The sequence below is a fragment of the Plecotus auritus genome (genome assembly GCF_963455305.1).
Source record: "Plecotus auritus genome assembly, chromosome: 1".
Taxonomy (NCBI): Eukaryota; Metazoa; Chordata; class Mammalia; order Chiroptera; family Vespertilionidae; genus Plecotus; species Plecotus auritus.
Window position 1 is genome coordinate 12944750 of NC_137770.1, and position 129991 is coordinate 13074740.

The 129991-nt window shown below is 40.7% G+C and overlaps 1 protein-coding gene across 1 annotated transcript; it reads left to right on the plus strand.

The window, feature by feature from the left end:
• Nucleotides 1-24596: 24596 nt before the first annotated feature.
• CATSPERB (cation channel sperm associated auxiliary subunit beta) lies at nt 24597-106019 on the plus strand (the record flags this gene model as incomplete). The annotated part of the gene is made up of 26 exons (XM_080683762.1): nt 24597-24678; nt 27844-27932; nt 31792-31932; nt 35844-35904; nt 44172-44267; nt 48047-48196; nt 53673-53768; nt 53879-53997; nt 55154-55186; nt 57823-57889; nt 58813-58859; nt 59232-59384; nt 60968-61120; nt 65466-65610; nt 76130-76266; nt 79037-79191; nt 81901-82088; nt 84451-84789; nt 91049-91188; nt 94302-94499; nt 95349-95459; nt 98109-98219; nt 100017-100152; nt 102008-102108; nt 103242-103316; nt 105816-106019. 26 exons carry the CDS (start codon nt 24597-24599, stop codon nt 106017-106019), a joined length of 3327 nt encoding a protein of 1108 aa, XP_080539888.1.
• Nucleotides 106020-129991: the final 23972 nt, after the last annotated feature.

Sequence of the window (129991 nt, forward strand, 5' to 3'; positions counted from 1 at the left end):
TGTTATGTACTTGTGGTCTGAAAATAACCTAAACTGAACTTTTGTGTGAATTCAGGTATGTGAATTTCTCTGATACTAATGTGCTGATATTGTATTTCCCAGCAGAAATTTCCATGGTTTAATTAAAGAATTGCTTACTTATGAAGGATTTCAGAAATTTGCAGTCCATTTCAACTTTTCATATTATGGCAGTTCTGGATATTTCAAAGATATGTTTCTTCTCTTCTCACTCTTCATTATCTCTGGGCAATCTAATCTGTCCCCATAGCTTCAAGTGCTATTAACTGGCTAAAGGCTGTAAATTTGTATCTTTCCCAAATCCTGCTGATGAGCTCCATTCGGGTAATGTGGACATCATTTCTTGAACATGTCTCACACCAAACTTTTGATTTCCCACTGCCCCTCCCCCCCCCCCACAAACGTGGCCTCACTGTTCCCCATCTAAGTAAAGGCAACCATCACCCACCTGGTTGGTCAGAGTCACTTTGGGACCCCTCTTTCTCTCATCTCCCATAACTCACTCAGTTACCCTATTCAGAAATGTACATCCTAAGTAGAAGTCACAGTAACTTCCCTAGTCAGACACAACATCATCTCCCACCTACAGTGCTGTACTCTCCCCATCACTGGTCCTCCTGCTTCCCTCTTATTTCCCTCTAATCCATCTCCATCAGCAGCCAGAGTGATAGCTTTAAAATGCAAGTATGGCCCAGCTGGCATGGCTTAGAGTTTGAGCATCACCTATGAACCAGGAGGTCATGGCTCGATTCCTGGTCAGGGCACATGCCTTGAATTGCAGGCTCAATCTCCAGTAGGGGGCATGTAGGAGGCAGCCAATCAGTGATTCTCTCCTGTCATTGATGTTTCTACCTCTCCCTCTCCCTTTCTGAAGTAAAAAAATATATATCTATATACATAAAAGCCTAAGTGACCGTTCAACTGGTAGCTATGACGCACACTGACCACCAGGGGGCAGATGCTCCGACCAGTAGGTTAGCTTGCTGCTGGGGTCCGGCCAATCGGGACTGGGTGAGAAGGGCTGGACACACCCTGGAGCCCTTCCATGGTCCCTCCCCGGCTCTGATCGTGCACCGGTGGGGTCCCTCAGCCTGGCCTGCACCCTCTCGCAATCCGGGACCCCTCAGGGGATGTCGGAGAGCTGGTTTCAGCCTGATCCCCACAGGCCAGGCTGAGGGACCCCACCAGTGCTGAATCTGTGCACCAGGCCTCTAGTATATATATAAAACGTAAATATGACGATCATTCCTTTGTTTTGGCTGCAATTTGGTGTGAAATCCAAAATCCTTTTTGTGGTCTACAAGGCCCCAGCGTGGCCTGGGCTCAGCTTTTCGGTCCAGCCTCATCTCGAACCATTCCCTCTGGTCTGTCTTCGGTTCTTTTTTGTTGTTGTTGTTAATCCTCATCTGAAGATATTTTTTCCATTGAGGTTTAGAGAGACTGGATGCAAGGGGGAGACACAGAAAGAAACATCGATGTGAGAGAGACACATCCATTGGTTGACCAGAATCAAACCTGCAACCCTTCAGTGCACAGGCTGATGCTCCAACACTGAGGCAAATCAGCCGGGACGTGTCTTCAGTTCTTGGAAGACAATACACACCTAGCTTCCTCAGGATCGTACACATGTTTTGTCTGTGTGAAATAGTTTTCCTCTTTATTTTTCCTGTTTCTAAGTTCTGGCCTTTTTTTAGATGCTAGCTTAAATGTTTGTTCCTCAGAAAGTCTTTTTTTACGTCTCAGCAATGAAAGTTTTATTTTCATTGTTTATTTTCCTTTACAACTTTTATCATAATAGCAATTAAATCATTACATAACTTTTGTCTAACGTCTCTCCTATACTGTAATTCATGGAAGCTAGGCCATATTGCAGCATTCCTGAGGGTAGCACAGTATGTGGCACATACGAGGTACATAGTAAATATTTGTTTATTCATTCATTTAACTGATAGGCAGTGTTTGGGGTGTTAGGGATATAGCAGTGAATAAACAAAGAAATGGATGAACACACTGAGTCATTTTTTATTGTTCAGTAAAGTTGTAAAGGCCATGTCTTGTTGAGAGAGATAATGTTGATTATACATCATTAGTACATTTACTTTTTTTAAAAAATATATTTAATTGATTTTTTACAGAGAGGAAGGGAGAGGGATAGAGAGTTGGAAACATCAATGAGAGAGAGACATCGATCAGCTGCCTCCTGCACACCCCCTACTGGGGATGTGTCCGCAACCAAGGTACATGCCCTTGACCGGAATCGAACCTGGGACCCTTCAGTCCGCAGGCCGACGTTCTATCCACTGAGCAAAACCAGCTAGGGCTACATTTACTTTTTAAAATTCATTGACGTATTTCTTAATTGTAGAAAAGAGGGATATGTAGCCTCACACTATGAGATATGACCTAGGAAAAATAGACGTAGAAAAAATTTTTTCTGAAATTCTGGGCAGTGTTTATAACCTAACTAGTGCTAAATGTTGTAGATTGCTGAGATATTCATCTGATTTTACCTTGTTGTATGTGAACAGCTTAATAGGTATCATAACCAAGCACAAAAATTGTATTAATTTATTTAAAATATTTGTGTTTTGCAGAGAGCCAGGTAAGTTTGATTCCCGTGTAAAACTGGAAAGATACTTAAATTGTGTCCAGCTTTGAAAATTTCCTGTAAGATGTGAATAACCTTATATTTGAGTTACTTAGCAGCTTAACCAGGATTCATAAGACTTGTATAGAAAAGCAGATTGTTAGGTGACAATGCTATCTGGAAGGACAGAATGAGAGTTTTAGAGACCTTTTCTGATAGAAGTTAAGAAAGGGCTTCAGGGAAGAGGCTGTGAGAGAGGTAAGCCATGCACACCTCAGCATTGAAGACGTCCTCTTAGACAAGTCTGGAGGTCAGGGAGGCGGGGAGGGTTGTTGAGCAATGCTTTCTTACTCATAATGAAAAGGGCCCTGGGAAGAAGAACAGATTGGCAACCAGAAAGAAGAGAGGCCTGTGAGAGGAAGGAAAGCTTATGGAGACCAGTTAAGGAGGAAAAGTAGCAAGGTAAGGGTGCAATTGTACAGTGACGCTCAGTGCGTTGCCTACGAGCTTCCTGGTACTGTACACTTTTTTTTTTTTAACATAAGTCACCTTGTCATAATTGAGCTTCCCTTCAGAGGAATGTACACAAAATTCTTATATTATTCCCTCTCCTTTCCTCCATCCTTCCTCCTCTCCCTCTCTCTCTCCCTGCTCCCTGCTGTTTATCAAAACGCATGCTCAATTTTTGCTTTCTTCGTAGAAAATCGGAAAACTAGTTTGGTCTATTATAATAAAACTAGGGTCCCAGTGCATGAATTCATGCACCTTGAAAGGAACTGTGGGCTGCGAGGCTGCGGTGGGCACAGGGGCGGGTCTCAGCCCATCCTCCACGCCCCCCCCCCATCCTCTCCCGCCGCCCGCCTTCATCTGCCAACAGCCCTGCTCCTGCCACTGCTGCTCCTATGCACTGACAGCGCCGGCCCCACTCGCACCCGCTGATGGCATGGAGCGATTGGGGCCGGCGCCATCAGTGGGTGCAAGCGGCAGCTACTGCCCCGATGGCCCCTCAGGAGTAGGGGGAGGAGGAGAAGCCCTCAGGGGTGATTGTGGCCGATAGCCACCACTCACACCCCAAGTGATCGGGACCAGTGCCAGGTGCCAGCAGTGGGTGTGAGTGGCGGCTGTCGGCCCCAATCACCCCTCAGGAGCAGGGGGAGGTGGAGAAGCCCTGAGGGGCGATTGGGGCTGGCAGCTGCCACTTGCACCCACTGATGGCGCAGAGCAATCAGGGCTGGCGCCAGGTGCCGGCAGCTGGTGCAAGAGGCGGCTCCAGTGCTGGCAGCGGATGCAAGCGGGGCCAGCGCCGGCAGCTGGTGCAAGAGCTGGGCGGGACTGCAGCACACGGGAGAAAATAATTTTCAGTAACCACCAGAGGCTCACCTCCATGACAGCGACCAGTGCCCGCCTTGGTCTGGTGCCCCTGCTCACCTCCACCATCCCACTGCAGCCAATGCCCACCATGTTTTGTGCTCTTCCGCCTGCTGCTGATGCCCGCCATGTTCTGTGCGTGCCCCCTGGTGGTCAGCGCACGTCATAGCAACTGGTTGTTCCGCTATTCGGTCTATTTACATACTAGGGTTTTATATATATAGATCTTTGATTCTTATGTCTGGAAAAGACCTGAAGAGTCCTCTAGTATAAATGCCCATCTACCCAGAACATAGGAATATTTATTCAATAGCTACTATGTGCCACTCATTTTAGGTACTGGGGAAACACCTAAGAAGCAGAAACTCTGCCCTCATAGAGCTTATATAATAGTGAATATAACAGAACACACAGAACATGGTTGAATACAATTTGACGGATTTCCTGCAATAAATGAGCAAATAGAAGATCAGAAAATCTGTTCCTGATCGTCTGTGTGACTGTTCTGTTTACTAATCATCGTTTAATTTCCTTCTCTCTTAATTTACTTCAAAAATTCATATTGAGAATATCTTGATGAGTTATTCCAGTGTGTTTTTTCTTCTAAACAATACATTTAAAGATATTATTTTCCTTGAGTTACTCTCAGCTAAAATAATTTTAAGAACAACCCACTTGTAAGTCCATTTCTAGCTGGCTTTAAAAGATAGTAGTGATAAGATTGATTTTCTAAATGTGATTTATTTTTATTGACTTTAGACAAAAAAAAAAAAAAAAAAAGACAATGGGCATCCTTGTATTGCAGTGAGTTATTTTTGGAGTATTTGGGAAAGCCAAAGAGAAAATATGTCCAATTTTCTACATTTGCTTTCTTCGTGTGTGTATTCATATTTATGCTCCTTAGTTTAGTCACATATGTTAAACCTTTTCTATCCTTCAAGGCTGGAAGAAACACGGAAGACAGAAGGCACCAGAGACATTGTCTTAAAATGTCAAAACTAGATTCTTTATTAACTAAGTAGTGTTTCTTTGGGATCCTGAAAAAGCACTTGAGTCTTTCTAAAAACATTTCATTTATTTTTCCTTAAAGATACTTTTTTTGAAGCATATGAGCAAGGTAAAAAGAAGGTTGGGCTAAAGATAGTGGGCATTTTCAGGAAAATGGTGACACACGGGTCAAAAAAGTCACATTCAGCAGTAGAATTTGGTTGTGATGCGTGTGTTTGTGTGTGTGTGCCTGTGCACGCATGCACTGTGCCCATCCATGCACGCAACACACATGTCCTTTATCTTGTAGAATTAGAAAAATAACATCTGTTTTCTTGAAAGTGAGGGGAATAAATGATTCCAACAGGGTTGGAAGAGTGATGGAAATATTATGACAGATCCCATCACAGTCAAGTTTGTTTCTTTTCCCAATCTAGAAAAAACTAACCTTGAGAAATAACAAAGGGGGAACGTTTTCCCTTTTCGAGTCCAAAAAAAAGTAAGTTGCAGAAAAAATAACAAAAACAACAGGGAAATGTTTGGAATGATGGCTTTGCTCTCTTGGCCTCGAGCCTGCGGTCCTCTAATGGGCAAGAATTGCTCAATGTGTCTAGCGTTCACTCCTCTCTGCTGTGTAGATGATAAGTTCTCTGGGGGTTCCTCTTCCTGGTTTTTGAAAGCTGAGTTTTAAAAAAACAACTTTTTTTCCCTAATGATATTACCTAGGATATTACCAAGGTAATAGTTTTGACTTTTTTCTTCCCCAATGTGCCTGAAGGTTATGTGAGTCACAGTGGTAATAATTTGTACTCAGGTTGTGAATCTTTGAAAAAACAGCAACCCAAGGTGACTTTGTTATGCTCCTTATAGAATTAATGAAGTAGGTTAGCCCATGATGAAATTCATATACATGCCTAGGCTATATAGTCTTGTGGGGGAGAGGGGGTCAATTTTTTATGGTAAAATACAAATAACATAAAATTTACTATCTTAACCATTTTGAAGTGTATAGTTCAGTGGTGTTAAATATATTAATAAAGTTCTGCAGATACCACCTTCCCATCTCCATAACTTTTCCATCTTGTAAAACCCAAACTCTATACCCATTAAAAATAATCCCCATTGCTCCCTCTCCCCAGCCTCTGGCATCCACCATTCTACTTGCTTCGTCTATGATTTGGACTACTCTAGGTCTCATGTTTAAGTAGAATCCTACAGTGTTTGTCTTTCTGTGACTGGTTTACTTCACTTAGCATGTGTCAAGGGTCACCCATGTTATAGCATAAGTCAGAATTTTCTTTCTTTTTAAGGCTGAATGATGTTCTATCATATGTATATACCACATATTTTGCTTATCCATTCACCCAACAAGACTCTGCTTTCAATCCTTTTGTGTCTATATGCAGAAGTGGAATTTCTGGATGCTATGGTAATTCCCTTTTTGATGTTTTGAGGAACCACCATACTATTTCCCATAGTTGCCATTCCATTTTACATTCCCACCAACTGGATGGGAACAATGAGGGTTCCCGTTTCTCCATATCCTCACCAACACTTGTTATTTTACTTACTAATTTTTTTATAATTGCTATCCTAATTGTGAGGTGGTATCTCCCAATGAAGAGCGATGCTGAACATCTTTTCACGTGCTTATTGGCCATTGGTATATCTTCTTTGGAGGAATGTCTACTTAAGTTCTTTGTGTTCTTTTTTGAACTTGGTTTTATTGTTGTTACTGAGTTTTGGGAATTCTCTCTACGTTCAGAATAACCATCTATAGTATCATCTGTATGATTTGCAAATATATTCTCATTCTGTGGCTGCCATTTTACTCTGTTGATACTGTCGTTTGATGCACAAAATGTTTTAAGTTTTATGAAGTCCAGTTTGACTATTTTTACTTTTGTTGCCTGTGCCTTTGTTCTTATATCCAAGAAGCATTGTCCACCCTTGGCCATGTACTTTTATCTTCAGGCAGTTCACACATTAAAATGTCATTTGTCCTTTCGGGTTTCTGGAGTGTTCGTTCCTTATAAATACACTGAGTGGCCAGGTTATTATGATCTCTGAAGGCTTAATAATCTGGCCACTCAGTGTATGTCCTATATAATAAAAGGCTAATATGCAAATTGTCCCCTTCGACCAGCAGGCAGGCCGGCCAACCACCCATGTCCCCTCCCCCTGGCCAGGCTGGCCGGACCCCACCCATGCGCGAATTCATGCACCGGACCTCTAATACACACACACACACACACACACACACACACACACACACACACACACACACACTCTGAGTGGCCAGATTATTATGCGTTCAGAGATCATCATAATCTGGCCACTCAGTGTATTATTGCAGATATTTTTCATGTCCTAGGAGTGAGAAAAGTAAACTAGGTACAATTTTTCCCCCAACCATTGTTCCCCTGCTTGTCCTTGTTCACTGACCTCAGCCACACATGTGTGCAGGGATAAACAGAGACCAGTTTGGACCTGCCTCTGCTCTTGCTGTCAGTCTCTCTCCGTGGCCTGTCCTCGGCTGCGTCAGGATGCCAGAGACGGTGCCTGAAGCTGAGTGTCAAGTGGATGGGCTGAGTCTGGAACAGCAGGAAGCACCATGAGGAAAATATCCTCAGTGCTTCCCAAATCCTCCTCGGGGAACCTCCCTGGGGGAACCTCGCCCTGCCTTGTATTCCCATCCATCAGCCAAAATAGGCCACCGATATTAAGCGGCGGTGCGGGGGGGGGGGGGCCTCCGGGGGAGGGGTCCTTCTAAAAAATATTCAGGGGACAAAGGGAAGCCACTGGATTTGAAATAACCACCAGACTACAAACGTGGGCTCTGGGTATTTTTAGCTGGATGAGTTTAAACAAGTTACTTCATTCTGAGTCTCTGTTTTCTCAATAGTAAATTAGAGATGAAAATACCTCCTTGTCTACCTCACATTTGTGGGGGGAAATGAATAATTTTTAAAACTGCATATATCATAATGTGCCATAAAGGAAATAGTCAAGGACTATTGCAAAGTCGGGCATTACTAGCAAGTGCCTGCCACCATGCCAGGCAGTGGAACAGCAGTATCTAAGATTCTGTGCCTGTCTGAAATAAGCTCACCATCTAGTTGGGAGGAAATATGTGGTACAGATATGCTCTTTTAGATCTCCACTTTATGTGTTGTTAACAGCAAGTAACACTTCACCCTACGAAGCTGGCTCTATTATTAGTCCCGTCTTACACACGAGGTGATGGCATGCAGTGATCTTCAATAACTTTTGCTGGTCACATAGCTCTGGGAAAATGGCAGGCCCCAAAAATGAAATACATGAAGTCTAACTCCAGGGCCCAAACTTCACCTTGACACATCTCATCTCCTGTTATTGTTACTAAATAGTTAATACAGACAATAATTAAGCGGACTTAGTTATGGAAGAGATCAATGTGGCAATTTTCTCAAAGACCCTTTGTGGGTATCTTTCCCTCAGAACTCTACTCTTAGCTGTATGATAAACCCTAGTAATAGCCTAAGTATTAAAACCAAGCCTTCTTAACGTGTCCTCCCTTGGAAAGTTCTCAAAATCTGTTGTCTGTTGAAAACATAGCACTCCTGATGAATGTCTTTATGGAACACAGGACTGGAAGGTCCTATAGATGCCAACATCTCTGCCCACGCTGGAGCCGGCTCTGCCAGCGGACACCATATTTACTAGCCTATGTTATTAGGACTCTTTCATCATGCTCCACATACTTTGTTTTTAAAATAGGATGTTGGAAGGTGTTAATCTTTTGGTCTTTGGGCCACATTTGCAAAACATTGATTCACATCATTCCTCTGTAAAGCAGAAATAACTCTTTTCAGGACCTTGTGTGATTGTTGTTGCTTGCCGTTAGGAGATAAACTTGGTTGCTGCTTGAGGAGAAAGGCTCGGGACAGCTGCGCCTGAATGAAGTCTGCGAGGGCAGCGTCTGGGCCCATGGTTTTGCAAGGCTTGGATTTTCATTCTGTTGGGACACTAATAAATTAGGGGAATTGGCTCAGCTAACAAAGCTTTCCAAAGTCTGATGTCCAAACCACAATGCTAGTTTCCTAATTTATAAAGGGAGGAGAGTCGCTTCCCAGGCAGAAATGGTTATGTCTGCCTTTGCAGTTCATCTCTGTTTTGTGTCAAGGCACCTACAAAATTGAATGTTAGGAGCCAGATCATTGTTTGGAGCATTAAATCAAAGCCGAGGGAAGTGGATTGTAGGCAGGGTTAGCCAGGCTTTGGTACAGACGGTTTAGCAACCTGCCCCAAGCAGGACATGGCTGAAGATCCTCACTGTCCGGCACCCATATTAGTGTCTTTCTCCCGGAGAGGACTGGACTCGCACAGGGTATCTGCCTCTTCGCTTTTGCTATGTTTCATTCTAATCATCTCCACCTGTTTGCAGACTCCTTGTCTGGGCGTTATCACCTAATCAAGGAAGTCTCAGCTTGCTAAGTTAAGATCACGTTTTAAGATGCCTCCCAGACATCCCCAGGTCACCTGGAGTGCAGTTTTAGGACCCTCCTTCACTCTTTGGTAATATATGGATGTATGTCTGTTAATATTTAAATAAAGTCTCTAGGTTTGTAGCTTTTGTTCTACTAATAGCATTCGAAGTATTTGACACAGTTGATTACTCCCTCCTTTTAAAAAACACTTTTCTTCATTTTTGAGAACCTTTTCCATTCATTTATTACTGCATTGGCTGGGATAGCTGTAAGCCCTGTAGGCGACGGGAAGGAAAATATGGCTGTCGTTGGAAGGGGAGGAAACCAGACAGGGTTTATAATGAGCTTGGTTGGGAGGCTGCATAGCACAGGAGGGTAAGGGAAATTTATCAGCGCAGAATTCCTGGCCGGCTTGTCAAGGCACGTCTCAGGCCATCGTCATCCTCACGTGAACCTGTAACCTGAGAATATGTCGGTTTGGGATTTGGATGACTGGAGCTCAGAGTTTCCAAAAAGTGATCTGTTTTCCAAAGATACAGGGGAATTGTTGTTGTAAAATACCCGCCTATTGCCCGGCCGGCATGGCTCAGTGGTTGAGCATCGACCTATGAACCAGGAGGTCACGGTTCGATTCCCAGTCAGGACGTATGCCCGGGTTGTGGGCTTGATCACCCAGTGTGGAGTGTGCAGCAGGCAGCCTATCAATGATTCTCTCTCATCATTGATGTTTCTATCTCTCTCTCCCTCTCTGAAATCAATAAAAGTATATATTTTTTAAAAACACACAAAACACCTTCCTATCTTAGTGTACTCCTCAACTCTCTAGCAAGATTCCCATTTTTATCACAGGACCATTTGAAAGCATCAGAAGTATACTGTTGATACTGACTGGCATCTTAGTTTACTTCTCTGAAAGTGACAATGTTCTGTTTTTCTGCCTTAGGAAGAAAATAATGAGAAACAGCTTTTTCATTCCAAGTATGGTATACAGCTGTTTTGAAAGAAATGCAGTCTTATATTGGTACTAGAGGCCCGGTGCATGAAATTCATGCATGGGGGTTGGGGGGATCACTCAGCCCTGCCTGCACCCTCTCCAATCTGAGACCCCTTGTGGGATGTCCGACTGCTGGTTTAGGCCTAACCCCTCTGCCTGCCTGCCTGATCACCCCTAACTGCCTCTGCCTGCCTGCCTGATTGCCCCTAACCCCTCTGCCTGCTGGCCTGATCACCCCTAACTGCTCTCCTGCCAGCCTGATCTCCCCTAACTGCCCTCCCCTGCTGACCTGATCACCCCTAACTGCTTTCCTGCCAGCCTGATCTCCCCTAACTGCCTCTACCTTGGCTCCCGCTACCTTGGCTTTGTCTGGAAGGAGGACCGGATGACCAGAGATGTCCGGTCAACCTGGTCTAATTAGCATATTACCTTTTTTATAGTATCAGATTATGTTTTAAAGATTTACTGGTATTCTCTATACTGCCACAATATTTTCTGCAGGTTTCAGAAGTAGAGTTTCTTCATGATGAGGATATTAATTAGTTCCTACTGTAATTAAATATTAAGAAAAGATAATCCTTCACTCAGTGCTGTCTTTACCCCTTTTGTGGGGGTGGGAGTGCTAAGCTACCTGCAAGCAATTTACCATGTGCACTATTAACCAACATGACAAGGGTGATCATCATTAGTTTAGCTTATTATAGCTGTGTTTATTAGAGAAGTTACAAGTTCTTAGAGATAAAGCTACTGAGGAATTTACATAACCTGAGGTTAACCTTTCTGCTTAGTGTCTTTAGGATATGATCATAATTACAGAAACTATCAATGATTTTTTTTGTTGGTGGGGGAAAAATGGTTACTATAGTATACCTATTTAAAAAAACAGCAAGAAACTTATTTGCATTTATGGAAAAGGTATATCTGTTAAGATTTCAAATAATTTCATCATGGCGATGAAGTAATAATAATGAGGAAACAAATATATACAAAGTCTAGGCATGGAGATAAAATAGGAGTAAAACATCACTTACCATCACCAAGCCAATTTGGTCATAAGTCTAATCATGCCCATTTGAAGAGGCTAATTAATGTCCATACCCAAAGAAGATTATAAGCACATGAGAAGTGGTTTATCTTATACAGGTAAATGACTTCACATTACTCCAGGTAAATGCAACTTTCAAGTCAACTGATGGATCCCGGGTATCTACTATATGTGGGATCCAGAGAAGCCTGTATTTCTGTGTTATTTTTCTGTTTTATAATTAAGTCTATGTACCAATAATTTAAACTTCATTTTTCATGTATTTGGCCACTATTTATATCCTGCTTCACATGCATGTCTATGAGAGAGTGGTGGGAAAAAGTGCTCAGCTGATTTTTGTGTCACAGAATGACCATAAATGGCTGGATATCTTCCAGTTTGATCTGACTCATGTTAAATAGCAATAGTTAATATTAACTAAGAGAGATTAATTACATGCCAGAAGTCTCTTGAAATAGCCTGTCCTAAAAAAAAAAAAAAAGAGAGAGAGAGCGAGAGAAAGAGAAGTAATTTGGTGATATGTAAATCGGTATTCCTTGGGAATGCTCATTTCTGCTTTTCTCAGGACACAGAATGAGACACAGACTGTGATAAAATCTCAGTCCCTGGTATCTTTGCTTAGGCCTTGGGTTTTATCTGTGAGTGTCTCACACACATTCTTGCCCTTTGGGACTGTGCTTAGTTATTTTCCTTTGCCTAAAACTCTTTAGTCAGTGCCTTCCTTTCTCTCCCCCATTTTACCTACCTGATTTCTATGTGAGAGTCTCAGAATCGCTTTCTCCAGGAAGCACTTCTGCATTAGAGTTCTCTAGAGAACAGAACCAACAGGATATATAATATTTAATTATATATTTAACTAGAGGCCCAATGCACGAAGATTCATGTAAGAATGGGCCTTCCCCTGGCTGCCGGCACCACCTTCACTCTGGCTGGAGCCACCTTTCTGCCTTCCCATGTTGCCCAGAGGCCTGGAGCGGCTGGGGCAGTGCAGAATGCCTGCATCGTCACCATCTTTGTTGGATTAATTTGCATACTCACTCCTGATTGGCTGGGTGTCGTGAAGGTACAGTCAATTTGCATCTTTCTCTTTTATTAGTGTAGATATAATTAATATATATTTTATTACTATATTTACTAATTAATACATTAATATATAATTAATTAAAAGATCTATTATAAATGTATAAATGATAAGGAATTTGCTCACCCCATTATGGAGCCTGGAATCCCAGCATCTGCAGTGTGGCTAGCTCTCTCTAGATCAGGGGTGGGCAAACTTTTTGACTCGAGGGCCACAATGGGTTCTTAAACTGGACCGGAGGGCCGGAACAAAAGCATGGATGGAGTGTTTGTGTGAACTAATATAAATTCAAAGTAAAGGAGTGGAGGGGAGAGCAAGAGAACCGGATAGAACAGCCAGATCCGGCCCACAGGCCGTAGTTTGCCCACGGCTGCTCTAGACCCATAAAAGCAGGTGGTGCAGGTCTAGTCCAGAGGCTGGCAGGTGAAGGCCCAGGAGAGTCGGTGCAACAGATGAAGGCTGAATTCAGCCTGCTGGAGAATTCCCTCTTGCTCACGGAGGCTGGTCTTTGTTTTTCTCTACTCAGGCCTTTAACAGATCAGGTGAAGTCCACCTACATTATGAAGGGCAATCTGCTTGATCCAAAGTCCACTCATTTAAATGTTACTCTCATCCGAAAACACTTTCCAAGGTGACATGTAAACTCACCATCGCACCATCCATCTTCTCACCCTAACCCCATTTCGGGTTTAGGATCCTGGATGCCTCCATTGATCTTGTCAGTGCGATGCCACTTTTGCTTTTGAAGAAGCATTAGAAATAACTTATTTTATAAAAGAAAGACATTTCTGGTTCGCAATTATACTGAATGTTCTGGATGTGATTTGACCAGCTCATAGCACTGGCAACAAGATTATTCTTTTCTGTGGTCTAGCTGCTATACTTCTATTTTGTAAAAAATTTTATTGTTGAGAGTATTACAAATGTCTCCCATTTTCTCCATTTTTGCCCCCCTCTACCCAACCCCCACCCCACCCCAGGCCATCGCCAAGCTATTGTCTGTGTCCATGGATTATGCATAGATGCATATATGTTCTTTGGTTAATCTCTTCCTGTCCCCTACCTCCTCCCCACACATTGAGAGCTGTTTTTCTGTTCCATGCATCCATACCTGTGGACTTATTTTGTTCATCAGTTTATATTGTTCATTAGAATTCCACATATAGCTGTGATCCTGTGATATTTGTCTACCTCTGACTGGCTTATTTTGCTTACCATAGCAGTCTCCAGTTCCATCCATGTTGTCTCAAAGGGTAAGAGCTCCTTGTTTTTTACAGCCACAAAGTATTCCATTGTCTGTATCCTTGTACTAATATGATCCAGGGTTTCATTCATTTAACCCTTTTCATCACTCTTTGAAATTGCAATTAGATCGCTATGTCTTTAACTCTACATGAACTATTGTTAGGCCAATTTTCTTTGTCTTCTTCCAATCCTGTTTTTCAGCAATTGATAACATATAAGTGTAGATTTTCACATTATAATTCTTATCCTATATAATAAAAGCCTAACATGCTAAGTGTCCGGTCATCCAGTCGTCCATTCAACCAATCAAAGTGTAATAAGCTAATGATATGCTAAGTCGGTTCAACTGCTGACTATGATGTGCACTGACTACCAGGGGGCAGATGCTCTGACTGGTAGGTTAGCTTGTTGCTGGGATCTGGCCAATCGGGACTGAGCGAGATGGGCTGGACACTCCCTAGAGCCCTCCTGCAATCCCTCCTCTGCTGGCCAACTTTGTGCATCCCTCCCTGGCCCTGATGGTGCACCAGTGGGGTCCCTCAGCCTGGCTTGCGCCCTCTCACAATCCGGGCTGAGGGACACCCCCCCCCCGAGTGCACGAATTTCGTGCACCAGGCTTCTAGTTTTAAAATATTAATAGTGATTTAACCTATCTGATTGATCTCAGAATCATAGAACCTTAGAGTAAAAGGAGCATTTTATAATAAAAACTGGGGTCCAACGTAAATGTTGTGTAGATTTGCCAGCTAATTAGTAACTGCTTAATCAAGGATTCATGCTTCCTGGTGTTTGGTGATCTTTGACTTGACAAACATCAAGCACCTGTTATATCTCCAGGTAATGTGTTAAATGCTATATTTTTGTTAAAATCATTTTAGAATGTATAAAAGCTTTATAACATAAGTCACTGCCCATTTCAGTTGTAAAAAGGGAAATATTGAGATATCAGGTAATAAGCCTATGTCTTTCTAGAATTCAAAATTTAATAGCCATTTTGTTATATCGTTGCCTTAGTTATTGATAAAACTCTTAAAGCAGCCAAAGTAAGGACGTTGCTCTACTGTCTGTGACTAGAACTTGTTCCTTTAATAAGTATGTTTTAGATCATTTATTTAACCATTATTTAACCAATTAGATGCCTAGTTAAATTATATTTATTCCTCCCCTGTCTCTTCTTTTTGAGTAATGAAAGGAGGCTATTTTGATACGACTGGAAAGGAAACATCTTGCTATGAGGGTGTGCCTTGCCTTGACTTTTTGTTATTTCTAAGTCAAAATAGAGATTGACATGTCAAACTGTGAAGAAATAAAGGAAATCTTATATATATATATATATATATATATATATATATATATATATATTATTCTTAAATCCCGTGAGTGGCAATAAAATTGCCTTCATTTGAAGCAGTACTCTCAGTTGCCTCGCCCGCTTAAGAATAAGTACATGTCACTTAAACATGTTGGAAAATTGGAGTTGAATCTCAGGAAATGTCAATCCCATTCTCTTGGATGGCATGCAGTGTTCCCAGGACACAAAAGGCATGATGACACAGGTTTAAAAAAATCATTGCTATTTAGTTTTAAATTTTACCATTTAGGCACCATAAGCAGTGTGAATCACAGCTTAAAATGTTTGCTGTTGACTAAAATATGGGCAGTTGTATTATTGAGAGCAAATACTCAATTTTGACATCTCGGATCTGAAAAATCAAATCTCCATGTTTCTGTTAAACATGTATTGGTTTGTTGATTGATAACAGGTAGCCAAAGTGCCTGGTGGTGTTAGCTGTAGAAGATGGTGCCGGGCCCTTCTCTTAATGAGGAGTCTGCCAGAGATACCAGAGAGAGAGGAGAATAGGCCTGATTCCCGGTGAGCAGACTTGGGGAGGTGCAGAGTGCAAGTCATTCATCTCAGGAACCAAATGAAAACTTTTGGCTCCATCTCAGCTGTCACCCTGCCTTCATTGAGAACAGCTAGTCTTTCAAAATTTTAAGTACCTTAGATTTTCTGACTCACATTTCAATATATCATCATCATACACGAGAGAGAGAATTCATTATGTCAGACCTTCTTCAAAAATTGTAAGTTGGGCCCTAGCTGGTTTTGCTCAGTGGATAGAGCGTTGGCCTGCGGACTGAAGGGTCCCAGGTTCGATTCCTGTCAGGGCCCATGCCTGGGTTGCAGGCTCAATCCCCAAGTGCGGGCGTGCAGGAGGCAGCCGATCAATGATTCTCTCTCATCATTGATGTTTCTACCTCTCTCTCCCTCTCCCTTCCTCTCTGAAATCAATAAAAATGTATATATTTTTAAAAATGTAAGTTTGTTCTTAATCTCTTGGAAAGAAATCAGCAATCCAGGAATGTACGTTTTCATTTTGACCTACCTGTTATGGTTCCTGGAACAGGGTACCATTCTGATAATGAAACTGAGAATCCTTTCATTCCTGGAATTTCCTGTTGGGAGTGTAGGGTTTTCTGAGCAATATGTAACATTGGCTAGTTATGTAACATGTTGGATTTTACTGCCAGCTCTTTGTTTAGTAAGGGTGGGAGAGGTTGGGGCCAAACAGGAATGTAAAGACCAAGTTAAGTATGGCGTCATCTTACCACCTGTCACATGAATAAACCCGGATTCCTAAGCAAATAGGTTGTACATTTAAAGGTTTTATCGATTCAGATAAGCCAGCTACAAATAATTAGTTTTCTCTAACTCTTACCTCCATATGATTTGGGGAAACTTTTACCTTTTTGCTTCAGGAAAATGTTTAGAGGAGAAAACTTGGCCCTGATACCATTTTTGTATTCCATTTTTCGAAGTTGACAGTCTCCTGCATTTGTGTCTACTCTCAGATATCTTATACTGCTACCACCACTCCACAGAGCTGCTGACTCTCCATCAAGCCTTTCCCCGCTTCCCCAGAGTAGGTTCAACATCAGTAGGCTGGGTGTACTGAACCGAGGTGAATTGAGCCCATTCAAATGGAATGTTGTTAACACATCAGCAACTGTAGAATCCAACAGTAAGCTGCAGAAGACTAGCGATGCATCATGTTTAACAGCAAGCACTAGAAGCACTCACATTAAAGTCAGGAATAAGGGTGAATTGAATTCATCATAATTATCTTTGTTCCGGAGGTATTGTCCATTAGACTGAAGTAAAAATATACAGTAACTGAAATTATCAAGTGAAGGAGATTAATCCACTATTTGCAGACCCCGGGAATCACAGAAAGGCTAAGTGGTGGGATGATCCAGTAGGATCATTGAGACAAAAGGCACAAAACTAGAGCTTCATGTATTCAAACAACCAGTTAGAAGTAGAGATGGAAGAAACCCCATTGCATAGGTTTGAAAAGATGAAAAGAAAGGAATTGACCGCATGAAACATGCAGAATCTGTACCGAGAGAATTGTAAAACACCATGGAGAGAGAAAAAAGAAGACTTAGAGAGGTGTAAAGGCCTTGCCGCGTATGGATAGGAAAACGCAACATCATAACATCACTCCTCCTCAAGTTCATCTAAGTGACCCCAACGGGGCATTTTTGGTTTTGTTTGGACTTGGACAAGTTGCTTCTAAATATATGGACAAAGAAAGAAATAATTACCATGAAAAGTCTGAAAAGAGGGTACTAACTATATTGAATGCATTAGATGAAAGGGTGCTAACTACTATATATAAAAACTTACTCTGCAATAATGAAAATAATGAGATACTGACATGTGAATGGATCAAGAATTCAAAGGAACAGACTAGAAAACCCAGAAACAGGCGCAAATACACACAGCCATTAAATGTCTTCGTTCAAAACAGTAGAGAAAGAAGTTAGTAAACGGTGCTGGGACAACTGAGTAGCCACCTTAAAAAAAAAAAAAAAAAAAGAGTTGGATCTCTACCTCACAGATTATACCAAAATGATTTCCAGATGAATCAAAGAAGTCGCATTAAAAGTGAAACCATAAATTACCAAAGATAAAAGAGGAAATCCATTTATTTAACTGTAAAAAAAATCACATCATAAAAAAGTCAAATGACAAAGGACAGATGGAGAAAACTTTTTATAATTTATCTCACAGACAAAGGGCTACTTTCCTTAACATACAAAAATGCTTAGCCCTGGCTGGTGTTGCTAAGTAGTTAGAGCATCCACCCACACACCAAAGGGTTGCAGGTTGATTCCCCATCAAGGGCACATACCTGGGTTGCAGGTTCGATACCCACCCCAAGTTAGGCCGCTTGTAGGAGTCTATGTGTGTTTCTCACATCGATGTCTCTCTCTCTCTCTCCCTCCCTCCCTCCCTCCCTCCTTCTCTTCCACTCTCTCTGAAAAGCAATGGAAAAAAATATCCTCAGATGAGGATTAAGAAAAAAAATGCTTACAAATCAATAAGAAAAGATCAACAATCCAGAAAAGAATGGGCAAACCTATGAATCAGCACTTCAGGAAAAAGGAAGTGTATAGTAGGAGGCATGCGAATGCACGGACAATATGATATGTGGTTGGTGCTGGTGTGGAGAAACTGCCACTCACGTGCCAGTGGTGGGAGTGGATGTTTCTACAACAGCAGCGGTGAGCACTTTGAGAAAAGCAACACTTTAAAAGCACTTTTCCTTTCACCTAGCAATTTCGTTCCCAGAAATTTATATTATAGTTATATTTACTCATGTGTGAAATGACATATGGATGAGAATACTCTTTGGGGCCCTGGCTGGGTAGCTCAGTTGATTAGAGTGTCCTACTGATATGCCAGTGTTGCAAGTTCAATCCCCTGTCAGGGCACATACAAGAATCAACCAACAAATGCATAAATAAGTGGAACAGCAAACGATGTTTCTTTCTCTAAAGATCAATCAATAAATAAAACTAGAATATTCTTTGTGATAGACAAAGATTGGAAACGGCTGATATGTCTAACTATAAGTGGCTGGTTATATAAATTATGGTGCATCCATTCAGTTGAATAAGGGGCAGCCACTGAAAAAGAATGGGGCAGCTATAAGGAAAAAGCTTCAAGATGAATTGTTAGGTTCAAAAATACAGAGATAACAGGATGTATAGTAAGCTACTTTATTTTTAATATATTTTTATTGATTTTACAGAGGAAGGGAGAGGGAGGGAGAGATAGAAACATCAAGGATGAGAGAGATTCATTGATCAGCTGCCTCCTGCACACCCTGTACTGGGATCAAGCCCACAACCCAGGCATGTGTCCCAATCGGGACTCGAACTGTGACCTCCTGATTCATAAGTCGATGTTCAACCACTGAGCTCTGCTGGCCAGGCAATAAAAACATTTTCTAAAAAGATAGTCTTATTTTTTTAAAAGCAAACCAGAAAAGTAAAGTAAAAGATGGAACATTACTTCAGTATGGAGTATTTTGTTTTTCTTAGTTTCTTATCACCTTTCCTTTTTTTCTTGTTGATAAGATAATAATGTGCCTCTTCAAGTTTTTCTGTCTTCTCGATCATACTTCACACTGCGTGAGGTTTTTTTCTTTCTTATTCCCTCCTCCTGCCCCAGCAGGAGCCCTCTGTCACTCTGTTCCAATCTGGACTGCTTACTCTCCAGGCTTGCTGCCCACGGGTCATCCCGGGACTCACCTTCTCCCAGATTGGCTCCAGTTCCTTCTGCACCCCACGGCTTTTATTGTGCTTGAGTACACTCTCAAGAAACTCCCTCAGCATGATGCATGGGATATACATGTTTTATTCCCACGTGTGTCAGTCAGATTCCGTGAAGGCCATCAGTGTGTACCTTCAACATTGTGCAGGCATTTCCGTTTTGATGCCTTTTAGGGAGACAACTTATCACAGAGCTGCTCCACAGACCGAAAACTACAACGTGCTTCCGTTAGTGAGATTGGTCCCCTTCTCTAGTGGGAAACTGGCAACAGAAGAGAGAGTCCCAGGTTCCTGGGAAATGAGCCTTTATTAGGAGAGAGGTTTTGTGGAGTTTGGCACCTTATTTCAGATTGAGGAGTCACTTCCTTCTTTGGGTCAAGGTCACCAGAACCAGCGAGAGAAAGGTATTTCTTACACAGGCTCTTCGAGGAACAGATTAAACCCAGGTCCTAACTATCTTTCATGACCTGAGAGTGAAGCAGTTTCTCCATGGCCACGTGAAGGGACTTCTGAAGGAGAACAAGAGTGTGGAACAGGTTTTATTATCAACATTTAAGATAGTCATCTGTTAGCCTCTGTGACCATTCATGGACTAGTCAAGGGGCTGAGTTAGAAAGGTTTAGTCTGTGCTCACTAGTCAAAGACAGCCTGAGGGATAATCAGCCCACAGGCAGCCACACGGTGAATCTGGGCAACAGATTGGCATTTCATCGGTCTTATTGCTCCCCAAGCATCCACAGCTCATTCTATCTCGGTGCTTCGTGTATCTACTAATCTCATTTACTCTATCAATAGGGTCTTCTCTGGTTTTTAAAGGCCCACTCTTCCTACAAGACACAGCTATGAAGCTCTCTCTGATTTTCTTATCTTAAACCTCACTATATGTAGTTAACATGATCTTTTAATGTCTCTGTTTTCCTCAGGCACTCAATAATCCTGGGACGATTGAATTATTTTATGGATAGTCTCAGGTAGGTTTCTGAACCTTCCTAGATGGATGCTGTACTAAAGATGGTAGGTTTTGAGAAACTTCACCTCTTGTACATTTTTTTTTTTTTTTTAAATATATTTTATTGATTTTTTACAGAGAGGAAGGAAGAGTGATAGATAGTCAGAAACATCGATGAGAGAGAAACATCGATCAGCTGCCTCTTGCACACCTCCTACTGGGGATGTGCCCGCAACCAAGTTACATGCCCTTGACCGGAATCGAACCTGGGACCTTTCAGTCCGCAGGCTGACGCTCTTCCACTGAGCCAAACCGGTTTTGGCTCTTGTACATTTTTTAAAGAACATGACCTTGGCCCCCAGAAAGAGGCAGTTAGTTAGAAATTCCAACTGCCTGTCCTTCAGATTTTCTGAGCAGGCTTCTGTACGGGGCAGCAGCTGATTGGCTGTTACCAAAGTTAAGTGGACTACTAAACCAGTAAACTGAAAATTCAGCTTTTTAGGTCTTCTTTCTTGACTTTTGTGGGAGAAAGCTTGGGAAAACACAAAAAATAGAAGTGCAACCAGTCGGGCATCCCATTAGGAGGGAATTACAGTAAGAAATAAGGACCCCCTATAGTATTAGTTTATAATGTATAACTGTTCCATGGTAGTGGAGTAACTGCAAATGATGGGGGAGGTAGGTTCTTTCTTTGGGGACAATTCCCAATATTTACCCGGTGCCAGAGAAGAAAAAATACCCAGATATGTGACTTATATCTGACAATTATGTAAAACTCATAATAATTATATGGGAATGATAACCGGAGGTAATTTCACTGCTAAGAGGCCAGTAGGGGAGTGTGATGAGGATAAAGAAGTTGCTTCGGTCTATAAAGATATGGATTCTGAGCTAGTATTTATTAAGTGCTTATTCAATGTAAAGTAGCTATTAGATGTTTTTAATATATTTATTCATTTCTTTTTCTTTTTAAATATATTTTTATTGTTGATAGCATTACAAATATTTCCCTTTTCCCCCTTCCTCCCAGCCCCTACCCACCTCACCCCGGGTCTTCAATATCCTAATTCTCACAATAACCCTGTGAAGTGTTATCCCTATTTTACTGAATAGAAAATGAGCTTGTAGAAGTTAAGTAACTTTCCAAAGATCCAACATGTCAATGGGCAGAGCTGATCGTAAGCCAAAGGCTGTGCCTTTTCTTTACCAAGAGATGATTATTGAAAAAAGATAGTAGCACATCGAGAAAAGTTGTAATATTGAAGAATGAGACTTATGTGTGTATGGAGCAGAATTATGGTGGATGGATTTAGCTGTTTTGGTGAGAGTTCAAATCTAATCATGTATCTTATATCTCCACTTCTTAAATTTTTCACTTTGTGGCATCTTTGTATGCTGACTAGATCTATTAAATGTGGAGAAGTTGTTTCTAAACCACCTTTGTCACTAGCTAGTAACAGATTTTGAACATGTTACTTCATGCCTCATGTATCAACTCTAAAGTACATTCCATCTCTAAACGTACTTAGTATATCTGTGTGTGTGTGTGTGTGTGTGTGTGTGTACATATCTATAATAATAAAAGCATAATATGCTAATTAGGCTGGATGTCCTTCCTGACGACCTTCTGGACAAAGCCGGGGCTGCGAGGAAAGCCCGGGTCCCGGGTGCCAGAGGAAGCCGGTGCTGGCAGCCAGGGGAAGGAAGGCCTACTCTTGCACGAATTTCATGCATCGGCCTCTAATATGGCTGAATTGCTAGAATAAGGGGACACGAAGCTGGTAGCAAAACCATAAAGAGCCCAAAGATTGCACCTTAATAGTCTCTCCCTTGAATTATGTTCTCTCAGGTTTCCCTTCCTTAATGAAAACATTAAAAAAAGAACTTTTCAAAGTAAGTTTTTAGTTCTTTGGTCAAAGAAAGATACAACCAAATGCTTGCAAATAAAATTAGAGATTTTTTTTAATATTTATTTGAGAGAATTGACGTGGAACAACTTTGAGGATAACTTAATAACAGATCATCCAGCCCAGCCGGTGTAGCTCAGTGGTTGAGCATCGGCCCATTAACCAAGACACTGGTTCGATTCCCAGTCAGGCCACATGCCCTGGTTGTGGGCTCGATCCCCAGTGGGGGGTCATGAAGGAGGCTGCCAATTGATGTTTCTCTCACATCGATGTTTCCATCTCTCTAAAAAAAAATCAATAACATGTTTTTAAAAAAGAAAATATTTTTTTAAATTAAAATAAAATAATAGGTTATTCACACTATGGCACTGGAGCATAATACATTTTAGTCAGTTTTCCAGGGGTGAGGAATACTGAGGGGTTCTAATGGTGTTGTATCACTGAACTTGAGTGTTTAGCAAAATAATACAAGATTGTCCTGATAAGGGCACTATTTCAAAGTTTGACTGTGGTAACCTCTCCATTTGATGTTAAGTTTATTCCTACACCCAAAATATAATTAAGTATAGCACCGTGCTGATATAATTTTGATGAACCATTTATTTCCTCTTACCTTGTGAAAATAAGTTGTTTTCTTTTAGGTATAAAAAATGCACTTCAAAAAGAATTCTCTCCTTTGAGGATAAATGGTGATGGAAGGATATTTGACTTGGGGTGGCAAACACACAGTACAATATACAGATAATGTATGACAGAATTTTACACCTGAAACCTGTCTAATTTTATTAACCAACTAGAGACCTGATGCACGAAATTCATGCGAGAGTAGGCCTTCCTTCCCCCGCCTGCCGGCACCGGCTTCCCTCTGGCCCCTGGGACCTGGGCTTCCCTTGCAGCCCCGGCTTTGTCCAGAAGGTTGTCCAGAAGGATGTCTGGTCTAATTAGCATATTACGCTTTTATTATTATAGATGTCACCCCAATAAATTCAATAAAAAATTCTTCCCTAACTATGTGATAAGGATCGTGAATTTCAAAATCCAACAACATTTGAGCTTTTATTGTCAATTAAATGCACTGAATCAAGCACATCAATTTTGAGGGAGGAGAAAACATCAGTTAAATTTAATTTGCTCGGCCGTTGTCAGGAGCCGCACAGGATCTGGATTTTACTCTCCCACAGCTGTTAAGTCAGTGTGGTACCGTTTCTTGGATGCTGGCAAAAGACAGAAGAGCCCTCTGTCACAGACAAGGTCTTTATCACTCACAGCAAACGCAATAGCCAGGAATCAGCATGATGGCCACCCCGGTTCCCCATGTCCCTACGGCCCATGGAGTGGGTATATTATGGGTGGTGCATTATTTTACCAGGGCCACTAAGCAAAATACCACAGACTAGACAGGCTTCAACAACAGAAATCTATTGTCTCACAGTTCTGGAGGCTCCGAATTTGAGATCAAGGTGTTGGGAGGTGGATTCCTTCTGAGGGACATAGGGGAAGGATCTGTGCAGGCCTCTCTCCTTGGCTTATAGATGGCTACCTTCTCCCTGTGTCTTCACATCATCTTCCCAGCATCCAAATTTCCCCTTCTTATAAGGACGCCAGTCATATTGGCGGAGAGCCGACCCTGATGTCCTCATTTTAACTTAACCACCTCTATAACAACCTTTTCTCCAAATACAACCACATTGTCAGGCACTGGGGTTTAGGACTTCAATATGAATTTTTGAAGGGGTGCAATTCAGCCCATAACAGATGTTCGCTTACACACACAGCGGGCACATAACAGGAGAGGAACACCAACCTTGGGAGATTCACCATGGAAACAAGCCTGCTCTTGTCCAGGGAAGAGAGCCTCATCCCTCAAGGTTTCTCATTACAAACACAGCTCAGAAAAGGCCTGAGTAAAGAGTGGCCAGGGCCTTGCATTTTTGGCACATGTGGACTGTCTCTCCCCAAAACACTGCAGTCAGAATCTCAGATTAAGGCACAGCTATGCTGCCCTCGGCGACTTTAAGTCAGGTTCTGTTTTTACGCAGTTATAGAATTGATCACACCTCTCCAGAAGCTATCTACATTGAAGGAAAACCTGAGCCATACCTCTTTAGTTTGCAATAATTATATTTATAAGTGTCTTTAATACCAATTAGGGAGTAAATGTAGAGCTTAGTCAACTATTATGTTATCTGCTTTTGTCACGTAAGAAATACTTTTAACTTAAAGGAAGAGATGTTTCTTAACTATGTCGTTGTTTAGAGCAAAGGAACTCAAGAATATGTTCAGAGTTATCAAATGGAAATAATCCTTATTTCTTCCAACAGATGGAACTGCTACTTTTATATGTTATAATTTTGCTTTTGAACATGTTTGATTTTTCATCAGGAATTATATATAATAATAAAGGTAAGTTTAAGACTCTCTCACTCTCTATTTTCTCAGGATTTCTTTATATCCCTCCCTTGCTAACATTTACAATATTTTTCTTTTAGTACTTCTTCATTACCACATCTTCCACTGTTCTGAGGAATTATCTATTGTACTCTGGTTCAGAGGTTTCTAATAATACTACTGTGAATGTATTGTTAAGTTGTATACATAGAGACTTTTCTTTTGTTATAGTATTTCATTACTTAGAAGTCATAGACTCTTTAAAATTTAAGAAGTATTTTATATTTGCAGAACTTTATTTGAATAGATCTTTTGAAATAGATCTTTTTTATTTTCCTTCCATGAATAGTTGCTTGTAGTCTGAATTATAAACTGAATTATAAGGCTAGTAGATTAAGATTGAGAAATTTTCTGATATACAGTGACCTTTGAACAACGTGGAGGTTAGGGAGCTGACCCCCTGCAATCCAAAATCTGTGAATAACTTTTGACTCCCCCCAAATTTAACTCCAGTGGTCCCTCGGTATGTGCAGGGGATTGGTTCTAGAACCCCCATGGACACCAAAATTCACAGGTGCTCACGTTCCTTCTATGAAATGATACAGCTCGTAGAAGAATGCATACAGTTGGCCCATACCCCAGTGGTAGATCAAAAGCACTATTTGAACTGGATCATAAAATGTGTTAAAAAATGAGGCAGAGAATGGAAATAGGGAGAACCCCATGAGCACTTCAGGATTACTGGTATAGGTTGTGTGCAGGGGAGTTTGAACGAGGGGCTTGGTCGTTTAGCATGATCTACCAGGATAAAGAGAGGATGGCCCTTAGACACAGGAACATGTTGGTTCTACTCTGACTACTGTTGTGAGTTGGGTGACCCTTGAGCAATACCTTAATCTTCCTGAGTCTTGGTTCAATCTTCTTTCAAGGGGAGACAATAAGTCATATGGCACAAAATGGCATGTAAACCCAGAGTCTGACTCAAAATATGTTACTAAAGGAGTTAATTTCCTTCTGTTTAGCTTCTCTTCCTTTAAGGCAGTGGTTCTCAACCTTTCTAATGCCACGACCATTTAATACAGTTCCTCATGTTGTGGTGACCCCCAACCATAAAATTATTTTCGTTGCTACTTCATAACTGTGATTTTGCTACTGTTAATGAATCATAATGTAAATATCTGTGTTTTCCAATGGTCTTAGGCTCTACAGCAGCCTAAGGTGACACACAGGTTGAGAACCGCTAGCAGGGTCGCCTAAGACCATCGGAAAACATGGTCTTAGGTGACAGCAGTTCTCAACCTGTGGGGTTGCAACCCACAGGTTGAGAACCACTGCTGTAGAGCCTAAGACCATCGGAAAACACAGATATTTACATTACGATTCATAACAGTAGCAAAATTACAGTTATGAAGTAGCAATGAAAATAATTTTATGGTTTGGGGTCACCACAACATGAGGAACTGTATTAAAGGGTCGTGGCATTAGAAAGGTTGAGAACCACTGCTTTAAGGAGTTTATTCATCAGGTGATAGAGTGTCAGTAAAGATTTTTTAAAGCAGATAAGTGGTTTGGACTTTAGAATCAAATTATAGCTTTAAAAAATAGATCTGTCAGCATTGTCAGGTGTGGGCAAAGTAAATATATGGGATGACCTTGAAAACTGTTTAACAGTATAACCTCAAAATGTACTTTAAGCCATATTTGTGATACTAGTATTAGGTCTTTCAGAGCCCCCTCCCTTTCATTAAACTACTAGAGGCCTGGTGCATGAAATTCATGCACTCAGAGGGGGGGTCCCTCAGCCCGGCCTGCGCCCTCTTGCAGTCCAAAAGCCCTCGGGGGATGTCTGACTGATGGCTTGGGCCTGCTCCCCCTGGGCCTAGTATTCTTGGAACAATGGATTATAACTCTACTTTTTTTACATGATTTAATAAATATGTTTTAAAAAATGTATTGGATAAAAGCTAGTATTATTGTAACTTTGGTTTGTAACTCCAGATCCTGTTTTCTACATAATTTAAGAGATTCATGTATTTAAGAAAGTATTAATTTATGTTTTGGGGCACGCAATATATAAAGATGTAAGTCTGTGGCATCAATAACTGAAAGGGGTGGCGATGGAACTTAAAGGAGCAGTTTTATGTTATTGAAGTTAAGCTGCTATATATTCAAATTAGAGTGTTTACCTTTAGGACGTTAAATGTAATTCCGTGGAAACCACAAAGAAACTAGCTAAAGAACATACGCAAATTAGATTAGAAAGGAATTTAAATGTTTAATTATAAAAAAATCAGCTCTCTATAAAAGAAGACAGTAATACAGGAAATAAGGGTAAGATGTTAAAAGGCATAGAGAAAATTAACAGCAAAATGACAGTAATCAGTAATTACTTCAAATGTAAGTAGAGTAAACTCTTCAATCAAAAGGTAGAGGTTGGCAGGATGGATAACAACACACATGATCTGTCCTTGCTGACGTGTTCAGTGGTTAGAGTGCCAGCCTGCCCACCCTAGGGTCACAGGTTCAGTTCCCAGAACATTAATGTTTCTTTCTCTTTCTCTCTTCCCCTCGCCTCTCCCTCCCTTTCACTCTCTCTAAAAATCAAGGGGGGAGGAGAAATATAACCTCGGGTGAGGGTTAACAAAAGCAAACAAACAAAAACACACATGTGATCCAACTTCGTTATGTATAAGAAATTTACTTTCCATCCAGAGAAGGAGAAGGGCTCTTCCACCCACCCACCCCCCTTTTTGGGAGAGGAGTCACCTTCATATTGATAGCTCTCTGTTAGAACAATTTTTTTTCCAATCTTCAAATCCTCTCCCTTTTATATGCTCACAGGTTGAGAAGCTTAAGAGTCAAAAACTGTTTTTTGACCATCTCTGAAAAATCTGCACTGTGGCCTCGTATGTGATACATTTCATTTTAGTGTTCAAACCTCCCTTTTTACTATCCTGAGTTTGTATCTCTAAAAGGAAAAGTGGTAGAAGACTTAGAATTTTATCTAGAGGTATATGAATTTAAAGCACACAATTATAACTGTTATTCTTTTAAAAATATTTTGTCAGTTTAAAAGTATGATTTTAATGGAAATTATTCTATCAGTAACCCAAGATATATATATATATATATATATATATATATATATATATATATAAATTTTTTTTTTGTATTGTTTAGGTGATGCCCTGAACCACTTTGATTGTGCCATCCAAGGATTCCCCACAAAGAATGAAATAATCAAGTTGTATCTCACCTCAGATCACTTGGTAAGGTCCACTAATAGCACGTTGCAACCTTTCACATTCCTTTTAGCTCCATGTGTAAAACCAGTAGTCCTGGACTGTCCAATAACCTCCCACTGTGTTCAGACTTAGGGAGGTAAAATTCCATATAAATAATAATGATAACTGGAACGCTGAGCCGAGATGTTTTTCCCCAGGGTCGCATCTCACAACGTGGAGAGATGAGCTCCTTGGACCAGAAGATTTAAGCAAAAGTGTGGGAAATTTATTACAAGCAGATTCAGACACCCCGCAAGGGGAGAGGGACTCAATAATGGGCTGCACATTCAAGCCTTGTAGTCCAGGGGTATACACTGAGTGGCCAGATAATTATGATCTCTGAACACGTAATAATCTGGCCACTCAGTGTATATCCTATATCAGTGGTCGGCAAACTCATTAGTCAACAGAGCCAAATATCAACAGTACGATTGAAATTTCTTTTGAGAGCCAAATTTTTTAAACTTAAACTTCTTCTAACGCCACTTCTTCAAAATAGACTTGCCCAGGCCGTGGTATTTTGTGGAAGAGCCACACTCAAGGGGCCAAAGAGCCGCATGTGGCTCGCGAACCGTGGTTTGCCGACCACTGTCCTATATAATAAAAGGCTAATGTGCAAATTGTCCCCTCGACCAGGAGTTCAACCAGCAGGCAGGCTGGCCAACCACCCATGTCCCCTCCTCCTGGCCAGGCTGGCCGGACCCCACCCATGCACGAATTCATGCACCAGGTCTCTAATATACACTGAGTGGCCAGATGATTATGCGTTCCTTTTTCACTTTTTTAAAAGATCAGCTATAATGATCTTCATTTTTTATGGATGTGATTTGTACTTTTGAAGTTTGATAGATGTAGCCTGGTAGACAAAGATAAGTATCTCACTGACCTTGAGAAATAATCCTTCCTTTTTATATAACAAATGCCACAGTATAATTGTTTTGGATAAGAGAGGATTTAATCCCTTTGATTTAAATAATGGCAGACTTAAAACACATACACACACATCAAAATAAAATAAAAATATATTATTAAGGTTAGCCATGCAGCAAATGCTTCCAAAAATGTAAATTAATAAATAATGCACATATTGTTTAAAAATCTATGATCAATATAATAAAAACAAAGAAAAACACCCACAAGGAGAAATATATTTAGCCCAAAGTCTGCTTTGACTTAGTTCCCAGTTTCTTATTGATATGCCAAACATATATTAGGGTTTTTAATTTTTATTTATAATTATTGTGAAGCTCATGCCCTTTGAGTCAAAAAAATGCCTTTCCTATTTGTGATTATATATTAGTAGAGGCCCGGTGCATGAAATTCGAGCATTGGTAGTGTCCCTCAGCCTGGCCGGCGATCAGGGCTGATCATGGCCTTCCAGCTGCCGGCCAGGGCCTTCCTTCCCCAGTTGCTGGCTGCGGGGTGGGGCCTTCCTTCATTCTGTGCTGCCTCCTGGTGGTCAGTGCATGTGATAGTAAGCAATCGAACTCCCAGTCTCCCGGTTGAACTCCCTAGGGGGCACTTTGCATATTAGCCTTTTAGACTAGAGGCCCAGTGCACAAATTCATGTGCACTGGGCCAGCCTATGGGGATCGGGCCAAAAGTGGCAGTCCAACGCCACCTGCCACTCCTGCCTGCCGTTCCTGCTCATCCCGGCCCTGTTGCGCCTGCCATGGGCTCACACCCAGTCAGTCCCAATTGGGAGAGACTGGCACTGCCACAGTGATGCTCACCAGCTGTGAGCCCTGCATCTGGCACCCATCCTGAAGGTGGTGAGGTGGGGGGGTCCTGGACACGATCGGCCCTCCAGGCAGGTGGTGGGACACCCTTGCCGGCCCAGGATCTGGATCCATCCCGCTAATGTTCACACCGGTTGTCCGAAGCCACCCAGTGGCCGTTTTTATATTGTTTCTTCCTTGTGAGCATCTAGGGAGGGGAAGCTGGTCAGTCAGTGCCTGGCTCATTCTCCAGAGATTGGACCTGCAGGACTACTGAGGGAGGGAGTGGCTGCTGCCAGGCTGGTGGGCCGCCAGGACGGGTTAGTCAGCTGAGCAGCGCTCCTGCTGTGGGAGCGCACTGACCACCAGGGGGCAGTTCCTGCATTGAGCATCTGTCCCTGGTGGTCAGGGCACATCAAGGCGACTGGTTGTTCTCGTCGTTCCACGGTAATGGTCGCTTAGGCTTTTATTATATAGACTAGAGGCCTGATGCACAAAATTCATGCAAGGGACTCGGCCCTCACAGCCGCAGCAGCTTGCCTCAGCCCTCGCAGCCCCAGCTTCATCCGGAAGGTCGTTCGGCTGTTCAGTCTAATTAGCATATTATACTTTTATTATTATAGACTAGAGGCCCGTTGCACGATATTCGTGCAAGAATAGGCCTTCCTTCCCCTGGCTTCACTCCCGGCCACCCAGGAACCTGCAAGTCCTCGCTCCTGGGCCGCCTGGGAGCCTGGCAAAGCACCGCTTCTGTAGTTCCCTCTGCCATCCCCCTCCCCCTCAAAGCAGGCGTCCCGCCCCTCCTGGCTGCTCCGCGCCTGCAGATGCAAATTAACCCTCCATCTTTGTTGAGTTAATTTGCATACTCACTCCTGATTGGCTGTGGGCATAGCAGAGGTATGGTCAATTTACATGTTTGTCTATTATTAGGTAAGATGGGAAAAGAAGGGCTTTAGAGGAAGAGAGAAGTGCCAACCCTGGGTCAAATCTTGTTCCTTCCATGTATGGTCTGTAGGGCATGGGGCAGGTTACTTAAACTCTCTGATGCTCAGTTTTGTCCTCTTTAAAGGGGAATTATAACCTACTGCTTGGGTAGTTATGATGTAGTAGGTCTAGAAGTGGTGTCAGTAGAAATAATAACTAACATTTGTAAACTACTATGCGTGTCAGGCATTTTTCAAAGTGTTTTGTGTTCATTGTGACATTTAATCTTCTATAAGATAAGAACTGTAGAGTAGTACGGAAGCTACTTGGGTTTACTGTCTGGAGCTGTAAAATAACTGACAAAAGACAGATTAACAGGAGAGAAAAAAAGATTTTCTTTATACATTCCATGTGTTTAATTATGGGAAAGCTCAATGATAAGCAATTCAAAGGGATGGTTAGAATTGGGGCTTATATACCATCTTAACAAAGGGCAATAAATTGTGGAGAGTGACAAGACAAAGGAAAAGGAGTGTGGATTTATCTTCCGACCAATCCCCATTAAATTGTAAGTTGCACCAGGGCAAGGATTTTTGTTTTTTGTACAATTCTGTTTCCCCGGCACTAGATCACTGCCCAATTTGTAGAAAGGGCTCAGTAAATATTTTTAGAATGAATATGTTTCCCCACTTAGCTAGGTAACTTATCCAAAGTACTGGGAGAAATAAATAAATTCAAACTCTTAGTATCAATCAGCATTTGTGATTGCTACATTTTTATATACCTTCTTAAAACTGGGAGATACCCAATAAAATGCAGTAAAATGAGTTTTGCTTTATACATTTGTTTCTTTTTTATTTAGACACAAAATCATGATTTTACTAAAATAGGGATTTCTACATGTGATAGCATATGGCTTTGATTCTCTGTTTATTAAATGTAATAATTTTATGACCATTTCTACGACAGAGATGATTATAAGGATTCATAAAATTCATTGTGACACTAGCATAATAGGTTACTGAGTTCTGAAAGTGAATTTTTCAAAATAGATTCTTTTCCTAGGGACTAGAATGACTAGAGATAGTCGTCTTTAGCAGCATCTACTTTTCATAGATTTCTTCTCACTTTTAAATTAATGTAATATGCTTTCTTTGTTGAATTGTCATTACTTGTTTGTTTGTGTTTCCTCTTTCCTAAAGATAATCGAGTGTGTTTTCCAATCTGACAGTAACTTTCCTTCAAAGGACTTTCTAAGCGTGTTCACATCAGGAGGAGTTGCTCCCAGCTTGAGAATCATAAATAGTACATACAGTGGCATCTTTCACTTTCATTTAAAGCTGGTAATTACATTTTACTTTATTCTGTGATATATTATTAACAAGAAGCATACTCTTCTTAATAGGATGTGGGTGTGTTTTTTTTAAAATAGCTAGTCCAGTAATATTACATCTATATTTTTTAAAACTCAACAATAATGTTATACTTTTTGCTTTAAACAGTCATATTTTTAAAAAGAAATTAAGAGAAGAAAAAATATACATGGTTGTTTGCCATTTACCTACATATTTACTATTTCCACTGCTCTTCATTCTTTTCTGTGGATATAAGTTGCCCTCTGGTGTCATATCCTTTTCTCTGAAAGAACTTCTTTGAGCCTTGGCCAGCATGCTCAGTGGTTAGAGCGTTAGTCTGTGCACCGGAGGGTCGGAGGGTCGCAGGTTTGATTCCCAGTGAAAAGCATGTAGCTGGGTTTCAGGTTTCTTTCCTGGCCCTGGTCAGGGTGCGTGTGGGAGGCAACCAATCAATGTGTCCCTTTCACATCTCTCTCTTTCTCTTGCTCTCTCTTACCCCTTCTCCCCACTCCCTTTCTCGCTCTCTAAAACTCAGTGGGAATAAATGTCCTCGGGAGAGGATCTAAGAGAACTTCTTTTAGCATTTCTTACAGTACAGGTCTGCTGGCAACAATCCTCTGGGATTTCTTTCCCGTTGAGCATGTTTTTATTTCAACTTCTTGGTAACAACTTCGTTAAGCTGTAATTTACATACAGAAATTCGCCTACTTGAAGGGAACCATTAAATGGCTTTGAGTATATTCATTGATTGTGCAACCCCTGTGTTTTCTCCTAAAAAGTTTCTAATTTTACCTTTTACGTTATTGATCCATTTTGAGTTCATGTTTGTGTGTGGTGTGAGGTCGGGGCCCACATCATCCTTTCGCATGTATACAACCAACTGCCCTAGCACTGTTTTTAAAAATACTATTATTTTTTTTCTACGGAATTGTTTTGGCACCTTTGTTGAAAATCAATTGACTGTAAATATGAGGGTTTATTTCTGGATTCCCAATTATACTGCATTGCTGTCTATACATTGATATTTTTTTAATTGAAATTTTTAGAGAGAGAGACAGAAACATTGATTGATTGCCTCTTGCATGCCCCCCACGGGGGATATATTGATTCTTTTTTTTTTAATTAAATCTTTATTGTTCAGATTATTACAGTTGTTCCTCTTTTTTCCCCCATAGCTCCCCTCCACCCAGTTCCCACCCCACCCTCTGCCCTTACCCCCCCCCCCACACACACACACTGTCCTGATCCATAGGTGTATGATTTTTGTCCAGTCTCTTCCTGCACCCCCCACACCCCTTTCCCCCCGAGAATTGTCAGTCCACTCCCTTTCTATGCCCCTGATTCTATTATATTCACCAGTTTATTCTGTTCCTCAGATTTTTTTATGCACTCGATTTTTAGATTCACTTATTGATAGATATGTATTTGTTGTTCATAATTTTTATCTTTACTTCTTTCTTCTACCTCTTCTTAAAGAATACCTTTCAGCATTTCATATAATACTGGTTTGGCAGTGATGAACTCCTTTAGCTTTTTCTTATCTGTGAAGCTCTTTATCTGACCTTCAATTCTGAATGATAGCTTTGCTGGGTGTTTTTTGCTTCTTCGTATTTCAAATCTTTGACTTGATTCTTGCAATCCTCTAGTCTGCTGTTGGATCTCTGTATATTATTTTTTATTTCAGTCAGTGTATGCTTAATTTCTAGTTGGTCCTTTTTCATATCCTCGAGGGTCTCGCTAAATTTATCGGCCTTTTCTAGAAAATTCTTGAAAAACCTTATAACCATGGTTTTGAACTCTATATCCTGTAGTTTGCTTTCCTCCATTTCTTTCATTTGTGACCTGTTTCTTTGTCTCTGCATTTTAGTTGCTTCCCTGAGTTGATAGAGTGGCTTTGTGTGCTAGGTGTCTCATAGGGCCCAGTGGCTCAGCCTCCCCAGTTACCTGAGGTGGACACTCTTGGTGCACCCCTTTGTGGGCTGTGTGCACAGTCTTATTGTAGTTAAGCTTTGATTGTTGTTGGTATCACTGGAAGGAATTGACCTCCAGGCCAGTTGGCTGTGAGGATCAGCTGTGTCTACGATGGGAGAACTTCTGTGCTGGAGACACCCGTATGAGGCAATACTTGCTTCAGTGGGGCTTTGGTGCTCACTGAGTCTGCCCCCTGAGTGTGTCCCTTATGGATCTGAGGAGTTGTAATCTGGATGGTCCTACTCTGACCCCTGGGTACATTTGCTCTTGGATATACAAGGAGGTGCTAATTTAGCCTCTGCCTGAGGCCACCCAGCAGGAGCTACAGAGAGATCTGCAGATTTCTCTTCTTTGTTTGGGTTTTGGAGGTGCCCAGATGAGGCCCAGCTGTGAAGCAATGCAAGCTGCTGTGGGACCTTGGGCCTTCTTTTGGATGTTCTGGGTCTCTCTGACTCAACTGCAGTTTGATAGGTAAGTTTAGATTTCAAAGGACCAGGCCATTCATATGCAAAAGCCTCTGCCCACAGCTTGGATGAGGCAGAGTCTCAGGTCAGAGCAAACAGCAATGGCTTCCTGTCGGCCCTGCCCTAAGAGGCCCCCGGGTCTCAGTGTTCCTTGGTAATCGCTGCAGGCACCTCTGAGAGAAAGCCGCCCTCGCATTCTGCCCGCTGCCAGACAGTCCAGTTTCTCCCCGTATGAGTCTGAGTCCCCAGAGTCTCGCCCGGAACTGGAGTTCAGAGCAGTTGGGAGCTTGTGTCTCCCTCCCGCTTGAAAAAGACAGCCGCGTACTCAGATGCCAGCCCTCCGCGCGCGCGTACCTCTGCCTTTACTTCCACAGCTTATCTGAGTCTCAGTGTGCTTTTCTCTTCCCTTCTAGTTGTAGAATTTCCACTTAGTCAGCCTTCCTGTGGTTCTGGATGATGTCCGTTTTGTCTTTTAGTTGTAGTTTTGAAGTGGTTGTACGAGGCAGCAAGTTCAGGTGTTTACCTATGCCGCCATCTTGGTTTCTCTCAACAACTTCTGATTCTTTTTAAAAATATTTTTATTAATCTAAGAAAGAGAGGAAAACATCAGTTGGCTGCCTCCTGCATGTTCCCTACTGGGGATCAAGGCCACAACCCTGGCAAGTGCCCTGACTGGGAACAGAACCAGAGCCATTCTGGTGCATGGGATGATACTCAACCAACGGAGCCACCCCAGCCAGGGCCTATACATCTGTCCTTAAGCCAGCACCATGTTGCCTTGATACTATTGCTTTGTGGTAAGTTTTGAAATCAGAAGAATGAGTCCTACAACTTTGTTCTTTTTTTTTTCCGATTGTTTTTGCTAGTTTCCATATGAATTTCACTAGTTTTCATCAGAATTTTAGCATGAGCTTGCCAATTTTTGCAAGGAAGTCAGTGGAAATTCTGATAGTGTGTTGAATCTGTAGATGAATTTGGAGAGTATTGCCATTTTAATAATATTAAGTCTTCTAAATCATGAATATGGGATATCTTTTTATTTATTTAGGGTTTTTTTTTTCATTTCTTGCAACAATGTTTTGTATTTTTCAGAATCTAAGTGGTGTACTTCTTTTGTTAAATATTTTCCTAATATTTTATTCTTTTTTATACTATTGTAAAGGAAATAGCTTTCTTAATCTCATTTTCAGGTTGTTCTTTGCAACTGTATAGAAATAAAATTAATTCTTGTATATTGTTCTTGTATACTGCAACCTTGCTGAACTCATTTATGAATTCTAATAGCTTTTTAGTGGTCAGTTTAATGTAGTATACATTTCTAAGAATGAAATTACTGGTTAAAGGGTATATGCATTGGATGTTTTCATTTTATTTTTGTTTTTAAAGGATAGGATGTAATATGCCAAAGTAAGTGTTGTTATTAACATTGTAAAACACTGTTTTCTGATGTCTTTTTTAATTAAGTTCAGTGATCAAGTTTACTGGTTGATTGATATTCCCAGAGAAAACATTACAAAAAATACAGGTAAGAATGATCTGAATTAATTATTATAGTCATGGATCTGGATTGCCAAGTTCAGCAAATAAAAATATTTATTATATTACAAAATTGTTTGCTATCCCATGTAAATGTCTCATGTCATATTTAGGTCATACTAAAAATTATTTGTGATTAACCTGAAATTCAAATTTAATTGAGGTTTCTGTATTTTTTTCTGACAATTGTTTTATAGATTATTCTGACATATATAACATTTATATTATCCTTTTCTAGAACTTGAAAATTAAAATATTGAGGAATTTGTACACCAACTAATTTTACTGAAACTGAATCATTAATCTTAAAATGTTATAGGCTATAATATATAATGTTATTTTACTATGGAATCTGCTATTAAGTGTTATGTGGCAGCCTAGCTTTTGTGCCTATTTGCCATTTGGTGAATTATCTACTTAATTCTTCCTTGTTATATATTCTATATACAAGTCCCTTGTCAGATACATGATTTGCAAATATTTTCTGCCAGTCTATGACTTGTATTTTTTCATCTCTTAAGAATGTCTCTTGAAAATCAGGGATTTTAATTTTGATTGAGTCTAATTTAGCAGTTTTTAATTTATGGATTATATTTTTGGCATTATAGCTAAGAAATCTTTGCCTAACTCAAGTTTATGGTTCTAAGTTTGGTATTTAAATTGGTGACTCAACTTGAGTTAATTTTTGTACCTTACATGAACTGAGGTTAATTTGGGGGGGGGGAATATGGATATGTAATTATTCCAACATCATTGTTGTTCAAGCTATTTGTCTCCATTAAATTGCTATTTCTGAACTCTCTTTTACCAATACCACACTATCTTGATTACTGTAGCTCCATAAAATGTCCAACCAGTATAGAGAAATAAACATTCAAGCGCTGGAATAAATGTGGTGCTATTTTTTCAGAGTGGGACACTATCACCTTGGTCACTTATCTAATGCGTAAGTCTTCTTTACCCAAAGTAACATGGGTTTTAACAGCCACATACTAGTAGTCTTCTTTCCTATAATTCTTCATATAATTCTACGGTTGTTCTGAGTTCTTGAGTAGCGTGGGAGAGCACATAAACTTCCTGAATACATTTGTCTGGCGTTTTGGCACTGAACTCTTCAACTTCCAGTTCCGGGTCTACCAGGTAACACAGTTTACACAGCCTCTTGGCTGTTCTATATGAATCTTTCACTAACTTACCAACATTACATGTGAGATTAATACTTCCTATGTGTTTAGGATGAGCAAGATTGGTACCGCCACCAAACAGAAATGCGTGCTGGGTAATAAGCATGTGGAAAGAGATGCCGTTGGTATAAAACCAATCCAGAAAATATTGGATACTACCGTGTTTCCCCGAAAATAAGACAGTGTCTTATATTAATTTTTGCTCCCAAAGACGCGCTAGGTCTTATTTTCAGGGTATGTCTTATTTTTCCATGAAGAAGAATACGGTACACATTTATTGTTAAATGAAAATAAAGGAAATTTATTACCTGTATACGGTACGGTAGTACGGTAATTGTCAACACAAACCAGACAAACTGTGAATCCTACAGTATCAAGAATTTACTCATTTATTCAATGACAATCATGTCATCATCTTCTGGAACATCATCATAACAATCCAATTCCTGAATTTCCTGGTGAATTTCTTGTGACTCCATTTCTTTCAGAATCAGTGGACCAAATCTCTCATGTTTAGCAATAGCACTGTCTTTAAATGAGTACTTCTTGTCAAGGTAGCCTGCTCTCAGTGCATTTGCAATGCAACTGTCAGTGATTTTCTCCCATGAATTCTTCACCCAAGCCACAACTTCTTGCAGTTTAGGTTTCACAAAGTTTCCACACTGATTTCTCTCCATTCTATTTTCAATGTAGTCATTAATTTCCATGCGCAAATTGTCTTTGAATGGCTTGTTTATTGCAATATCAAGAGTCATGCGATAGGCCGTCATTCCTGCAGGAATCATTATCTGATCTATTTTTCTTTCATGAAGAAATGTCTTCATGTCTTTAGTGCAGTGAGTGCTGGCTGCATCCCAGACTAGCAGACCTCTTTGGCTCCCTTGCATAACAAGTGGCAGCATTAAATCGACCCACTTCCTTATAACTGCTTGTGTGGCCCAAGCTTTTTCAGTTTCAAGAATAAAAACGCCCAAAACACGTTCAATCTTTTCCTTCTTGCCCTTAGAAATGATTAAAGGTGGGATTAAAGCGGGGTGCCTCCTTAGCAGTTTCATCCATAGCAATCATGTTGGAAAGATTGTATTTAGAGAAGTCAGCATCATCAATAAAGGACTTGAATGCAAGTGCTCGCTTAATAACTTGAGTATCTTCCAACCTAAACAATGTTGTAGATCTTCTTAAAGACAGTTCACTTCGCTGAAGGAAATTATCCAGCCACTGTTGTGATGCTTTGAAGTCTTCGGGGGCTATGTCAAACTGTGGTGCCATTGCAAGGGCAAATTCTTGAATCTGAGCCCTATTCACAACCAAAGCCTTTGCTCTCCTGTCAACAACCCATTCACAGATCAGGTCTTCCAGCTCGGAAAATAATGGTTGCCGACCTGATCCACACTTGCACTTTTTAGCATTTCCCTTGTCCACTTGTTCAATGAGGTTACCATACTCTGCTCGCCATTTTTGGACCAATCGGATACTCAACATCTTCTCTTTGCAGAAAGCAGTAAGATTTTGGCCCCAAGAGTCTTCCATGATTCCTTTCTTGTACCCCACGGAGTAGCTTTTTCTTTTTGCGCTCATTTCTAGGGGTAAAAAAAAAAGGAATTGGGGTATCAAGGTGGGGGGAGGGGGATCACTCAAAATGACACAGGGGGGATCAGAGGAGGGAATCAAAATGGCATAGGAGAATCAGAGGGGGGATTACCATTTTAGTAACCCCTTTTGATCCTCCTGTGTCATTTTGATTGCCCCCTCTGATCCTCCTGTGTCATTTTAAGTGATCCCCCTCCCCCCACCCCTGTGCCACTGAACACCTTCACCAGACATCCCCCCTACCCCTTTATCAGACATTTACCCCCGGGGGCCTGCCTGGGGACTGTCACTGGGCTGGAGCAGGGTCTGCCACTGACTGAGAACCTTCAGTCATCATGAAGGCGGCCGCGAGCATCAGGTAGTGTCACCAGAGACAGACCAGCACTCACCACCTTCGCCGTGTCCCGTCCGCTCTAATCCTCCTGTTCTTCTACATGCATCTGTGAAAGTCTCCTCCTCTCTCCCGCCCCGTGCTAACCGCTCACTCCGACCTCCGCTCCGCCTCCACACAGCAGTGACGTCAGGACTCCGCGTAACGTCACTGGTTGCTAGACGCCAGTCGGGGTGGCTCTAGTGACCAGTTTACGGTAAATTAATTTTCATTCTGAGACAGAGCCGGGGCCTTATTTTCAGGAGATGCCTTATATTTCACTCAGAAGGAAACCTGTAAGTAGGTCTTATTTTCGGAGGATGTCTTATTTTCGGGAAAACACGGTACTTCCCATGAAAGTATCAAACCAATACTTTTCCTTATATTCAATCATTCCATGTACCATTTATAGGACCCACATCATTATTTCTGTTTCTGACTTTAATCGAGACTTATAAAAAGTTATCCAAGACGTGTGGATCCTCAGGGCTCTTCTTTTTTATGTTGTGTTTTGTTTTTCTTTATTGATGAAGGTATTACATGTGTCCTTATCCCCCCATAACCCCCCCCCCACTTATGCCCTCACCCCCCTGGTGTCTGTGTCCATTGATTAGGCTTATATGCATGCATACAAGTCCTTTGGTTGATCTTTCTCCCTTACCCCCACCCTCCCTACCTTCCCTCTGAGGTTTGATGGTCTGATCGATGTTTCTCTGTCTCTGGATCTGTTTTTGTTCATCAGTTTATAATGTTCATTATATTCCACTAATGAGTGAGATCATGTGATATTTATCTTTCTCTGACTGGCTTATTTCACTTAGCATAATGCTTTCCAGTTCCAGCCATACAGTTGCAAATGGTAAGAATTCCTTCTTTTTTACAGCAGTGTAGTATTCCATTGTGTAGATGTACCACTGTTTTTTAATCCACATATCTGCAAATGGGCACATAGGCTGTTTCCAAATCTTAGCTATGGTAAATGGTGCTGCTATGAACATAGGGACTCATATATCCTTTCTGATTGGTGTTTCTAGTTTCTTGGGATATATTCCTAGAAGTGGGATCACTGGGTCAAATGGGAGTTCCATTTTTAGTTTTCTGAGGAAACTCCATACTGTTCTCCACAGTGGCTGCACCAGTCTACATTCCCACCAGCAGTGCAAAGGAGTTCCTTTTTCTCCGCATCCTCGCCAGCACTTGTCATTTGTTGATTTGTTGATGATAGCCATTCTGACAGGTGTGAGATGGTTCCGCATTGTCATTTTGATTTGCATCTCTCGGATGGTTAGTGACTTTGAGCATGTTTTCATATGTCTCTTGGCCTTCCTTATGTCCTCTTTCAAAAAGTATCTATTTAGGTCCATTGCCCATTTTTTGATTGGGTTGTTTATCTTCCTTTTGTTAAGCTGTATGAGTTCCCTGTAAATGTTGGAGATTAAACCCTTACTGGTGGTAACATTGGCAAATATGTTCTCCCATGCAGTGGGCTTTCTTGTTGTTTTGTTGATGGTTTCTTTTGCTGTACAGAAGCTTTTTATTTTGATGTAGTCTCATTTGTTTATTTTCTCTTTAGTTTCTATTGCCCTAGGAGCTGTATCGGTGAAGATATTGCTTCGGCATATGTCTGAGATTTTGCTGCCTGTGGATTCCTCTAAGATTTTTATGGTTTCCCATCTTATGTTTAAGTCCTTTATCCATTTTTAGTTTATTTTTGTGTATGGTATAAGTTGGTGGTCTAGTTTCATTTTTTTGCATGTATCTGCCAATTTTCCCAACACCATTTACTGAAGAGACTGTCTTGACTCCATTGTATGTTCTTGCCTCCTTTGTCAAATCCTTTCTTGATAAAAACCCTCAGCAAAATGGGAATAGAGGGATCATACCTCAACATAATAAAAGCCTTATATGACAAACCTACAGCCAACATCATACTCAATAGGCAAAAACTAAAACCATTTCACCTAAGACAGAAACGAAACAGGGATGCCCACTTTCACCACTCCTGTTTGACATAGTACTGGAAGTGCTAGCCATAGCAATTAGACAAGAGGAAGAAATAAAAGGTATCCAATTTGGAAAAGAAGGTGTAAAACTGTCACTATTCACAGATGACATGATACTGTACATAGAAAACCCTAAAGACTTCATCAAAAAATTATTAGACTTAATAAATGAATTTGGCAATGTAGAAGGATACAAAATTAACGCCAAAAAATCTATGGCATTTTTATACACCAAAAGTGAACTTACAGAAAGAGAGATTAAAAAAACAATCCCATTTACCATCGTACCAAAAAAATTAAGATATCTAGGAATAAGGAAGTAAAAGACCTGTACTCAGGAAACTATAGGACACTGAAAAAAGAGATAGAGGAAGATATCAACAGATGGAAGTACATACCATGTTCATGGATTGGGAGAATCAACATCATTAAAATGTCCATACTACCCAAAGCAATCTATAGATTCAATGCACTCCCCATTAAAATACCAATGGTATATTTCACAGACCTAGAACGAACTCTCCAAAAATTCATATGAAATAAAAAAAAGACCCCGAATAGCTGCAGCAATCCTGAGAAAGAAGAACAAAGTAGGAGGGATCTCAATACCAGATATCAAGCTGTATTACAAAGCCACTGTTCTCAAAACTTTCTGGTACTGGCACAAGAACAGACATATAGACCAATGGAATAAAATAATAGAGAACCCAGAAATTGACCCAAACCACTATGCTCAATTAATACTTTTATGTTTTAAAATTTTTATATTTCATGAAAGTTATGCATATGCCAACTTTGATCCAGTCCCACTGAAGGCCAGTTAAGTTCTCCATCAGAAGATTGACTTCCCTCATTGTGTTAGCCAGTTGTGAAGGAAGCTCCTTTTGTAGAAACATATATGATGTTTCTCACACCATTGCCCAAAGTCCAGGAACTGCTTGATAAAGAGTAGTGACAGCAAGAGCACAAATAGCAGTTGATCTTCTTGGGTACCAGGTGCTTCAGCAGTCACTGGAAGAGCCATATCCTTGCTGTGATATAGATCCACCTCAAGGCCTGGGAGGATATGCGCGCTTGTGCAGCTAAGCTGTTTGGGTCAGGCATGTTGTTCATGGGTGCACCCTGGTTTCAGCCTCAGCCTCAGTCTTGGCCTGTTGGCGCAACCACTGCAGGGGCTCCCAGGCTGAGTTCATCATCTTTGGCTTTCCCAGATACCACTCATACTTTCAACTCATCTATGCTTTTATATTTAAAGTGGATTTCTTAGAGTTAGCATATAGTTCGGTCATGATTTTTACATCTAATTTGGAAATCTGAATCTTAATTGATATTTTTAGATCATTTACATTTAATGTAATTGTTGGTATGGTTGTATTAAATCTACCATCAGGTTGTTTTCTATTCATTCCATCTCTTCTGTTTTACTTTTCCTTTTATGTCTTTACTAGAGGGCCGGTGCACAAAATTCGTGCACAGGGGTGTGTGTGTGTCCCTCAGCCCAGCCTGCACCCTCTCCAATCTGGGACCCCTCCAGGGATGTCCGACTGCCCCTTTAGGCCCAATCCCGGTAGGATAGGGCCTAAACGGGCAGTCGGATATCCCTTTCACAATCCAAGACTGCTGGCTCCCAACTGCTCGCCTGCCTGCCTTCCTGATTGCCCCTAGCCACTTCTGCCTGCCAGCCTGATCACCCCCTAACCACTCCCCTGCCAGCCTGATTGCCCCTAACTGCCCTCCCCTGCCAGCCTGATTGCCCCTAACTGCCCTCCCCTGCAGGCCTGGTCCCCCCAACTGCTCTCCCCTGCAGGCCTGGGTCTCCCCCAACTGGCCTTCCCTGCAGGCCTGGTCACCCCCAACTTCCCTCCTCTGCTGGCCTGGTCCCCCCCAACTGCCCTCCCCTGCAGGCTTTATCGCCCCCAACTGCCCTCCCCTGCTGGCCATCTTATGGTGGTCATCTTGTGTCCACATGGGGGCAGGATCTTTGACCACATGGGGGCAGCCATCTTTGTGTTGGAGTTATGGTCAATTTGCATATTACACTTTTATTAGATAGGATAGAGGCTGGTGCAGGGGTGGGGGTGGGGGCTAGCTGGTTTGCCCAGAAGGGTGTTCAGATCCGGGTGGGGGTTCCCTTGGGGTGAGGGGCCTGTGGTGGTTTTCAGGCTGGCCATGCCCCCCAGCAACCCAAGCGGAGGCCCTGGTATCTAGGATTTATTTATCTTCTATAATTAAAACTTTGTAGCCTTGAGTGGAGCCAAGCCTCCTGCTTGCTCCATGGCCACAGCCATTTTTTCTTGGGATTTAGTTATCTTCTATAATTGAAATTTTGTAGCGGAGGCCAAGGCAGGCCAGGGCTGCAGGAGCTTGGCTTCCTCCTTCACCGGGGGCAACCCAAACCTCCTGCTCTCTCCAGCTCTGTGGCTGCTGCCATTTTTGTTGGGATTTATTTATCTTCTATAATTGAAACTTTGTAGCCTTGAGTGGAGGCCTGGGCCCGCCAGGGTATGTGGAAAGCTTGGCTTCTTCCATTGCCAGGGAAACCCAAGCCTCCTGCTCTCTCTGTGGCCCCAGCCATCTTGGTTGGGTTAATTTGCATACTCGCTCCTGATTGGTCGGTGGGCGTGGCTTGCGGGGTGATAGTTAATTTGCATATTACTCTTTTATTAGATAGGATTCATATTACTTATTTTTTATGATTCCATTTTATCTCCAGTATTGACATATTATTTATGCTTTAAAGTGTTCTTATTGTCAGCCCTGGAACTTATACTATATATTTTAATTAATCACAGTCTATCTACTTTTAAATAATATTATACCACTTTATCTAAGTGCATAATTTTCTTTTTACAAAGCCATGACTGCTCTTAGAGAAAAATTATGATCTAAAATATTATCTAGATGCATTGCTGTGGTGATAGAACACTTCACAATTCTTTTTTTCATATTGTATCATCAAAATATTTGTAGGCAGACTATATAAAAACATATATAAATGCAATCAAAATGATTGAGAAATGAAGGGTCATCATTGTTGGTAATGTTCATATGGTCTTAAATTTTACCAACATGACTAGTAGTTAATTATTTGCCTTTTGTTTTCAAATAGATATTGCAGCTGTAGAAGAATGGTTAGTAAGAATTTCTTTACAACATGGATTAAATTCTTATACTACTGAAGGAACACTTCTGGATATAGTCCGAGGTAAATGCCAGCAGATAAAAGTAAAATGGGATTAGTAATATTCTCTCAACAAACCTTGTAACCTACTATATGCCTAACTCTGTGCTAAGTACTAGAGGTAAATAATGAGGAAATGATCATGACTCTGAAGGGGCTCACCATCCTAATGAGGCAGTCAAAGAATGAAAAACATGTGGGTAATTATTAATAGAGTGCTATAAAGGGTGCTATGGAAATATGGAAATGTGTTTTCTCTATAGCCACATTACAGGTCATGATAAACAATGGCTTTCTAAAGTTAGTTCTTGCATCTTTTATAAAGATGTTTTAGAAGATACTATTCATTGCATTAGTCTCCTCTAGGAGGACCATCAGCAAAAGTTCTTGTTCAGTCTTAGTAAGAACATTTCTACTTTTTCATGAAAAATGGGTTGTTTAATTTTAAGGTTATAAACACTGAGTGATATAACTGACTAGGGTTTTTTTTTTCAGTTGTCTGATTCATAGCCCAATTTTTAAATGACCTATAATGCTATAGTATAATTTTTTAAAAAATTCCTCAGTCCTAGATTTTGTATTTATCCTCACTTTCCTTTTTACTTTTATTCTCCACTCCCACTTTAATAGGGTGCTATGCAGAGTAAACATAAATAGTACATTTTATGAAAAAGATCACCTGGGTAGCTTTAAGAAACGTAATGATGTCTGTACCACCCCTTATACCCCAACTAAAATCTCATCTCCATAAGTGGGGCCAGGCATCTGTTGTTCTCACAGCTGATTCAGATGTGCAGAGCTGCTCTCGAGAAAAGGTTCCATAGGTACCAAGAGACATATACAAATCTATTTAATGCAACATTTTTTTGTAATAAGAAAGATGGAAAACAACATAAATGTACAGCAATAGGGAAAGGACAAATACATGTGGTATGTTCTATTAAAATGAAGCAAATAGACCCATATATGTCATCAAGAACAGAACTCAAAAACATTGAGTGAAAAATCAAGTTTCAGAATAAAGTAGGAAAGCATTTATCTAAAATTCAGAAAATTCATGCCCAGCCATTGCTGCTCAGTGGTTGAGCATCAACCTATGAACCAGGAGGTCACGGATTCAATTCCCGCTCAAGGCACATGCCTGAGTTGTGGGCTCGATCTCCAGTAGGAGGTATGCAGGAGGCAGCCCATCAATGATTCTCTTTCATCATTGATATTTCTATCTCTCTCGCCCTCTCCCATCCTCTCTAAAATCAATTATATATATATATATATATATATATATATATATATATATATATTTCAGAAAATTTATTCAGGAAATAAAGCAATGCTGTATCTTGTTCATAGGTACATATATATTGTAGTGAAAAAAGAAAAGCATGGACTAGAAATACACACAGCAATTTCATGATAGTGGTTGCAATTGGGAAGAATTTGGGAATGGGACTGTGGAGGGGAGCAGAGGTATCTTCAATCATATCTGTATTATTTTATTTCTTTAACCAAAATGAACCTATCTAAAACAAAAAGGACAAAATGTTGTCTTTCCTGTTGTCGTAGTGTCCAAAATTTTTATAAATAGCGAGTCAGTTGTTCAACAGTCATTGCAAGTCTTTGAGACTGTGATATTTTGATGTCTTATGCTACTTTTAAATACTAAAATAACAACATCAAGTTCTTTCCATTTAAAAAATAATCTGAAATCTGAATCATCTACATATTGAGATGTACCCAGAGTATTACATACTGCATTAAAAACTAACGTACACTTATTTCAAGCAGGGGTCCTCAAACTTTTTAAACAGGGGGCCAGTTCACTGTCCCTCAGACCGTTGGAGGGCCGGACTATAGTTTAAAAAAAAAAACTATGAACAAATTCCTATTATGCGCACTGCGGGCCCGGGACCAGTCGGCTGCTAAGCAGGACAGGCAGCAGCACCCAGTGGGCCGGATAAATGTCCTCAGCGGGCCGCATGTGGCCCGTGGGCCGTAGTTTGAGGACCCCTGAGAGTGTACAGAGCTTAACAAATGAGTAGTTCTTAAAGGTTCCAGTTGTAGCACTGGGATCCACCTGTTAGAGGATCTGAGAGGGGACCGGTGTTGTGGGAGCATAGTAAGTGGCAGGCAGAGTCGTGTATAATGAACTTGGAGAGGCTGGCAGGGATCGTGGTAAAAAGTCTGGATTTTTCTCTAGTTAGAGTGAAAAGCTGTTGGAGTGTTTTAAGCAGGAGAGTGATAAATTCTGATTTATGCCTTATAAAAAGATCACTTTGGCTGCTGTGTAGAGAACTGGATACTGGGGGAAGGATGGCAAGAACAGAATAAAGGAAATTGTTTGGCAGCTGTTGCCCTGTTCCACTCAAAAGAATGATCTGGAAGTCCTTGGGCTGTGGGATTAGCAGTGGAGGTGGTGAGAAGTAGGAGTCTTCAGAGTATGTTTTGGAAGTAGAGCTGATATGACTTCCTGGTGGGCTGGGGGTGAGGGAAACCAGGCATGGAGGATAAATCCTAGATCTCGTACTGAAGCCACGCCCTGGAAAGTCAGCTGCCTTGCCCCAAATTTCTCTGACTTTTGGAGTGGATTCGTTTGGTTATAAATCGTGTCTCTTTCCCTTCTTGGCCGTCCCCACACTATGTCCACCCAGATGGAAATCTAGTTCCTTTCCTGGCTTTGCACTCTGTGAAAAATATATCATGTGCAGCCTTTGGTTTTGTAGCAGATTTCATTAGAAGTTTGGGGAGGTGGAGGAGGTTTACACTGAAGAAATGTAAACAGTTCAAGCATTGATGACCAGATATCTCTGTTCTTTAAAGTCCTTTGACTATGTTTTTGAAATTCAGAGAGCAGTATTCTGTCAGATTTCCCTGGCTTACTTTTTGGATGCTCTTTTCTCAAAAAAATTTTTTTTTTCAGAAGAAAAGAAAGCCTCCCATTTTCTTATGCAGTAAAATTTGACTTTGTCAGGCTCCAACCCTTTGCACATCCGAGAACAGATTGCTGGGTTGAAGCTGTCCCACCTCTGATTGGTTTCTCCTGTTGGTTCCACCCTAACTTCTTTCTGTCTCCCAGAAATCCCTCTGAGTGTCTTGGCCACTAATGATAACCTCCGTGTTCTCCACTGTTACTCTGGATTTATTCTCATTTTTATATATCGACTGCTGTTGAGATGGTGTTGGGGGAAGAGAACAAAAAGTAAATGTAACCAGGCCAGCATGGCTGAGTGTCGACCTATGAACGAGAAGGTCACTGTTCAATTCCCAGTCAGAGCACATGCCTGGGTTGTGGGGCTTGACCCCCAGAGTGGCAGCCGATCAATGATTCTCTCTCATCATTGATGTTTCTATCTCTCTCTCCTTCTCCCTTCCTCTCTGAAATCAATTAAAAAATAATAAAAAAATAAAACATAAAGTCAATGTATGGGTTCTTGAAGCAGAAGCTGTGCTCCAGTTTATAAATGTGCGTATCCTGGGAGCCGAAGATTCCGTTTCTGGGGGTAGATCCCGTGGCCAATTATATTTCCCAAAGATCGCCAAGGCAGTCAGTATGTTCCATCTCGCATGCGCTTCTGCAGGGTGACCTTGCCAGGCCCCCATCAGGGCAATTAGGCTTCATTCTTCCTATTCTGGGAAATAAGAATTGACCTATTTTTCAATGAATGAAGAGTGAGGTAATACCCCCATTTTTGGAACAATGGAATAGTTCATTTACATAGTTGCTCTAAAATCCTTAAAGGAAAGCAGCAATGTTCCATTTTCAAGAGTGCTGCCACAATTTAAACACCTAAACTTGATTTTCATAGAACCCATTCTTCACTGGAATCTTGGCACTGTAATAACAAAAGACGACATCAAAAACTTATTCCCACATCTGGCAGACCTGAAAGCAACAAAATGCCCCTGCGCCAACGACGTAGCGTTGCTTGGCTTCCTTCTGAACTCGGCAATTAATGGTAAGTGAATGGCTTTATTGAATGTGAGAAGTGAGGTTTTGTACTGTGTAACAGCGATGTTTAACTGATGGTACATGCTAAATGTATAGACATAGGAGTAAAAGCATTTCCTAAAAATACCCAAGGGTTTACCTTTCGTCACTCTACCCTGTCTGCTTACAAGTGTGATTTACGATTTTTCTCCCTGTGACTTTTTGCCATTTTGACTTGAGCATCTTTCCTGATTTCCTTTATCCTCTGCCTTCCACTAATGCATCACTTCCTGCCAGAGATTATTCACTGTGATTCTCATCCATCTATTTGTGCATGGCTATTCCTGCCATGTATAAGTAGGCCCTGCAGTTCTAAGGTACCACAGCGTTATTATATTTATTATGCATGTGCTTTGCCATTACTGCTGTAATACTAGGATCCTTACACATTTCAACTACTAATTGTATTATTCCAGCTGTTTATCTCAGGTCATTGATGACCTCCTGGTCCCCCAAAACCAATAAATATGAAGGTACAAGTAAATAAATAAATTTTAAAAATAAGAAAGAAAATTTTATCACTCATAGTTAATGTGTGTATCCACATACAAGTCCAAACGACTCCACCGAAGAGCTATCAGAACAAATATGGGAGTGCCTCAGAATTGAAGGCTATAGTAACAATTTATGAATTCACTCCACCAAAGACAAAAGACTCTAATTCTTAAAAATTTTATTCAGAAAGTAACAAACCCCAAAAGGTACCTAGAAAAAAAAAAAAAAACCCTAAAGAGTTGAAAGGCCTGTTGTGCAGAAATTATAAAAGTTTAACGGAGGCCATAAAAATGACTAAATAAATAAAATGTTTATGTTCATGAACAGGAACTTCTAGTATTGTAAAGATGTTAATTGTTCATAAATTTAGCCATCAATTCAATACAATTCCAAAAAAAATTACAGCAGTACTTGTGTGTGTGTGTGTGTGTGTGTGTGTGAAAACTGACAAGCCAATCCTTGAAATCATATGGGAGAGTGAAGCAACATGAATAACACAATTTTTAAAAAGAATAAAAAGAGCAAAAACTTGCCCTACCATGACTTACTATAAAGTAATAGATTCAAACTGTGCATTGGTATAGGGCCGTGGTCGGCAAACCGCGGCTCGCAAGCCACATGCGGCTCTTTGGCCCCTTGAGTGTGGCTCTTCCACAAAATACCACGGCCTGGGCGAGTCTATTTTGAAGAAGTGGCTTTAGAAGAAGTTTAAGTTTAAAAAATGTGGCTCTCAAAAGAAATTTCAATCGTTGTGCTGTTGATATTTGGCTCTGTTGACTAATGAGTTTGCCGACCACTAGGGAAAGACGATTAGGCTTGCCCCAACTTTTTTTGCATTTCTAATGGCTTCCAGTCTTTGAGTTCTCTAGTTCAGTGCCTGCTTGTGCCAAATTGTTAGTTAGAAATGTGTCTCTTTCCCCTGTATCTCATCTCACGGGAGCTCAGTCCTTTTCTGGTTTGTTCTGTGGATGCCAGGCTATGGCCCCTCCTCCTTCCCTTAAACCCCTAATCCTGCCTTACTTCTGTGAGCTGCAGGAGAGGAGCTGTGCTTAATTCCTTGAGCTCAATCTTGCCACACAAGTGAGAGTCACAGAGAGAAGGGACAGTCTCTGCTTGTTAAGGTCTCTTTCAGCAGATCACCACCAGGTCTCAAGAAAATAAATTGCTTCAGCAACATGTTCTTTCATTTTTTTTAAATACATTTTTATTGATTTTTTACAGAGAGGAAGAGAGAGGGATAGAGAGTTAGAAACATCGATGAGAGAGAAACATCAATCAGCTGCCTCCTGCACGCCCCCTACTGGGGATGTGCCCTTGACCGGAATCGAACCTGGGACCCTTCAGTCTGCAGGCCCACACTCGATCCACGGAGCCAAACCGGTTAGGGCCAGCAACGTGTTCTTTAGATGAAACCACCTTTTCCCCAGCTGGCCACCACTGCACTCAAGCAAAACAGAGGCTCCCACACTATCAAGCTGCCACTGCCAAAACTAGCAGTTCCTAGGTGAGGCCCTTGTCCAGCCCCCAGCCTTCAGACCTCATGGAACTAATGGTGGGAACAGGTATCCAGGAGCACAGGGCGTGCTCCAGTTTGCACTTATGACCTGCTTCTTCCTCAGTGACACTCCTAACACACCTGCCGTGCCTCTCATCCTAGTGTTATCAGTCACCCAGAAACCTCCATCTCCTAGGTCACCGATGGTCACCCAAACACGCAAACTGTTCTGACTTCCTTTCATTTCACCCAAAATCTGTCCCTTTCCATCCAGCCAAATCCACTCAGTGGAATTTGTGGTCTGTCCTCTGTAAACTCCCCAACACTTCTAATCTTTACTCTGAACGCCTCCCTAACTTCCATGCCATGAAGAATAACCTGGCCATTCCCAGGTAACGTTCTTTCTCCTGCAGCCTCCTCCCCCAGGTGTCACGTGTCTCAGAGCCCAGGAGCAGGGTTGTCATCCCTGTTTCCGAGGGCTACTTCTTAATAATAATCACTCTTGTCTTCTCCTCTGAAATGCCCAGTTCCGTTGAGCTCAGACTTGCCTCCCTCTACCACTTCTTATTGCCAGCCTGCGGTGACCTTCCCATCACTCACACTCACCCACTTAGACCCCTGACTTTCTCTCTGCCCTATTTTAGTCACTATTGTCCCAAACTTATGAATGACCCATGCAATACCCAGTTCCAAGGCCTCCTCTCCTTCACTGATCTTCCCCCATCTTACTTCTATGGTCATATTCTTGACCTTGTTGTCTCTAATAATGTTACTACTCCCAGATCTCCACTGCAAGCGCCTCACGCTCTGTCCACTGCCTCCTGTTCTTTCAGTCTCCTCGGGTACTCACACTCCAACTTTTCTTTGATTTTATTGAGACTTCACCGTGGTGTCCCTACCACTTTTTTCATCACCCAGAATTTTTCCTTCTTTTTTCACCATCATCGGCATAGTCCATCCTTATAAATACTTCTGTAACTTCCTCGCCCTTCTCTATCTCCCCTACCTGCATTAACCCAGGTCTGGTTAAAACCACCTCTACCCCTGCCCTGGAATAGCAGAATATTGCTGGGGAAAAAAATGTGCACACTAATCCCACTTTAATTCCACCAACTGGCCTGACTGTAAAATTCGTGATCACAAGTCTCAAGTGGGTACTCAGCACTGCCCAGAAACCCTCTCTCTCTTCCCTGGTATGTTTATTTTCCCACTCGGCAAAATGAGCTTATCACACCTCTTCCCACTCCTCAAACCCTCAACATCACCTTCATTTTCTATTCACTCTCAGCTGCGCTTGTAGTACTTCATGTAGAAAACCAAGACTGATCGCAAGAACTCTATCCTTGTGCCTGCATGTCTGCCATTTTACCTGTATTTGTACTCCCCTGCTTTGTCTCTTTGCCTGTTGCATTGTGGGAAGTGTCTCTGCTGCTATCATAGGTCACCCCTCACCCCTTGTGTTCTGGATCCCAAGCCCTGCCCAGCCATCTGAAGAGTCTTGCTCCTGCATCTCACCTTTCATGTATGTTCTTCTTCCGTATGGGATCAGGTCATCAGCATACAAGCATACTCTGCTATCCCACAGCTTTAAGCAAAATCTCGCTTTATTCCCATCCCCCACTTTTCTATTTTCCTTCAAAGCCAAAAATTCTGGAAAGAATTTATTGCAGATGGTGGCTCCATTGTCCACTGCCCATGCATCTTCATTCCACTACACATCAGACCTGTTCCCACCACTCTACTGACCGGTTCTTCCCAAGACCACCCACAGTCTCCACATTGCCGGTTCTCTTTCAGCAGCATTTGACCCAACTGACCACTCGTTCCTCAAAACATTTTTTTCTCTTGGTTTTCTTGATACCACTTCCAATTGCTTTTATCTTGCCTCTTAATAGCTTCTTTGTTTTCCCGGCTGGCTCCTTCCAGTGTGACCCTAAAATGCTGATGAACCCCTGGGCTTGGTCCTTGGCTCTCCTTCCTGAGGTAACCACTTTCTCTCCCTGGGAAACCTAATCCAGTGCCATGGCTGGTAATGCCATTTTCAGGCTGACAATTCCCACATCTGCATTTCTGGTGCTGACCACTCCTTTGAGACCAAACTCCTATACCTGATTGTCGAGTTTACATTTGTCTTGCTGTGTAATGAGCATCCCAATCCAGAACTCTTGATTCATCTCCCTCTAAAATCAGTTCCTCTCCAATATTCCTCTTCCTAATTAACATCCAGTTACTCGAAACTAAAATCTAGGACACATTCTTGACTGCGCTGACTCCTGACATTCCAGGATGGTGCTATACCCAGCGTCTATCCCCAAGGTGACCACTTTTCACCTCCACTACAATCTTATGTCAAGTCAACATGGTTTTCCCACAAGACTAATTGACAGCCTCTTAGGTGGTCTCCCCCTTTTCTAGTCTTGTCCCAGTATACTCACCCTCCATACAGCCACTAGAGTGATCTCCTCAAGTGTCAGTCAACTCACATCACTTATAAACTTCCCTTTGCCCATCAGAATAAAATCCAAACTCTTCACAAAATAGGTTCTCATGAGGCATTAGCAAATATTTTTCTATTTCTAAAATCACAAATATTAAAGTAAATCAAACATAATTTCTTCTCTCTGGGAGTTTTAATTTTTTTTCTTTAGAGTTTTTTTATTGTTTACTAAAATTGTACTAATGATATAGGGACATATTAATGCTCAGAGGGATTTTAGGAAGGAAAAACTCTTCATCTACTTTTTTAGGTTCAGTCCCAGGGGATCTGAGTTAGACTCTCAAAGATTACCAGGAGAAAAGGAGTGTAGTTTTTATTAATATTTACATTCAAGGGAGTTCACAGAAAAGTGAATGAAACTCAAAGTATGAGTTAAACTCAGAAGTTTATATACCATTTGAACAAAGGAAAGGATGATAAAGTGTGGGGAAGTGACTAGGAAATAAGCTGGGGAGGGGGGGACTAATAAGAGTTATTTTTTAAGATCTGTTTATACAAACCTGTCTCAGTGTCGACTCATATCTCTAGTGATAAGAGTGTTCTTCTCTTTCTGGTACTATGGGGCAACTTTCTCACGGGGAAATTTATGCCCTGCTTTTAGGCAGATAAGGGGAAGATAGAGAACTCCTCTTGTATCTATTGATTTCAGTTGCCTTAACTCAAAATAATCCTGATGGCAAAGTGGCATGTTTTGGGGTGGCATATTCTGACCCCACTTCCATATAAAACAAAATACTTAATAATTAAATCAGATGGTTGGCTAACATCCTGTGGCATAACCTGAAGTTACTTCATCTTTCCAGTGCTTGGGGAAGTGAGAGTCAATCTGAGGGGAGTGGAGTGGACGCCTGGGCAGAGAATGGGTTGGAAGATGGAGCAGGCTCTGGCCCATGAAGACCTAGTACCATATAAGCGAGTTACTCACTTTGCCTTAATTTTCCTTCCCTCTCCTGATAGGTGTTTACATAGGCCTCACCTTTTCCGGATTTTGGCATTATGATGAGACCCAGTGGTATAACCTGACAGATATGATCTATTCCAAAATTGGAGAAGGTAAATCCTCTAACAGTGCCCTCATCTTCAGCATTTCATCTATATCAACATTTGATCAATAGTTCACCTTCTCCTTACTTTATAATCCATGGTATGATTTCTTCCTTTAGAACATATAGAGCTTTCAGTGGTGGATATGGTTTTAACAAATCATTTCTTAGTTATCCTCACCTCTTTGGGACTTTTTATAAGTGGAGATCTTCGTTACCCATCAACCCCTGTTCTAAAGGTACGTGAACTGCTTTGTCATGAATAGTTAACCTTAAATGTCTTTCATGACATAAAGTAGAAACATTGAATACTTGAATTTTATGTGGTATATCTTAAAATTGAAATGCTTCTTCCTTTTAAAAAATGTAAAAGCATAATACTGTGACTTCTTCCTTTGCCTTATTATTAATATTGTGTTCAATATTTTGAAATGGTGCTAGTGTTGTTACTATACCAATTTATAGTAAGTTTTAAATACATATAAGTAGAAAACACCCTATCTATCTATCTATCCATCTATCTATCTATCTACCTATCTATCAATCTATAGTTATATATGTTCCCAAAATGCTTAAAGGTGATTTGTAAAGCTAAATATCACATTATAAAGTAACAAATTAAATTAACTCTTGGGATTGAGAGAAGGGAATATACAGTTTGGTGAAGATATACAATATGCATAGCAAATTCTTAAGCATGTTAATGAATACCTCTCAAAAATTACCACAGCAGAAATATGTGTAGTAATAAAGATTTAGAAACAATAGAAGAAAAGGTAAGAGTTAAGTATGGAAAGGGTAATTGTATTGGTTGAGAAGTAGGTATTTCTTATGCATGGTAATTATTACCTTTCTTCAGCTATACAAATATTCACAGCCTCCCCGCTTTCTTCACTATCTCTGAGAAAGCACCAATTGTTGCTCAGACAATGAATCTGGCCTCCCATGTGCTTATCATGGGATTGCTGAAGCAGAGAGTTGTAGACAAAGTACAGAGGGCCTGACCCAGGGGCAGCACTGGGCCGGGCAGAAGGAGGCCATGGAGCAAAGGACAGATTTAGGGTGTGCCTTCCTAATCGCAAGTGGGTGACAGACTTAGTGTATTTCTACACACTTCTCAACTCCTCCATTTAAATCAACAGATGGGGTTTTGATCCCAGATCCTTTCTGGGATTAAGTTAAGGTATAAAGTAATCAAAGGGTGAAACAAGGCAAAGACTGAAGAGGAAATCTCCAGGATATTGTGTAAACTTCTTAAGAGGCTGGTTTCAGTGTAACTCTCCTAAGGGCTGGGATATAAAGGAAACATTGTGTTTAGTGTCATTTAAATTGCTGCAGTTTGTTATGCCTTTTCATAGCAAGCAAACATTAAAGTTCCTTTTCTTTTCCTTCTAGTTTTCAAGGGCAGACTTTTGTGGTTTTGAAAGGGTAAGAAGCTTTCCATTTCCAAGGGTTGTTTAAAAGATATGTTTCCTTGGTGCCCTAAGAGATGAGGTGCAAGGCAAGAATTCACAATATAGATTAACCCCTGTTATTATAATATTACTTATCATTTGAGCTAAAAAATATATATATATTGTATTTCTACCAACTATCAAGCAATGATTCCTCTTCTGTTTCCAAGGAAAAAGTGCCCTCCCTTATTTCAGAGGCCACTCCCACCCCTGCTGACCAGGATTGTTGTGGGTGGTCAGGTGTTTTCGGCACAGGGCGCCCAGTTGAAAAGAGAGTGGGGGCTGAAATCTGGCTAACACTTTACGCCCCATCCATCTACCCCATGTAGGTCTGTGCCTACCCAGAGAAAGTCACTTCCTAATTTGCACAAAAGGCCATATAAGCTGCTAGCCACACCTCTGTGTCTGGCTTTTTGTGGGGATCTTACTCTATCAGTTATCTTCCCTCTCTGTTACAAGGTCAAGTTTCATGATTCGATAGGTCATTTCCATCAACATATAAAACATGCTTTAGTTTGGAAAGCACAACAAAGATTTTGAGTATTCCTAGCCTTTTGCCATGTCCCCTCCTCAATCCTTCCTCATACGTACATGCAGGCATGCTTAAAAGTGAAGTTATTCTTAAAAATTATAAGGATTTACCTTTAGATAAGACCTTTTTTATAATGACCCAAGGAAGGGTGGTTAGAATGGGATGCACGTGGCTGTTTGGGGAGGTTTGAAGGAGTTACTACTTGATGACTTATTCATTTACTTATTCATCCATTTTGCAAATATTTGTTGCGTACTTTCTATAGTCTGTAGTTGTTTAGACAAGAAGAATTCCATAATGAATAAGACGCAGTCCCTGCTCTCAAGGAGCTTACCATTCTACTAAGGGAGATAGATCACAAACAAGCACACAAACAAATGCATACAATGATTGTAGGTAGTAATCAGGGCTTATTGAAATTAAAACAGGTAATTAAAGCAGGTTAATAGAGAGTGAAGGGAAGATAGTGTTCTACTTTAAATGGGGTGATTATAGCAGACCTCTCCAAGGAGGTGAAATTTAAGCAGACACTTGAATGACTTGAAGAAGCACATTCAGACAGAGGTAATAGCAAGTACAAAGATGCTAAGTTGGGAAAGTGGCATAGAAACAATTAGCACCATCATCTGCTTAGGAGAAATAGTGGGGACTTTGGGCCGCTTCTTCAAGGATACAGTTCTAACTTGTGTGAAACATACAAGATCCTTCATGGTCAGGGCCTTCCCTACCTTCTTCATTCCTGCCATACCTACCCCTCACCTCAAGCCATTCTTGCAAGCCATTAGCTTCATTCTCAGGAAGTTTTCTCCAAATGTGAGTAATAATAGCCAGCAGGTTCACAAGCGATCAGTTTAGCAATCCCAACAGGAATACAGTATCTCTTTCCCAGTAGTTCCACCAAGTTTCAGGACAGACTCATTAACCTGATTTGGATCATGTGTTCAATCCTGACCAATCCTTATGACTTGAAGTCAGACCTGGGTCATGAGCTCATCTTCCGGAATGAGGTCAACATGATCAGATGAAATTACCCCATAGATATTGACTGGGCTCTTACCTGTTTGATTCCTGGTAGGAAATAAATAAGAAGAAATCTAAAAAGGAAGAAAAGAAATAAGTCAGGGCCCAATAAAGTTTCTATATTAATTGCTCAGATATTATAATGATAACTATGGTGTCCTGCAAACCTGAAGATTTATATAAGAACTCAAAAGTTTCATTTAGTATAACACCTTACCACACCATTCAAATAAATTGTTTATTCTGTTTCAAAAACGTATTTTGTTTGTTTAGCAGTTGTATTGAGGTATAACACAAGTAGCATAAAATTCACCCATTTAAAGTGTAAATTCAGTGGTGTTCAGTATATTCACAGAGTTGTGCAACCATTACCATGATCAATTTTAGAACATTTAAAAGAATTTTAATGCACAGATTATACAGATTTTATTACTGACCTCTAAAAATGTAAAAAGGTCTCTTTTGTTTCAACAATAATTTGAAAGTCAGACTCTTCCTATAACAAAAAACCACCTCAAATTCTTGCACATAATTCATATCCAACATTATACAATCTCACTTTCTTGAAAGCTTCTCTCTTATGACCAATTTTTCAAAACCTATATTTTTGTGGCTTTTTTCTTATTGCTTCTTGCCCCTGTCAGGCTTCTGTGAAGAGTCCTTGAGCCTGGCTGCAGCTAATGAAGAATAGAAGATAAGCATGTGACCCATCATGACTGTGGTGAAAGGCTGATAATTTCTGTAGCTTCCAAAAGACTAGTTCAGAGTCTGGGGCATCTGCCATCAACACACACTAATCCAGATGAAATTTCTTTGTGTGTGTGTGTGTGTGTGTGTGTGTATGTGTGTATGTGTGTGTGTGTGTGTGTGTGTGTGTTGTTCAAAAGCATTATTCTTGTTTCTTGTCCTCATTCTACAACCTTTTATTTGCATATAATATTTCTCTCTTTACTTGCCCCCATTCCTGAAATATTGAACTTTTAAATTTTTTAAAGGTTTTCTAATTTATATCTTAAATCCGCATAATGCCTAAATGATATTTTTATTTATTTACGTAGGAAGACTATGTCAAAGGAAAATTGTGGTATAATGAAAGATGTTTTGCTAACAGAGAACACTTTGAAGGTAAATTTTAGGTAAAGAGATATTAACAGGCTTTTTTTTCAATATGTATAGCACATATAGTTGAAATAAAATCCTACATAATAAAAGCCTAATATACTAAGTGTGTGGTCCACTGGTCAGCCGTTCAACCAATCAAAGCATATATATGCTAATGATATACTAAGGCCACTATGACATGCACTGACCACCAGGAGGCAGACAGTTGACCAGTCAACCAGTCGCTATGACATGCACTGACCACCAGGGCGCAGACGCTCTGACCGGTGGGTTAGCTTGCTGCTGGGGTCCAGTCGATCGGGACTGAGCGAGATGGGCTGGACACACCCTGGAGCCCTCCCACAGTTCCTCCCTGGCTGGCCAACCTCCCACGTTTCTCCCCGGCCCCGATCATGCACTGGTGGGGTCCCTCAGCCTGGCCTGCGTCCTCGTCCTCTCGCAATCCGGGACCCCGCGGGGGATGTCGGAGAGCCAGTTTCAGCCCAATCCCACAGGGGGAGCACCACTCAGCCAGAGCCAGGCTCACAGCTGGCAAGCGCAGCAGCGGTGGCGGGAGCCTCTCTCGTCTCTGCAGCAGTGCTAAGGATGTCTGACTGCCGGCTTAGGCCTGCAGCTGGCAGTTGAACATCCCCTGAGGGCTCCTGGACTGTGAGAGGGCACAGGCCGGGCTGAGGGACCTCCCCCACCTCCGAGTGCACGAATTTCATGCACTGGGCCTCTAGTGACCAAATAAAAATAGAATAAAATGTAAAGATAAGTTTGTTTCATATAAGTTCATGGCTTAAAACTAAGAAGAGCAATTCATTCAAATCTGAAACAACAGACATGTCCTGATAGAAGTGCAAGAAAATTGATTCTCATATATTTAATGATGCATTTAGAAATATAGATGCTGCTTATAATTTCTATACCTTTATATTTTATAGTTGACTATGTTACTGTCACCTTTGAGAGAAACAGGACTTTAAGTGAGGTATGGCATTGAATATTTTAAAAGGTAAGAAGTTCTATTGTGAGTGATTTTTATGGATTGTTATTCATCTAAAACAGTAGCAGTTCTACAGCCTGAGAGGCTTAACAACTACTCTTTGCTCCCAGTGGCACCTCTATTGAGGTCTAATGGTGATTACCTAGTCATGCTCAATCTAGACCTGCACAGTGGTTCCAGAAAAACAATCCATGCCAGAAGGGGATGCTTTCTGAACTCACATCCCCCAGAAGAGAAGCACAGACATTAAAGATTTAGCACTTTTATTTGTAACCAGTCATTAGTTCATTTGCTTAAGAGAACTAATTAGAACTTATATGTCAAAACAACATTAACTTTTCCCTTCTCTTTTTGTAGTCAAGCTCTTGTTTTTATAGTAAAGAGCCATTTCTTGAATGGTTAGCTTGCTTACCTCACCTTGTAAACGAAGTGAAAATCGCCCCTTCAACTGTAATAACATTCCTGGTTGACCAAGAGCAGAGTTCTGGAATCTATCTCTTACATAACAAGGTAGGCCTTACAGCCCAAAAGTGATTGATCTTGACGCTACAACCATGAAAATTTAACTAAGCAAAACTATTTCTGAGGTCTTGTTATCTTTGGCAATAGAAATTGATAAAATTAGCTACAGCAAAATGATTTATGGCTGATAATATAGATTAGGACACTTTAGAGATTTCTTTCCTCCAATTGTCATTCATTTTGATGAAAATGGAAAATACGATGCTATTTTCATGATGATTCTTCTTTGCTTATTCTCCAAGACTATAAGCTGAGTTAGGTCTGTAGAAATGTAAGATTTCATGGAAGTGGTTAGTTTAGACTAACAAATAATGTAACTAAGTTGCCACGGATCTATATTTCCTATTCCAAAGAGTCTTAACCCCAACTGTGAATTGGAGCCATTAAAAACATATATAAGCCCTAGCTGGTTAGGCTTAGTGGACAGAGCATCGGCCTGCTGACTGAAGGGTCCCGGGTTCGATTCTGGTCAAGGGCACATGCCCAGGTTGTAGGCTCGATCCCCAGTTGGGAGTGTGCAGGAGGCAGCCAATCAGTGATTCTCTCTCATCATTGATGTTTCTAGCTCTCTCTCCTTCTCCCTTCCTCTCTGAAGTTAATAAAAGTATATTTTAAAAAAACAACATATGTATAAATTCAGCCCTACCCTTTGATTGTAGGGGGAAAAAATAATTTTGTCTACCCTCTTATGTTCAGTAACCAGGGTCCTTTAAATTAAACTGACAAAAGACAGAGTAACAGGAGAAAAGAAAACTATTTATGTGTGTAGTACATCTATAGGCAGGTACAAGTCAGTGCTGAGTAACTCAAAAAGGTGGTTAAAATTGTGGGGTTATATACCATCTTAATACATCAAGGGGGGGTGATAAAGGCACTTAAGGAAAAAAAATGAAAAGATAATGGCTTTGCAGGAGATACTAAAGTGTATTTATATAGGTGTGAGTGGTCTTTCTGTCTTCTTCAGCTTATACATCTTCCATGAAGGAAGGAACTAGGGTAGGTTTTATTCATATTCTCCCTTCTGGGAGTAGATCCACCCTGAAGAAGAATTGGTGGCGATCTTATTTCTCAAAGTTGCTGCTTTTAGTCTGATAAGAGAAGGCCTTTTTTTCCTGCATCTGTTGAATCTCAGATGTCTTCCGCTTAAAATAATCTTTATAACAAAGTGGCATATGTTGGGGTGCATATTCTGATCCCCTTCAAGATCATGATCCAATAGAACTGGAGTGTAGGCCCAGGGGTCCACACTTTTAAAACATAGTTTGAAGTGACAGTTATGAGCCTGGGCATTGGAGTCTTTCTGCTGAGTTCAGTCATTCTGCCATTTATTATAGACGCTTGGACAAACTATTTAATCTTCTAGACTTCATGTTCAACAGCTATTAAATGGATGTATATTGGGGAAAGCAGAGTAAAGAGATGTCAGTGGTTGCTAATCCTTGCAGTTCTGGGCTTTGTTAATGGGTCCCTATCTTAGTCAACATCTGAGTAGCAGGAAACTCTAAAAATTGTAACATAGGTTAGTATTACTAATGGAAAATTCCTTATGATTGCTCATGCTTTATTTCTAGAAAGAGACCACTGCCTCTGTACACATCCTAGAAAATAACAAACCAAGATTAAGACGAAAATTTCCACTTTTCACGTTTCCTCCATCTTTCTCTTCTCCTGTTGGGATGAAATTCCATCCACGAAGCCATTTTCTGTATGCCTATGGCAATCAGGTGCGTACACGTGACATTTCACTTTATGTGGGTATGAATCATGCTGAGTGGTTATACATCAAGTAAAAAACTATCACTGGTGATCAGGGAGGTGGAAAGCCCAATGAAGAGTGATTGGGAGAAGCCCTGGCCAGTTTTTCTCAGTGGTTAGAATGTCGGCCCTCGGACTGAAGGGTCTCAGGTTCAATTCCGGTCAGAGGTACGTACCTCACTTGCAGGTTCCACGGGGAGCCTGGGGAGGCAACCAATCCATGTATGTCTCTCTCATTGATGTTTCTCTCTGTCTCTATGCCTCCCTTCCATGCTAAAAATCAATGGAAAAATATCCTCGGGTGAGGGTTAACAAAAAAATAAATAAATAAGGGAGCCTGAGAGGAGAGGAATTCAAGACAATGAATACAAACAAGTCTTTTGCAACATTTTGCTGAAAAGTGGATCAGTGAAATAAGGCAATGTTTGAAGGAGGAAGGGTGTTTAAGAGAAAAAGGTCTTTTTTTTAATGACTGGAGAAATTGTGTGCTGATGGGAATTATTCAATAGGAGGGGGAAATTGATAATGCAGGAAAGGGAGAGGGGGGAGAAATTTCTGGAGTGATGGATATTTCTAAATGGGTGAGAGAAGAGGCGATTTATGCCCTAGTGGAGAGGTTGGCCTTCGGAGGAGAATTATCCTACAGCGAGAGGGGTAAGGAAGAGTTTATGGGTTTAAAACAGGTAGGTGTATAGATGTGGTAATGGAAGCATGTGGGAATCATTTTATCAGTAAAAAAAAAAGTCATTATTTGAGAGTGAGGAGGGAGGAAGAATGTTGGGGGTTTGAGGAAAGAGAGAACAGAGTAGAACGGTTGCCTAGGAAGATGAAAGGATGAACTAAGGGAATACAGTGTTTGTATTTATTATAAACCCTTGGACAAATTATTCAAATGGCTCATGATTTAAAGTATGACCAGGGCATCATTATTGCATGTTTTTCTCCATGTTCAATTATGGAGTATACACATAGTACAGAAGACGGAGGGTTGTATTTACCTAATGTTGGAGTTCTACTAAGAAATTATTTATAAGAAGTAAAAGAGTGAAGAAAATAAAAATCAAAAAAGCAAGAACAAAAAAAATAGTAAAAGAGTGTACAGATCGGAATGCAATAAGACAAAGAAAAAAAATAAGTCTTAAAGATTAAAAAGTAGAAAACAAACTCAAGAAGATATGATGGAAGAGTAAATTACCACAACTTTTTAGGAAAGCAATTTGGCATTATTATCATCCTGTAAATTTTACTGTTGCCTGTTTTGTGACCTGCCAATGTCATTTTTGGGGCAAGGAAAAAATATATATGGGGAAACATTTAAAATTTTTCATCACAGCACTGTTAATAATAGCATTGGATAACTAAATATAATCCAGATGCCTATGATCAGCAGAATGGATAAATTACATTTTATTCACATAATTCATGAAAAGAAAATTAACTGAACCATATTAAATTATATTGGGGGGGGATAATTTCTAGAAGACAATATATGTATAATTCCTTTGAATCAAAAAAAGAGTATAATGAGCGAAAGTAAAATCAAGCAATACATTAAACATACATATGTACTAAAACTAAAAAAAATTAGCAAGGGAATGAAAAACACATATTTCAGGACATTGAATATTTCTGTGGAAAGAGGTAGGGTAATAGGATTGGTAAGAAACACAGGAAGCCAAAACCGGTTTGGCTCAGTGGATAGAGCGTCAGCCTGCGGACTGAAAGGTCCCAGGTTCGATTCCGGTCAAGGGCATGTACCTTGGTTGCGGGCACATCCCCAGTGGGAGGTGTGCAGGAGGCAGCTGATCGATGTTTCTCTCTCATCGATGTTTCTAGCTCTCTATCCCTCTCCCTTCCTCTCTGTGAAATATCAATAAAATATATTAAAAAAAAAAAAAAGAAACACAGGAAAAGGTAGTTAGCAATACGCTAATTCTTGGGTTAGGCTGTCAGTTCACACATGTTCATCATAATAAGTAACATAAGAAAAATAAAAGTGAGCATAAATAGAGTAATAATTTAAAACATTTAGAACAATGCAGTGAGATACCATTGCTTTCATTCAAGTAATCAGTAACAATTAAAAATAAACTTTTGATAAAATCAAGCATTGGTGAGGTTAGGAGAAATGGATACTTGCATACGTTACTTATCTATATATATAAAAGCCTAAGTGACCATTATGACTGGTCGACCAGTCATTCGGTCAACTGATTGCTGTGATGCACACCAACCACCAGGGGGTCAACACTCAGTGTAGGAGCTGCCCACTGGTGGTCAGTGCACTCCCACAGCCAATCTCCCGCAGCTGGCCAACCTCCCGCTGTCCCTCCCCCTGGCCAGCCAACCTCCCACGGTCCCTCCCCCTGGCCTGGCCAGCCAGCCCCTATCAGCCCCAATTGCATCTAGTAAGACTATAAACTGGCTTGGTAAAATTCAAGAACACTTTTGCAGTGTCTATTAAAATTATAGCCATACTAGTACTAGAGGCCCGGTGCATGGACTCATGCACTCATGGGATTCCTTGGCCTGGCCTGTGGGGATCAGGCCAAAACCGGCTCTCCGACACCCCCTGAGGGGTCCCAGATTGCGAGAGGGCAGTTCTCAGGTGAAGCACCCTGGAACTGAGCTCCCTCCTCTCTGGTTCCGGGTGTGTCACCCGAGAACCGCCACTGCCAAGTGACCATGTCTCAGCAGCTCCTGCGTTGAATGTCTGCCCCTGGTGGTCAGTGCGCATCATAGCTACTGGCTGGTCGGCCGGTTGCTTAGGCTTTTACATATATGGATATAGATATAGATGCATAGCCTCGGACTCAGCAACTTGGTTTTTCAGTACCTGCTCTAGAGGTACACTAACATTAGTGTAAACAAGCAGGCAGAATGGTCATTGTTGTATTATTTATTTATGACAGTGAGCATTTTTATATAACCTTTAAACTTTCATTCGTAGGAAAATAGAGTATCTCAAGTATAATATATCCATAATTATTGGATACTATGCATCAGTACAAAAGAATGTGAAGATCCACATGAGCTAACAAAATGGTCTGAGATATATTGAGTGGCAAGTGTAACTTACAGCCCAACCGGTACAGGAGGATGCCATTTTGAACCTGTTGTTCAGAGCTCCCTCCCCTTCCCACCACACCTCCCCACCCATCACCATGCTCACCGGTAACATTTGCAGGACCCAAAGCAAGAGTAAAGATGGAGGCTCCGATATCCTATGTTTAGTTCATGGATTGTGCTATGCCAGCAATGAGTGCTATACCCCTGAGTGATGGAAGCACCCACGTGCTATTTAATAAACTTTCTCTCTGTGTTTGTAATATGCAGACACACTAAGTATGCAGTCCAGGACAAGGGTCCCTCTTGCCCAAGTGTAAAGGTGGTGCCGCACCCAGATACACAGATACATGCTTCCTCCCCTCCTCACCATACAATGAACTGTTATTGCTGGTGGTGGTGGTGGTGGTGGTGGTGAGTGTGTGTATGTGTGTGTGTGTGTGTGTGTGTGTGAGAGAGAGAGAGAGAGAGAAGGTGTAGAAATTTCAAATTCATAACAGTAGTTACCTCTGGGAAGGGATAGAGGAGACCATGATTATATCAGATGATGTATAAAAAATTATTTAGATGGTAGTAAAAGAGACTTCAGACACATTATAATGTTTTAAGTGTAAGAAAAGCCCATTTTTAGGTATAACTTACCACTAAAATTAATTTTAAGAAGAAATTAAAAACCAGAAATATTCATTTGAATAAAACGTAGGCCATTAAAAGAAGTACGAAGTAAGATTCATCCAATATATGATCTGATTTATCTTTTAACAGCCCTTAACAAACAATGAGGAACAGAAACTTACATGCTATGTATGGTGGAGTATATTCGAGGATTTACTAAGGTCCCACAACACACTTTTGCAAATGTCAAGGGCTCTTCCACACAAAACATGTTTGCATACATATTTGCCAGGTGCCTGGAACGTGAAGTCTCATGTTGATATGGGATAAATTCTTTCCCCCATATCCAAATACACCCAGCACTTCATCCTTTTATGAACAAAGAGATCCCACTTGGGAGATGATGGGAATACTGTGCAGACCTGAGCCTACCACATACACTGTCATACAAACTCTAAGAAGGAAATACAGAGTAGACCAAATAAAAAAGAGTCTGTACGTGTCAGGGGGAGATAAGGGGGGCCAGCTGGATGTGGGAATATGGAGAAGACCACTTAGGAGACTATGCTGATAAGTAATTGCCTACTGTCACAGGGCAGCTCTTAATGAGGTGTTATTTTTTTATTCCCTTAGATATGGCTTTCAATGGATGGTGGCAACACTTTTGATCTGTTAGCTGACTTTCATGACGATATCATAAAGAATACTTATCATAGTTTCTATAATTCCGAGATCACCTTTGTTTCCCAACGTGGAAAGGTTTACTTGACGAAAGCAGGTGAGGAATTCACTTTTATTCATATAAGTACTATATGTGAGCCAGTGATTCGAAGACATGTGAAAAAAAAATGGCTATCTTAATGATCTTAAAGTCTAAAACCTATTAAGAGTGATAGATTTAAAAAAAAAATTTTTTAAACTGTGGTAAAATACACATAAAATTTACCATCTCAGCCATTTTTAATTATACAGCTCAGTCATATTAAATACACTCAAAATGTTCAGTAATCATCACTACCATCCATATTCAGAATTCTTTCTATCTTGTAAAACTGAAACTATACCCTTTAAATGCTTAATTCCTGGAGAAAACCAAGATGGCAGCATAGGTAAACACCTAAACTGCTGTCTTGCACAACAATTTCAAAACTACAACTAAAAGACAAAACGGACATCATCCAGAACCACAGGAAGGCTGGCTGAGTGGAAATTCTACAACTAGAAGGAAGAAGAATAGCACACTGAGACTCAGAGGAGCTGCAGGAGGCAGAGGTACTGAGATGCGCGTGGAGAGGACTGACAACTGAGTGCGTGGCTGGCTTTCTCAAGTGGGAGGGAGACAAAAGCTCCCGACTGCACTGAACTCCAGTTCCGGGCGAGACTCCGGGGACCCAGACTCATATGGGGTGAAAACTGGACTGTCAGGAAAGAGAAAAGCACACTGAGACTCAGAGGAACTGCGGAAGGCAGAGGTACTGAGGCGCGCGCGTGGAGAGGGTGGGCAACTGAGTATGCGGCTGGCTTTCTCAAGCAGGAGGGAGACAAAAGCTCCTGACTGCACTGAACTCCAGTTCCGGGCAAGACTCTGGGGACCCAGACTCATACCGGGAGAAACTGGACTGTCTGGCAGTGGGCAGAACTCGAGGGTGGCTTTCTCTCAGAGGTGCTTACAGCCATTACCACAGGACACTGAGACACAGGGGCCTATTAAGGCAGGGCTGACGGGAAACCAATGCTGTCTGCTCCACCCTGAGACTTCGCCCCATTCAAGCTGAGCACAGAGGCTTTTGCAAGTCTTGCCCCATAAGGGTGTCTCCAGCACAGAAATTCTCCCATTGTAGACATAGCTGATCCTCACAGCCAGCTGGCCTGGAGGTCAATTCCTCCCAGTGATACCAACAATAATCAAGGCTTAACTACAACAAGACTGTGCACACATCCCACAAAGGGGTGCACCAAGAGTGTCCACCTCAGGTAACTGGGGAGGCTGAGCCACTGGGCCTTATAGGACACCTAGCACACAAAGCCACTCTATCAACTCAGGGAAGCAGCCAAAATGCAGAAACAAAGAAACAGATCACAAATGAAAGAAATGGATGAAAGCAAATGACTGGATATAGAGTTCAAAACCATGGTTCAAAACCTTGTCAAAAATTTTCTAGACAAGGCTGATAAATTTAGCGAGACCCTCAAGTATATGAAAAAGGACCAACTAGAAATTAAGCATACACTAACTGAAATGAAGAATAATATACAGAGATCCAACAGCAGACTAGAGGATCGCAAGAATCAAGTCAAAGATTTGAAATACAAAGAAGCAAAAAACACCCAACCGGAAAAGCAAAAAGAAAAAAGAATCCAAAACTATGAAGATAGTGTAAGGAGCCTCTGGGACAAATTCAAGCGTACCAACATCAGAATTATGGCGGTTCCAGAAGAAGAGAGGGAACAAGATACTGAAAACCTATTTGAATAAATAATGATCAAAAACTTGCCCACCTGGTGAAAGAAATAGACTTACAAGTCTAGGAAGCGCACAGAACTCCAAACAAAAGGAATCCAAAGAGGACCACACCAAGACACATCATAATTAAAATGCCAAGAGCAAAAGACAAAGAGAGAATATTAAAAGCAGCAAGAGAAAAACAGTTAGTTACCTACAAGGGAGCACCCATATGACTGTCAGCTGATTTCTCAACAGAAACTATGCAGGCCAGATGGGAGTGGCAAGAAATATTCAAAGTGATGATTAGCAAGAACCTACAACCAAGATTACTCTACCCAGCAAAGCTATCATTCAGAATTGAAGGGCAGATAAAGAGCTTCACAGATAAAAAGCTAAAGGAGTTTATCACCACCAAACCAGTATTATAGGAAATGCTGAAAGGTATTCTTTAAGAAGAGGAAGAAAAAGAAAAAGGTAAAGATAAAAATTATGAACAACAAATACATATCGCCCTAACTGGTTTGGCTCAGTGGATAGAGTGTTTTTATATAAAAAAAAAACCCCAAATACATATCTATCAACAAATGAATCTAAAAATCAAGTGAATAAAAAATCTGATGAACAGAATAAACTGGTGAATATAATAGAATCAGGGGCATAGAAAGGGAGTGGACTGACAATTCTCAGCGGGGGTGGGGGAGGGAAAGGGGTGTGGGGGGTGTGGGAAGAGACTGGACAAAAATCATACACCTATGGATCAGGACAGTGGGAGGGGAAGGTAAGGGCAGAGGGTGGGGTGGGAACCTGGTGGAGGGGAGCTATCGGGGGAAAAAAGAGGAACAATTTTAATAATCTGAACAATAAAGATTTATTAAATTAAAAAATATATGCCCTAACCGGTTTGGCTCAGTGGATAGAGCGTCGGCCTGCGGACTCAAGGGTCCCAGGTTCGATTCCGGTCAAGGGCATGTACCTTGGTTGCGGGCACATCCCCAGTAGGAGGTGTGCAGGAGGCAGCTGATCGATGTTTCTCTCTCATCGATGTTTCTAACTCTCTATCCCTCTCCCTTCCTCTCTGTAAAAAAGCAATAAAATTTATTTAAAAAAAAAAAAAAAAAAATTAAAAAATATATTTTAAAAATGCTTAATTTTCCATTCCCCCGTCCCCACAGTCCCTGGCAACCACCATTCTACTTTCTGCCTGTATGATTTTGACTTTCTATGTCTCTCATATAAGTGGAATCGTAGTATTTATCCTTTTGTGACTGGGGTATTTCATTCAGCATAATGTCATCAAGGTTCATCCATGTTGTAGCGTACCTCAATACTGTATCCCTTTGTATGGCTGAATAATGTTTCATTGTATGGATATAGCACAATTTGTTGATCCATTTATTAGGATATTTGGGTTGAAGGACATTTGATGTTTTTTCCACGTTTTGTTCTTATGAATAATGTCATTATGCACATTTATGTACAAGTTTTTGTGTAGCAATATGCTTTCATATACTCAGAAGTATATACCCAGGAGTTTGAGTGCTACGTCCTATGTTAACTCTTTGTTTAACATTTTGAGGAATTGCCAAACTGAAGCGGTCCCATTTTACAATCCTACATGCAATGTGTGAGGATCATTTCTCACATCCTCACCAGCAGTTGTTATTGTCTGTCTTTTTTTTTTAGTGTAGTAACTCTAGTGGGTGAGGAATTGTGTCTCTTGTTTTTGACTTTTATTTACTGAATGGCTAATGATGTTAAGCATTTTTCCATGTGTTTATTAGCCGTTTGTATATCTTCTCGGAGAAATGTCTTCAAATTCTTTGCTCATTTAAAAATTGGGTTAATTGGGTTAATTGCCTTTATTGTTGAGTTGTGAGAGGACTTTATATACTCGATTCAAATCTCTTATTAAATATCTGATTTGCATGTATTTTCTCTCATTCTATGGGTAATTTTTTTCACTTTTGTGATGGTGCTTTTTGAGGTACAAACACGTTTAATTTTGATGGTTTAATTTTTCCTTTTTTCCTTTTGTTTTTTTGTTTTGTTTTGTTTTTTATGGCTTGGGTGTCATATCTAAGAAACCATTGCCTAATACAAGGTCTTGTTTTCTTCAAAGAGGATTCATAAGATGATGAAGCTACCAATTACATAAAAGCAATGCTGAAATTCAGTAACATAAAAGGCAAGGGAGATTCCCTTCAGAAATAGAGTCTCCCCAGTAATGCTCAGGTAGCACTCTCATAGAATATTGAGTAAGTTTGGAGACTGGGGTAAACTTGGAGACATCTGATAAGGTCTAACCAGAGTGTCTCCCAGACAAGCATGAGACCGGTTTCTTCTGGTTTGTTTTTGACATTGTCAGCATTCTTGACTGTCCAGCTTAAAACCAGTTTTTTTTCTGGTCTTGTAAGTCTCGGATACAATTTTAAACAACAAGCTTCTAAAGGTTTCTGATCTAACTTCAAAAGCCTGGTTTCTTGGACCTCAGTATTGTGTCCTTGGGGTTCACTGCCAGAATCGGTGTTATCACCATAAAATCTCTGTTGGTCTGTACTAATTCAAGGATAAAGAGAGACTACAAAATTCTGATTCTGTTTCCCCACGTCTTCACCACTGTGTTTACTTATTCTCGGTTACGTCAATAAAACTTTTGCTCAATTTATGCTGGTGTCAAGGTTACCTTTGTGGTTTATTTGTCTGAATCATTTGTTGAGACAGCATTAGTGTGTTGGCCTATAAGAATCTGACCATCGGCCATCATATGATTATGAGATAAACAAAAATGACTCTGAGTATCATTAGGAGGGGTTGGGAAGAGAATGAGACATGGACCATTTCCCGTACTCCAGAAAGCTCCCTCCAGCCACTCTCCTCTCAGTGTATCTCTAAGGCTCGCCAGTATTCTGACTTCTAATCCCATAGTTTTGCCTGGTTTTGAGCTTCATATAAACAGAACTATGCAGTATATATTCTTTTGTGTCTGACTTTCCTCAGTTGACATTACAACTCTGCAGTTCCTTCATATTGTTGCACATATTAGTACTGCTTTATAGTCTTCCATTGTCTGAATATACTATCATGTATTTATCCATTCCACTGCCTGTGGATGGGTATTTGAATCATTTCCATTTGGGCCTATTATTAAAAAAAAGTAACTATGAACATTTTTGCATAAGACTTTTGCTGGATAAAGTTTTCCTTTTGTTTGGTATATACCTGGAATAGAATTGCTGTATCATCCAGTAGAAGTTTGTTTAGCTTTTGCTGGGGGAAATGAAGTGCTATCAACACTTTTCCAGAGTGAGTGTATCAATTTACTATCCTACCAGCAATGGGAAGGGATTCCAGTTGCTCATCCTTCTCACCAGCACTTAGTATTATTAGTCTTTTCAATACTGAGCCGTTGTGGTGAATATATAATGTTATCTTGGTGAAGATTTAGTTTGCATGAGTAATAATGTTGAGCACATTTTCATGTTCACTGACCAATTTTTGTTTACTTATTTATTTTTTGATAAATTATGTCTTCATGTCCTTTAAAACCAAGTTTTGATTGAATTGACTTTTTCTTATTGACTTCTATGAGTTTTTAATATATTATAGATATGAGTCCTTTTTTTTTTTTAAATATAGTTTATTGATTTTTTTTTTTTTACAGAGAGGAAGGGAGAGGGTTAGAGAGTTAGAAACATCGATGAGAGAGAAACATCAATCAGCTGCCTCCTTCACACCCCTTACTGGGGATGTGCCCGCAACCCAGGTACATGCCCTTGACCGGAATCGAACCTGGGACCCTTCAGTCCGCAGGCCAATGCTCTATCCACTGAGCCAAACCGGTTAGGGCTGAGTCCTTTTTTTTTTTTAGAAATATATCTTGCAAACATGTTTTTATAGTTTATATAAAAACATTTTTTTAGAAATATATCTTGCAAATATATCTTTTCCCAACCACTTGCTTGTCCTTTTTTACTCTCCTCATTCTATCTTTTGATGAGCAAAATTACTAATTTTTAAAAGTTAAATTTATGAATATTTTATTTTATGATTAGTGCTTCTTGCTTCTTGTATCCTGTTAAGAAATTTTTGCCCATACCAAAGTTAATATTGTTTTCAATTTCTGATATAGGTCAATAACTTTGTGTGTGTGGTGTGAGGTAGGTTTATTTTTCCCCATAAAATGCTCAGGTTCGCCCTAACCGGTTTGGCTCAGTGGATAGAGTGTTGGCCTGCGGACTGAGGGATCCCAGATTCAATTTTGGTCAAGGGCATGTGCCTTGGTTGCGGGCACATCCCCAGTGGGAGTTGTGCAGGAGGCGGCTGATCGATGTTTCTCTTGCATCGGTGTTTCTGGCTCTCTATCCCTCTCCCTTCCTCTCTGTAAAAAATCAATAAAATATATTAAAAAAAAAAAAACTCTCAGGTTCTCTACTCTGGCCTTGAGTTGGATATTCAAGGTCATAAGCTTTTTCTTTTCTTTCTTTTTTTCTTTTCTTTTGGAGGCTCTCCAATATATCCATAAAATTTATACCACCCCCACAATCTTGGTAAAAACCATGATTGTCTTTGTAATCAAGAACACCACTCCATGTCCCCTAAAGTCTTGCCCTCCACAAGCACCCTAACCCATTGTACTACCAGTAATCATTTAAGTAATTGTGATGCCCTTGCTTGCTGGGGATTGCAAGTGCCACAATACCTTTGCATTCCTTAAATGTGTGAGCTACTCAGTCCCAGGATCCCACCTTGATATTCTATTTTCTAGGGACAGTTCTAATTTTAAAAAATATTGTATCAGTCGTAGTCCTGGCTGGAAACATAATTTCACTCAAGTGTTTCACCTGAAGAGCAGTAGATAGAGTTAAAGGAACCAACAATGATAGCAAAATATCCCAACACTAGCAATGGAAGGAAGTCATTACAGTCCCTTTGATTAAAGGGGTAATAGATAATAGATAGATAGATGATGATGATAGATAGATAGATAGATAGATAGATAGATAGATGATAGATAGATAGGTGATAGATAGATAGATAGATAGATAGATAGATAGATAGATAGATGATAGATAGATGGATGATAGATAGATAGACAAATGTCTCTCTCCTTCCCTTGTTCGTATCTCCTGCTAGTGCCTTTCATTGGTCAAATCCACCCAGAAGCCAGCTAGAAGCAGAGCACAAGCATTGCGATTCATAGGGGGTTCGCCTTCCAGTGCTGGGCAAGAAAAAGGAAGCCCAAGAATGGGTCTGAAGGAACGGGCAGATAGGTAATAAACAGCACATGCTGTGAAATCAAAATCAAATTAGACTAAGCAAGATGACTTTGAGAACTGTAAAAATAATTAACAGCTAAGAAAACGAAACTAAATTGGCAATATGAATCCTAAACTCTTATAAATCACAGATATAAACTATAAAAACATGTCCACGTGCAGAATGAAAAATCAGTAAGTGGAAAGAATCTGAAATGACAAATATAGGTGCTAGAGATTGAAAAACTGCAAGTTGTAGAAATTTCTAGGGATGCACAGAGGTGGTGGCTCGGTGAGGAATTCAGCCCTTTTGCTTCCTACATGGATTAATGAATAAATACTAAAAATAAGAATAAAGAAAATCAAAATTGATCATAAAACATTACTTTTTAAAAACTAAAAGCAAAACCAATAATAAAAGCAAAAACACTTCTTAATTATTTGAAATAGAAAATGTAAATCAATTTTAAAGCCCCCCAAAAATCAAGCCAGCCTTGTGTTCTCTGCTGCAACAATGAATATCACACATTCATCTAAAGAACTTTCAGAGAAAAATAATATGACCTAAGAATTTAGAGCCACCTCAACGAGTTTATTTATATGCAAAGCCAATAGAACATTATAAACATTATAGTTCATCAAATCAGAGGTTCATTGACTGTAAGATGCAGCTTTTAAACAAAACTGCAAAGCTCTTTCAATTAAATTTTTTAAAATTTAATAAATCTTTATTGTTCAGATTATTACAATTGTTTCTCCTTGCAGTCTTCTCTGCAAGCACTCTCGCACGCCTCCACACCCCTGCCCGCCATGGCTCCCCCGAGTCTCCGAGTCTCCGTGTGCCTTTCTCTCTACCTGACAGTCCAGACTTCCCCTGTATAAGCCTGGGTCCACGGGGTTTTGCCCAGAACTGGGGTTCAGTGCAGTCGGAACTGGGGTTCAGTGCAGTCGGGGGCTTCCTTCCCCCTCCCGCCAGAGAAAGTCAGCCAGGCACTCAGCTGCCCTTCCACTCTGCGTGCATGTGTCTCCGTACCTCAGCCCTTTTCCGCTCCTCTGATTCTCAGCCAGCCTTCCTGTGGTTCCAGATGATGTTCGTTCTGTCTTTTAGTTGTAGTTTTGAAATTGTTGTGCGAGGCAGCAGTTTAGGTGCTTACCTATGCCGCCATCTTGGTTTCTCCTCTCAATTAAATTTTAACACAGTGTTTTAACAGTGATCCTATGTCAGTGGTCAGCAAACTGCGGCTAGCGAGCCACATGCGGCTCTTTGGCCCCTTGAGTGTGGCTCTTCCACAAAATACCACGGCCTGGGCGAGTGTATTTTGAAGAAGTGGCATTAGAAGAAGTTTAAGTTTAAAAAATTTGTCTCTCCAAAGAAATTTCAAAAACTGTACTGGTGATATTTGGCTCTGATGACTAATGAGTTTGCCAACCACTGTCCTAGGTGATGCATCAATTATTACTATGACATTATTTCCCCTGCCTATAGTTGCATTGCTTGGTATATAAGAAGGCAAATTTTGCATGTCATCTCAGTAGTAAAACATAATGCAATTTCGTCTACTTGTGAGTTTCTGCCTTTCTGAGGTCCTGTAAAATACTTGGTGGTGGTTCTTCAAGAAAATGTGGAGTTGTGGTCATTCTTCCAGTCACATTTGGCTTCATTGATAAATATATGCTCTGCTCTGTTTTCCTCTTAGTAATGCACCCACAATAACTGCTTCAATGTCAAATTACAATGTAATATTTTTAAAGCATTTTCAAATAGCAATAAATTCAACATGCATTACATCAGTGATTTGGGGAAACTCAAAGTGATGACAATATAAAGGAAGAGCAGAGACAAAGTACGTGCATGTGTAGCCAATTGACCACTATGGCATGAGTGCCACCTGCTGGACAATGATTGTAAGACACATCAATGTATCAATTCACAAGATGTTAAAATGTGAAAAAATATATATAGCTTATGTTTATAGATGAAATATGGCATATTGAGCCTTAGCAATTGTAATGGTTAATTTTATTTGTCAACTTGACATGTCCAAGAGGTTCCCAGATTAAACACTATTTCTGGGTGTGTCTGTGAGGGCGTTTCTGGATGAGATGAGCATTTGGATCCGTGGACTCGGTAACGTAGACTGCCCGCCCCCCCCCCCCCACCTCCCTGGAGTGTGGGTAGGCATCATCCAGTCCTTTGAGGGCCTGAGTGGAACCACAAGGTGGAGGAAAGAGGAAATCACCTTTTTGCTTCCTGCCTGTCTGCTTGACAGGACCCTGGTCTCCTGCCCTTGGACAGGGACTTGCATCAGTGGCCCCCTGTTCTCTGGCCATCGGCTCCCCTAGTGCTCAGGGCTGTGGCTCTCTAGCTTGCAGATGGCAGATCGTAGGACTTCTCAGCCTCCATAACTGCACGAACTAAATCCTCACAATTTCTTCCTTCTTATATCGTATTGGCTTGTCCAGGGTGATGGTAGTGAAGGTGGTGAGAAGTGGTTGGGTTCTCTATACATTGTGAGGCTGAAGTCACCATCAATCGCTGATGGATTAGATTTAGGGTGTGAGAGGAATAAAGAACAACACCAAGGTTTTCGGACGAAGCAACAGGAATACTACAGTTGCCGTGAATGGAGATGAGGAAACCTAAGGATGAAGGGGGTTTGCACCAGGATCGGGAATTCCATTTGGGATGAGTCCAGTCTGAGATGCCTGACTCACCTGGATCTGGAGCTGTCAGTAGACGGTTCGATATAAATCTGGAGTTCAGGGAAGAGAACGACATGGGAGTTTTACATTTGGGAGTCATCCACATAAAGATGAATTTTTACATCCTAAAACTGGACGAGGCTTCCAGAGACAGTGAGAGACGAGATGTAAGATCTGAGAGCTGGGGCACTCCAATGTTCAGGGGTCAGCAACAGGAGGGCAGGCCTCTCACGGTCGTGTGTGTGTGTGTGTGTGTGTGTGTGTGTGTGTGTGTGTGTGTGTAAACCAGCCTTGTTCATCCTGAGACCTCAGCTTTCCCTCTGGCTCCATCCTCCATCCTCCATCCAGGGGGCTCTCTTCTGCCTGGACCTGCGTCTGTCTGGGGGTGCTGCTCTCCTACCAGAGAACTCCCAGTACCTCTCAACGTGTGGCCTTGAGGCAAGAGAGGAACACAGGATGCTAAATTTGAAACAATATCTAATATAGTTTATGACCCAGTGCTCTTGACAATAATTCCCCTTTCCCGCCTGAGGGTTATTTTCTCATTGCTTCCTATCTATTCAGGAATCTGACATTCTGGTATTAGGAGGAGACACCACTGCTAAGGGGAAGGTCACCTCTTTTGTTCTAGACACCTTTAACATCAGCTCACCTGTCTGTCCTTCACCTACTTCAACAAACAGGTTCTGTAATGAAATGGAGCCTGGACAAGACTTCTGAGGGACTTAACAAAACCTGGCATATATTTTATTAATTCTAGAGTCCAAAGCCCTAGCCCCACCCCTTATTCAAATGAAGGAGATTGTACAAAGGACACTATTAAAAGTTCTCTAGTTGTATTAGGTCAATATCAAGAGACTTCTGTGTTGTGTTGTTTTTTTTTCCCCTAACAGGATTACTAAGATATAGTGAAATTGGATCTATTACTGATAACATTTTCACATTATACTATGACCACATGGGATTCATACATAAACTGACTCCGGATCATTTTGAAGCTAATGAAAATTCTAAAAGTATTTTTGGAAAGGTCAGTGATATACTGCATTGAAGCAGTTGGCCATGTTTGAAGAATACATGTCACATTCTATGTACCGAATGGGAAGGTAAATTCTTTGGGACAAACTCACTAAAGGGAAACACCTCCATACACCAGAGCACATCTTCCAAGCCCTATTCGGGGTCACGTAGATTTACCTCTACCCTGGGCAGCTGCACACCGATTTCTTCACAGCAAAACGCCCCCAGATAGTCTACGCCAGACCCACTGCTGCCCCCCGGGTTCCCAGAGGCTGCTCTTCCTCCCAAGGCTGGCCTTCAGCAGACGTGAGCGCTGCTTTTCCTACTGGTTTGCCCTTCTCCGTACTAGCCCCACCTCCTCACCTCTTCTTTCTCTGACGCTAAATAGGAAGGAGTAGTTCTCTTTTTCACGGATGAAACTACATGCAGACGTTTCTAATGATTTTAGTGGATAATGTGCCCCTTGCGAAGGTACACATGCCTAAGAACGCATAGACAGGCATGAAAAGGAGCTCTCAACACATGGGCAAAGAAACAAACATATATATATATATTTGGCCTGGGTTGTAATAAAACCTGCCTAAAAGAAAGAAAATAAAGGATGGAATAGAGCATTCCAAATCACCGGGCCAAGAAGGCAGTTGAAAAGATGGTGTTTTAATCTGCAACACCGTGGATGGACCTAGAGGCTACTGTGCTAAGTGAATTAAGTCCGACAGAGGAAAACAAAGGCCATATGATTTCACTTATCTGTGGAATCTAAGAAAACAGTACAAACCTACAAGCAGAACAGAAATAGACTCATAGATACATGAGAACATTTCGGCAGTTGCCCGTGGGAGAGGGGCTGGGGAGGGGTGAAAGAGGTGAAGGGATTAAGAAGTACAGATGGGGCCCTAACCGGTTTGGCTCAGTGGATAGAGCGTCGGCCTGCGGACTGAAAGGTCCCAAGTTCGATTCCGGTCTAAGGGCATGTACCTGGGTTGCGGGCACATCCCCAGTAGGAGGTGTGCAAGAGGCAGCTGATCGATGTCTCTCTCTCATCGATGTTTCTAACTCTCTATCCCTCTTTCTTCCTCTCTGTAAAAAATCAATAAAATATATTTAAAAAAAAAAAAAAGAAGTACAGATGGGTAGTTACAGAAGAGTCACAGGGACATAAAGTGCAGTGTAGGGAATATAGTCAATAATACTGTAGTAACTATGTATAGTGCCAGGCGAGTGCTAGATTTATCAGGGTGATCACTTTGTAAATTATATAAATGTCTAATCACTATGTTATACACCTGAAGCTAATATAATATTGTATGTCAGGTGTGACTGAAAAATAAAAAAAAAATTATTTCAAGTAGGAAAAAGAAAAAAAGACAGTGTTTTAGCTTCCTGTCTGAGGTATTGGTAGAGAGTAAGGTGGGAACCTCCTTGTGACAATAAGATGCCGCCACGTGACTCCTGAGTATTTGCCAGTCTGTGGTGTGGGCTGTGCATAAGTACAAATCCCAATGGTGTGAACAGGAAGGTAGAACTAACTCAATTTTTTGCGGCCTTCACAGTTTATAAAAAATGTCTTAGTTCTCTTATGTAAACGTTTAAATAATCAAAATCAAATACCAATAGAAGTTTTTATTATAGTCAGGATGAGTTTGAGGAACTTGCACTCAATATTCTCACCTCCCTCCCCGCAAACAGACTGTGTCTGCATCCTGTCTGGATAAAAACAAACACCAGGCTTTACTGGGCCCTGTTGAGCTCTTAATGTGAATAACAACTCTTTGTTTTCTGATGAGGAAGTGAGGCACGGCAAAACGAACTAATTTATCCCAAATTACGTCTACCACTGGCTAGTGATTGGAAGCAGGCATCTATCCAGGCCACTGGTGCCAGGGCCTGTGCTTTCAGTCGCCACAATGTTGCCTTTCGCTGGATTGCACACACTTTTCATGGCGTATTCTTGGCATCCCCCGGGCCCGAAGGTCATGCAGAATTCTAAAGCCTCTCAGCCTGGTCAGGGGCCTTACGCCATCTGTTCAGTCCGCATCGATCCCCCTGGCATGTGCTTCCCATTCTCTCCCCTTCTCGGTGGGTTCCCAAATTTACCAAACTAGGGAAAGGCATAACAGAAAACGCAGTCTGCACCCCTCACACCACACCGCATAGCAACAAGGTCAGCTCCAACATCCCCTGGAGGGCTGGTCTCCACCTCTCTTCTCACCCCCTAAGAGTTTCCAAAGCGATAGGATCAAGATCGGAGAGGGGGCGTTAAAAAGGAGACCCTAGAGGTCAGAAATCTGGGCTGCAGGAGCCCGTGTTGAGTGCCAGGGAAAGGCTTGTGAACCAGAAGAAGTGAGAATGGCGTGTGCCACCAGAGCTAGGGACTCAGCTGGGGACGGAGCTGTGCAGAGTCACTAGCATGGGACTGGGATCAGCAGCTTCCCAGTGAAGAGAGGCACTTCGCAGCTCCTTCCCCAAATGACACTAAATAAGAACCGAGTTTAAAATCTGCACCTCCGATTCCTCCTCCAGTGTCCGCACGCCCTTCGGCTCCAGCCTTCTACAAAGAGCACTGGACTCTTAAAGGAAACTTGGCTCCTCAGAATTCCTTTTCCTCCTCAACAGAAAAACACATCTTCCTGGGCACACGTGACTATTCAAATATACTGCTCCCCGGGTTAAGCAAAACAGCATTGTTTGGCTGTGGACTGGAAACAAATCTATTATCCACATTTTGTCATAATTGAAATATAAAATGGTTTAATTGCACAATTTTTCTCCTACGCCAGGCTGCTGATATGGGCTTTGAGACTGCACTCGCCCCAGAGTATATCGCCATAAATGAAATGATCTTTTATGCATATGTGCCCGCGAATGAACCTCAGGACACTATCCACACCAAGAAATTCAGCAACATTCACTTGGGAAAAGTGATCAACTCCAGGTAGTGTACGGACTGGGCCTCTTGTTTCCTTAGATTACACACTGGTTTCTAGATTCTCAATTTTGAGATTGCTTTTTTGAGTGGTTTTTCTGGGTCCAATAGAGTGAGTCTTTTTTGGACACCCTCACAAGGCCAAATATATTTGTAGACTTTACAGCTTTAACACACGTATATGTATCAAAATGTGTTTTTGATTTGACTAAATGTATTATTTAGCTATGTATACCTCCTCCTGCGATTTGCCTTTTTCATACCACGTTATGCTTTTTAAGTTTTCCTACGCTTCATAAATTACTCGATATTGATATATGCATCTATAATTCACTCTCATGAACATACCACAATTTATTGAACTATTCTATGTTGTCTGATGGTAGTTGTAAACTTTTGCTATTTTTAAGTTTTTAATCTATCTAGAATTGATGTGTGTAGTGGGAAGTGGGAATCTGAATTCTCTCTCTTTCTCTCTCTCTCTCTCTCTCTCTCTCTCTCTCTCTCTCTCTCTCTCTCGATAATCAACTGTCCTAGGGATTCCCACTGATCTACAGTGTCACCCCATGACATATCATAGTTTCATATATGCATTGGCCTGTTTCTGGCCCCTCCTTTATTTCATTACTGATTTATCTTCCCTATGTCACGCTTCTACTAGTATTCTCTAACTATGTAACACGTTAATAGCACCCCCTCCTGGTTTTTCTTGGCCTTTGTTCTTGCATTTACACGTGAGATTCAGCATATCAGGTTCATTAAGAAAAAAACTACCCTCAACTGTGAATAGAAATGACCTCTTGCAGCCATATGCTGCCCTCCATCTGCAGTTGGATCTTGGGTGGGCATTTCTTGCTCTTCTAGCAGTGAGACCACTCTACTTCATTCTCTTAGAATGGTAGGCCCAAGCTGAAGCCGGTTTGGCTCAGTGGATAGAGCGTCAGCCTGTGGACTGAAGGGTCCCAGGTTCGATTCCGGTCAAGGGCATATACCTCGGTTGCAGGCACATCCCCAGTGGGGAGTGTGCAGGAGGCAGCTGATTAATGTTTCTCTCTCATCGATGTTTCTAACTCTCTATCCCTCTTCCTTTCTCTCTGTTAAAAAAATCAATAAAATATTTTTTTTTAAAATTCCAGTACTGTTACTATATATTCCTTTGCGTTTTCTGAGTAGACATTTTTCTAAGTAGATAATCATATCACCTGCAAAGAACTTGTTTTGTCTCTTCCTGAACGCTTCTTAGCATATTGTACCTTCTTCCTATTGCAGTGTCCGGGGACCTTGTTAAATAGAAAGGAAGATAGTGGGTGTCTTAGTCCATTCAGCTGCACCCCCATGACCCAAATCACATCCCAAAGCCTCACTTTCTAACCCCATCACCTTGGCATTAGATTTTCAATCTTTTATTAAGATGCTAGATAAGCTGCAAGTTCTAACCACTCCTTTGAGTTAGTCATCACCGAGTTTCTCCTGTGTATAAGCATGACACACATGTGTCTTTTGTCAGTTTGATTTACAAGGTCCCAGCCACAGAACCTAGAAGGGTAGAGGAAAAAAAAGGCTTCTTTTTTCCTCTCCTACAATTTATTTTGGTTAACAGTCTTTTTTATCAGATATGTCTCTTGCAAATATTTTCTCACGGTCTGTGGCTTGACTTCTAATTCTCTTGACAGTGTCGTTCATAGAGGAGAAGTTTTGAATTTTAGTGAAGTACAGCTTATCAATATTTTCTTTCATGGATTGTACCTTTGGTATTGTATGTAAAAAGTCACTGCCATACCCAAGATTATCTAGATTTTCTCCCTAGGTTATCTTCTAGGATTTAATAAGTTTGAATTTTATATTTAAGTATATGACCCATTTTGAGTTAATTTTTGTAAAGGATGTAAGGTCTGTATCTAGATTATTTTTTTACATGTGGATGTCCTGGGTTAATATTTTTAAAATAGATTGTTTTTCTTGATTATAAAGTACATGCCCATTGTAGACATTTCTTAAGTACAGATAAATATAAAGAAGAAGTTGGAAATAATAACTGTTAACACTTTGCTGAATTACCGGTTAGTTCTTTTAATATGCATTTTAACAGTCCACCTGGCTTCTTTCCTTTAGACATTGTAATATTACCACCTTCCATATATAATTAAAAACTCTGTAAATACCATTGTAATAGTAGCATTTTGTCTAAGTAGATCATGTAGTAACATGTACTTAATTTTCCTATTATTGGTAATTCTTATTTCTAACTTTTATAATAATTCTGTGATGGACATCTTTGTGTGGAAAGATTCCACTCACAATCCCCCCTGCTGTGTTATTTCCGTAGGATGGAGCCTTATAAGCGGACTTATGGAATCAGAGGGAAACAAATAACGCTATATCTCTAAGTGGATATCCAATTATCAAATTGCTTTCTAGGAAGTTTGCACCGATTTATAATACCACCATTAGTGGATACATGCCTTTCTCCACTCAATTCTTACCGCTCCTGAACCTGTCATTTAAAAGATCTTTGCTAATTTGATAGGTGAAAAATTGTGTCCCATTGCTGTCATTGGCATTTTGTTAGTTAATGAATGAGATTGAAGACGTGCTAATCAAATGTTTCTTTGGTAGCCATCTGTGTGGTGTATTTTGTTTGTAAATTATGTGTTCATAAACTTGCTCATTCAAGCCACAGTTTTGTCCACATTCCCTAATGTGTGCTGGTTTGTTTAGGAAAACTGGAAAGGCTTACATCAGAAAGGTATTGCAACACAACACTCCAGAAGGGTTTTTGTCTGCAGTTGTTGCAGAAATAATCGAACCTTTTGGCGTAGAAGATGTGACTGAGAGCTCCTGTTTGTCTAGTTCCCTATCCATTAATCAAAATGGAAAATTCTATAAACTTACTCTTCAAATGCCAAGTAAGTGTGATAATATAATATAGTTCTTATGGCTAATAAAAATGAAAAATTATCTTTTGAAAAGGCCATTCATGTTCACTTATGCAACAATAGATTTTGAAATTTAGTCCAATTGGCAATCTACAGAAGTAAACCTAGCTATAACTTCATTGATATTTACATCAATAGTATTATTATTTATCATTTATTCCTATGATGTTATTTTTTATTAAACAGTATTCAGGAGGAACAAAAGAAAATAGGAAGTTTATGCAGATTTTGCCCTCCATAATAAAATAATTTTGAATAACTATTATGTAGGATATTTCTATTCGCAAGGGTTATATGATAGATACATAGCAAAACTTAGTATAATTTTTGTAAGAATTTGGGTTTTACTCTGAGTAAATAGGAAGTCATTGGAGGAGTTTTGAACACAAAGTGACATGATTGGACGTATGTTTTAATAAGATCCACTTTGGCTTTTGTGTTGAGAATAGACTGGGCAGGTGATGGAGAAAGGGCAGGAAGGAAAGCAGAGAAACCAGGAGGCTATTACCATAATCAGGTGAGGGATCATATTAAGTTTAAGATGCCTGTTGCTCATCCAAGTGGAGAAACAAGGCGATATTTAGAAAGACAAGGCTGGCACTCAGTTATAACATCTGGACTGGAGAGATAACTTTGAGCAGTCAGCATACGCATGATAGTTAATGCTATGAGACCAGATGAGGAAATGATTGTAGGAATAGAAAGGAAAAGGTCTGAGGTCCAACCCCTGGAATTCCAACAATTAGTAGTCCAGGAGATGCAGAAGAATTAGAAAGGAGATCGGAAGATCTGCTCAGAGAAGAACGGAGTGAAGATGTTTAGATGCTACCAATAAGTCAGGTAAGGTGAGGAAAGAAAACTGGCCAGTGGATTTATGTGAAAGTCATTGGTAACTTTGACAAAAGCTGTGGTTGGGTGGAGTAGTAGAGACCAAAATCTAATTGGATTAAAGTTAAAAACTTATGAGAGGAGAGAAATTGAAGACCCATGAATAAAGGCAACTCAGGGAATTTCCCTATAAAAGGGAAGGAGAGACCTTACATGGCAGCTGAGGGGTGGGGGTGGAGGAAAGGATTTGTTGGTGTGTCTGATATGGGAGAAATTAGAGCAAGTGTGCATAATCAAGGGAATTACGAGGTTCTCTTCCGACTACTTCTAGTTATTATTTCAGAATAAGGTAAGTATTGTTGATATGACCTCTTCAAAAGCCTTGATAATGAAAAAAAAAAAAAAAAGACAAAGAAAGAAAGAGAGAAACCTTTGATAATGATGCCCTCCCTCTCCTTGAAACAGCCTTCTTTTGGCTTCTCTCGGATTCTCTCCGATCATTTCTTCTTTGTCTGCTTTGTGGAATCCTTCCATTCCTTACATGATGGTGTTGCTTACGTTCTCGCCCTAGAGCTTCTTTTCTTCTAAGTCTTCATGCTCTCCTTAAACAATCGATTATTCATCCGCTCAACAAATATTTATTGAGCACCTTCCATGTAATAGGCAGACGTTTAGGTACTGGGGAAACACTGACTACGTTATCATTCTCTTACCGAATCACGGTCAAGATTCAAGGTTAAAGTTCCTGGCAGTTTTACAGTAAAGAAATCAGCTTTCTTATAATTACTTAGCCATACATGATGTTGTTTTTTTCTCTCTGCTGATAATTTTACAGAATCCATTTCACCCTTCAGACTGTCTCATTTCGGAAGGTAGAGACTTTACCAGCCCGAGTGTCACTAAGAACAAAAGAAACAGATTCAAACCCCTAGCCAATCTGCGGTGGACATACAGCATGAGATAGAATAGCTCTTCACTTTTTAAAGCTGAAAACAAATAAAAAATAAAAAGAATCCATTTCATAGTCAAGTGTAAAGCACAGGTTTGTGCTTGACATATTCGTGACACACTTTCTATAAAATAATTTGATTTATAATCTGAAATCTGGCAAATGTGTTTTATGGTTAAACCGCAGTTTAAAAACTTGCCCTGGACAGTTTTGCTCAGTGATTAGAGCGTCGGTCGGCCCTCGGCCTGAAGGGTGGCAGGTTCCATTCCAGCCAAGGGCACGTACCTCGGTTGCAGGCTCGATCCCTGTCCAGTCAAGGTGCATGCAGGAGGTAACCAGTTGATGTGTCTCTCTCACATCGATGTTTCTCTCTCTGTGTCTCTCCCCCTCCCTTCCACTCTCTCTGAAAATCAAGGGAAAAAATATCCTCAGGTGAGAATTAACAAAACATACACACACAATAAAAACTCAAACAGTGTGTTCATCAGTTATGGCTGCCAGGATGCTTGAAGAACAGTGGCTGTTCTATTTCATAGCAAATCATTTCTGTTCTAGCTCCAGGCGTTGTTTCTTCATTTCAAGATTCGGATATAGGGAAGACGGCAGTGATTCCCGGTTACAGCAGCTTCCTGATCACAAGCATTGTAGATGGTAATAATGCTTTAGCTATTGCCACCATGCCTCAAGGAGTTCCTAACAACATGACTTTTGAAAAAGACTCCTGGTTCTTATATGACTTTGGAGAAAGGAGTGGACGAACATGGAATATATACAGCAAACCATGTAATTATTTGTTTCAGCAACATGATAATTCACTATCCCTCAGTGTCCTGAAATACATTGATCTGGGGAAATCTCAGACCTTAGAAGTTAAGGTCATACCTAATAGTAAAGGTAAGTTTATTTTTATTGGGAAACATCAAAAGGAGATGTTCTTGTTTACCTTGAATGTGAAATATACGCTAATATTTTCTTCTTTTTGAAAACATTTTTTATTGATTTCAGAGATGAAGGGGAGAGAGAGAGAGAGAAATATCAATGATGAGAGAGAATCATTGATCAGCTGCCTCCTGCATGCCCCTCTCCAGCCTGCAACCCGGGCATGTGCCCTGATGGGGAATTTTACCGTGACTTCCTAGTTCATAGATCAATGCTCAACCACTGAACCACGCCAGCCAGGGTATTTTTCTTTATCTTTGGTTTCCAGAATGGCTGGCATTCTACTTATAACAGTATTAGCTTCTAATTATTGAGCACTTACTATGTGTGAGCCTCTGTATTAAATGATTTTTATGTTTTTTTAATTAAATGTTTATAACAACTCTAAAAGGCTAGACTATAATCCTCATTTTACAAACAAGGAAAATGAGGTTCCATTAGTAGGCCAAGCTTACATGGGATTTTAGTTTAGATTTTTTGCTTTCCTCTGAAAATAAAACCTTTTAATTACCTTGGATTTTTATAATTATTTCAAGTATTTATTTAAAGCCAAATAATGGTTTTTAAATAAAATTTTAAACCTTTCCCCACTTTTTCAGTCATTTATTTATTTAAAAAATAATAACAAGCCCTAGCTGGTTTGGCTCAGTAAATAGAGCATCGGCCCTTGGACTGAAGGGTCTGAGTTCGATTCCAGTCAAGGGCATGTATCTTGGTTGCAGGCTCGATCCCTCATGTAGGAGGCAACCAATTGATGTGTCTCTCTCACATCGATGTTGTTTCTCTCTTTCTCTCGCCCTCTCTCTAAAAATTAATTCTAAAAAATAATGAAACATTAATGATGATGGAGAAATGGCATACTGGGGAAAAAATAAAACAAAAATTTTAAGTATTAACTGAGCTAGAAAGAGAGGAAGGAAAGGGGGAGGGAAAGAGAAGAAAAGCCTGTCACCAGAAATGAAGAGGGAACTCAAAGCCAAACAATGAGCTAATGTGTGGTTTCCCGCAGGATATGAGGCTCAGGTATAGGCTATCTAGGCAGAGGGATGGATTTTAATTCCCAGACCTTGACAGAAGATGAGGCTTCTTCCTACTTTGTGTTAGGAAATTGGAACTGAGACCGTTAAACCATAAAGAGGGGATTAGGAAAACTGTACATACCACCACTCAAAGAGGAGCTAGGGAGATGATCATTTCCATGGGTCTCAAAGTGGAGAAAAAGAGTCTTCTGTAAAAAACCCAAACCCCAAGGCTGAGCAACACCAGAGAGTACCCACCAGATGCAGGAATCTGAAGCTGAGAAATGATTATAACCCCAGAGAAACAGCATAAGCTAGCACAAAACCCTTTGTAGGATATTTTCATAACCCAAGTAATGTGGACTTGGGTTATGAAAAAATTAATCTTCACTAAACATGAATGGAGGAAAAAAAAATTAAACTATGCAAAACAATGACTCAGCAGAAGAGAGGATCAATAGGCACAGGAAATAGAAAAATTTAATCTCCAATAACTTGACATAATAGAAATATCCAAAAGACATTAAAAAATAAGCATACATAAAACTTTTAAAGAGGTAAGTGGAGATATATGAACCATAATGACAGGAAAAAACAATTTTCATAGAAGCTTATATGAAAAACAGAACCAAATATAATTTATGTAAATGAAAACTATAGGTTTTTTGGGGGGTGGGAGAGAGGAAGACATCAATTTCTATTTTCATCATACTGTGAACTAAATATCCTGAAAAACTTCTTTCTGAAACCCTTGAAATTCTTTCTCATTGATTGTAATACTAATTGTCCATATTTCATTCAAGTAATTTTAGGATTTTAATTTTATGGTTTTAGCTTTCCATTTCTTTAATTTGTGTAGATTTTTTTTGGTGCGTTTTTAAGTGGTTAGCTAGTTGTTCCATCATCATTTATTGAATAGTGTATCTTCACTGATTTCAAAATACAATTTTATCTTAATATACAATTTACCTATTGTTTTTACCATTTTTAGACTTTCTGATTCTGTTCCTTTATTGTCTCTTTATAATCTGGCCCAAATTTCATAATATTCTAATTATTTTAGGTTTAATAAATACCAAATTCTTGTTAAATGGTGCAGTTTTACTCACTGAGTTTGATGGAAGCACATAGTAATCAGCAAATTAACTCAGTTGCCTTCTTGTGAAGAAAAGCCTAGTCCATGTCATTCAATGTATGGTCCTGGGACCAGTCACATCTGCATTACCTGGGGCTTATGAGAAATTCAAGCCCAGCTGGTGTGGCTCAGTGGTTGAGTGTCAACTCATGAGCCAAGAGGTTATAGTTTGATTCCCGGTTAGGATACATGCTCAGCTTGTGGGCTTGATCCCCAGTTAGGAGTTCTCTCTCATCATCATTGATATTTCTATCTCTCTCTCCCTCCTCTTCCCCTCAGAAATCAAATAAAAATATATTTTTTAAAAGGAAAGAAAGAAAGAGAGAGGGGGGGGAGGGAGAAAGAAAGAGAGAAAGAAAGAAAGAAAGAAAGAAAGAAAGAAAGAAAGAAAGAAAGAAAGGAAGGAAGGAAGAAATTAACGTCTTTTGTGGTTCCATATGAGTTTTAGGGTTGTTTTCCCTATTTCTGTGAAAAACCCCATTGGAATTTTGATAGGAATTGAATTGAATCTGTAGGCTGCTTTAGGTAGTATGGACATTTTAACAATGTTTATTCTTGCAATCCTTAAACCCAGGTAAAGGCGTTCCCCCACACTAACAAACAATGCTCCAGGCACCAGCTGGCTGTCCTATAAATTTAACTCAGTTCTGACACTATCTTTCCAGGATGCCATCAGAGTCCACGAGGGTTCAGTCCCACAGAACTGTCCCATTCAACTTCAGAATACCAGTTGCAAGCCCAGGTTGTTACCTGTGCTTCAGACTGACGGGCTACAGGTTGGAGGTTCTCGTGACCTCCTCCTCAGGTTCAATTACTGTGCTAGAGCAGCTCACAGAACTCAAAGAAGCATTTTACTACTGGATCACCAGTTTATTGTGAAAGGAGGTAGTAAATGATACAGGTAAACCTCCAGATGGAAGCTATGCAGAGGGCAAAGTATGGGGAAAGGGTGCCAGGGTTTTTATGCCCTCGCAGGCACCCTCCTGTCCCAGAGCCTCCATGTAGTCACCAACCTGGAAGCTCTCTGAATCCTGTCCTTTGGGTTTTAATGGAGCTTGATTACATACTCATAATTCATTAAATCTTTGGCCGATGGATTGATCTATCCTGTGTGTGGGGGGAGGGGCGGGGAGGGGGACTGGAAATTCTAATCCTCTAATCATGTGGTGGGTTCTCCTGGCAAGTGACTCCCTTCATGAGGTGTGATCCCAAAGTCATCTTATCAGCCTAATAAAATGCAGTTTTGTGATTCTCCGCCCTTAGGAAATTCCAAGGATTTTAGGAGCTCTGTGCCAGAAATGGGACCGAAGACTACATATATATATATCCTATTATAAATCACAATACCACAGCGGGATGTCTTCTTCAGTGTCTTTCACTGATGTCTTACAGTTTTTAGTGGACACATCTTTTGCTTCCTTGTTTAAACTTATACCTAGGCATTTTATTCCTTTTGATGTTAGTAGACATGGAGTTGCTTTCTTAATTTCTCTTTTAGATAGTTCATTGTTTGCGTATAGAAATGCAACCACACTAGCCGGTTTGGCTCAGTGGATAGAGTCTAGCCTGTGGACTGAAAGGTTGCAGGTTTGATTCCCATCAGGGCACATGCCCGGGTTGCGGGCTCAATCCCCAGTGGGGGGTGTACAGGAGGCAGCCGATCAATGATTCTCTCTCATCATTGATTTTTCTATCTCTCCCTCCTTCTCCCTTCCTCTCTGATATCAATAAAAATATTTTTTTTTAAATGCAACTGATTTTTATATTTTGATTTTGTATCCAGAACTTACTGAACTTGTTTATTCTAAGTTTTTTGGTGAGGTCATTAGGGCTTCCTGTATGTAAGATCCTGTGATCTGCAGAGGCAATTTTACTTCTTCCTTTCTGATTTAGAAGCCTTTTATTTCTTTTTCTTGCCTAATTGGCTGGACAGAACTTCCTGTTCTATGTTGAAAAGAAGTGGCAAGAGGTAGGTATTCTTACCTTGTTTCTGATCTGAGAGGAAAAGCTTTAAGCTTTGAGTATGATGAATGAGTATAATGACCTGCGAGTATTGTGAGAATAAACAAGTCATCTTTTCTGTCAAAGAACAGTTTAGGCAGCTGCCATTTTGGACTGTGTGACTTGGCAGCCACCATGTTGGCTGCATGACTTGCAGCTCCCCTGGGGGCCGCCATCTTGAAATGGCAAAGGTCAGCCCCTTCCTTTGAATTAGCCAATCACGAAAGACTGTGAGCCTGAGCTCCAATCAAGAGTAAGGGACAGGTCATGTGAGTCAGGATCAAAAAGCCAAGCGGTAATAGAATCAGGGGCATAGAAAGGGAGTGGACTGATAATTCTCAGGGGGAAAGGGGTATGGGGGGTTCATGAAGAGAATGGACAAAAATCATACACCTATGGATGAGGACAGTGGGGGGGAGGTAAGGGCAGAAGGTGGGGTGGGAAATGGGTGGAGGGGAGCTATGGGGGGAAAAAGGAGAAATAATTGTAATAATCTGAATAAAGATTAATTTAAAAAAAAAAAAAAAAAAAGCCAAGCGGACGGCAGGCTCAGTGTGCACATGCTTCCAGACCATGTGTGTGCACCCTCCTACAGGAGTAAAGATGTTTGCCTTGCTGCCTGGCTCCCAAGTATGCTTTGCATTCTTCCAGGACCCCTGAATTTGGGGGCTCCCCTTATTTCTAACAGTATGATGGTAGCTATGGGCTTGAATATGATGTTATCTATGGGTCTGTCATATATGGCCTTTATTGTGTTGAGGTATATTCCTTATATATCTAATTTGTTGAGATTTTATATCATGAATGGATGTTGGATTTTGCCAAATGCTTTTTCTGCATCTATTGAGATGATCAACAATTTTTATTCTTCATTCTGTTAACATGGTAAATCACATTAAAGACCCCGAGTGGCCAACACAATTTTGAGAAAGAACAAAGCTGGAGGCATCACACTTTCTGATTTCAAACTATATTACAAAGCTGTTAATGAAAAAATACTGACTTAAAAACAGACAGACCAATGGAATAGAATAGAGAGCCCAGAAATAAACCCATGCATATCTAGTCCAGGGAGTCAAGAATGAACAATAGGGAAATAATCTCTTCATTAAATTGTGTTGCACATGAATGAAACTGGACCCGTACATCACTCACAAAAATGGACCTAAAAATGGATTAAAGACTAAATGTAAGTCTGGAAAGCATAACATTCCCAGAAGAAAACTAAGAAGAGAAGCTCTTTGACATTGGTCTTGTTAATGATTTCCTTTAAAATGACACCCAAAGCACAGGCAATAAAAGCAAAAGTGAATAAGTGGGACTACATCAAACTAAAAAGCTTCTGCACAGAAAAAAAATTCAACAGAATGAAAAAGCAATCTATGGAATGGGAAAAACATTTGCAAACCATGTACCTGATAAGGAGTTAATATCTAAAAAATATACTGAACTCCTATCATTGAAGAACAAAAAAACAACAAATCATTCAATTAAATGGGCAAAGAACCTGAATATAGACATTTCCCCAAAGAAGTCACAAATGGGCAACATGAAAAGGTGTTCAACATTGCTAATCATCAGAGAAATGCAAATCAAAACCACGATGGGATATCATCTCACAGCTGTTAGAATGACTATTATCTAAAAGACAAGATAACAAATGTTGCTGAGGATGTGGAGAGAAGTAGGACTGTAACTTGACTGGGCCACTATGGAAAGCATTAAAAATAGAACTACCATATGATTCAGTAATCTCTGCCCTTCAGTTTCTCTACTGAGTTATCCATCTCAGGGTGACCAGTACTAACCAAACGACCTTTACATGCATTTCAGAACCTGGCTGAGGACTAAGGGGTGGAGCAGAGCAATATTTTTGTGAGAAATTTGGAGAAAATATTTGCAAAGTTAAATTTTTCTAATAACTATTAAAGTTAACTCTATATTAACTGTATTCATGGCCATTATGCAGTCTTCATAACAGATTCTGTAGTAGCCAATCATTATTAAATTGTTAAAAACATCTATAATTTAATATTAACCATTAGCTTTGTTTTTATAGGTGTTCATACACTTGAAGTACCACTACTGAAAGTAATTGTTGGAAACCCAACTTTGTTGGATGTTAAAGCTAAAGGCTCCTTTGATGATACTGATAGATTCCTAATGGAAATTTCTGTAGCTAGCAAAGCTTTGCATCAAGTAAGATCTTCTTTAATTACAGAGAAATCATTAATTATAGAAAATTTAATGTGTAAGCTAAGGAAAAGAAGAGTTAGGGTTAGGGTTTAAAAGAGTGAGCTCTGGAAAAGACTACCTGAATTAGAGCTCATTTCTGGTACTTTCTATGTGAACTTGAGAAGGTTACTTTGCTGTGGTTAAGTTTCCTTATCTATAAAATAGAGAAGATAACAATAATACCTACCTCATAATGTTGTTTTGAGAATTAAAAGTGATGATTCAAGTAGGGCATCTAAAACAGGAAATGTTCAATCACTTTGAGCCTACAGTATTTTCCCCTAAAATTGGGAGAGCATTGTATATACACTTTAGAAAATTTGCTCCTACCACTTAACTATGTTTTAATCCTTGAGTCAATAAATTCTTTTCTACATATTCTAAAGCTTTTTTATCATGAAAACATTAACAAGTGGACAAAAGTAGAATTTCCATGTATCTTTTAAACTCGAATTAGTCAAGATTTTGCTAGTTTTGTTTTATCATCCCTGTCTAATTTTTTGTTTAGATTCTGACATTTGTAAACAAATAGCAAACATCATGTCATTTCACTCCTATATGCTTCAGTATACATCTCTGAAAATCTGTGTATTATCCTTCAGTGCCAGTATCATCCCTAAAACTTTTATAACTGAATTTTTGTCTTACAACTTATAAGTCCTATAAAACTCAGTCTATAATCAAATTTCCCCAATTCTCTCAAAAAATTTTATAGTTGGTTTGTTTGAATTGAGATCCAAACAAAATCCATATAGTATATAATTACTTTATCCCTTAAGTCTCTTTTGAGTTGAAAAGTACTATTCCATTTTCTTCCCCTGCCACTGAATCTGTAGAAACTGGGTCAGACATATTATAGAATGCCCAACATTCTGGCTTTTTCTGTTCGCTTCCTTGTCTTTTATGTAACTTGTGCTTCCCTGCCATCCCCAAATTTCCTTTAATGGTATAATTCTGCTTACATCTGGTTCAATGTGTTTGGGCAAAAATTCATTAAAAATACATCAATTTTAATGGCTACAGCATATGGGAATAGAAGCAAAATGACCACTACCACTGAAGGACTTATATGCATGTATATAAGAGTAAGCAACGGATACAAAACATTGGGGGGTGAGGGCATGTATGGGAGTGGGGTGGGGGTGGGGGGCAATGGTAAGATATGTACACATATAATACCTTAATAAAAATTTGAAAAAAAAAAAAAAAATAAATAAATAAATCAAAAAAAAAAAAAAAAAATGACCACTACCAGAGTTTACTATACCACTGGCGTTATTAGTATTTCTACATTCTTAAAATTCCAAAAATATTTTAAATTTCAAAGAGAATTTATCAAATTTTATTGAATGTTTAATATTGTTCCAGGTTCAAATATACTTATTGTGCATAAATTCCTACTAAAAGCAGATCTGTGTGAAATACAGTGATTGCTAAGTGAATAATTTTTTTCCAAAATGTGTACCAATCTGAATTACTTTATTCATATCATCAAAGCAAATACCCAGGTGCCCTCAGTGACTGGGGGAAGCCCCGTCAATGTGGGTTGGATGTGACTACGCTGTTTCTTTAGTATGGACTTCCTGACTCTTGCTCATTTCCAAAAGTTGTCCACATCCAATGAGATTGGAATGTTTTTCTTCCGGGAAAACAATGTGTTTTCTGTTATGATTTATTCTGAAACAGATCTTTTTGTCAAACTTATCACTCTATTTCTGGGTGTGTTTTTTTTTTTCCTTTTTCTATTACTTTTCTTTTTCTATATTATTTAGTTGGTTACTGTGTTATTTTGCTAGAGCTACCATAACAAAATACCACAGACTGAGTGGCTTAAACAACACAAATTTATTTTCTCATGATTCTAGAGCCAGGGGTGGGCAAACTTTTTGACTCGAGGGCCACAATGTGTTCTTAAACTGGACCGGAGGGCCGGGACAAAAGCATGGATGGAGTGTTTGTGTGAACTAATATAAATTCAAAGTAAACATCATTACATAAAAGGGTACGGTCTTTTTTTTATTTTATTTCAATAGTTTTATTCATTTCAAACATTTTAACAAGAAGAATGTAAACACTAATTATTATAATTTGAAACTTCAAAAAATGGAGGAATCATAGCACAGTAACATACCTTATATTGAAGATGGCAAAGGCAAAATAAAATTGCCTAACAAAGGAAAGGTACAAAAGTCTTTCAAATTAAACTTAAATATAATAAAATAATTTAAAACTAAAACAAATAGAAAAGAACAAAATGTGTAAACAGTAAATTAAACATTTTCTTTAGTGCAACTTCCAAATTATGCCCGGGACGTAGATGTAGATGGCAATGTAGACTGGGTTGAAAGGTTTTTGGTCTTTAAAACATCAACTTCAGTGGGAACAGTGTTGTTGGTCTCCTTTTTAGCTAATGCTCTGATACTGTGCTCTCCAGGGGCGTGTCTCCCTACATCACCACGATAACTAACGTGTCTACGCATTCCCAGGGTGATGTCGGGGGACGCGTCCGCGGGCATTACAAGGAGCCTCTGGAAGATTGAGAGGTTGTTCCTTCTACTGAATGGGCGGATATAAATCCGCCCACTCAGAAGAAGGAGCTGTGGCCGTGTTTCCGACGTTGCCATGTTAACACTGCTGCTGATGAAGGAGCGGAGGGGAGAGCAAGAGAACCCTCCGCTCTTTCGGCTCCGCGGGCGGGATAGAACAGCCGAACAGGCCGGATCCGGCCCGCGGGCCGTAGTTTGCCCACGGCTGTTCTAGAGGCTAGAAGCCCAAGTTCAAGGTGTCAGCAGGGCTGGTTTCTTCTAAGGCCCCTTTCCCTGTGTCTTCACATCATCTTCTCTGTGTGTGTATCTCTGTCTGAATTTCCTTTTGGTATAAGGAAACCCCTCACATGGAATTAGGACCTATGCTATTGACCTCGTTTTAACTGAGGTGCCTCTCTCAAGGGCCTGTCTCCAAATGCAGTCACATTCTGAGATGCGAGCGGTTAAGATATCAGCATACGAACTTTGAGTGGGCACATGCATCCTGTAACAGTTACTTTAAATAACCTTCATTTCTTTGGATATTTCCAGGGTTCAACTTCACTGGCACTTATTGTCTGGGGAGCATCCACTGACTGCTTTGTTACAACGTTTATACCAACATTGAAAAGCAGCTGCAGTTATCTCAAGACTATGCACCACATTCCTAGCACATTTATCCCCATGGAAGACTGGATCAATGGAGTCCACAAAGACAGTCAGGATTTTAATATGATCAAAACTTTGCCGGTAAAACAAACAAACAAACAAACAAAAACACTAGAAAAACCTAAGCAGGTTGTTTTAAGAGTACCAGTAATGTATTACTTTTGTGTGATTGGCTAGCCTTTCAGTCTTAGCATTCCTTTCTTAAGGTGCTCACAACACTCCAGTTATTTTTCAGTCCTTATGTCATTTTAAGGATATGATTATTATTTATTTCTAAAATGTAAAAACCTTCAGAAATAATTATTTTTCTTGGTAACTTAGTTTCATCATTATTAACATCATTTATGTATATCAGTAGTGGCATAATCATAGGATTTTGCAAAATATGAAGTTATTTGCCATTATTTTGACCCATCTTGAGTGTATGTGTGTGTGTGTGTGTGTGTGTGTGTGTGTGTATGTAATATATATGCCCAATTTCAATGTAGTAACAATTATAATTTTTGCCTTGTCAGAATCTGTGACTCTTTTTAAAAATATAAATGATTACTCTGCTAACTAGCTTACTACTTATAATTTTTGTGACCAAAAAAAGCAAATAACCAAACTTGAAGAATTATTTACTAAATATGTCACTAGGACTTTTTATAAGATGTTTAAACTATTTTGCATTGACTTAATGGCCACTGTTTTAAGTACTAAAAAGTTTTTAACTTATTTACAAGTTTCACGTTATATTGCCACGGACTAGGGTTGTTGAAATTCCAGAAAATACTGAATTGGGAGTGTAGGGTAAATAGAAATTTACTTTAATACCTGGAACTAAAAGCAAAATATTTGCTTTGAATGCTTTTCTGGAAAGTTAAGATATTTAAATTGAAGACATAGTAAATAATGAGCTATACATTTTCTTTGTTTAATCACCTGCAGATAAACTACAGGCCTCCATCTAATATGGGAATTGCCATTCCACTTACAGATAATTTTTATCATGTAGATCCTAGCAAACCCATACCAAGAAATCTATTTCACAAGTCAAAGGCAAGTAATTTTTTTTATAACTAAACTAGTATTTATTTGAATTCAAGAAATCATTGAGTAAAATTACAGTTGAACATAGCTACAGGGATTAAATGAAAAGGTGCATTTAGTACAATGCTCCATCTGCTCTTGATGGTGATGATGATGATGATGATGATGATGATGATGATGATGGTGGTGATGATGGTGATGATGGTGGTGATAGTGATGATGGTGATAGTGATGATGGTGGTGATGGTGATTAAGGTGGTGATTCATGGTGCTGGTGGTGATGATGGTGGTGATGATAGTGGTGATAATGATGGTAATGATGATGATTAATACTACTACTACGGCTACCCGTTTCTCCTACTACTACTTTAGTTCCTCTCGTTTTACTGCTACATCTGGATATGGTTTTAGAAACAAGGACTCTAAAGAGGTCAGAGAACAAAATAGATTTTTAAAAAAACAACGCACACACAACAACCCTGCCTTATGTAGTTTATTTTTTTTATGGAATACAATAAATAAAATAAATGTATAAAGTATGTAAAATTGTAATAAGTACAAAGAGGAAAAATAAGGCAGGGAATAAGGCAGGGGGGTCGGGATGGGTAATAGTGGAGATGGGAATTACAACTCTAAATAGAGTAGTTAAGGAGGGCTTCACAATGAAAGTAACATTTAAGCAAAAACCTAAGCACAGTGACGGCGTATGCCATGTCATATCTGGCAGAAGAGCATTCCAGACAGACGAACTGTTTGAAACTGCAAAGGCCCAGAGTTGGAAATATGCCTGACATATTTGAAGAACAAAGAGCATTCCAGGATGAGGAGGCCAGCGTGGCTAGAGCAGATCAACCTTGAAGAAATCAGGTCATAGGTAATGCCAAGGCCAAGTCACGGAGGACTTTATAAGTCATTGTAAGAACCTGCCTTTTACTCTGTGAGATGGGAAGACAATGGAGAGCTTTTAACAAAAGAAGCCATTTTATGTCATTGTGTGTGGGGGGTGTGTGTGTGTGAGAGAGAGAGAGAGAGAGAGAGAGAGAGAGAGAGAGAGAGAGAGAGAGTGAGTTCATGAATGGATATGAATGTCTGTTTGTACACATAAATAGGCAGGTAGGTGGTTTTTTCTAGAAAGAGATTCCACCGGCATCTATAAAATTTCCTCAAGAAGCTACCCTATAATGTACTTTTCCTCTATTCTCTACCTAGTTCTCTCCACACTCCACAGAGGCAGAGTGCTCCTGGGTTGTTTTCCAGGCAGAACCTCTCCAAGAGTTTAAATGTGCCTATGTGGGGACAAACGCTCTTCTTTGCTTATGGACACCACGCTTTTCCCTGTGCTGGAGATGTGAGATGGGTCTGGGGGCTCTTTTCATTTGCGAAAAGATGCTTTCATCCCATTTGAAATCCTAATGGGAGGAGAGGTCAGGGGTAAAGACTCCTATTTTGTTCTCTTCTGTATCTTTAGTACCAAGAACAGTGCCCAGCATGGGAAACACTTAAAAATTGTTGAACAAACTAATAATACACATTTACATACATACTGTTACATGCACATACAACATGAGGAGGTTGACTTCTTATTGAATCTTAAATTTCAAGATAAGCTCTACTCCAGAGAATGAGCAACTATAATACTAAGTTCTTCACTGCCAGTTTCTCGCATAGATACTAGTAAACCTTGTGTCACCAGAGTCAAGCCTCCTCTATTGAAATATGACCTTACTATATTTACATGGGAATCTTTAGGGGTTTTTTCAGGTTTGGGGCAGGGGAGAGTTGAATGAGAAATTATTTAATATACACCTAAGTAGATGAGAGTTTTTTATGCATCTTTTGAAATTCAACAAATGCTAATTTCAGCATTTCCAGTGTTATCAGGTGCTGTGCAGACATGCTCTGAGGACAGAGCAATGAACATGATAAGCACGATACCTTTATGGATCTGCACTGTAATGGGGGAGAACGGGCATTAAAGAAAAAGTTACACAAACTAAATAGCAGGATCCAGTGCAGTGTTTGTGAACAGCATGGCCCTGCATAACCGGAACCAGAATCACTTGGGAATATTTCTAAAAACACAGCTTTCTCATTCTCACCCCATAGCTATTGAATCAGAAACTATGGGGTGTAGTCCTGAAATCTGAATTAAAAAAAAAATCTCCCAGTTGATCCTTACCCTAAAGTTTAAGATAGACATGTAGTGGAGACACACCAAACACACAATATGAATGTGGATCAGGGATGCCTAACCTAGTCCTAGGGAGCCAGACTGAAGATGAGGAGGAGTGCAGAGGGTAAAGGGCAGACAAAGAGCATTCCAGGATGAGGCAATACCACGCGGAGTTGGGGAAGGGCTCAGTGACTTTACTCAACAGTATTAGTTGAAAGGTGAATCAAAACCACCATGAGACACCATTTCACACACACCCATTAGGAAAGCGATCACAATTTATTACTGGCAAGCAGCTGAGTGATACTTGGGATCAAATTACAAAGCGAGGGGACAACATTCAGAAAGACTCATTACTATTGGACTTCTCCCCCTTTCTCAGGAACTTTCTTTATTCAAGGGACAAATATTTATTGAAGATTTACTCAGTTTGTAGAAATCCTGCCACAGGGAAAAAAGTCAACCTTTACTAATTCTATTTGCAGAAATCTGGTAAATTCAAACAGTGTGCTAATAAGTCTACTCGGGAGCAGTGTAATTGCACAAATGATCAGAAGTTTTCATACGCTGTTACTTTCTCAGATTGCAGAGAAAAGGTAAGGTAATTTTTAATTACCTGAAGACAGAATGCTTTCATATTACTTAGGTATTTTGAAATGTGCGTTTTGGTTACATATGAAAACTATGACATAGAAATAATGTCGTCTTATGATATAGATCTAAATGTGATACCGAGCTAAAAAGATCTGGATTTAATTGTCCTCACACAAGTTAATTAACATCACCTGTAAAATAGAACAATACTTGCACTGCCCTGTCCATTGCACAGGTTCTTATAGATATACCCATTCATATCTACATGAAAACAATTTGTAACTTATCAAACACCCCATCCACTACATTATGGCAAACATTGATTCATTCAAAAATATTTAGTATTACAGGTCTTGGATAATAGAAGTTGAAACCCTTATTGTCAAGAAGTTCAGTCTGATAGTGGTAACAAAATACATCCTATATAATAAAAAGCTAATACGCAAATTGACCAAATGGCAGAACAACCGGTTGCTATGATGCACACTGACCACCAGAGGGCAGACACTCAACGCAGGAGCTGCCCCCTGGTAGTCAGTGCGCTCCCACAGGAGGAGCGCCGCTCAGCCAGAAGCCAGGCTCACAGCTGGCAAGCACCGCAGCAGTGGCGGGAGCCTCTCCCACCTCCACGGCAGTGCTAAGGATGTCCAACTGACAGCTTAGGCCGAGTGGGCCTAAGCCGTCAGTTGGACATTCCCCAGTGGCTCCTGGACTTCTAGAGGGCTCAGGCCAGGCTGAGAGACTCCCTCGAGTGCATGAATTTCATGCACCGGGCCTCTAGTGACAGTATATATTGGTGAAGAAGATGGGTTGTCTCAAATATTTCCTTCTGTTAGTCTCAAAGCATTCAAACATGTATCAAGTTCATGTTGATGTTTGCATTAGCCTAGTTCAGTGTGTACTTGGTAGTGCTTTCAAGTAGATCTACTTCAAATGTCTTGTAAGACTATATATATAATCTTAAGTGATTTATCTTTACATGTAATAAAATACATAGCATTATATTAAGTGATTTATCTCAATAATGGGCATAGGGTCACAGTCAATAAATTATGAGGGCTGTTGTTACATACCTCTACAACTCCCCCCTTGCTGAATTACAATAATATTTCTTGAGCATTTACTGTCTACTAAACACTGCTCTGAGCTGTCACTATGATTTCATTCGAAAAACAGCAAAGACAGATAATTTGCCAAAGGTAACATCATTCATATGTGATGGAGTTAGATTTAAACTCTGACTCCAGAGCCTGAGTAAATAAAATCCCCAAGAAAGGGGGAAAAGTCCAATAATACTAAGTCTTTCTGAATTTTGTCTCCTTGCTTTGTAAGCTGCTTACCAGTAATAAATTGTGATAGCTGCCCTAATAGGTGTGAAATGGTGTCTCCTGGTGGTTCTGATTTGCCTTCCTTAATAACTAATAATGTTGAGCACAGTTACTGAGCCCTTCCCCATCTCTGCCCTTTGTGCATGGTATTTGACTGACAGGGAGAGAGGTATGAGGGAGCCAGACAGTATCCAGGCCATGCAGTGTCTTATGGGATCTAGGTTAGTCAAAAAAGTTTGCATATCCTCATAGTCAAGTCCTGTGAAAAAGGCCCATAGAAAGTTATAAAATTTGTTAGCACAATGTTTGCATATTACTTTTGGAGTTCACATTGATTTTGCTGTATATAAGAAGCCCATTTAATTTAGAGTAGCCAAACTCTTGGGGATGTGGCTATGCTTTCTTTACCAGGAAATCAAATTAGTATTGAATTTTCCAAATTTACAATCATTCTTGGCATTTGTCTTTTAGGTTCCTCGTTTTAAATTTCCAGTTTTGCAATATCCAATTTCTTTGGAAATTCACAGTGAGGATGGACATATCCCAGTGGAAACGCCATATCTGGTTACTGTGATGGAAGTGAATGGGAGGAAACTCTGGGAAATCAGTAGGGTTTGCTTCTTTTCTATAATTATTTTATCTTATAAGTGGTGTTATTACCTAGATAAGTGGTTTACAAGAACTGCACAAAAGACAGCCAGGAAATCTTTGGAAAAGAATTTGAATCAGTTGACACATTGCTGTTCATTCTACTTCTATTATCTTCCACTTATTTCATCATCACTTCCAGTGACCTAGACTCTATGACATAAAAGCATTTTTGAAGAATTTAAATGTGGAATATTTGAAATCTCTTCTGTAGATTTGTAGCAAAAATGATTGATTGGATTTCTGCTACATGTTGGCCTAAGTGTCCCCTTTCACAGGAGACTACAAAAGGTGTTGCCAGATAATCTATTGGATTTATCTTCTAATTATATGAGGAAATTTCTTAAAGATTTTATGATAAAATAATTGGAAAGATACAGAAATATTTTTAAATAAGAATGAAATTTTCGCCGAAACCGGTTTGGCTCAGTGGATAGAGCGTCGGCCTGCGGACTGAAAGGTCCCGGGTTCGATTCCGGTCAAGGGCATGTACCTTGGTTGCGGGCACATCCTCAGTGGGAGGTGTGCAGGAGGCAGCTGATCGATGTTTCTCTCTCATCGATGTTTCTAGCTCTCTATCCCTCTCCCTTCCTCTCTGTGAAATATCAATAAAATATATTTAAAAAAAAAAAAAAAAAAAAAAAAAAAAAAAAAGAATGAAATTTTCCACAATTCAATTTTACCTCAAATATGTAGGCTTTTATTGCATGTTTTGTGATTGTTTATGTATGAATACTTTAAGGCGATCAATTGATAGATCAATAGAGTTAAATGAAATTTTGATCAGTCATTAATGTTACCAAATATCCAGACTTTTGATATTCAGTGAGTCTTACTCTACCCAACATATGCATTTTTGGAATGAAAAATTAATAAAGAAAACTAAATATTTTGCTTTAACTAACATCCCATTTTCTGTGGTATGCCGGAACCTGTTGTTACCAACTTTTGAGCACTGATTCTTAAGCCTTCAAGCATTTTGAATACTGGTTGTTAAACCATTGGTAGCTTAAAATTAGCTATGGTGAGAGTATTTACACCATGGCAATTGGCAAATGCTGCAATCATAGCTTTTTATTCTCTTTAGATTCTGCAATTTCTAACTCCAACACTGCACGTCTGGGTTTAGAAAAAACTATAAGAAAGGCAGGAACTGCCCTAGCCGGTTTGGCTCAGTGGATAGAGTGTCGGCCTGTGGACTGAAGGGTCCCAGGTTCGATTCCGGTCAAGGGCATGTACCTTGGTTGCGGGCACATCCCCAGTGGGAGGTGTGCAGGAGGCAGCTGATTGATGTTTCTCTCTCATCGATGTTTCTGGCTCTCTGTCCCTCTCCCTTCCTCTCTGTAAAAAATCAATAAAATATATTAAAAAACAAAAAGAAAGGCAGGAATAACTGATAACGTTTTTAGGAAAAGGTTTCCATTATCCTATTGTGAAACTTTCCAGCCACCTTATTTTAAGTCACTTACCAACCACTAAGGTGGTCCTGAAGTTATCTCATTGCCAAAGACACAAAGTATGTGTAGGTTAGGAGTGGTCATGAGCCTGGAGCTGGAAGGAAAAGTCAGCCTGAATTTAGGTGATCGGAGGTCTTCTCTGTTTCAATAATGCCCCTGAAAAGATGTAATGCAAGATATGAGGCCTAATCTCCCATAAATGTATACTCCACAAAGTCAAGTAGAACTAAAAATATGGGATAGCTTAGTCATGTCATAGAGTGGAATCTTTTGTTGTACCTCAATGTACGTAACAAGTTTTATACAAAATGAGAAAATAGCATATGTGTGCCTAAAATATACTTCATGTACTTTTAGAACACACTGTACCAGAAAATGTAATGAGGCTGAAAAATTACTTAGAATCTATTCTTCATGTTCCAGTATATAATCCTTCAGGCCTCAACTTAAGCATAAGGGTAAGTTGGCAGCATTTTTGTTTTTCTTGTTTTGAGTTTAAATGAAATGTATATGTCTAGCCCTGGCCAGGTAGCTCAGTTGGTTAGAGCGTCATCCCAATACTCCAAGGTTATGGGTTCAATCCCTGGTTAGTGCACAGACAAAAATAAACTGTCTGGCTGGTGTGGCTCAGTGGTTGAGTGTCGACCTATGAACTAGGAGGTCACAGTTTGATTCCTGGTCAGGCAGGGCACATGCCCAGGTTTCAGGCTCAATCCCCCAGTAGGGAGCATGCAGGAGACAGCTGATCAATGATTCTCTCTCATCACTGATGTTTCTATCTCTCTCTTCCTCTCCCTTCCTCTCTGAAATCAATAAAAAATATAGATATATTTTAAAAATCAACCAATGAATGCATAAAGAAGTGGGACAATAAATCAATGTTTCTCTCTCTCTCTCTCACCTTCATCCTCTCTTCTTCCTTCTCCCTTCCACTTTCTCTCTCTCTAAAAAAAAAAGCAATCAATAAATAAAAATTTACAATTTTTTTAATTGTATATGTCTAAACTAAGATTGGTCTTAGTTTTAATGTATAGATATCCATGAATAGTGGAAACAGCATCCTTAAAGTATATGGAGAGTGTTTATTTTTCCTCCATTTCCTTCAATGTTATTATTTCTAAAGATATCTGAAACTTGAATTTAGTATTAACTTAAAATTTTTTGAGCTGCTAGACAAGACCAATATATTATCTGTTAAGGTGGAGCAGAAGGGTGTATCAAAAGCTAGGGGGAAATGGGCTCTGGTTCCAGCTGCTCATTCAGACACATGAAGTTGGTATGATCTAAGTAACTCTTGAGAAACCATGAATGTGAGGATTAGCTCAATGTATGCATCAAGGCCATGTTGGGTTTCATATTTCTGTTTCTTCATTCTAAAAGTGCAGCAGCAGCGATTTGATCCCTCTTTTCCAAACTCTTGTCCTTCTCCCTCCATTATTTTTATTTTGCAAATACAGTATATGCTCAGAGCCTTCAGGGGACTGGAATTTTTAACGCAACATCTGTGGGGAAAAGGGGTCCCAGTGTATACTTTTACTTAAAGGAATATACATGTCGATGCTGCTAATGACCCGGTATGCTTATTCCACAGGGCTCCGAGCTTTTTCACTTCAGAGTGTCCATTGTTTCAGGAGTCACTTTTTGTAACTTAATTGAAGAATTTCAGGTACAGTGAATACGCAGGTGTCAAGTGGAGTGATGGCTGAGGAAATAACGTGACAGGCATCTGTCCAAAACACACTGGAGATTAGAAATGACAGAATCTGTGTGATAGACAAGGCTTGGAGACAGGGGACCTGAAGAACGGTGGTGACATTGTCAGGGATGATGTATTCAGGGCGCGTGACAGGTGGCAGGACCCATCGGTGCTGGGGAAATTTTAATAATAAGCGTCTGTATTTATTTTTGTTCCCTCTCCACCTGCCATATTTATCTAGGTTTCCTGACTTTTAATGCCCTTCCTCTCACCCTCCCCTTCCCATAGTCACATGTGTCTGTAAAAATTACAGTTTCCACTGCTACCCTGCCTTTGGGTAGGTGCATTGTAAGAGTAAGGTTTTGAATCTTCCAAAAGCTATCAAGGTCTAAAGAATGTGGAACCCAAATCTGCCTCCCCACACCCCCCTATGATGTGCAATGACTCACTTTTGCTTACTCATACAATGACATCTGCTGCCTGTGGGGAATGGGAAGGAATGAGGATTTGATTACATTGATTGATTACTCATTCATTGTCAAATACTGATGCCACATTATCAATAACAAAATCAACCTCCCCCAGCCCCCACCTCCTTTCCTTTCGCTGTCCTGGCCCTGCCACAAGCCCAGCCCCGCGGTGCTCAGAGGCCATGGCGGCAGTGCAGACGCCCAAGATCCTGAGAGAAAATCCACCCCGCTGGCGAGAGGAAGTAGGAAAAGCGGTGCCTGATCTAGGAAGCACATCAGAGGGAATCCCATGATTTTCCTCTCCCTTTTCTCCCCTCTGTTCCAAAGGCAGCCCCAGTTTCAGGGAACAACACCATAGTACAGGGACTACGAGGGAACTTAGCCAACACTGAGGGAGCAGAGCAGAGAGATGGAGGAAAAGACGGTTTAATTACAGTGATTCCTCTGATGTCCCCTAACCTTAGCACAGAAAAGAAAAGTCACTTTTGCAATTTCATGGAGCACACGATTGTCTTTCTCATTGGCTACAGACGAGATCTTTCTTGATAAAACTAAATATCCAGTCTCCTCTGAAGACCCAGCCCCAGGAGAGATTTTTATTATCTTGTAGTGCCATAATGAAGACCACATTCAAAATCTAACATTTTTCTCTCAAATCCCCAACAATTCCAGTACCATTGGATACATAATCTGAGCTCTAAAGTACAATAGGAGATGGTTAAACCAGTTAATCCATTATGATGACGATAATTATCTTTCCAGATTGGAAAAAGGTTTACCACTGCTCTCCACACCACTTGGCCAAATCTACCTTTTAAATTGTGTTGATTATGACACCTACTTCTGCTACCAGTTCTATATGTTCAAGATTCTTTTAGTTGCATAAAGCAACCTCAGTTTTTTTTAAGTGTTTTGTAGAGAGGCTGGTAGTTAAGATTACTCTGGCAATGGATTGACAGCTTGGCAAGGAGGCTGTTCGAATAGTTTATTTATACAAAGTGAGGCAATAAAGTTCTGCGGTAGCAATATTGGAAGTGGACTAGAAATGATGAATCTGAAAGCGATTGTGGGAGAATTGATGGCATATAGGGTCTGTTTCTGAGAAAGCAGCTACCTCCTTGGGTCACTGGGAGGACGGTGGTACCTTTAACTTGCATTTTACCCCTATCAATCCTTTTTCTTATCCATTAGCATTTTCCCACATTCCCCGCTGTTCTATTTCCATTCAACTCCACTTTCTTCTACCTCAAAAGATGATCTTGCTTCCTACTTCACCCAGAAAACATAAGCCACTGGGCTTGAAGCACCTTAGTCTCCATATGCGCCCACTTCTGCATGTCACAGGAATGGAACCCGTTCTTATCCAAAGGCTCAGAGGCAAAGGCGCCGCTGTGCCTCCTGTCACTAATCCATCTCTCCTCCGGGAACTTGTCTACTAATTATCCGTTCAGACAGAGAAACCGTTTTGAATACAGAGAAATGTTTCTCTATTTTAGCACCCACAGGGAGGATTTTCTAAAGAGAGGGTAGCTTGAGTGAGCTCACGCTTATTCCCTCTACCTGGAATGTCCCTTCTGCTCCTTCTCTTCCGGGAACTCACTTATTGGTTGAGATTCTGCTCAGGAAGCACCTTCCCTGACTACGTGAGACCGTTCAACGTGTCCTGGCCGTGTTCCCAGGGCACCGGCCTTGGGCCTCCAGAACCGAATTTAGGACATTGTCCCGCCATCTGTGGTTCTATCTGCCTACCTCTGCCCCTAAAGACACAGGATGAAGGCATAGGACGATAAGGAGAATTCTCCTATCCTGTCTATTGTGCGTAAGTTCCTACTTAACCAAATTATCTAGAGACTGTTTCCAAGCTTTGTGGCTGCTGAATAAGTCTGGGCAGAATTTTGCTAAATGTTTACTAGTGTCCCCACCATGTGGGAACCATAAAGTTCAGTGTTTTGAATTATTAGGCTCAGAAAGCTTAAAGGCTTTGCTTTTTCTGTTGCAGATTTACGTCGATGAAGTACCGCTGCAATTTCCAGGACACACGCTTATTGCCATCGCCACCGCTGTGGTGCTGGGGGGCTTCATTTTTGTAGTGTTTATATTTCAAATACGTAATGTAAGCCCAGATGAAAGATACCGAAAATTCATTATAAGAAACAAAGCGGATTTATCAAATATCAATACCAGTCAGTTGACTAAATCATGAAAATCTGAATAGTGAATTGAGGATTATCTTCATTTTCTCTTTGCTTCCTCATTTTATTAGACAATTCCTAGAACAATGAATTTAAACGTTAATATAAAAACTAGATAAAATACTACAGAATTGGCATTAAAACTCAAAATTGCCATTTGTCAATGTGTTTGCCATTTTGTTCTCTTATTTTATTTTAAACACATAGCACATTGTTCTGTCAACCCTTATATAAAGGATTTTCCCTCGAGATTCTTAGAAAAAATATGAAATGATAACCATCTCCGGGTGAACTGGGTTTTCTGTATTTTTCAGCTTTTACTGACTGGAGCCCATTCTGTGGGATCTGAACACCTGAGCCTGCCGGGGTATGACAGGTGGTGACGGAGACTAACCTGCAGGTGTGCTTGTAGAGCATCGTGAGAATTAAAGTGGGAGCCAGTTGGGTTTCTCGAAGCAATTTCACAAGCAGATTGCAGTACTAGCGAGAGGGAAACATGACCTCCCTCATGGGGGTGTTGGAAGGACACCGTGTCTGGGCGCGTAGTGCTTGACAAACCTCCATGCAGCGGGTAGAATTGCAAAGATGAACCTCTGTGTGCTGTCCGACTGCCTGTTCCCACGCTGTCAGAAGACGGCCATCATTGATGGAGCAGTTACGCTCCTGGGGAAGCTCAGGAGCAGCAGCACGGGAGGAGAGGATCTAGCCCAGGAGAGCCAGTTCTGAGAGCTGGAAATCATGGCTGTGCTGTACATCATGCAGGTTCTTTTGAGAAGCTTGGGAGCAAGGCAGATACAAGAATGAGACTCAGGAGCCAGACATGTGTGGTTTGCCCCTGCATTGTCACCTAGCATGATGCCAATACTGGGCAGGGTTTACCTCAGTCAGTCCAGTCCCCGAGAAGCCCAGCTGCAGCCTTAGCTGGCATACTGAATGCCAGTACAGAATCACTATGACAACGAACGGAGAACATGTTACGTTCTTCAGTCTTAGATCAAACATCTCCTAACTCTCAGCCCATAAAAATTTCCCCAGAGGGATGACAATAAAATGAACACATTTCTGTAACTTGCAAGTCCGTGGTGTAACTCTTTTCTATTCTGATTATGCTTAACACCCTCCCCCGGTTTGAGTCGGAATCCACCATTCAACTAAGAATGGGGGGATTTTGAGATTTAGCCTGCAAGGGAGGCACCTGGGCAAGTGGCAAAGGTTTCACCGAAGGAAGCATTTCAATGTTATTTGGTTGGCTGAGTAGACAGTCAGCTTTTACAGCAGCAGCACCCTCCGATCTCAGCTCTCTCAACATGTGTTTCTTGCTCACCGGTCCGTGGACAGGCCGTGGTGGTTCTGCTCCAGGCAGGTCTGCCCCACATGTTCGCCCTCTGCAACACGGGCTGGAGAGCCACACTCACCTGGCAGCTCTTCCCATGGCACAGGCCCAGACACCAGACCCAGCCAAACCATCGGGACTGTCTAAAGCAGTGGTTCTCAACCTTCCTAATGCCGCGACCCTTTAATACAGTTCCTCATGTTGTGGTGACCCCCAACCATAAAATTATTTTCGTCGCTACTTCATAACTGTAATTTTGCTACTGTTAATGAATCGTAATGTAAATATCTGGTCTTAGGCGACCCTGCTAGCGGTTCTCAACCTGTGTCGCGACCCACAGGTTGAGAACCGCTGCTGTAGAGCCTAAGACCATCGGAAAACACAGATATTTACATTACAATTCATAACAGTAGCAAAATTACAGTTATGAAGTAGCAACGAAAATAATTTTATGGTTGGGGGTCACCACAACATGAGGAACTGTATTAAAGGGTCGCGGCATTAGGAAGGTTGAGGACCACTGAAAGCAAGGGATGCACGTCATGCTCCATTAGCCAAATCAAATCACGCTGCCGCTTGCCCTGTACCAGTGGGACGGGGATGCGTACTACTCTCATTCCAAATATCAAGTTTTTAGGATCCCACTCTTACCGGGATGCTTTGATATCTGTTGCCCCATGACCAACTCCACAATTTAGTGACATAATAACCATTTTATTGGCTCAAGATGGCGCAGTCTGGGCTGAGCTTAGCTGCCTGGTTCTTCTGGTCTTGCCAGTAGTCATTGGCACATGGCCTTCAGCAGGCAGGGGCTGGGCTCCAATGAGCACCTGATATCTGAGCTGCTTTCTCTCTGTGGTCTCAGGGCCTCTCCCTTTTCAAAAGACTAACCCACATGGCCTCTCTATCTAGCTTCTCTATCAGGGTAGCTGGAGCCCTTACATGGCCACTCAAGGCTCCTAAAAATGTAAAGGAGGAAGCTGCCATACTTATGCCCAATACCAGCACAGTGTTACCCACATCTTATTGGCTAAAGGATGTCTAGCCCGGATTCAAGGGAAGAGGACTATGCATGATCATGAATATTGACAGGTGAGGTTCATTGAAGGCCACCAATGCAACAGACTATCAGAAACCACCTGCTCAGCAAGTCCAGGCTCCTTTGTATGCTGGACCTGGAATGTCCAAGATGGCATCCTAACTCCCATATCTGGCTCCTCAGATGGTTTGACTGGAGTAGCTGTGGGCTGGCCAGGCATCTGTCTCCCCACAATGGCCTCTCTATGGAGGTAGCTTAGGCTTACTTACAGACTTGTGCTGTCATAATAAGTGGACTTCCTACATGAAAGTTGGCTTCCAAAACACAAAAATAATGGGAGCTGCCAGATCTTCTTTAATATTTGGACAATGAAGTCTCGGAATGTCTCTTCTGCTTCATTCTATTGGTCAAGGTGTCCCAACGCCAGCCCAGATTCAAAGGGAGGAGAAATACACTCCATCTCTTTGGAGCGGCAAGGTGACATTGCAAAAGAGCCTGTGGGTCAGGAGGGAATGTTGCAGTCATCTTTGGAAATGTAACCTGCCACTTAGGTGTTCACCAAAGACATCTACTTGGGCTGTGAGCTCGACTAGCAATCTACTTCGGAGATCCACAATATCAGTTTTGAACCAGCTCTTCATCATCTCAGCTTTTGACCACCAGGCAATGAAAGCTTCATTCAGAAGGATCACAAAATAGCTCTGACCAAGACTATTTTGTATAGACCAATGATTTAGAAATTTGAGTTTGTCAGCGCCATCAGAAGCAACCATTCAAACCTGAAGAACCAACATTCCTCTTTCAGTATCCACCCCCCTCCCCCCAACCCAACCCCATGTCATGTCACACTCAATGGGCCCAAGACCCTGCACTACCCCCAGGCAGCTCCAGGCTGCAGCAGCAGGCATCCCTGGTCATTTTCACACACAGCCATTGTGTGACTAACTTCTACCCCACCACAACTTCCATCTTTGAGTCTCTGACCCAAGTTAAAAATCCTAAGCAAGAATTGGCTGAAGGGGTCTAAAGCAGCTGGTTATTCATAGATGGATCAGCTATGGTCAGGGCACAGGGTCACGCAACGCAGACCTAGCCCTTGTGTTCGTTGGGACCATTCCCAGAGAAGAAAAAAAATAATAATTTTTCAGCTTGGCAATGCCTCCACTTGGCGAGGAACAGGAAACGTTGCCTGCAGCCTATGGACAGCAGAGAGGATGCCTGAGAGGTGAGTATCAGGGACTGTGAAAATGGCAGCAATGGGCTAACTGCGGTGCTGTGCAGAGGGAAGGGAGGGGGAAGAGCTGGGATTGGTGGACCAGGCTGGAAGCGGGACAAACATTTCTCCTTCCACCTTCAAACAAGGTTGTGTGCTCACCCCATGGGCCCCATCAATGCACCAGCCTTTTCACCTGTAGCTCCCAATGTGCAGCCGTGGCCCCGGGGGGGCAGGGGTGCTGCCAGTCACCTAAGCTCAGCACCTTAGTTTATCCACCTCTCCCCCAACCCCGCTGGTGTGAGGAGCAAATATTGAAGGACAGGTATGTCCTGAGCATTGAGCTGGACTGGTGGTAGATGCCAACCAGCATCCAGAACCTCAGTCTGTCTTAGAATTGGGGGCCAGTCCCACAGCTCACACCTGACCCGGCATTGTTTTCCTGTCATCCTCATTCCCTCCTACAGCTCTTCCCCCCCCTGCCTGCTCCTCCCCTGTCCTCCAGCTCCTCCCCCGCCTGCTTCTCCCCTGCCCTCGAGCTCCTCCCCTGCCTGCTTCTTCTCTGTCCTCCAGCTCCTCCCCTGTCCTCCAGCTCCCCCCCTGCCTGCTCCTCCCCTGTCCTCCAGCTCCTCCCCTGCCTGCTTCTCCCCTGCCCTCCAGCTCCTCCTCTGACTGCTCCTCCCCTGTCCTCCAGCTCCTCCCCTGCCCTCGAGCTCCTCCCCTGCCAGCTCCTCCCCTGTCCTCCAGCTCCTCCCCTGCCTGCTTCTCCCCTGCCCTCCAGCTCCTCCCCTGCCCTCGAGCTCCTCCCCTGTCCTCCAGCTCCTCCCCTGCCCTCGAGCTCCTCCCCTGCCTGCTCCTCCCCTGTCCTCCAGCTCCTCCCCTGCCTGCTTCTCCCCTGCCCTCCAGCTCCTCCTCTGACTGCTCCTCCCCTGTCCTCCAGCTCCTCCCCTGCCCTCGAGCTCCTCCCCTGCCAGCTCCTCCCCTGCCCTCCAGCTCCTCCCCTGCCTGCTCTTCCCCTGCCCTCGAGCTCCTCCCCTGCCAGCTCCTCCCCTGTCCTCCAGCTCCTCCCCTGCCAGCTCCTCCCCTGCCCTCCAGCTCCTCCCCTGCCAGCTCCTCCCCTGTCCTCCAGCTCCTCCCCTGCCCTCGAGCTCCTCCCCTGCCAGCTCCTCCCCTGTCCTCCAGCTCCTCCCCTGCCTGCTCCTCCCCTGCCAGCTCCTCCCCTGTCCTCCAGCTCCTCCCCTGCCTGCTCCTCCCCTGTCCTCCAGCTCCTCCCCTGCCCTCGAGCTCCTCCCCTGCCAGCTCCTCCCCTGTCCTCCAGCTCCTCCCCTGCCCTCCAGCTCCTCCCCTGCCAGCTCCTCCCCTGTCCTCCAGCTCCTCCCCTGCCCTCGAGCTCCTCCCCTGCCAGCTCCTCCCCTGTCCTCCAGCTCCTCCCCTGCCTGCTCCTCCCCTGTCCTCCAGCTCCTCCCCTGTCCTCCAGCTCCTCCCCTGCCTGCTCCTCCCCTGTCCTCCAGCTCCTCCCCTGTCCTCCAGCTCCTCCCCTGCCTGCTCCTCCCCTGTCCTCCAGCTCCTCCCCTGTCCTCCAGCTCCTCCCCTGCCCTCCAGCTCCTCCCCTGCCAGCTCCTCCCCTGTCCTCCAGCTCCTCCCCTGCCCTCGAGCTCCTCCCCTGCCAGCTCCTCCCCTGTCCTCCAGCTCCTCCCCTGCCAGCTCCTCCCCTGCCTGCTCCTCCCTTGCCTGCTCCTCCCTGCCACCTCCACCCCCCAGCCTTTTTTACTTTCTGTCCCCCGTCCCAATGACAAATGTAAGCAACTTTGTAAAGATCCTTCTATACCTTTCTTTCATTTCATATGTAGTCCTATCTGCCAACCCACTATAAATTGACTGAAGGGCCATGGAAAGGTTGATTCTGGAAGCAAGGAAAGGAATGATTACAGGCCCTATTGTCAGTGATCTGGTGCTTTTTCCATGCGAATGAAAATATACTACAACATCTCTTAGAACTTAAACCTTCAGATGTTCTCATAGGGTGAAAGACTTTGACCACAACACTTTTAGTAGAACCTATGCATTTAAACCTCCTAAAGAAGTGGCTGCTGTCCCTCTCACTGAAACATTCAACTCTACCCTCAACTTCACATCAGCTTTAGCAAGTACTTATGGGCACTGTGCATCCACATTCTCTTGGTATCTGTTTGGAAAACCAAAGAATTCAGACAACAGTCATTGCCTGTGAAATGTCGCTTAGTTAAGTTTTATGAGTAAATTTTGGTTCATTCCATATTTAAAACAGGGCTATTCTCATACATAATCTTTCATCGTTACACACATTATAGTTAAAAGATATTAGCATCATTGGAACACCTTTAAAACCATGAGAAACATAGACAAATATGTAGTGTTTAGGGACATTTAATTTTTTAGCATAATGGTAAAACTTTAGGGTAATAACAGTAATGCTATAAAGGCCCTTGTTGATGATGGCTAACTTGGACTCTCCTGTCTAAAATGGCAAACATTTTCCCCTCTCTGATCAAGACCTAAGAACACACTCATGTGTTTGTGCATCGTGGCAGGTGTCTGTAATAGGGGGGCCTCCAGGAGAGGTTGCTGGTTAATTGTGCTGACTGGGGGCTTCTGCGCATGTTGGAGCAAAGGTGTCTTTTTCTGATGGAAAAGAACTTTTCTGGCAGAGAAAAGTTATGACCATAGTCCTTCTGCCTCTAGACTTGTAATTTGACCTTCCTCAAACATTCTTGCATTCCTAGAATAAACCCTACTTGATCGTTATGTTTTGTTTTTCTAGTACACTGTTGAGTCTGGCTAACTAATAATTTATTCTGGACCTTGCGACTGTGAGTGTAACTGAAATTAGCCTATAATTTTTTTCTTTCTGGAACTGTCTGTGTCTGGTTTTGGCATAAATGTAGTTCAATCATAAAATGAGTTTGGCAGCTGTCCCTCTCCTCTTTCATGGAAGTGTTCACTTAGGACATGGCTTGTCTGTTCCAGAAAGATGTTATAGCTCACTGGGAAAAAGATTGACAGCAGGCCTCACTGGGCTTCACTCTTCCTTATACTTTATCCAACCTCCTGGGTTTACTAATGTTTCATTTTACTGAGTACTCTATTTTCCATTCTCATTTTCTGCCCCAATGGCTTCTAAAAGCATTTCTTCTCTTGGTCTTCCAGCTTAGTACTTTCTTCTTCCGCTATTAATTTGACCATTTATTTATTCCATATGTTGAGTTTCTTGAGTTGACATTATTCGCTTATTTGACAGATATTTATTCAGCTCCAGGCGCTGTTCTGGGCCCCCTCTAATAGACCTGTATAAGGGACAAGGAGCAGATTGTCTTTCTCTCCTCCAATAGACATTTCCCCCTCGGTGACGGAAGTGACATTTGTTTCTTAGTTCAGCCCTTGTTTAATATTAGAACAGATGTGTTTATTGTGGTTCTTCTGTTTTTAATTTTATTCTATACTGAAGATGCCTCTTTTTTCTAATATATATTAGAAATTTGTATTTCAGCGTTGAGGTGCCTCTTTTCTTTCATTTTAGAGTTTAGAAATAGCATATACATCTTGAAGCAAAAACACTTTCAGATTCTAATAATTTGTTTTAATTTGGTTAGAGAGAATTTTCTCTTTGTTTTCTTTCCTAATTTGAGAGCATGCATACCTATTCATCACAGGCGTTCATTCATTCATTCATTCATAATAAATAAATGTGTAATATGTATTTGTTTGTTAGCATGTGTGTTCCAGGCCACATGCTAGGTGTTGGGGCTATAAAGATGCAGAGAGTGTGTCTTCTTCCCTTCTAGAATCTGGGATCTACGAGGTGGATAAACATAAGTTTAACCAAAAATATTCAGGTAGGCCAAAACCGGTTTGGCTCAGTGGATAGAGCGTCGGCCTGCGGACTGAAAGGTCCCAGGTTCGATTCCGGTCAAGGGCATGTACCTTGGTTGCGGGCACATCCCCAGTAGGAGGTGTGCAAGAGGCAGCTGATCGATGTTTCTCTCTCATCGATGTTTCTAACTCTCTATCCCTCTTCCTTCCTCTCTGTAAAATATCAATAAAATATATTAAAAAAAAATTCAGGTATAGTGCCATTACAAAGAAGTTGTTAGCAACATGAATACATGTAAAGGAAAGAAGGATTTAAACTCAACAGAATTAGCAAAGAGTTTGGGTAGGGGAAAGGGCTTGACCTATCTATAATTTACAGGGAACCGTGTGCCTGTGAGGTGGGTCTTGAATAAGAAGGAAGGGTATTGACACATGGGAAGAGTACGTTATTGTTGTCATCATGTTTGCCTTTTTCCTATGGTATTTTTTCAGACTATGGTTACATTTTGAATAATGTTTGGGCCTTGCTAACTTTCCTAGAAATGAAGAGTCTCATAGGTTGATAAGCTCTCCCATTCAGGGTAATGCTGACCGTCATCATGGCCCTCGTGGTCATTTTTTATCAAAATATGTCCCTTCCCCACCACTTCATACAGACCAAAGGAGTAGTGCTTAAAACCCCATGTGCTTACTTTTTAACATTTTCTTTAAACAGGTGCCATTAAGATTGGAAACCCTTTTTTTTTCCATGATGTATTCTTTGTTAAAGAAAACTGATGGTGTTACGTGATTGGTATTCCAAGAAAAAAGAAATCAATCACAGTACAGGTAAAAATAATTTGTGTTACTTCTCTTATAAGTAGGTTATAGTTTAAATGTTAATTATACATCTATTGAAATTTTTTTTGACTAAACTATTTTGAACCAAACTTTGAAGTTCATAAAAAGGTTAATAATTGGTTTTAATCACTTTGCAATGTTAAACTTAAAAAATTTCAGTCTAGCCCAGTTGGTATGGCTCAGTGGTTGAGCATCGACCTATGAACCAGCAGGTCCCGGTTCAATTCCTGGCCAGGGCACATGCCTGGGGTTGTGGGCTCAATCCCCAGTAGGGGGTGTGCAGGAGGCAGCCGATCAATGATTCTCTCTCATCATTGATGTTTCTATCTGTCTCTCTCCCTCTCCCTTCCTCTCTAAAATCAATAAAAAATATTTTTAAAAATTATTTCAGACTAAATATTTTCATATCTACTAAAAAAGTGTCATGTAACCCAAGTTCCTAATACTATAAATATTTCAATTTGTTGTTCTCAAAAGTTTTTTTTTAATATATTCTATTGATTTTTTACAGAGAGGAAGGGAGAGGGATAGAGAGTTAGAAACATCGATCAGCTGCCTCCTGCACACCCCCAACTGGGGATGTGCCCGCAACCAAGGCACACGCCCCTGATTGGAATCGAACCTGGGACCCTTCAGTCCACAGGCCGACGCTCTATCCACTGAGCCAAACCATCTATGGCTCAAAAGTTTTTTAATTCAGTATCTCCATATGGACCAATAAAGAGATTAACTTCAGATAAAAAATTTTATTAAGAGAAGTAAAATTAAATAATCTTTCAAATGATAAAAGCAATGATGCCACTGAGCCATGCCGGCCGGGCATGATGGTAGTTTTAGAAGTTCAGTTATGAAGGAGCAACAGGAAACAAAAAACTTTGGATGTAAAGTATTTAACTTGTCAATTTTATTCAGAATGAAAGGCGATGTGGCGAAGAAGAGTAATATGGAATCTGTCGCTTGAGGAAACAATCATTTGGAATTATTGAAGTTCTGAGACATACAGGATGTTAAGATTATAAAATAAAGTCTAATAAGACATGGCAAAGATTGAAAACATAAGGATATCTAGTGTTAATGAGAACAGCTGTTTGAATGTAGGTTGGTAGAATCTGATAGGAAGGTAATTTGGCGATATACTTATAAGCTTTGGATATATTCATACCATTTGTCTCAATAGTTCCGCTTCCATGAATTTATCCCAAATGAAACAACCTTAACTAACCACTAAGAATTAGGGGGGAGCAGGGCTGATAGCCAGAAATTTAAACAACCACTGTGGCATGGGACCAACCACTATGGCATAGGACCAACCACTCAGCATGAACACCTTCCTAATCAGATGGGTCACTGTTTGTAAACAACCACTTTTCTTATACTGACACATACGTATGAGCCAAATGGCAGCGTGCAGATGAGGGTGTTCCCCACAGGATTGCTTAGAATAGTAATAATTAGAAACCACTTAAATGTACAATAATAGGAAATTGGTTAAATTAGTGTTGATACATCCATATGGTAGGATACAATAAAGTCAGGTTTTCAAGGGAATGACATAATAAACTTAATGCAGAGTTAAAGAATTAAGTAATTATAAAATACTATGCAATGTATGATCCAAATATACAATACAATCCAACTTTTATTTAAAACATACAAATTGAGAAAACAGACTGCAAAATTGCCAGCGGTTATATGCAGGGTAAGAGAATAACAGCTGTTTCCAATTTTTTAAGTTTTGTAAATTTTTACAACCAACTTGCACTAATTTTACAAAAGACAAATGTATTTACAATATTATGAGAAGAGATATTTTTTCATATTTTGTGTTTTCTCTAGAGAACGAGGCTTTATTTAGAGACATTGATGATGAAAAATTATGGTGATTCCTGGGTACAGTGATTCCTGGTTAGAGTTTCCTTATTACTGAAATTAGGGATAAGCAGAGAGCTCTGGTATTTGCCACAGGCCTAAAAGAGTGCCCGTTGCAAAGACTTGATCTTTATGCGACTTTAGATGTCAAAATGACATTAAATGGTTGGTTCAAAGCAGCAAATGTCAGCATTGGATTGGAAAGACTCTTCTACAGAATGAAGTGGTCTTAGTATATTGACCTGTGGTCATTTCAGGATTTTATCTTTGAAACCATCCCAGCTGGTAAAGGTGAGCTTGATATGTGTCCTCTATCTTTCACATCTACCCCAACTTTATTCAAAAAGTCTGTTTACTATGTTTTATTAGATGCACAATGAAATCTGGTTGATTTTAGATTAGTTTTAGCAGTTATAATTCCTTCCGAGAGGACATTTTTCTTATTCTCTTGAATTTTCAAAATTCTTTCGTCTAAAAGTGCTAGTATTATTTTCATACATAGGTGACTTTTTAAAAACAGCTTTATTGAAATAGAATTTATATACCAAAAATAATTGACCTGTTTAAAGCATATGGTTCAATTATTTTTAGCATATTTAGAGAGTTGGGCAACCATCACCATGATCTAAGTTTAGAATATATCATCACCTCAAAAAGGAACCTTATATACCCAAGTAGAGACCCAGTGCATGAAATTCGTGCATGTGGGGGGGGGGGGCGGCAAGATCGTCCCCAACTTCCCTCCCCTGCCAACCCGATTGCCCCTAACTGCCTTCCCCTGAGGGTCTGAGGGGACTGGGAGACTCTGGCTGGATGAGGGGGCGCTGAGGGGACTGGGGGATTCCGCCTGGATGAGGCACGTGGCGCCTGCCATCCCCTGGCGGGGTTGAGGGGACTGGGCGCTGCCATATTGTGGCTGTGGGCACTGCCATCTTGTGAGGGTGTGATGGTTAATTAGCATATTCCCTCTTTATTAGCTAGGATAGCAGCCAATCCCCAATCTGTACTTCAAGCCCTGTACAACCACTATAATCTATCTTCTGTCTCTACAGAGTTGTTTTTTCTGGACATTTCCTATACATTGAATCACACAGGATGTGACCTTTTGGACTTGCTTCTTTCACTTAGCATAATGCTTTTAAGTTTCATTTATTTTTATTGTTCAATCCTATTCTATTATTTTGGATAATACCACATTTTGTTTATCCATTTGTCAGTTGATGGATATTTGGGTTGTTTCAACCTTTATGCTATTAATGCTGCTATAAACATTCACATCCAAGTCTTTGTGTGGATATATGCTTTCATTTCTCTTGAATGGAATTGCTGAGTCATATAGTAACTTTAGATTTACTGTTGCAGTGTTTGTACATTCTCACCAACAATGCTAAGGGTTTCGGTTTTCCCACATCCTTACCAACACTATCTATTGTCTGTCTTTTTATTATAGATATCCTAGTGGGTGTGAAGTGGTATCTCAGTGGTAATTTTCATTTGCATTTGCCTAATGATTATGATGCTGAGAGTCTTTTCATGTGCTTTTTAACTGCTTATATAACCTTTAGGAAGATGTCTACTTGTTGAGAAGACTATTCTTTCACAGTTGATTTTTAATACTAAAGTTTATTATATATGTCTGTATTATAAAAAAAAAGTAAACTTTTGGATGACTTAAAAAATATGAGGAATAAAGAAGAGAAAAAAATCCATATTGCTACTACCTGAAGACAACTAATTTTAACTGTTAAAATATCAGTATGTGCATATATATATTTAATTTAACTTACATGGTATTGTGCTATAAATTTTATTGTTTCTTTGTGTACATCTACTCCATTGCTTCTAACTAGTGCATAGTAATCTGTATTACAAATACACATTTACCACATTTTACCCATTTCCTTAATGATAAAACCTAGATTGCCTCCTATTTCCATGACTATGAACATCGCCACCACAACAAGCATCCCAGTACATGTCCTCTGAAGGGCATGAGTGGAAATTCTCCTGATATATATACCTAGAAGTGAACAAGCTGGATCAAAGAGAATTCACATTTTTTATTTCATTAAGTACTTCAGACGATTGTTTCTAGAATGTCCTTACCAGTTTCTATTTTCATCAAAACTGCAAGCGTTCCCATGTACCCCATCTTATTCAACATCTAGTAACATACAACTTTTATATTTTTGTCTTCTGGTGCATATAACATGGTGTCTATTGTTTCAAAATATATCTCCTGATTACTAATAAAAGTGAGCCTTCTTCATACACTTGTCAGCTATTCAGGCTTCCCTCTGTTTATCGTCTACTGCCAAACTTTCTTTTGAATGAAATTATTTCTTTCCTCAGTAATTTGCTTTAGGGCCTTAAGTATTGAGTGGTTTTCATTGTTTTGATCATAATTGACAATAGGAAATATATTTCATAGCATAACCAACGCATACACTTTATATAATACATTAATATATTATACATAAAGACTATACATAAACATATTAATTATAGTATATGTTGATAGCAACCATATATAATTATTGTATCTAGAGGCCCATTGCACGATATTCATGCAAGGATAGGCCCCTGGCTTCACTCCCAGCCGCCTGGAGCCGGCACGTCCCCGCTCCCGCCGGGAGCCGGCAAGTCCTCGCTTCTGTCTGGAGCCCCACTCCAATAGCTCCCTCCACTGCCCCCCTTCCCCTAATAGCAGGCTCCATCTTTGTTGGGTTAATTTGCATACTCACTCTGATTGGCTGTGGGCATAGCGGAGTGATGGTTAATTTGCATGTTTCTCTTTTATTAGGTAAGATGTTAATATGTATTAATATGCTATGTATGCACATGTAAATATATATTTCCAACCAATATACAGTTGATGTAGACCTATCTTTATTTTATTTATTTATTTTTAATATATTTTTATTGATTTCAGAGAGGAAAGAAGAGGAGAGAGAGAGAGAGAAACATCAATGATGAGAGAGAAGCATTGATTGGCTGCCTCCTGCACACTCCCTACTGAGGATCAAGCCCACAACCCAGGCATGTGCCTGTGACAGGAATCAAACCCGGGACCCTTCAGTCCATAGGCCAGTGCTCTATCCACTGAGGCAAACCAGCTAGGGCCAGACATGTCTATTTTTAAATTTACATTTTTATTTACATAATATAAACAAAAGGTTGATGAGTATATTCACCTAATACTTATTATGCACTATTCTACACTCTTTTATTTTGTTTTTACCTTTTTTTTTTTACTTTCTTTTTTAAAATGCTGATTGCAATCCACTAAGTTGAACAGTCATCTGTTCAACCAATCAAAGCGTAATATGCTAATAATATGCTCAACTGCTCGCTATGACATGCACTGACCACCAGGGGGCAGACAGTCGACCAGTCACTATGATGTGCACTGACCACCAGGAGGCAGGCGCTCTGACTATTAGGTTAGCTTGCTGCTGGGGTCCAGCCCGCATCCCTCCCCAGCCCCGATCATGCACCGGTGGGGTCCCTTGGCCTGGCCTGTGCCCTCTCACAATCCGGGACTCCTTGGGGGATGTCAGAGAGCCAGTTTCAGCCCAATCCCACAGGCCAGGCCGAGGGACCCCACTGGTGCATGAATTCGTGCACTGGGCCTCTAGTTAGTAATAAACATGAATGTATTGAATAAGACCTTGGCAGGTCTTAAGAATATAAATTGGGTCAGATTTGAATCCCCTGTACTCCAGCAAGAGTAAGGCATCCTCATTGGCCTGACAGCAATTATTTTACAAAAAGATCATCAATGTTGAGAGGCGAGTGAGGACCAAGGACCATCATGGCCAATGGCAAGACTTTGGGCCAAGTTAGGTGAGTTCCACAGAGTTTGGCTACTTCAAGTGTAAGAGCACCATTGGCCCATTCTATTTTTTGAGAATTGAGGATGGCAAGGACTGTGCAACTTTTTAAGAGTGGAAGTGCTCACTGACTATTCTGAATAGCCTTAGCAAGAAAGTGAGTTCCTCCATCACTAGAGAGGAACAAAGGGCTTTCCCCAGTAGGAGAGTTCCTTCAAGCAGCAGCTTAGCGAGAGTTGTGGCAGTGACCTATTTGCAGGGAAAAGCTTCCAAGCATTCATTTTAGAATGCAGGCTGTGGTTAGAACAAAGTCTTTGTTTCCACAAGACTTTGGGAGTTTATCACATTCATTTGCCAGTGGAGAAAGGGACCGGAAGGAGCTGGCTGTCATCCTTGCTCCACTTTTACATTTTTACCAGGATGATGTTCCTGGCAGACGGGACATATTGAGGGACAACGTGAGTGCCTAAGTGTCCCCGCCAATATGTATGGAGGAGACCTTTAAGATTTTCTCTATCATGATGTGTAATCTTGTGGAGACTGTGGACCAATCTGGCAACTTCTCCCTATAAATAGGAGGGAAGTGCCTGAGGCACTGGGTCAAAAATGAGGATAAAATATCAAAAGGCCGATGGCTTGTTATGTTCCCAAGAAAGGAAGCCGAAAACATGTTCTTCCCTTTGATGTTTAAAAAGGGAAAGGGGTAATGGGGTCTCACTTCGCATCCTAGAGACATAAGTCAGGGCCTCAGTAAACCCCGAGGCATGACAGTCCATGCCTATTGTTGATTAGTACAAGTGAAGGCAAAAAGGTCTTGTGAGTTGGGGTGATAAAAGCAGAACATAAGTCAATGGCTATGAAGTGAGTGGTATGTAAGACTGAGGCCAAAATGGCGTGGGGTTAGGAACTAGGGGACAACTGGGTTTGATTGTCCCTTTTCTTGTTCACAAGCCTTGCACTGGCCAGTATCCCTTGGCAGTAGCTTTCCTGAGAGGGTGAAGGGACTGAGAGCCCCTTGTCAAGGAGGCGTGAAATCACAGGTTGAAAACTGGAGCGCTTCTGCTTGCAGGCATCCTCAAACTACGGCCCGCGGGCCACATGCGGCCCGCCGAGGACATTTATCCGGCCCGCCGGGTGCCGCTGCCTGTCCTGCTTAGCAGCCAACTCGTCCCGGGTCCGCAGTGCGCATGGGAATTTGTTCATAGTTTTTTTTTTTAAACTATAGTCCAGACCTTCAACGGTCTGAGGGACAGTGAACTGGCCCCCTGTTTAAAAAGTTTGAGGACCCCTGAATATTGTGGAGCCCCGTCTGGGTAGCTCAGTTGGTTAGAGTGTCCTCACCATACACCAAGGTTTTGGGTTCAATCCCTGGGCAGGGTACATAGAAGAATGAATGCATAAATAAGTGGGACAACACATCGATATTTCTCTCTCTCTCAAATCCATAAATAAAAATTTAAAAAACATATTTAAAAAAGATAATTCCAATGTTATTTGAACATTTGCACAGAAAAAAGAAAAAAGTGAAAACTGCCCAGTTCTTTTATAAAACTTAATAACTTTAATGATAAAAATGAGCAAGTTTACTTTTGAAGATAGATGCAGAAATTCCAAGTAAAATATTGGTAAAGAGAACACAGCTGTGTATAAAAAAATAATAATACATAATCAAATGGTATGTTTCAGGAATACATGGATAATTCAGGATCAGGAAGCTATTTCATTACAATTGCATCCACAAGTTAAAAGAGAAAAATTAAATGGTCATATTTAATTCTTTAAAAGCATCTGATAAAGTTTGGCAGTTCTTTATCGGATGGAATAGTTATGGAGAAATCAATGGCAAATTACATCTTTAAATGGTAAAACACCAAAGCCACGTCAGTGAAAATCAGGAAGATAAATAAACATTTGTGGAACAAAGGTACTAAAGTCCCCTCCATGGCAGCCCTTCTAGAATGTAGGCACCAGGCATCCAGGGACATTGCAATTTTCAGTGTTTGCAACTAGTTCAGAATTTTTAATCTAGCGTGTGGCCAGATATAGTAGATGGGCTCCAGTTTCTGGCCTCTGCTCTAGAATTTTGCCACTGAGAAAAATATTAACTTCTTAAAAACATTGTTTTTCTTCATTATCTTACCAGTGAACGTTAATAGCTGTTCTTAGTTCTACAGCAGCCGCTGTTTGTTGTGTTGTATGTACCATGTATTCAAGTGTTAGTTGGAATTCCCAATGTGCTTGAAATAAAAGTTAAAAAAAATTATTTGGATGATATGGATAGCTACACAGTGGAAATAATCACTTCTAGTAAACTCCACCATCTGGCAACATGACTTCCTAATACACCGCAGTTCAATATATATATTTTTAAGATTATTTATTATTTTATAAAGAAAAAATGGCCTTGGCAATGATTTTGAATTACTTTCCTCTAATTCTTAGTATTAGCTCATTTTTCTATTTTTCTTAGCAAAAGGAAAACAGATAGATGGATGAATTAACTAACGAAAAAATTAAGGACCTTTGAAAGTGATATAAACCACACAACCTAAGAAATGTTTATTCTTTTTAAGTCTGCTGAATGTTGGGAACCTAATTTTCTTGCAGATATACCACACACACACAATTTTCTAACTGTTCTGCTGCCTCATCTAAAATGTTGTTATCTGTCTTGGTGACAAGGCACTTCATTGCTTCTTCTAAGAATAGTCCGGAATTTAAGGTCTACAGGGCGCGGCATCGGTCCGGAAGCAGGACACGTGAACCTGCCAGGCGTCCCAAGGGCTCTCTGAAGGGTCTGTGAATCGCCAGCCCATTGTTGTTTCTGTGGGAATGTGAGCAGTGTGGCCAGATTTCCCAATCCCTCAAGAGAAGTCAGAAACCCGTTTTTATGTACAATGTCCCAGTTTTTAAACTACACGGGCAAACTTAATAGGACAGTGAACTGGATTTGACCGTCAAATCAGAGGTTTGCAACCTCTAACCAGCAGATGAAAAGGTTCTCCTGGTAAGGGACTTAAGAGGTTAGGCATACAGAAATCAGAACTATGTTGGTTATTAAATTTTAAGTGACAATAGTGGCCCTGTGGTTCATTGGGCCTTCAACTCTGTTCTTCATCCCCTTCTCCTCATTTAGAAACATAAAGGTAATTCTCAGTTTCAAACCCGTTTAAAATACAGCTCTCCACCAGGCATTCTCACATGTAGTTTATCGAATAAGCCAACACTCTTTTTTTTTTTTTCAAATATATTTTATTTATATTTTACAGAGAGGAAGGGAGAGGGATAGAGAGCTAGGAACATCGATGAGAGAGAAACATCGATCAGCTGCCTCCTGCACACCTCCCACTGGGGATGTGCCCGCAACCAAGGTACATGCCCTTGACCGGAATCGAACCCGGGACCCCTCAGTCCGCAGGCCGACGCTCTATCCACTGAGCCAAACCGGTTTTGGCCCAACACTCTTTTAATGCTTTTTTTCTTTTTAATTAAGCTCACGCGGGTGACCGTGGTTAATAAAATTACATAGGTTTCAAGTGTACAGTTCTATGATACATCATCTGCATACTGCATGGTGTGCCCATCACCCAACTTTTTTTCTATTATTTAATGTTTGAAAACTCAAGAAGTGAATGCCATTATGAATTTTCAAAAAGCGGACTCCCGAATTCAAAGAAAATGTTGCACGTCCTGGGTCAGGGACTAGCAGGGAGTATTGGGGGGCGGGGGATGATCATTCTAGTGAGGAACATCTCCACCTTCTGGCACAGATAGGAAATGCAACAGAAAACAGTATAGGGAGCCACTAGACGTGACACGCTCAAAGGTTGAAATCCTTTGAAAATTAGTATAACAATGCAATTTCTTTTTTCTTTTTTCTTTTTTCTTTTTTTGCAATTTCAGTATGTATACACTTTGACTAAGTGCTTTCATAAAAAGTCCTGAGAATGGACACTGATATTTGAGTCACTGGCAATCCATAATACAGGACGGTCCTCAAGGTATTCTGAATGGATATCCAGTTCTCCTGAGCAGGAGTCCTCAAACTTTTTAAACAGGGGGCCAGTTCACTGTCCCTCAGACCGTTGGAGGGCCGGACTATAGCTTAAAAAAAAAAACTATGAACAAATTCCTATGCGCACTGTGGGCCCGGGACGAGTCAGCTGCTAAGCAGGACAGGCAGCGGCACCCGGCGGGCCGGATAAATGTCCTCGGCGGGCCCATGTGGCCCGCGGGCCGTAGTTTGAGGACGCCTGCTCCTGAGAGTAACCATTGCTCACATTTCAGAGATAATGTGCTCAAATTCCATGCGGCCTTATTTGTTTTTGTACAGAAGACATAGTGCACATGTAATCACTCTTTTGGGTAACTGGCCGTAAAAGGAGGATATAACAGTCATGGTTTAAGAGGCACTGAGGGAAGGTGGGAGAATGAAAAAGTATAAAGAATAACTTGGACACTTTAATCTGACCTAGAGCAGCCCTGGTCATGTCAATTGTTTCTTGGGGTTTGTTTCTGGTTTGTTTTTAGATTCCACATATAAGTGAAATCCCATGGTATTTGTTTTTCTGTGTCTGACTTATTTCATTTGTCCATCCATGCTTTTGCAAGTGGCAAGATTTTGCTCTTTTTATGTCTGAGTAATATTCCATTGTATATATGCGCTACTTCTTCATCCGTTCATCCATCAATAGACACTTAGGTTGCTTCCATATCTTGACTATTGTAAATAATGCTGCAATAAACATAGAGATGTATGCGTCTTTCCGAATTCATGTTTTGGGTTTCTTTGGAAAAAAATATCCAGAAGTGAAATCGGTGAATCCTTCTTTCTCTCTTATTATAATCCTTGTTTTAAAGTCAATTTTGGCCCTAACCGGTTTGGCTCAGTGGCTAGAGCGTCGGCCTGGGGACTGAGGGGTCCCGGGTTCGATTCCGGTCAAGGGCATGTACCTTGGTTGCGGGCACATCCCCAGTGGGGGGTGTGCAGGAGGCAGCTGATCGATGTCTCTCTCTCATCGATGTTTCTAACTCTCTATCCCTCTCCCTTCCTCTCTGTGAAAAATCAATAAAATATATAAAAAAATAAATAAATAAAGTCAATTTTGTCTGATGTATTTCTACCCCAGCTTTTTTTAAATTTCCATTTGCATAAATTATCTCTTTCTGTCCCTTTACTTTCAGTCTGTGTGTCTTGATCTGAAGTGAGTCTCATGTAGGCAGCATTGTTTTCTTATCCATTTAGCCACTCTACATCTTTTGATTGGAGCATTTAATCAATTTACATTTAAAGTAGTTATTAATATTAATGTAGTTAATGCCATTTTAGGCATATTTTTCCCTTCTTCATCTTCTTAAAGAAGGCCTTTTAACATTTCTTGTAATACTGGTTTGGAGGTGCTGAGTTCTTTTAGCTTTTTCTTGTCTGATAATATTTTTATTAAGAGTGCTTCCTAGATATTGTTAGGCTAATTGTTGAAAACTGTAACAAATAAAGTTCCAATCAGTTTTTCACGGAACACTTTAGAGGATATGAAATTGTGAAAACCCCTTTAGCTTTTGAAGCATCATATCCCCAGAGAATGTGAAGTGTGTAAACCTTAGAAAGAATCTTACATATAAATTAAATTCCTCTTCAGAAGTTACAATATTTCCAAAGAATCTTTCCAGGGAGTTTTTTTCATAAGTAAATGAACTGTAAAATTTTAAATTAAATATCAACTAGTATTCAAATAGTTGTGGAACGTAAGTTTTTATCATTCATAGGCTACTAAAAAGAATGGCAACTTCTGAACACATTTGTTCACTATGTATTTATCGGGCTTTTCATTTAGGACTACTAGTGGATTAGTAATTACGTATTACTATGGCTGTGTAATTTATACTATGAAATGGCATGTTGGCAGTACTTAACAAGTAATTTATAAAATGGTGTTTATAAACCGGATTCTATTTAATATTAGCAGTTAATTAATGTTTAGCATTCAATTTCTAGTTAGCCAATATTCTATTTGACCTTACAATTTGCTAATGTTTAGAACTCAATATTCTTTTTCCTAAAAAAAAAAAGAATAATTTTCCTTTTTCATTATAAAGAGTCATAAAGATATCCTTACAGTCAAGTATTTTATATTGAACTTTCTCTTCCTTAGTTGGCATTAAATGTAGTTTGATTATGATATTTTCTCAGAATTCAGCATTACTTGTCTTGGTTCCATGATGTTCTCACCTGCATGTTTTGTATAAACAATTGTTTTGAACTTGAAAAGCATCTGTAGTTATATTGAAACCTTGCATTTTGTTTCCAGACATTCTGTTCCTTTAAGTGACTGGGACTAATGGCTTCAGTATGATCAAAACACTGCTGGTAAGAAATGTAAGTAAACTCGATTCAATTACATTAGTAATGAAAATATCAGGCTACTCTAATTTAGTTCCTTTTCTTTGAGATACTTAAAACCCTTTATGACTATTAATATAAAGACTTTTAAAATTCTATTTATTGATTTTAAGAGAGAAGAGGAAGAGAGAGAGATGGATTTGTTGTTCCACTTATGTATGCCTTCGTTGGTTGTTTCTGGAATGCACCTAGACTAGAGATCAACCCACAACCTTGGTATATTGGGACAACACTCTAACCAAACTGAGCTACCCAACTAGGACCTAGAGAAAGACTGCTTAAGACTTTCAACCTGCTCTAACTGGTTTGGCTCAGTGGATCGAGAGTTGGCCTGCGGACTCAGGGGTCCCAGGTTTGATTCCGGTCAAGGGCATGTACCTTGGTTGTGGGCACATCCCCAGTAGGGGGTGTGCAGGAGGTAGCTGATTGATGTTTCTCTCTCATCAATGTTTCTAACTCTCCCTCTCCCTTCCTCTCTGTAAAAAAATCAATAAAATATATTTTTTTTTAAAAAAAAGAAAAAGACTTTCAACCTAACTAGACAGAAAACAATGATAATATTCAAATTGGTTTCCTAATGGCTATTATTCATCTTAAGATATTATCTTAAGAGTAGCTATATTTAACTTTATTTTGCATCATATCACCTATAGTGAGGTCAGTGGTGGCCCTTAAAAACACAGATCCATGTCCTACTTCCTGGAACCTCGGAATGTTATCTTATTGGCGGGAGGGGGGGTCGGGGGGTCCTTTGCAGATGCAATTAAGTTAGTGATTTTGAGATGGGGAGGCTGTCCTGGATTATTTGAATGAGTCTTAAAAGCCATCACAATTGTTCTTATAAAAGAAAGGCAGAGGCAGGTTTGATAGACACACAGAAGACACAGACGAGGAGGAAGCAGTGTGACCATGGCGACAGAGACGGGAGTGATGCAGCCACAAGCCAAGGAACACCTGCATCCACTAGAGCTGGAAAAGGCCAGGAACAGATTCTCTCCCCTGGAGCCTCTGGAGGGAGTGCGGCTCAGCTGACACCTCGATTTCCGACTTCTGGCCTCCGGAACTGTACAAAGTGGGTTTCCATTGTTCTAAGCCACGCAGTTTGTGGTAATTTGTTACTGCAGCTCTAAGAAAGGAATTCGATAATTATACCCATAATCAGCATCTGGTTGGTGTAATATAGGTGGTTAAATATATGCATAACTATTCTCATTGACCAAAACATCTTTTCATCCCATGTACAAGCGCCATTTCTTAGAATGTAGGATGTAGTACATTTTCAAGAATGAAATAGATGGGATTTAAACAGTTTTGTATTTCAAAAAACTTTCTTCTGATACGCTCCTTATGTTTTATAGAACTCTTTACTTAAGGAGATACCATGACTGTATGAAATAAATTTTTGAGCACAGTCTGGATCTCAAACTTCTGACACAGATTCCAACATTTCATTTGGGAAATATAGATCAGATCTATTAAACCAACCTCACAGGGACTGTATAGGTATTTTATAATATTAGACTTTTATATGTCTCTCTGTGTTTTACATAGGTGTCCCTGAAATTTTTGCTTAAACCTCTGTTTTCAGCAGTGTCAGCTCCTGCCCAAGTTCTCAGCCTGCTGCTGACCTGCCCTATGTATTTCAGACTTGCTTAGCTGAACCCTACTATCTATAAGCAATTCCTCGAAATCTTTCTCTGTACAAATGTATCCTACTGGTTGTTTCTCGAATAGGACCCTGACTATAACAACTCAACTCATTGTTTTTTTTTAAGATCACATTAAACAGTTCATTTAAACATAATTAATTTTTTTAAAATTTAAATTCTTTGTTTAAAGTATTACATATGTCTCCCTTTTCCCCCACTGACCTCTCCCCGGCTGTTCCCAACCCCCAACACATGCCCTCACCCCCTTACTGTCTGTGTTCATGGGTTATACTCATATACATGCATCCAAGTACTTTCATAATTAATATTTCTTATACATAATTTTAAATCTTTTTTATTCAACAAATAATCCCTGATATTCAATTTACTTTAAAAGTACATTATAAGAAAACATATGATTTTTCCACAAATTATTTCAGGTATGGTGTAGGGATCAAATAAGCAATAACACGAGTAAATTTAACGATGTCTTTCTGGGTCAAAGTGGACAAAATTATTGCCATGTCTTGATGCTTGAAATTATTGCATTTTACTTTTTATAAAAAAACAATGACTGTTTTTTATAATTTTCCAGGATTTAAAAAAATAAACTATTTATTTTCCATCAACCTTATTTCCGTTACGAGTTTGTGGAAGAACAGCTTAGGACCACTCTGGTTGATCCTACCCATTTGGTGGCCTGAGCAGTGGGGGCTGCAGTGGCAGGCTGAGCACTCCAGTCTTCAGTAGGAAACTGCATTATGGGCACAGAGGGCACCTGCACGCCTTCAGACCTGTCTGCCGACCTCAGGCTGAGCAGCAGTGAACTCGGGAGCAGGAGCAGCCCATTCACCCTGAAACTCCTGCTTGGTCACAGCCTGTTCCGCAGCGGTTTGCTCTTCCTTTTCCATCTCTTCAGTGTCTCTAATTCTCATTTTGTTTGTAAATGATGGAACTCTCAAGCTGCCTTCTCAAACACTTCTTCGTATTTGATGCGTTCGGGGAGGAAGAGCTCAGGCCTCCTCCTGAATAGATGGTTAGAACTCAAACTAAGTTGCAAGTTTGATGTGAAATTCCTGTCAGTGTTGAACACCTGAACCTGCCATAAGGGTAGACATAGCCACATGTGGTGACTGAGCCCTTGAAATGTGGCTAGAGGAACTGAATTTTAAACTTTACTTAATTTTGATTAAATTTTAAATTAAAAAATTGGTAGTTGATTCAGTTTTGGAAACATTTTAAGTATGTTTGAAATAACAAACATATGAATATTTTTTGATGGTAAATTTAATTAAATCTAAATACAGATCAGGTATTGCCAATGAAAAGTTAGCATCCAAATAGAAACTTACACTAAGGGTAATATGCACATTGCATTTTAAACTTAGTACCAAAAAAGGAATGTAAAATGTCTCATTATTTATTTACTAGAGGCCCGGTGCACAAAATTCGTGCTTGGAGGGTGGGTTCCTCAGCCCAGCCTGTACCCTCTCCAATCTGGGACCCCTAGAGGGATGTCCGACTGCCCGTTTAGCCGTTTAGGCAGTCAGACATCCTTCTCACAATCCAGGACTGCTGGCTCCCAACCACCTGCCTGCCTGCCTGCCAGCCTGATCACCCCCTAACCACTCCCCTGCCAGCCTGATCGACGCCTAACTGCTCCCCTGCCGGCCTGATGGCCCCTAACTGCCCTCCCCTGCCGGCCTGGTCATTCCTAACTGTCCTCCCCTTCAGGACTGGTCCCTCCCAACTGCCCTTCCCTGCAGGCCTGGTCACCCCCAACACCCCTCTCCTGCAGGCCTGGTCACCCCGAACTGCCCTCCCCTGCTGGACTGATCGCCCCCAACTGCCCTCCTCTGCAGGCCTGGTCACCCCCAACTACCCTTCCCTGTAGGCCTGGTCCCTCCCATCTACCCTCCCTGCAGGCCTGGTTCCCCCCAACTGCCCTCCCCTGCTGG